This window comes from Paramacrobiotus metropolitanus, unplaced genomic scaffold (assembly GCF_019649055.1).
Source record: "Paramacrobiotus metropolitanus isolate TYO unplaced genomic scaffold, Prichtersi_v1.0 Parri_scaffold0000134, whole genome shotgun sequence".
Lineage (NCBI taxonomy): Eukaryota > Metazoa > Tardigrada > Eutardigrada > Parachela > Macrobiotidae > Paramacrobiotus > Paramacrobiotus metropolitanus.
The window spans coordinates 183574-323821 of NW_026570354.1; the positions used below are offsets into that span (position 1 = coordinate 183574).

Genomic DNA, 140248 nt, shown 5'->3' on the forward strand with positions numbered 1-140248 from the left:
AGTCATTCACTCATCTAGCAAGCTCTATTCAGCGGCACTGGTGCTAGTCCTGTCACTAAATCATTTATCCGATTCCGTGCACCGGACAGTAGTAGTTCGGTCAGTCACTCAATTATCTGTGTTCACTGGACACTGATGCTAGTTCTGTCAATCACTCACCTACACGGCTCTGTACACTGGACAGTAGTAGCAAGTAGTGTTGCCGCAAGTGCTCGAAATTGCATGCGAAAGAATTCCGATACCAATTCCGAGTACTCGGAATTCAAATTCAAGTATTTGCAATTCCAAGTAATCTAAATATATTTTTTTAGATTTTCAAATACAATATTTGAAATTTAAAAGGCCGCAATTTGAATTCCGATTACTCGAAATTCAAAATGGGGCAATATAATTCGAGTATTCGAAATTTAAACTGCGGTAAAATAAAATCCGAATATTCGGAATTTAAACGTGACTTTTCTGGATTTCGATTTCTTTGAAATTTAATTAGTACTAACAGAATAGACTGGAATCATGATTATCTTACAGTAGACTGCGAGAGAATATCTTGCAGAATACTTTCGACCACTAGTTATGGCAAAAACTGGAAATTGTACGGTTTTTCAGTTCATTTCTCGAACATACGTCTACGTACGTCGAATTCATCATTTCTTGAGATGGTGAATTTAAGAAACAGAACCGACAGTTATTGTATCGTTTAGTAACAGAGCAATATTCACAGCGAAACTGATCTGTATCCGCTGGGCAGATGCAACCGCCGGCGTACTTCCACCGTATCTGCTGCTTTTGCTGTGCAGTTATGACCTCTCAGCGTGGTTTACATTCACGGATTACGACCCCGCGATCTGGGAGGAGGCGCCAATGTGCCGGTTTCGATCATGGTTAAAAACCAGTGGCGCAGTTCGTCCTCCCGGGCGTAGTTGGCGTTTTGAATCTGCTTGCCCAATAACAGGTCATAGGCAAAACGAGTATACAGTCATACTAGGCACTTATTTCCTCCAGGTGATTGCCCGTAAACTGGGTCGTACTCGATGCTGATCTGACCCTTGCTGTCCAGATGCCAGATGGGCAAACAGGAAATGCCACTGTAGTTTCAGCAGGTCTGGGCATTTGACCCGTTGAATAGTAGATCCGGACAAGACCGGGGATGTCACAGCTGTACAATGCGCAAACATAGTGGTGCGTTAAACAATCCGTTAAACCGGTAAACGTGGACTGCACAAGGTTTTCTCCATGCATCCGCATGTGGAAACGTGGCCTTGCGAAGCACAGGTCGTTATTTTGGTACAGATCCAACTCTGCAGGAAGTTCTAGGCCGCCTTTCTGAGGAAATTAAATTGAGCAGCAGATAGGTCCATGCGTTAAGGAGTCTTAGCTGCAAATTCGAGCCGCTTGTTTTCGCCATGCTCATATCGTTCCTTTCTGCGGAGGGACTGTTTGAGTAAGCGGGAATCGGTGTGTCGGCAGGCTGGGGCGTGGCTTGGACTGGTTGCGATGACGTTTGGGCTGTCTGATTGAACCGTTCATGGCGCCTTTCTTTCGACGGCCGACAGCGGGGCTTAATGGTTCCGCGAGGTCTGACTCTGAACGTCGTAAAATCAGGAGCGAAAGCGTTGCTTACAGTAGGATGCTCTGGCTCTGGCAAATCGGCTTCTGCTGCGGCTTCGGGAATGTTCGGCTGCCCTGGTGACATCCATCACGCCAACCACAAGCTTAAGACGCACCATCGCCTGGCAGTAACTTTTCAGGGTTATTGTAATGCTTTTCTTTGTGGGAATTGAATTCCGCCGGTGTGGGCGGTAAGCGCCAGCTTTCTTTCACACCGGCTTCACTGAGCTGTAAGGGAACGTAAGGATGGTAATATGACTACTATCCACAAGAAAGCCTTCCCCGGGAACGTGTCATGAAGCGGATGCGTCGTTGATGCTTTGGCATTGCCGCCAGGATTTATAACGACTTGATGCACTTGATGTGTTCGCTGGCTCTTTTGCTCCACTGTTTCCCACTTGAAGTTCTGACGCCATAACGGCTGAGTTGTGAAAAGTCCAATTATCAAAAAATGTAAAACGCCGGTAAGGTCAGATTTTGGTTTTACATCACTAAAAGGTGACCTTGCCGTAATTATTAGTTGCCCTGTCGTATTGAATACACAATTCAAACTTTTGTTAGTAGTTTTTTTGTGCGGGGAAAAACTCCCGCGCGTAGTCAATACTCATAGCGCGAGATGCTCTCGCGAGCATCTCGCGCGTAGCCGAAACTCATAGCGCGGGAGGCTCTCGCGCGTAACCATAAACATATGTAATACTGAGGGCGATGTGAAACAGCAACGGTTATATGCACCTCCCACCCAGGTTTGTTAATTATTTTAGCTACATAAGCACCCCTTTTTACACCATCTTTATTTCTTACAGGTACCCATTTTAAAAATACTGTGATATTGCGTTATGTAACCATAGCCCTGCATCGTCATTGTTATAATTATTATCAATTGCACAGTTGTTATGAACTTACGACCATAAAGCATAATAGCCAATGTTAAGCACAAAAAATGGCCAACCTTCTGAAAGCGGTGATGCGAAATTAAGAACATAGGTGGGAAAAAACGTTACCGTTTCGGATAGAGTTTCTCCTTTTTTAACAGTAAGGAACATCCATATTCTAGCAACCGTATTTGGCCAGTGCACGGAATAACTGAAACTCCGCACGAGTAATTCTCGTGCATTCCGCAAGCATAGTAAATGAGGCCATATTTCTGACTAGCGCATTAAAAGCTGATCTGGATCATTTTTGTTTCTGAAAGAGCGGTATGTGAGCTACATTTAAAAGTTAACCGGCTTTTATCGTTGCAACCTGTCATGCAGCCCACAATTTTAACCAAAAACTCTCATAAAAACCAAATAAAAAATCCGGAATTTTTTGGGAAACTAACAATACGAAAAGTCAGACATCTTTCTCTGTTGGCTGGTATACGGCCAGTGCAGCGAACTATGGTGCGTAAGTTATGATTCATAGAGATAAGAACGGGTATGTTAAAAAACGGAGCTGTGCAGCGCGGTATCTTGAATACGTGCGGTATGGTAGTTTTGACCATTTCGAGCGTAAAGTTCCGGATCGTGATGACACACGTTACCAGTCGTTATCTCCTGCGCATTATGCACAAAAAACCAAGTGGCGTCTATAGCCACATCTAGAGTTATATAGAGCTTTAAAATCATCCAGCATTCTTTTCCGGTTGGTACCACCGGCCGGTACTGCTGATGAAGTCTGGGTATATACAGCTCTGGGCGGTCAAGTTGGTGCAGTTTTAAAAATAAATTACAAGTATTTCCAACCCGGTTTTGCTTTTATTTTTACACTTTTTTTAGTGTAAAAGTAAAATACAGGATTTACATCCTGATGTACAAACAGGAGGAGCAATGCGGATGTGGAACAACGATACTTGAAGTGGTGCATTTGTATTTAATGCATTTCAGTTGCTGCTGTATCAGGTAAAGGTGAACTACATGTAACAAGTTGTTCTTCCCTCCCAATCACCCTCTTTTGTGAAGAGCAGGTTATTTTAGCAAGGACGCCGGGGCCGGTTGCGCCGATGACCTGTGTTCCGGTGCTGGTGCCTTCACCCAATCCCCAAAGAAAAGCTGACCAAATTTTTATGCGTCGTCGTTGTAGTTGCCGCACGCAGCCGTTGACTGCGCTAACTTTGAGGTTTGAGTCAACATCGCTGGTCTTTACATTTGCGACGGTGAAAGCCAGAACAGGGGTAACTTCAAACGGAAAACTATTTTTGTTGTAATTTTCGATATGGAGAGTTTATTGTGCGCCGAACTGATAAATGTATATCATCGTTTAACAGTCAACACACCAGGCGGGTGCCAAATAGGCAAAGGCTCTTTCTTAATTCTCTAAGAAATTTCCTTTTGCTCCTACTTCCCTTAAAGTAATTATCGCAGTACAACTACCAGTTCCGTAGTTTGTAGTTTGATGGTACATTGTAATTAAAATCGAAATTTTAAATAAAACTTTTTTAAAAACCAATTATTTAAAATTCATATGATATGCATTGCAATTCCGAATACTCGGAATTCTAATGTCGGAAATTAGATTTCGAATAATCGAAATTACAACAGCGTCCATTTAAATTGCAATTACTCGGAATTGGAATGCCTGCAATTGCAATTCCGATTACTCGGAATTCAAACGGTAGTGTATTTGAATTTCGAATACTCGAAATTCATTTTAGATTGGAGCACTTCCGGCAACATTAGTAGCAAGGCATAACACTACACTACACGTAGTGTACATTTTGCCATGGTAGTAGTTCGGTCACTAACTAACGTACGCAGCGATTTTGCTCACTGGACTCAGTGGAGTATGGTGGTAGTTTGGTCACGCACTCACGGTGCATACGATTTTGCTCACTGGGTAGTGGTAGCTTGTTCACTCCACTCACATAGAGATTTGCTCACATGGCAGTGGTGGTAGCCTGGTAGCTCAATCAAAGCCAACTTTTACACTGGACAGTGATTGTAGCTTGGTCTCTCTGTCGCCTTAGATTGGCTATAGGCTTGTAGTAAGTGTTTTAGAACAGCCGAATATTTGGTATTACTTCGAGTTCCACTTCGCATATGGTCGAAGGTTGCGAGCATGCGCTTTTGTGGAATTGTATTTTGAAGTTAATAGTTTATATACGTACCTGGCATGGGTGTTGGAGCTCCCGGTCGAGTTTCGTATGCCGACGGACTGTAGGTGGTCAGTGGATTATAGCGTACTTTAGAATCAGGTACATACCAGCTGTAGCAAGGCAATCCCACAGCCAGCAACAGCAATCCGTGTAACAGAATCAAGTTTAGCGATGGCGCGATGAAATACAGCACATCCATCAACTTCTACTGGTAACAGGTAATGGGATAATTAATATACTCGCTGTCCAGCGCGGGCTGCAGGATAATACTCTGAAGGGGATGAAAGATCTTACCACATCAGTGCACGGTGACAAGTGCATTCGCAATTTAACGGTTTATAGCGACTACATAAGTGTTAATTAAGTCTCTTTGGGACACTAACTCGGTGAGAGTAGTCAAGTATAGGGTTGCTACCACAACTGCCGCATTATACAGTAATACAGTATCAATAATATTGCACGGTTTGCACTGCTAATCAGTACGTACTTGTACGTGTAAGTACGAGTACTTACACTACTTCAGCGAATCTCTTCCTGTCACTGAGTACGTCCACCAAGGACATCCGCACTCGTAATGCTTTAATGATTGCTGCAGTAATCAGTATTGATTTTTTCACCTTTAATGTGGGTAAGTACTGTACATTCACTACACTGGTTACACTCGTACTGGCTGTTGTCGTAATAAAAAACATCATACGGAATTGTGCATAAATTAATGCGTAAGCTGTACGTACTGAGTGCATGGTGTAGTGTAGGGTTAGTATTGACGCGTATGCGCTTACTTCCGGTCGGTTTTATTGTACATGGCTTCCTTTTTAGCGAAAACCGACAAAATAAATTTTAGAGTGGGCCTGTCTTTAGTAATGCCAACGTTTTACGTAATCGTATTGCTACCTGAACTGTACGCGGATACGAGACAGCGCGCCACTGATTAAGCAGATGACTGGCGTGATATACGAGTAGAACTGTCAATTAAATCCTGAGCTTCCAGGTTCCTGGTGACAGTCTTTTGATGGCGGTTACCTGGTGTACCATTTCATGGTGCCGATTGATGCGTGCATGTACTCGCATGGGAAGTTTCGCTTTCGCGCACCCCAAACATTCTGTGCACTGTAGATGCATTGATGATTGTATACTTGGGAAAATATTGGCGCGAAAACTGTTTCTGCGGGCAACATCCGTTGGGAAGTTCTGGGTAAAACAAAATGCAACCAGAACTCTGGCATTTCTTTCCAAATGTTGAAATTGCACAATTCATTTTTGAAATTAATTTTGAGAATTAGCATGACAACCTGGCTGTGTGTCTGTATGATTTGTGTATTTGGGTATTTGGGCGGGTTTTTCCAGCAGAATTGTAAGAGATCGGTCAGTAAAGAGGTATTAAAAAAGACTTTTTCCACGCCATTGTATACAAATCGTCTGGCGGAACAGCGGTGGTGTAGCCCTCGCTCGTGGTTGGGCGCAAACGTGACCGTGGGTGGTGGGGCCGACGGTGTCGATGGGGGCACCGGTGGCGGGGTGCTGGGCTTCGTTGCGGGTGTCCCGGTGGAGGTTGGCAGGGACGGCGTGGTGGACGACGCGGTTACCGTCACGGGGGGCGGGGTTACTGGTGGCGTCGTCTTGGGAGAGTTACTCGGCGTGACAGTTACCGGAGTGGACCTCGCCGGCTTGTCGGTAGGATGAGTTAGCGTCGGCAACGTCGGCAGAGTAGGAGGTCCCGGTGACGGCTGACAACAGCTCTGTGGCGCTTTTAAATATTGCCGTAGCACATGCATGATTTATACTTCCATGCTGGCTTATTTCGGACTTTTCACAGCGTGACAGAAACTGATTACGTGAAAGAAATAGATTACGTGATAATTATTAGTTTTAGACAGGCCTGCACATGATGCTAATAAGAAATTATCAAGTTTTCTAAAGTGGGCAACGCCGAGGATACGGTATCTTTGGCCGGTGTACGGCACGCGAATTCTTTTCGTGAAAGTGTCCGGAATGCACAGAAGGTCAAAGGAGCCACAATTTATTTCAACGCAGATATTTAGGCTATTGGCTAAAATGGTTCTGTGCTTGACCTTTTCGAGATTTCTCGGTATACAATGGACACACTGGTTAACGTACCTTCTTCAGCGCGCGTAAGCAGCATTGCGGCCAGTGATCGGGTGCCCATTGGGGGCGTAGGCCGCGTAGCAGCAGGTCTGCGCGCGGATATCACAGACTTCACATTTGGACATCGTACTGGGTGTGGCTGTATCCGCGCATTTCGCACCTTTTTCGACCGAAGCGTAGCGAAGGTCTTCTATGTTCAAGGATAATGCAAAATGTGGTGTCTGTGCGTCGGTCACCGCCACGAAATGCACATATGCACGGCGGTGTATGTAACCGGGTGCACAAATGCACGGTGGCCGTATATACTCACGCCATATGTAATTCTTAGTGTCTGTGTGTCGGTCACCGCCATCCAATGCACATATGCACGGTGGTGTATGTAACCGGGTGCACAAATGCACAGTGGCCGTATATACTCACGTCGCATGTAATTCGTGGTGTCTGTGCGTCGGTCACCGCACCAAATGCACATATGCACGGTGGTGTCTGTAACCGGGTGCACACATGCACGGTGGCCGTATATACTTACGCCAAATGTAATTCTTAGTGTCTGTGTGTCGGCCACCGCCAACAAATGCACATATGCACGGTGGTTAATATGACGGGGTGCACACATGCACGGTGGCCGTTTATACTCACGCCACATGTAACTCGTGGTGTCTGTGCGTCGGTCACCGCCACGAAATGCACATATGCACGGCGGTGTATGTAACCGGGTGCACAAATGCACGGTGGCCGTATATACTCACGCCATATGTAATTCTTAGTGTCTGTGTGTCGGTCACCGCCATCCAATGCACATATGCACGGTGGTGTATGTAACCGGGTGCACAAATGCACAGTGGCCGTATATACTCACGTCACATGTAATTCGTGGTGTCTGTGCGTCGGTCACCGCCACGAAATGCACATATGCACGGCGGTGTATGTAACCGGGTGCACAAATGCACGGTGGCCGTATATACTCACGCCATATGTAATTCTTAGTGTCTGTGTGTCGGTCACCGCCATCCAATGCACATATGCACGGTGGTGTATGTAACCGGGTGCACAAATGCACAGTGGCCGTATATACTCACGTCACATGTAATTCGTGGTGTCTGTGCGTCGGTCACCGCCACGAAATGCACATATGCACGGCGGTGTATGTAACCGGGTGCACAAATGCACAGTGGCCGTATATACTCACGTCACATGTAATTCGTGGTGTCTGTGCGTCGGTCACCGCCACCAAATGTAAATATGCGCGGTGATGTTTGCAACCGGATGCGCACATATGCACGGTAACCGTATACATTGGCCGGCGGTCATTCTCCCGATCTGATCAAAAGGTTATTGCTTTTAAAGAGCGCTACAGAAGTGTCCGTGGGGGCATTTTTGCCAGTCACAAGCGATGGGTTTCGTTACTACCATATTGGAATCAATAAACTTTATATTGACAGTATCAATATACCGGTTTGTGCTAAACATCTTTAAACCAATATTCTAGGATTTCTAGCTGGGTGTTTAAAGAATGTCCAGTACCATAATACGGCTACCTGACACTCCTCTCATGACACCCAGTTCGGCGTCCGGACATTTGCGCAACCTAACAAAAGCTAAAAAACCGAAGAATACCAAAAAGACCGGCAATCGTGCATTTCCCGGCAAATATGTCCTCCCAGACATTTTTGTTGTGCCCCAGAATAGCAGACACAAGCAAACCCGTGCGCTGAAAAACTTAAACCAGTTAATATTCCGGTTATTTAGAAGCTCGTTCTAGAAAATTGCCTAATCAGAATCGTAATCGGTCAGCAGTGCTAGGCGCAATTTCGTGAAAATGGTAACCCTCCGGCTGCTGCTGCTATGTTGGTGTCGCCCTTTTTTTTTACATAATGGACTTATACGGGAATGCTGCTTTTTAAGACAATCTTTAGCCGTTTATAACCGCCACCGGCGTTACCAAATCCAACACTTCATACCGTATTCAGCAGGTAACTCTGCCATTAGTTGCTGTCAACTATACTACGTGTTGGGACTCTGATGCGAATTGTATCTAGGTCAAAACTCTCGAGTGCGCAACAACTCACCTACTGATTTGTGAGTCAGACAGATTCACTGATAACGCCGCGCGCATTGGTCAGATGGAGAATCAGTTGTTTTTTTCTTTTAGTCATAGCGGAAAAATGAGAAACCGATACGTGCGCAGCAGTCGTGCCGCAGATACAAGCGGGCTGCTGATATTTGACAGTCCTAAAAGAATACTTTGCACATGCGCATATTGTGGCGGTGACCTCCCATAGCACTGCATGAACCGGCATAAATTATTCCACATGAGCTGAAGAAATTATGATTTTTTGTACAGTTTCGAAACGTATTCGAAACATTTATTTATTTGCAAAGTTTCACTTAAATGCTTACCGGGGTCAGAGGCCGGGACTTTACTTGTCATTGTATTAAAAATTTTACCAACCTGGATGATATCATTAAATAATCGAAGATGATTGCCTACCCTAAAAAGGGGTGCCAATCACTCAGTCCTGCTACGCTTCGGTCATGCAGTGCCCGCAAAAAGCGAGTGCACTTTCCTAGTATATTAACGGCAGCGTTGGGGATGCACCGGCCCTTGCCTGTTAATAGAGAAGCGCTGGTAATTTCCGTATCAAATAACCTTGCTGTTCAGTCCGTTGACCAAGTTTCGGATGCTGGGCGGCGGCGCTCAGTACGGTCGGCAGCGCGTTCGTTCTGACAAGAAGAGCCAGTTTTGCAATTTATTACCGACGGACCATGCTTTTCGGAAATTCTCTATTTGCGCGTCAAACCAAAATCCTCGCGCATCGCTTACTTCTCGAGAAAACCTCCAACTCAACGGTTAGAAAAATAGAGAAGAAGAAAAGAGCGTTTCGTTATCCCGCAAAATACGTATGTTTGTGTGAGAGATTTAAGAAGCATTATAACGTCCTTGCATCGGTCATTAGAGAACGAGAACGGCTGAAACTTACATCAGTTGTCAGCTTGCTGCATATAACAACGTTTCAGGTGTCGCAACCTTTCGTGCCCTTTCATTTTGGTAAGAAAGGGTCGCGAACCGAAGTCCGTAGGGCATATGAAGGAGCTTTTACTCGTTTCCTTCTTATGCACTAGATTTGACCGTTAGCGTGTACAGTAAGTTGATGGAAAAAACAGATGCCGCTGTCTATTCGCAGTTAAACGTCAACCGCGGGTGATTACACTAAAGCCATGCTGTTTGTGTTTAGGCTCTTTTTCTCCAAAGTGCGCGCACTGCGTGACCTTACGGAGCGTCTCCCCGTTCCTATAATTAAGCAGGTCTCCAGTGTTTTATTTGAAAACTTAATATCCCGATAAATCCAACACGTGCTGCCACTGCCCAAATACGGCAGATCGTCTCTTTCGTGACCATGTCAAAAGCACGAGCGTAGTGAAAACTGCGATCAGTACAACACGATGTCAAGAAGAGTACGAGTATGACAGGTCTTCGGCACATGATGAATTAATATTACACAAGTTTAATGGCGGAACAGCTACATCAGTTGAACGAAAGACGCTACGTTTTGAGCACAAACAGAGGTGATATATCACAAATTAAACAGCAAGGTGGACAGACGCCGTTTATTCCTACAAGTCTGGCAGGTCGCGGGAATAAGCACTTAAATCAACGAATATTAGAGGTATTTCAATGGATGCGTAACACGTGTTTACTTTCAAAATTAGTCACTATTTCTGATTTAAGCAAGTACTTAGTACAGTACCTACTGGCACTGGGGAATGGCTTACTGAATTATTGTGTGGTCATATTACCGTGACAACAAATTTAATTTTTATCGACCGGAGCGCAGCGAAGGTCCTCTATTTCAAGAGTAATACTTTCGTTGATTTCTGTCCGTTACGAAAGGTCGTTACGAAAGATTGTTACGAAAGGTTGTTACGAAAGCCATTTCCAAAGAGTAAATGGAAGTGCTTATGTTGCTAAGTCGTTTTGCATTAATTATTAAAGTGTATTATACATGCTGTACTCAACAGAAAATGCTGCGCTCCGGTCTGCCAAATGCACGCCAACGTGCATTTTTCCTAGTTAATTAGTTTTAAAGTTGTGCACGTGTGACGTGACAGCGCGATCTACAACATACCAGCCGTCGGTCTAATAAAGAAACAAGGGTAACAAGATTTTAACAAAAAAAGAAAAAAAATTATCTAGAGGTCATCAGATGAGCAGGCAAAGTTTATTTGCAGCCTATGTTTGCTATTCACCACAGTACGTCTTACTCTTGACCTTACCGAATGTTGACTGGCGAACAATGCCAACATTGTAAATATCTACGCTAAACGTACAGACTAGGCAAATAGTGTCAGCTACTTTTTAAAATGTCTTTCCTAAATTATCAAGTATTGCAGTCCGTATTACAGCGGACCTGCCACCATCCATTTCAGCACTAACTTATTCAAGAAAACTGAATTAAAACTCAGGACTGTCATGCGACCTGGTGGCCAGTATTAGCAAGGAACTGGATGAGTCGTCTGTTACCCGAATTGTTTGTTTCGTACAGAGTTGATTATAACAGTGTCAAGAAAACCGTCCACGCAGTCAGCGTATGAACGCAACGGGCAGAAAAATGTTGAATAACCTTGATATTGTTACTCATTAATGGACTTGGTCCTCCTGTTCCTTGTATCAAAACCAGCATGGCGAAGAGTGTTCATCAACGGGTTTCTCGGATACTTACTGCTGCTGACGCCATGCTGGGCTTGGTACGTGCCTGGCGCTGACACCGATCTACGCGTGTACAATCTCAACCCCCCAATTACCGCCAGTCCCGAAGAATTAGCAAGCAGACCCATGCGACAACCGAAGACAACAACCGGTACGTTTCTAGCAAGCAATAATGTCGAGTACAATTTATCCTTACCTGCAATTTATCCTTACTGCACACAACGCGCCATGTCAGCCTTCGCTCTTTCTCGTTGATCGGTCGGCTTTATGCAGTAAGTTTTCCTCATGCTCGAATTCCGTTATCGCTTTCGTGCGCAAAATAATAAGGCTACTTAAATTCTGTGCCACAGAGATGGTGACATGGTGTGCTCAGGAAGCAAGAAAAACAAAGAAAAAAGCAATCACAAACTATTTGCCAATGTTAATATTATTTTAATTTTTTTAGTGTTCGTATAGTTTATGAAGTATTCATTTCGTGGTATTTAGTATGATGTGCTTGTACGTGCCGTGCCAGCAGTAAACTCGTCGCTGCGTAGTGCGTAGCAGAGCTTCAGTACGTTATTAGTTTTAAATGCGCTCGCTCCATTACGTATTACTAAAATCATATTACTAAAATACAGATTTCATGTAATTGATTTGCCTATCTGTACAGTACTCACAAAATAGTGAAGGTAGTGCGAAAATATTCATTAAATATTGGTATTTACGGTGGTTATTAATCGCATCACTGCACGAGCACGCACCCTCGGGAACGGCAGGATATAAAAGGTGGACTGACACCTGCCACTGGTAGTGGCAGTGGCATTGGCATTGGATTTGTGAAACTGGAAAAGTTTGCCATGGCGCTCTTGGAGGGGTCAGTTTTTGTGGCGCCGTCAGACAGATTTCAGCTTCTAGAGGGCGGCAATTCGCTGCACTTGATGCAATCTACTATAGCAAGAAACCGGCAAACTAACTCAACCAATCTAGTGTGTAAGAACCCACACTAATTATGTCGACCTGTCACTTGTGAGTTGTGACTGTCGTAGTACTCGTACTTTCTTGAATCTACACGCCGCAACGTAACGGTGCAATCTAAACTGCATCACGGTAACGCCGGGGCTTGCAAACTGATTAAACGCTGGGCGATATATCCGATAAAGTCGTTTGCGAAACTGGATTGGTCCGACGTTAAGTCACCTGGGAAGTCCATTGCACATTTGTACCATTTAGGTCACATGTGGCACGTTTCGTACCAATGAAAAAAAACGACCGTTTTTTCACTTTTTGTAGTCACAGTATCTGTAGACATCTGTATACAGGCTGTAGACACCCTGTAGACCTATCGGCAGTCACCTGGTTTTTTGGGATGTATACAGTGTGTCTACAACGGTGTCTACACTCTACAGATTGTCTACAAGTACTACAGATGTCTACCGCTGTATACAGGCAGCCCTTCTTAGAGCTCGATAATCTGCCTGTATAGTGTATACACGTAGACAGCCCGCGGACACCACCGTAGAAGTACTGTAGTCTGTAGTTACCTGGTTTCTTAGGTTTTCTTAGGATGTATACAGGTCGTATACAGGTTGTCTACAGATGACTACACTGACTACAAGAAGGAAAAAAAACGTTCCAGTTTTTTTCTTTGGTACGAAACGTTCCATTTATAATTTATACTTCATACGAGTAGCACGGATGATCTTGAAGTCCTTGACCGTACAATAATGCATATGAAGTGATCTTGGCAAAGCGGTAAATTTGCCAGCACATCGGCGACAAGAACCAAAGCCGAGCTATCGTTAACTCTGGAATACAAACTTATTGTTTGATACTTTTGCTGTCGTTATATGCATGATGCAGCGCCTAGTTCCACCAAGAAAGTGACAGTGACCGCTGCGGCTGTTCCCCAATAATTACGTTAGCACGGGCGGCACTGACGCAAGCGGTAATCACATAGAACGAAACATACGAATTTCCCCAGGGGGTTTGTAAGTGCATCCAACCTTGTTCACAGGAGCAGGAGGAGGAGGAGGAGGAGGAGGAGGAGGAGGTGGTGGTGGCGGCGGAGGGGCCGGCGGAGATGGTGGAGCCCGTGATGGTTCTGGAGGTGGAGCCGGTGGGGATGGGACGGGAGGAGGTCAGGGTGACGGGAGCAGCAGCGGCAGTCTGAAAGGTGCTGGTGCGGGTGGGGCTGCTGGGTCCGGACAGAAAACGGGAGCGGGAGAAGCCGGCAATGGGACCTCCGATGGGGACGATGCAGCTGGTGAGGATACGTACAAGCTCCGTTTACAGGGAATTGTGAGCCTGCTGTTACTGCTTCGAATCGTTTCACAGGGTTACCTTTTTAACAGGCTTTGTACAGTTTGCCGTTAGTTGATTGGTAGGCTGTAGCCGTATTGGTAGCCGGTCACCATTGTGTGAGTCGTATTTTGCTGATCTGTCTTTTAGAACTGCTGTACAACGGTTTCAGTAGTCACGCCGACATTTTATTGTTGCAGGCGGCGGCGACAGTACGATGATGTACGTCGGCATAATTGCAGGCGTTACGGTGAGCGGTAACAGCCGATTAAGGAGTGTTTCGCTGCCGCAAGCAACTGTGGAAAACGAAATACTTTTCGTTGCAGGCCGTAGCAGGCGCTGCAGGCGGTGGATGGTGGTATTGGAAGCAGCAGCAAGCCAAAAAGAAGAAAAAGCTGGAGGAAGAGGGCGAAGAGGAGTCTGAAGATTAAAACCTGCAAAATTTCGTAAAAACATTTCCCTCGTCTGTCCCGCTGTTTGTCGTTTTGATTCTTACGGTTAGTTGGAGTCCTTTAGGTAGCTGTTAAGTAAACCGATAATGCTGACTGTTCGATACGACCGACTACAGAGCTGGGCGCGACCAATTCCACACCGCGGACTATTCACGCGACAAATAGCCTGTCACTGAATTTTAAACAACTTAATAGAAAATATATTTTTTGACTTTTATTTGTGGTTTTGTAGAGATTTATCGTACACCAGTCAATCTTGGCCCGGTAACCATGTTTCTTTCGCGATTTTTTGGAAACGGATTTTTGATGGCTTTAGTCTTACAGGCGCTTCAACATTTTATCGAAAGCACCATCTAATTATCATATTACTCTTATTATTATTCCCTATAGCAGCCAAATTCCGTTAACAGAGACTTTTTAACCTCAGGTAAAAACCTCTGGGGCTTTAGGCTATTAGAATTTTTTTTAATTTCGAAAATGTTTTAATGTTTTGGTTTTTTTATGAGATAAAACGTGCTAAGCATATAGCAAATGAGACTGAAATACGTATGCTAACGACAGCAATATTTAGTAAGTATTACAAAAAACTTAGATAGCGTACTGAAGAAAAGCGCACAAATCACTTCAAGATTATAACCGACAGTGGTAACTCGATTTTAATCAGAACAGGGTGGGTGTACTCGATAACCCTGACCTTAAAGTGCACACTGCACAGCGACAACGAAGATTTTTATTTTACATGCCAAGGAATTTCTCTTAAATACCGCTATATTTTGAACTCCTAACATTCAGTAAACAGTAACATCAGTATGACATTTTGGAATTTAAATGAAGAAGTTATAAATCCCGCCTTCAAATTCAATGCACAATTATTGGGTTCCTTTTTTTTGTTTCATTGCCAGGCATGCGTCTGAAACTGCTAAAGGAAGAAGTCTAATAAAAAGCGAGCAGCATACCATGGTCGACGACGCGACCGGGAACCGTCCTGACAAGTAGGTATGCTAAGCGGTTCATTTGTTTGGCGAACCACTTCGCCTTACATACTTACATACATGCAGGTGCCGACAGTCACCTCGGATGCTTCAATCTAATTTTATGCGACTGTTTACAGATCCATTCAGATAGGTGGTCGCCTGTCCGACGACATCTATCAAGGCGACACCAAGCCACTGTCCTGCGAAGTCCTGACCAACCCGGTGCACACCTCCGTGTGGACCTTCGTCAACAAATACTCGTACCACGTCGAGTACGCTGCAGCAGTACCGTTGCGCTGGCATCGGGCATCGTATTGTGCTGCTTGCGTGACCTGTCGCTGTACTTGACTGGGCCAACAAATCCGCGCCGAGCACCACCCGCGCCCGGCCACGAGCTCTGGGGGACCGGGAGGAAAAGCAGTGCTCCTGAGTGACAGGACAGGCGTCAGTTACATAATTATATGTACCAGACAGAAGGAGATTTTTCAAAAAGCACGGTGATGAAATGTTAACACGGGTTTGTTCAATTTTATGTGCTCTTTTGACAGCATTCGCATTTATTCATTGCTGTTGGCTCGTCAAAGGGTCTGGTTGCCACCCGCCGGTAGTGTTTGGTTGGGCGCCGTTTTGGTTTTGTTGTTTTGTTGTCTTGTTGCTATTTGTAGACATGACCTTTTGCTATGCGTTTTCTGCTGTGCTCTTTCTGATGTTTTAGGTTATGTGGTCATTGTGTTGATTCGAGCGAAGGCGCATTGAACGCACGGCAACAGCAAGCCTAACTCGAAGATGCAGTAGTACGTTACTACTGTGTCTGTACCGGTATGACGTAGAGTGAACTGTCAACTCCTTTACAGCGTAGTGCATACGGCCCATATTACAGCATGCATCACACAACCAAACGTGCAACATGTAACGCAGACCTAAAGAGTTCTGCTGACAACCGATAACACAAACTTTCAGCCTTACTGCCCCGATACGCTCACAGTACTTAAAATTATGCAGCCCGCAGCCATATCAATATGTGCACAGTGCACCATACCAACGGCTAATAATAATTCTCCTAAAGCCACGCTGCATGTGTTATGTGCACTATTCGATCCGAATCGATTGCATTACATATTGCCATTACTGCCTAGTGCCTACTAGTAAGAGTTTGCCTCGGTCTCGCAGTCTCCTTAACTGCTACTGATACGTTTCTCCCCAGAACATTTTGCCCCCTTTATTCTCCGTGTACACCTGGGTTTCTGATTTGTCTGATTTCTCCGGCAGTGGTTTAGGTTTGTGTCTGTCTGTGTTGTCTCTTCCATCCGGCGGCGACAAGGTTGCCGTTTTCTCAGAAGACGCCGTCTTTTTTTCAGATGACGTTTTCTTCACAGCGCTGTTTCCGGCAGTACCTATAAAATTAATGCGATTCAGATCACTGCATTTCAAACAGAGGCCGATAGCTACGCAACGAGGGTATTAGACAGTTTGTGTCGGATGAAAGCGAAAATCTTCTCTTCTAACATCGATATGACCGGCTGGTTTCGGGTTAAATCCTTCTTTAATATCAACCCGTCCGGAGCTATTTAGACAGATGTAAATAGGGAATTTCGGAATGTCAGACCAGGGCCGAATTCGGAATTTGACCGTTAGTGATCGAGCTCGTAGCCGTCAGTGATTTTACCGTTAGTGATTTTAGCTGCTTTGAGCTTTTACAGTCTAGTCAATTTCGGATGGGTTTATTTTAATAATTAGAATTAATTTTTCTTATCGCTTCACTGGAAGTGCATGCGAGTGAGGTGCCAAGCTGGAAGATTAGTAAGTAGTATACTAGTATGTACTGACTACTGTTGTTTACCGGCAGCATTTACTGATGTACGTGAGGAGTGACTTCCCACGGCATCTTCCTCATTCTCCTCCATTGGCACTGGTTTCTTCTTTTTATGATATCGCCGGTATGCATAAATCGCAGCTGCCACAAGTAAGCAGAGGAATGCCAGCTACAAAAAAAACGTTTTAGGTTTGGGATATAAGGTAGTGGCAACACGTAATGAGTTGACAGGGTCGGGTGCACTTGTACTGTGTAGAACATGAAAATGGCGTTTGCCTACGGCGTAAATTGCGAGCTTTACGTATGCCGTTACTGAAGCGGGAATAAATCACTCTGTCTTTTGTAGCTTTATAGCCTTCACTGTAACTATGCATGAAGGCGTTTCCGTACTTTGCCAAGAATATTCTGCATGCGACCTAATTATTGAGTTGCTGAGCCGGCAAATCGGACCGTTTTAGATTTAACTACTGTCCGATCGGAAATTTTTAGCTCAAACTTACTGTAGGAGTAGTGAATGCGGTTGTATGCGCGCTGTACGTTCTGTACTACCGGTACGCACTGATTCTAAATTTGTATGCGAATGCGCAGAGCCGCAGCAGTTTCATTCTCTGTAAGGCTGCGTACATGCCACACACCTTATTTTACCTTTGCGCTAAAAATTTCCGATCGCACTGTAGCTAAATAAAGTAGTAGTTGCAACGGCAGTGTTTTTCTTGCGACAGTAGTACTTATATTGCTATGTAATATGCGTAACCAACGCGTACGGACCGGTGTTCTGCACACTGGGATGGTTAATTACTTGTTTTTTGAGCCCTTAAAGAAAATCTGATTACTTTAAAAGCTGTCCAAAAGAAAGGCCAATCATAATCAACTTACCGAGCCGATAACAATTCCTATAATCGCTCCCACTGACAAACCTAGAACATACAGAATAGTGAACCTTTCATGCTTTGTATCTACAAATACCGTATGTCTTCAATTAGTAATCTTTTCGGTTTCCCAACCCTTTTCGAAATGAAGATCCCATGCTGTACCGTAATGAATTTTTGTGACCCATCCGAAATAATTATGCGGAATGAGTACGTATGAATTGTAGTTCATATACTGTAATTCTGCAACTATGCATTAGTTTTGTACTCTGTCTACGAATCAGGGATGTCCGGCACGAGGTCGTAGACTGACATGAAAGAAAAGCCTCTCATGCTATCAGCGCATCAGCGAAAGCCTTACGCCTTACATATAAAGTGTACGCAGTACGAGTGAAATATAAAACAGTGAAGCAGCACCATAGTCAAATGCTTTGCTCTCAGATTTCCCGGGTTACTGGTGCAGCAATGCAGAGTTCAAATTACGAAACCGGGAGAACAGAGAGACATTACCTTTTGAATCGGAAGCTGCAGTGTCCGAATCCGAACCTGTGCGAGTACCATTAGCAGCATCATTCGTAGTGGGCGGCTTCGATGTGGTGAAGTCGAAATAGTTTCGATACGAATTGTTTCCCAGTGTTGGAACTCTTGGGCTGTCCGCATCACTGTAACCGTTCTAGGATAAGAAAATGAAAGCAGTGTCATGCCAAAACGTCATTCACGAAGGAAGGTTTGACGTTTATTATGTTTGGTAATAATTTAAGGGTTGCACTTACTCAGTAAGTAAGTAAGTCAGACTTACTTGCTTGCACTGCACAGGATATGATATTAGTATTGCAGTACGGTTTGACATATTTTGTTGTTGCGTCAGAGTAAAAACATTAATACGATGAGTAACTATGGAGCATCATGATAATTCTGATCATTGCATTTAAATCTCGAATCATTTACATATATCTTAATATTAAATCATTCGAGATTTCAAATCTATTGCACCCACTCCGCCACCAAGACAGCAGGCAACCTGTAACCATAATGAACTTAACGCACCGGTAGTAATGGCTGCACCATGGCCTCATCCCAAGAGAGAGTATTGCACAAGGGTGTGTTGCAGATGCAGATTCGATCGGGACGGTTGTTTGCAGCCGGAAAAATGTTTTCGCAAATATATTTTGCTCCTGGCGGTAGCCTGCTCCACAACTTTATGTCGTCCTCATCGTTAACATTGGTAGCGCAATCTCGGTTCATTAACCCTGTAAAGGATTATGGGGGTACTCTTACATTTTGCTTTCGCTTATGCCTGCGGGCTGTGATGAATTATGCTAGGCTGATGTTTTTCTCATTTGGGGTCGGACGGGTGGGTTTTCATTGGAGCGATTTTCGGTGTGTGACCAGCACAGCAGCCACAGCCGATAAAACTTTTTATGCACACTTCTGCGAACATAATATACCATATAAGGACAGGATCTCCAATACTTAAAACAAATTCTCTAAGACCTGGTTTAAGCAAGTAGTGCTAACGTTTTCCTTCGAACACCAATTATTCGCATGCATGCGATGAGGGCATGCCGCATGCCCACACAGGCTGACAGCGGAAGGTCAAAAATTCAGCTATGTGCAAAGTGCCTGCGAGGGAGTTTGGTTCAGGTTTGGGATCATTTTTCACACTGGCACCGAGGGTTGCCCATGGACTGTTCTGACACTAGCAATATCTAGTATCTGCATTCCTATTGCAAAGTGAGCTGTATTTCAGAGCTGAGTAACGAAAAACATCTCCAAATTTTGTATGCATTTCTTACAGTACAACCAATCCACGCGCTACATGCGGTTTCGTTAGAAATGTTCCCCAAGGAGTTTTTGCAAATCGACTTTCGTAAAGGGTTTTAGCAGGTCAGTGCTCGAAGTTGTCATACCAATGCCATTCTTGCAAACTGTACGCACTTACGTAAATAAATGTTATTGCAGCTGATTGTTGTACCAAACTTCTAAGTTACTAACCATTGCGACCGTCTGCTTTTAACTGCGCTCCCATCTGACAGAAATTTATTCCAGTTGTGCATGTCGTATTTATTCCCATATCTTCGACGCACAGATTGGTGGAACGATCAAATTGACACTGATAGCACTGCAGCAGATTACCCACGATCATCCTTGCTAATGCTGGATCGTACATTCCTGATGCTGCAAACAATAACACATGGCTACTTAATCGTAGTTTGCACAAATAACGCAGCAGAAAGTTCTAGTATTAATAATCCACGTATGCAGAGTTCCGTAGCTACGATTTGGGAAGCTGTGTAGCGGATGACCGCCGTCCGCAAGTACTGGCATTTGATTACGCTGAGATCCGGACAAGTACTGACCTTGTTGCAGCAGAAGACAGCAGATGATCCAGATCATTCTTACAAGACAATGAGCACGACCTGTCCTCTCCATTGCTTAACGGATCTTCTTGTGTTATTTTTGCAGTGCAACATTAATACAACTATACAATCGTAAAGCAGATGACGACACCTTTGATCCCCATTGATTACGAGTTTTTTGTCATTTAACCGCGAAAGAGGTATGGCCTATGGGATCACAACAGCACGGCGCTGATTGTGCCAGAAAGTAAGGTTTTTTTTCTGACAACTGACAAGCAATACACGATCAAAATAATGACAACTTATAAATACATTTACACACAGAACTTAATCACCGTCTCAATTTGGCACCGAATTGAAGCGTAGGAAGATCACAACTGATAACTCCATTAAATGTTACTCTGTACCCATTACATCCATTACCCGAGCCAAAGAAATCGGAACGAATTAACAACAACGGCCCAAAAATTCAGGATGATGATAGTCTAATGTTTATCTCAAAATTATAAAATAATTACTATAACAGCAACTCGATTAATCTTCTGCTGACAATTTTTTTAATTCACCAATGACAAAAAACAACTTATTCTTTCTCATACGCACATGTTACAGAAGTCAGAACTTCACTGTTGAGAAACTTGAGCTAAACGTTAAAAGGGTCATTGGTACTGTACTTAAATTAAACGCTACGTATAATAACGTACAGTAAAAGTACTTATTGAAAGACTTACCAGTACTTATTGTACTTACTCACTTAGTCTTACTTATTGTACAGTAAAAGTACTTTAAGTACTGTAATTGTAAGTCGTTAGTTTTGAGGTAACATGCATACTTTATTGTTATTGTTGTAGATGTCGCGCTAGAACTGGACAAATGTTTGCAGTTCTGTTACTCTGTACGTTCTTGCGATACGTATACAAGTGAAGACCAATACGTGTTATTTCTGTTGTGGTACCTAGTGTAAATGGAAGAAGTTAGAAGAACGTAAAATTAATGACAGCAGACTAAGTCTTGTGCAGCCAGGCAACAAAGTTGTCCGCAATATTCATACCGTACGAGCACGTGTACATTGTTAAATTAATTAAGTTTTGCTTTAAAATTAAGTAACGAAATGCGGTACAAAGTAATTGGGAAGTGGCAGCCTTGAAACCCGTCAGTAAAGTGGTCATCAGTTTTGTCCTTATCCTTCAAATCAAGTATGCACAGTTAGAGCAGCAGATAAAGGCTTTCAAGGCACCGACAATTTGCTGACCAGTGACCATTATCTTGCTGAATGACACAGTTAAATACCGTAGCTGTTCGTCTAAATTAGCAAAAAAATTGAGTACCAGACCGATAATTCGTCTGGCCGGTCACCAAATAGTGTGTAAGTCGCCCATGTTTCGGCTAACAATGTCGAGAAGTTAAAGAGTCAAAACCCTGGCGTGCTACCAGTGCGAGTCATCAACTGCAAGTACAGAGTACGACCAATCTATTAGGACACCAAGCGGCGAACTCATGTTACGTTGTATGTTATTTTTATTTTTTGAAGGCAACCGGACTGCAGGCACGGCTAAACAGAAAACATAGCTCTACAACTTGTAGTACCCTTAAACAAATAAAAGTCACTCGCTTCCACAGAGCCGACGAACAGTTTGATTACAGTAATTCCGATTTCGAAGTTGCCAGTTTCTTGTAGAAACTGTACGATAGTAAGTTGCTAGTATGTTGTTTTAACTAAGGTGATTCTTTATCAAAGCACTGGGAAAGCGACTCGAGCAACACACAGGCGAGGCCCGTTCTCATGAATTTCTACGTCAAAGATTGTCACTGGAGGTACAGCGTGGTCACGCGGCATCGGTTTTGAGAACGATGGAAGGAGCAGAAAAGTTTAATGAAATTCTGATGCTATAAAAAATGTTGATATTTTCAAATATTGTAACAATTACGTTGTACCACAGGAGAAATAAAGTATCTGTACCGAGGTGAAGCCGTCAAGAGGATGTAAAAATAATGTCGTTCGTGGCTCGTGTAGGTAATTAAAATGCCGATCAGTATCATGTAAACAAAATTCTTCGATTGCAAGTAAATGAAAGTCTCTAACCTTGTTTTAAAACGTTCTCTTCAAACCTTCTCTCCGCACTGTGCGATGCGAAGAAATGCTCCGAACTGTGCGAAGGAATAAAGATCGAAGATTTTGACTTCGCACTTGAAGTGTGGCACTCGCTCGTACACGGCGACTACGACAAGTTGGTAGCTTGATCTGCAGTACATCCATGCAGTCTGACATTTTATTGGCATACAGTAAAACTGTAAAAGGTACAAAATTCAACATTTAAAAAGCCATTCACATGACACACACCTGCACATCCTGGCTAATTCACAAAAGCAAACAATACTAGTAAATAAAAAAGCGTACAAAAATTCAAAACTTTAGCGCTACGACTCCAACGGCCAGTGTTGGTCACAACGGTCCCGGTGGCTGATGAGGTTCCCTTTTCAACTCTACAACATAACAAACAGTCATTCCACTGAATTATCTCGTTCCCTTGCAGCCTATGCAAACCCACCGTGACTGCGAGCAATGGGCGCATGGTTGCTGAAAGCGAACTCCGCCATGGAATTCCCGTTGGACGCCAGCCGGCACTGCTGCTTGGCATGCCAGGGAAAGCGCCGCGCGTCGACCTGTGCATCCGCCTCCTCGTTCTCCTCCTCCGACGAGACCGTCTTCCGGCCGTCCCCTCGCAGCCCGTGACGTCCACTTCAGCCAGCGGCGACTGCTCGTCCGACGAGCCCTGCCACCCTGGATCTTCCTGGGCATCCATGCCGTTCTCCAGCAGTACCAGCGCGTTGAGTGCCGAGGCGGTGGTGGTGGTCGGTGTCAGGACGTTCAGCGGCGCACTGCTTTGACTGTGAGCGCTCGCCTGCGCGTCCGAGTCGGAGCGGCTGCTGGAGCGGCGTTTCCAGCAGTTGGGGTTCTTCTCCTTGTACGTCACGGCCAGCTGCTTGGCCTGCTCCGTGTACTGCTGGCGCTCCTCGTGGCTCAGCTTCTTCCAGTGCTCGCCCAACATACAACTGATCGCTCTGCAAAACATTCCGTAAAAATAAAATTATTTCAACAGCAACATATTAAAAATTAAAATTAAAACAGGAGAGTAATATTGAAATTATAAATTTTGTTGCCGGTTAAAGGCTAACCGGTTGTCGCGGCCGGGGAACTGCTGCGTGTAGACGACGCGGTAGCGCTGCGCGAAGAGCATGAAGGCGTTCATCGGCCGCTTGGTCTTGTCGTCGCCGGCGCCCGCGCGCTCCTTCTCGCGCTTCTTGTCCTTGTGGCGGATGCGCGGCTGCCGGTTCCCCGGCAGCAACTGGTTCTCGATCAGTCCGCCGTTCCCCATGGTCGGCGACGTCATCTGCCAGTGACCGTTCGGCGTCGGCCCTGTTCCCTCCATCGGTCCTCTCGTCAGACGAGTCTGTTCGGTCAAATCAAAATTACCCAATTTGTTCGCAAGCAACGACAACTAAACGATAAATAAATTTTTTTATTTTCATTACTTGTTCAGTCGGATAGCTGGACGGATCGACTCCCATCCCGGCGTGCGGCCAGCCCATCCCGAACGGCATATTGCCGACGCCGGCCAGCAAGACCGCACTGGTGAGATCCGGCGGATGCGCGCTGATGACGTCCGAGACGGAGAGTTGTTGGCAGCTGAGCCCGAGGACGCCGAGCGTGGCCAGCGGATCCAGCGACAACCAGCCGCGCTCGTGATTGTAGAAGGGGTGGAAGGTGGGACACAACGCCCGGAGGCACAGGGCGCCGCGGCTCGAGTGCCGGTGGGACGGGGCCCGGGTGTTGCCTAGAGGACTGCCCTGCGCCGCTTCGCCAGAGTGACCGACGGGCTTCAGGTTCAGCTCCACCTGCTCGTCGCTTTTTACGTAGTCCATCAACCGGAAATTAGCGCCCACGCTACGCAGACCAAAATGAAATTATTATATTAAAAAATAATAAATTTAATTTTATTGAATATTCCGCAAATTTCGCACCGAAACTAAAATGACCAACAAAATAATTCTAATAAAAATAATAAATCAATATTTATTCCGTAACTAGCACCGGAATTAAACAGACAAATGAAATAATTCCAATGATAATAAAAATATTAAATTCACTCCTGAATATTATTTAGAGAACTAGCACTCAGTACGTACCGACGCTAACTAGATGAAAGTACAGCTCAAATAAAAATATTAATAAATTTAATAATGAATATTTACTTAAAAATCGATATTAATTTAACGAAATGGATATTTTATTGGTAGAACTGAATTAAATGATCCGTGACTTACTCGAAATCAACGTTATTGAGCTGGTACGCTTCGACGCGCTGGTACTCGACGGCCGCCGGTACATCGTCGCCCATGAGGATCTTGAGCGATGTGCCTGTGGAACCATCCCAAATGTTTGAATATTTTTTTCAGTGGACAAAATTTTTTTTGGACAAAACTGTTTCTCAATTTTTTTACCTGGAAAAAAACAGAGAAACACAAAAGCCCCGCTGCCATTCTGCGGTCCCTTGGGAAACGGGTAGCTGGCTTGCTGAGCGGCCGCCAGGGAATGAAAATAGCCGGCGGACAACGGCAGCGGCCGCGATGGACCGTGGGCAGAGTGCGATGGCTGCAGGGTGTCCAATGACCCCGATCCGAAGCCCGAGCTGGACGTCGACCCCGATCCGGAGCCGGGCGCCGAGACGTATGCCCGGGATCAGCTGCTCCGCCTTCACGCCCATCCCGAGGTCCCCCATCGGCATCCCAAAGCCCGGGAAGCTGTACGGGACATGCCCGCCGTACACCGGGCTGAAGGGCGCGGCCAGGGGCGTGGCGCAGTAGGGCGGGTAGTATGCGGCGTACTCTGCAAGGAAACACGTTAATAATAACTTTGCTGAGGTTAGCATTTTTATGAAAAAGTACCTGATCCGAATAATTTGTAGGGAAAGGCACCAGTCATGAAGGGACTAGCCAGCGGCGAATACAGCGCCCCGGCGCCCGGGGACGCCGTCTCCCGTTTGGTGGGGAGCGAGGGGATGGGCGGGGCCGAGCGCGGCGCCAAGGCCGAGGCGGCCAGGGACTGGCGCTGCGAGTGGGAGAAGTTGGAGATGGAGGAGTCGATGCGGATGGGCGGCGGTTTGCGTTTGCGCCGGGAGGAGCTGCTGCTCTGGGACCCGGTGGGGGCGGTGGTCGGGGTGCCGCCGGGGGTGGCGGTCATGCTGGGGGGACCGGTGGACTGGCGGCTGCGCGGCCGACTCTGCTTGGCGGACATCTCCACGTCGCTGCCGTCCGAGTGGTGCAGCGCGGCCCGCAGCCGTTCGTAACTGCCCGGCGGAACCGGCGCAGGGTGCGCTTTTTCGCGGTTACTGCAAAATGTAATCAGCAATTATTTTCATTAATTTTTTTTCACTTCAAGAAGCAACGTAATTATTAAATCTGCAATCGATACCCTCGTTCGTAGTTCATGCAAGGTGTGCGGCCGTATGTAACGACTACTGTTTTTTCGAATTTTCTTAAATTATTTTTGTTGTACAAAAATAATTATTTTATTTTAAATTACTGTACCCTAACCCTGCACTTGAAGGAAATTTGTACGCTATGAGCGACGCGGTGCTGTATAGCCGGATAAACATTCAACCAATTCACGTTTAAACACGCACTAGCTGCAAGCCGCGTATGTGAATGGTGAATGGCTCGTACAAGTGCGTGCGGCTGCACTGTACAAATTTCCTTCAAGTGCAGGGTTAGGGTACAGTAATGTAATTCCTGATTCAAAATTTTTTAACGTGTAACAAGTGTTTTCCTAACAGACAAAAAGATATTCGGAGACTCTCTTCTGCGCTGGTTTAATTAATTTTAATTTTGTGGAGCACGATGATTCATGTAACCGGTTAATTCGATCGCGAAAAAGCCTTCTAGCCCTTTCTGACGCTTACGGCACATCTGCCCTGCCACTGTTAAATGCAAGTGCATTTTACAAAATTAGTAGTCAGCGGTCAGGCTTCTTAGCGCACTCTGCATGGAGTCGGTGCAGAGCGTAAACTGATGCCTGCATGTCCGAGCAGTGACGCCTCCGTCGGCGCGGCGGCGCTGCAAATGCAAGCACAAGTAATCCACAGGCTGGCTAATCAGTAATCGGCCGGGAAAAAGCGACAAGTGCAGGTCGGAGATAGATAGCAGGATGGGAGGAGATGCATCTGCCTCGATCTGTCTGAGGAGGTCTGTGCTGCATCATGCGTGACTTGAAGTCTACTTGTCGCGCTGACCAGTGGCTGCGACGCCAGCGGAACAAGTGCAGCAGTATTTGCACCTGCGCCTTTACAGATATTGTGCCATAACTGCCATTTACAGGCTGGCAAAGCTGAAAGGGGTCACCCGGGCCTGACTGCGCTTTAAAGTAGCCGGGTGGAACAAGATGCGGACAAACGATAGCCGAGATTAGGTTGCGCTCTCTCTCAAATTTTCCATTTTCCCTTTCTCTCCTTCGCGTTCTCTTCTTCTCTCCTTCGCGCCACAAAGCGCTCGAGCAAATCTGCGACAAGTGCCGTGCAGTTAATATAACACAGATGTGCATGTAAGAATACACGTCCAGTCTTTCGGGCGGCGGGGGGCGGGGCCAGCAGATCAGACAATAATTGCTGTTGTGAGCTTAAACTGCGTTTTAAGGTCAGCGCGTTATGAAACAGAGGAAAGTTCAGATATCATCAACGTATTTTTCCGCTCTAGTCGTTGTAGCCAGTTATGACGGTTTGCAAAACAAATGCCGCAGTTAATCAATTGGGGAACTAACAACACAATTCATAAACAACAGACCGGCAAATTCGAAACCGGCAGTGATCAAAAGCCGCACATAAAGGCTGGCCGCCGCAATTCAAAACCAACCGGCCGCATAATCGCAAAGAACACAGCATATTAGTGCAATATTTTGTAGATTATCAACGTTTTCTTTAGATGAAACGCAAAAAGATAATTAAGTTTAACAAATTAATTGGCAAAATAAATATAAATAATTCAAAGGAAATACATTTAGATTTATACGTTTTTATACATTTAGAAAATTACAAGAATGGTTTCAAAAAATTTTTAAAAGTGCTGTAAGCGCAAAAAAAAAACATAAACAAAAACAGAAATAAATAATAGATACTATCGCAATAAAAGATTGGTTAATAACAAATAATGCACAATCATCTTAAATGTTTTATTAAATACTGAAAACAACATTGCCCGGACTCACCCCGAACTGGGAAGCGCCGCATTCAGGGATCTCGCGGAGGGAAAACGGCACCGACTCTCCCGCTCGCGCGCTTTTCTGCTCATACTCGGCGAAGACGCTGTGGGACTGGGGCGTCTTCGTAAAGGCCCCCGGCGACGCCTCCGGGGAGGCGGCGAAGGGGAAGGCCGTGGCGTGGCCCGCCGAGAGGTCGGAGCGCGGCGTGGAGGAGGAGCTGGCGGGGGAGAGGCCCGCGTGGGGCGGGTAGAAGGCCGCCGGGAAGGGCGCGTAGCCGGGGACCATTCCCGGGAGGTAGGGGCTGTTCAGAGGCACCGGAGGGCCCAGGTGGGCCGGGGAGAAGCCGCAGGCGGGCGCGTAGAGGTGCGCCGTGTTGGCCAGGTTGTGCTTGCCGGCGGAGGAGGCCGGCACCCCCGGCGCGGCCGGGGCGGAGCGCGGCGAGGCTGCAGCGAGGGGACGGCCGCCGGGGTCGCTGGCGGAGAGCTGCGGGGATTCCGGGAGGCTCTCCCACGGCCGGTGCAGCGGACCGGACTGGGAGGTGCCCAGCATGGCGGGGAACGAGGGGTTCATTGGCGATGACGATGAGGATAATTATAATTGGGCAGAGATAAGCATCGCTCTAGCAGGTTCATTATATGACTCATGCGTCCAATTAATCATTCCGTCGCTGTCTCGCGGTGACCGGATTCTCACTAATAAACCGTTCGCATCCAAATTCAAAAGATTATTTTTAAAAATGAAAAATCAAAAATCAATGATGTCATCAACAGATCAGGAATTATTTTCCGCTGCGGTTTAGAAATGATGGCTGGAAATATCAGGCTTGGAAAAGCGTCCACAGAAACAACATTATGATGGATAATATTTTTATAAAATCCGAAGCCACGATTTATAACTGAGAAGTTTATACGATTTTGCGCTGAATCAACAATGGAAGAAGGAAACAGGCCGCGTGGAAAGCGAAAGGGATTTGAATGCGCCTGCAGTTGGCCGAGCACAAATAAGCGCGTAAAGTGCAGCAATGGGAATGGAGCAAGACAACAGGTTAGCGCGAGCAGTGAGCAGCAACCTGTTGCCAGAAATGAGAATCGACTGTACTGATCAATCACAACACGCCGTGTTCCTTTCTCTCTTTCGGGGGAATGGACAAGACGCGCGCTTTCACCGCTAGGCACTAGGCAGAGACAAGAAAGTGCCAACGCTTTCTCCCTTTGATGCGCTTTCTCTCGTGTTCGATTCCAATTCGAATCCAGGCAAACACGATCCATGCATTGTGGATTGTGAGGCACAGGCGCAGACAGCGGCCGATGCGATTGGCTCGGTCTGCTTCCTTTCTTCTTGCGCTTTCCTTCTCAGTTGCCCGTTGCCAGGCCAGGCGAATGGCCCATTCGCATTTTCGCACGTGATGCGCCGAACAAAGACGACTCGGCCCATTCTCTGGCCTTTCTTCTCAAGGAAGACGGGCATTCTAATTTATGCCGAGAGTGTAAATGCAGTGCTGGCTGCATTGTTGACGCTGCCAGGCTAAATGCTAAATGCAAATTGCCCGGCCGAGGCAATCAGCAATGGCCACGTCCATTGCTTGCTTTTCTTGCTTTCTTTCATTCTTCCTCTCCATTCTATTCTTCCTGACGGTCAACAAAGCCCGGCTATTCTTAGCCACCTGACACGACCACGACACCAGATACAGCTGTGTTGTAGTTGTGTGCCATACTGTTCATGTTGTGTGCCAAACAGCCAAACACGAAATGGGCCGCAAGGCGGAGTTGGCCGCGCTTAAGCATTGTCAGCAAACAGCAGTGTCCAGTGTCCACAGGTTGGCAGTGGTTGCACGGGCCACTTGATGCCCTTCTCACGGCGTTGCATGCATGGGAACGCAGGCTCCACTCAACGTCCGTCATACTCCATACACAGGTGGATTAATCATTATCGCGCATTCATTTCTTGGTCAGTAAAAGATAATAATTAAGACTGTCGTCGCTGGCAAGATTCGGTCGGTACACGTTCAATGAATAATCATGCAACGTTTGATCATGGTTACGCATGGAAAATAATACTCTTTGAGCACTAGTTAAAATTAATATTCTTTTGCTGGTTGTTATTAATTTTGCAAAAATAGTGAAGTAAAGCGTGTCTCGTCTATGTTTCTTTACTGGCATGGTTTGACTGTCAACTTTGACAGCCCAAGCCATAAATTTAAGCGCGTCATAAAAATCCTTAATCACTGTATGGGGCACGTTTAAAATCGAATGCCTGTCTGTTACGGTATTCGATTGCCCTGATCTGATAGCCTGTCCTTGCCGAAAGAGCGGTTGATCCATTCCTTGGCAACATGCCTGTTTTCTGGCGCATTGAAATCAAAATTTGGTTTTGATAATTTACATTAAAGTACTGTACTTACTTACTCACTGGATTTTTCTTAATCACGCTACAGTTTTCTGTGGAAACTGGAAACTTGGTAGTTGGTACACGACTGCTAGAAAATCAACTAAAAACTTTAAGTTTATAACGAGTAATTGCAGTTGCACTGTTCAAATTAAACGATAATTACGAACGAAGAAGGCGGAGTCGTGAATACAGTAAGTTATTGTTTTGTCGCAGCGGCAGTCCATTAACATGTTAACGGTTAATTGTTGTAATTTTTGTTATCACATAATTATTATGACTTGGTACGTAACTATTAAAAATTATTTTATATGTACGCATCTGCCCTAAAATTAATGTAATTATTGGCCTTGATCTGTGTCATTTCCGAATAACAAATTTCATACGCCGCAGGTACCTATTTATCGTTAATAAAATTAATTAATAATTTACTTATAGCACTTCTACAGATACAGTATCTGTAGGTACAGTATACGCTCACTTGTGACAAAAAGTCTGCAGTATAATCAGTTGCAGTTGAACTGTAGCGGATATACTTGTGATAAATATTGCAGCACTATCAAATATGTACTGTAATGGAGATTCATAGCTAGATATACAAATCAATATAATCATTCTGATTGTAATAATGTAAATGAGCTTGTATGTACGACTTATTAGCCAATAGGGCTGATACATCATACAGCCGTACAATTATGTGGCATTTCTATAATATTATTGTGCTTGTACATGCTTATATCTGGTGACCGGTGTACAGAATCGGGATTTCCGGTGAGAGCATTACAGTAATAATAATTACTACAAAAGCACAAACCGTTAGAGCCGGCTGGTTACTAATTTTGTGCACTGATCAGTGCGATGTGTTGTAATTACTTTTGCTTAATGCGTCCAGTTCCGTCAACTAAATTTCAGAAATTTGAAACTTATCGAGGAAATTAATCGTTTCAAACTCAAATAAATAAATGCGCTTAACTTATGGAGGAATTGCAGGCTTATTTTGTGGAATGTCTCTCACATCATTCTGTTTTAATGTGTATGCAGTTTTTACTGTACATAGATTTATTGTAGACTGAAGAGGACCGTGTACAGTACAATACGTTGCTAATACTGTACTAGCACAAGTACTTACTACATATAATATTATATCCGCCGGACCGCCGCCGTCACGCACGAACACAGCCAAGAGTTAAAAGTACAGTAGTAGTAAAATCAGCAGCTACGTACAGTACAACTGTGATCAACCGAGGACATTAGAAAATATGCGATCAACGTTAACGCGCAGCCGCACTAATATTGTACAAACCAGAAAGAAATGCCCATCAGCTTCAACTAAAATTTCTTTGCGGTCCCACTCCAGGGAATTTAACGTGTTCAAGAGAAAAACACAACTGCTCATCGAAATCACAACTAAATGCACCGGGACGCACCCAGCGACTTCCGGTGCAGAAAAGTCAGGTCCGGTCAATACTTGGTGGAGGATCCGTTGCGGTGCACCATGGCGTAGTGATCCCCGTATCCCGGATGCATGCTGCGCTCCCGCAGCGACAGCTCCTCGCGCTCCAACGCCGGGTCGTGCAGTTGCAGCGGCCGCCCTAGGGGTGGCGGTGGCTGGTAGTAGGGGGAGGGGCCACGCGGCTGGTACTGCGACTGACCCACCAGCCCGTTCACCGGGATGCTGTGGACGCTGTGCCGGTCCCCGGGGATGCTGCCGGCGCCCGACATCCCGCTGGTGTGCGACCACACGTTCTTCACCGTGTCGTACTCGCCCCAGGCCGACGCCGGCTCCGCGTGGATCTCGTCGGTGCGGTCCTTGCGCGTGCAGTTGCACGACACCGCCGAGCACATTATGATGTTCACTGCACCGGAAATGGAATTTAATTAAGTATTCACTGCACCGGAAATGAATTTTAGTTATACACTGTACCGGAAATGAAATTCAATTAAATGTACACGGCACCGGAAGTGAAATAATGTAACACGTCACCAATAGCGGCCGCTTAATTAACCACAGCTGGACGTTGCAGAACATGGCTTACCGATGAGCATGATGAGGAAGAGGATCCCGAAGGTGATGCACAGCGCCAAGACCCATTCGCCGTAGCCGCACTGGTTGGCCGTCGCGCTCACCGCCACTGGAACAACCGAAGCATCAGCGCTAGCCATTTTAATTCCCAAATCACCATAGATATCATAAAGCTGATATTAGCTAGTTCCTGTACAGTTCGAGATAGTCTCCAGGTCGCTGCAAATTACGCTCAGCGCTATAAGAAATTCTGTCAACTACAGTCGTGCGTAACGCTAACTGGCGGACTGAACGCTGCGTGCACCGTAATGATTCCGACAACAATGTACCGACATGTAAGCCGCGCGCACGATGACCTAAAATATCGCGCATAAAAGCGGCGATAAAGTAGTACTGCCCGTTCTTAACGACGCTGTATTACCGCACCGGAAATATATTCGTACTAATAAGAAATTAACAATTATGCGCTCGTCGGAAAAAAGCAGCCAAGTGCAGCGAGATCTGTAACGAGTACTGTGTAGTGTATGAGTGCAGTTTGGCCGCGGGGCGTTGTCGCTGATTACGAATTACGAAGAGGTACACGGCGGCGCTAAACGATTTCTTTATTAGGAGATGTTATTTGCACGCGTTGCCGCCATTGTACCCGTGACATAATATCGTCGCTTCGCGCACTGGACGCTTTGCACAGCAGCCGGTTTGACAGGCAATTACACCGCCGGCGTGGCTGCCGATAATGGATTGCGCTGTGTTTTGACGAGGCTCGCAAATATGGCTGTTGCCGATAATTGCTCATTTCCCATCAACACTTATTTCCGTGACAGCAACCTGTATTTCTGTGGAAATCACTTTCCTGTCTAACTGCATTAATATTTCATGAAAATCGCTAAGGTGAACTTTTCAAATGAAGTAAAATCAGGAACTTCCGGTGCCTGACGCAATTGCAACCGCTCGGTGTGGTAGCATTGGGCGGATTCTATTTTTCCAGTTTGAAAAATTCCCTTCTTGATTTTCGTCAGAATAAATAACTTGATCAAGAAGATTAGAAGAAACCGTTCTATAACTCCATGGAAGAAATGTTGTAGGTAAATGGAAGGCGAATAGTGCGAGTGCTAACTGAATTAATCAGCTGCGAAATATGCTTTTACGTTTTCGGTAGAATCCAACTTATTCGTTCAGCAAATGCACAGTAACAGGCAGAATTTTCGGCCGACTTACCGGCTCCATCGGTGCTGCCCGGCTCGACGACGGTGAAGGTGGCGCCGGCCAGTCCCTGCGTGCTGACGTCACTGCGCGGGATCTTCAGCATGCTCTCCGCGTTGGGGTTGTAGCCGGCCTCGCCCGGACACAACGGCTGTGTCAAAACAAGCGCAACACAGTTAACACAGTGTCCAGTATGTCAAAGACTGTTAGTGACCTTTTGGCAGGGGACCCGGCAGAAGCCGACATCGCACTGGATGTGCATCTGCGTGGAGTCCTGGAACTTGAACATCTTGCTGACGACGGCCACGGCCGCCGTGTCGTTGGCGTCGAACTTGCCCAGCGGACTGTTGTCCACCGGACACCTGTCATACAAATACAGCGCTCGATCACGGCGTCACGTTAACGACAGCTTGACGACAGGCTGTTAATCAAGGATGGACTAATCAAACTGACCCGCGGTTGTCGCTCAGCTGCTGCGTGGCGTTGGAGCGCCCGAAGGCCACGCAGTTGGTGACGTCCAGCTGCTGGTTGCGGATGGTGGCGTTGGAGTAGACGACGCTCAGCAGGTACTGCTCGCCCTGCACCAGCCGGTTGTTGGCTACCTCTTCGCCTCTCTGCAGCAACGAAAGTCGGACGCTTCCGCTGCAACGGCAAACGTTATTTTCACTTCCGGTGCGCTGTGTTCCGGCAATCGAGGCAACAGAATGGGCGCTTACTTGGCGAGTAATCCGTTCTGCGAGCAGCTGATGATGAACATCTTGTCGTTCTCCAGCTCCAGCATTTTGTGGGCGTGCACCTCGATGACCACCTTATAGTCGCCGGTCGCCTGCAATCCACACTTTTTCTCAACAACGACAACGGTTTTTTACGGTTTTTACGCTTTTTCCTGTATCACTAAGTAATTAGCTTTATTTGTGAATATTTCCATTTTTTCGCTGTGTAATTTATATTACAGCTGGAGAGTGATAATTAAATGAACGGTTGGGTTGGCAGGTTTACTCACTGACCAGCGCAGTCAATGAGCGCCGACAGAGAGGCTGTTTCTCTGCACTGGCACGGCTGCGCCCGAGCGACCAAGTGCAACCGACCAGTCAGCAGCTCTGATCGACTTGGCTGCCTGAGATTGATCTGTAAAGGCACGCCATAAAACTGAATGTGGAATTATGACCATGAACAGCGCAGTGAGCGTAGTGCTGTTGGCTGCAGAAAAAGCAGCCACACCGACGCGTGGACACGCTTGACCCTCTTCCCCACCGGCCACAGCCCCGCCCACGCGCCATTATAAACTAATCAGCGCTGATCACGCGTTTGATCAGCTCCCTTTATGGCCCGGCCTTGCTGGCTGATTTCATTTATTAGGCAGCCATTTCGCAGTGGATCTGGCGCAGCGTCCGTCAAGTTATTTGTTTGCCGGACGTGTCAATGCCGGCACTGGCTGGCTGCTGGTCAGTTGCGCCCAGTAATAAACACTGACGGACTGAATAGGATGTATAGGTATGTGCTTACAATGTCGCGCTGCTGCGCGCAGTAGATGGGGTCGTTGGGCGTGTTGAGGAGCGGCACGATGAGGACCGTCTGGCGGCTCTTGCCGTCGCCCAGCTGGAAGCAGGAGTCGCGGTGGCCGCGCGCGTTGATGATGCCGGCGAAGGGCTCGCTGGTGTCCACCGACACGAACATGTTGTCGCGATTGCACTCCGCCCGCACTATACAGACAAAAATAAAAATAATTAATGCTGCTTCACGCAGGCACTTACGCACTGTAGAAATAATTTGCGCTAAAGTTGACAGCGTATCATTATGTTTTGAGAACATCCATTAACGCAACCCCCAAACAGGGAATTAAGCCGGTCAGTTCGATTCAGTGCTGTATATTACGACTACTCACCTTTGGGGTTATTCTTGAATCCCAGAAGTTTGTTGTTGGCATTTCCGCTGGCAAATTGAGCACGGGCCGCCGCCTGCAATCAAACAGAAGAACATTATGATTACTCCCATCAGCCGTTTCCCACAAATACGAGCACGTAGTTGGCGAATTATGGCTGAAGCAGATCAGCAAACACTATGCAAAACAGTCGAACGTGGATATTTATCATGTAATTAGGCTTTCCCCTTCTTAATGATTGTAATTTCTTCCTAGTCACTAGTCAGTTCTGTACGTGTCAGTTTTTCTTAGCTCTAATACAGTGACCTGGAAGAAACGTGGGAACTATAGCACCCTGCAGTTTTAACATTTATTAAGCATCCACGACTGAAAACGTACCTTCCCACACGCTCAGCTTCGCTGTGATCAGCGTTAGCGAAAGAGCCGAATCAAGTAAAATAATAGCCAATGGAGATCGCAAGTTGTTATCGGGAAGAATACATAAAATATCGTATAGGTTGGCTAGTTCAGTGGGCCGATGGAATAAGACGATTTTGTTTGCTGACTCACTATACATCTACTGGTTTTTAAAGAAAAATGCAGGCCAAAACTAGTGTTGTTCCCCATGCAGAACGCTACGAGCTCGAACGCAGAACTCTGATATTTACAGATACAGTACATATTTACGCAAGTACTCATATCTGACTGAAAGCAAAGTCCTGCAGATCTTCTGGCGCTCACGGGAGGATCTCTGCGGAAGTATCTGGCATTTTAGGCCTTACTACCGACGCTGTACATTTCGTAATGATTACTGTACTTAGTTGCTATGGTTTCTCGCTCAGCCAGCCACTGCCAGCGTATAAGCTAACGATAAGTAATTACGTATTATTCCATGTACAAGTTGATCTACTTTTCTTGTTTTATAATTATATGCCCATTCCGCACAGTAAATAAGTACGTACTTCTACTATCTACTTTGAGTAACTTCGCAATAAATAAGTACAGTACGTACTTGGTTTTTAATTTTGAAAATGTTTATTATATAGAAAACTTCTTGGGAAAGTGTATTTTTTATTACAGGAGACCCGAGGAAATAGCCATTGTGTTCTTTATTATTCTGTAGCGGCTGTTTTGGGGGAACACTAATGCCACTCCTACACAAAACGGTTGTTGTTCAAATGGAAATTGTCAGAAAAGATTGATTAAGAGATGGCTGTCGGATGTTAGTGCTGCGCATTGCAGCATCTGATTCTGGCAGTTCATCGAAGAATAAGAATCCGTCTGCGGCGAATGTGGGTCAACGAATTGAGATCTGTGGCTGCAGCGCTGCATCAGCGTTAACATCAGCATCGCTACTGCGCTGCAGCGTCCACTGTAACGCGTTCTCCGCATCGAATGCCAAACGGTGTTTTCTTGGCTGTTTTCCTCGCAAACAACTAGTAAATGTTGTATACTGCGCATTATTCTGAATAATTACCATGTCTATCGTAATAATTTATCTTTCTGAATAATTATAGTCATAGTTATTGCCGTATTAATTTTCCTTCACGTGCCGTACATGACATGAATAATCAATGTATCACTAATGTACATTAAATGCACATTAAATGTACACAATGTATACATTAAAATCAACACGAAATCTCACCCTTGTAAAAATGAAGAAAACCAAGAAATGCCGAAACCAGGCAGGACAGCTGAGATGCATATTCCGCAGGCAGTTCACGCGCTCGTTAAGTTTGCATAACCATAACGAGCCACAAAACAAACCGGCAACGTAACGATAATAATCCGTACAAAAGCCGCGACGCACAGATAAATTAAATAATCCGGTTATTAGGCCTGTGCTCAGCCGTTCTGCGCCGAATCTCGATGCATAATTAATCTTCTTGAGCAGTTAAATCTTTCCGCAAAATCCCAGAAGAATTAGATCAGTGTATGGTTAATCTAAATTAAATTAAATGGTATATATCCGATGGAGATTCCGCAACGCAGTGTGTGCCTGTGTGGTATCGACAAATAAGAGTAAAAAGGCTAGAGATCCGCAAAGAGATGAATTCTCCGCGATAATTGTTGGTTGAGAGTGAACTTTCGCTTTCGCGTCATAAATGATTGCTGGTGTGCATGTGAATAGCCGTTTTCACCTACTTCCGCCGGTCTTCTTGTCAGATATAATATAACTAATATACGACGATCGGCATTAACACAACACACAAGCAACGCATATAAGGCGACACTGGCTTATGCAGTTATTAATGCACAGTACAATGCAGTGCTACACAAACCGAGAAACTGCAAAACTGCAAGCAAACAATTCGGCATGAAGAACATGTTCGGATGCTTACCAGTTAGTTTCAGCGCAACATGGCCGGCGTGCATGGCACGGGGAAACCTGTTCAGTGTACAGTGCGGTGCCGGTTTCACAGGTAATACACAGCGTGTGAGTGGTGCGCGGCGCCCGCGGGCAGTGCTTGAGATGGTGAGTTAGCGAAGGCTTGTTTACTACCTGAATGCAATAGTAAAGAAGCTGTCGGTCACGCTGAGTGGTCAGCAATGCTAACGTCGCCGGTACGTTTAGCGAGGTGGGCCAGCTTATTCACTGCTCGATCTACGTTTCAAATACTTGGATACGCGTCGCTGACGCATGAGTGGTCAGTCTGCAGCCAGCTTGGTTTATACAGCCATACGCATGGTTGTACACTAAACAGTTGTGTAATACTGTGTGATGCACAACTCGTCACTACTGTGCGGCTTCTGATCGTTCTTGTATCGAAACACAGCAGGTACAGTATCAGTGCAGTGTTTTCTGGTTATGCTGTATACATAAAGCACTGCATTCGACCAAGCGTGTCTATTCTCTTTTTTGCCTCTTTTAATAACTGACTTTTGCTGCGCGAACATTCGCGCGCTAGTGCAGCGGATGTTTTTCTACACGTGCGTTTTACAACCATGAACCTTCAACTCATTTTTCTTCATTTTATGAAAGTTTGATCCAACTTCTATAAAGCATGTACAGATACTGTGCACATTGTACAGTCGACAGACAAGCTCATTCAGTTCCAGCTGAGACGAGCCATCACGACGCCACCGGTGACCTTTCGGCACATTCCACTCGGATCAGACCTGGCAGTAAAGCGCGTATTCACATTTGCGTGTAGGGCATGGGGTCGACGGGATCGAAGCCGTTGAAGAGGGATAGGGAGCGGCTGGGCACGGACACGGCGTTGCTGCTGTCGTTGCTCGTCGCCAGGTTCAGGCTGATCTTCGGCTTCACGCAAAAGTCAAAGTTCTCGTCGTAGCCGTTCGCGCAGTCTGCAGAAAGCGCATCCTTTCATTCTCTTACATGCGCAGTTTAATTCACCCGAAAAATCCCGGCAACCACGGACTTTCGGTTTACCTGGGAAATCCATCACAAACCGAGGAAAAGTCCACGCACTTCATTTCGCGGTCGCACGGAATCTGCGCTTCCGAACAACCTGGAAAATGCGCAGTTTTAACGACATCACGCGTAACTAGCTAAGAAGCGTTAGAACGTTTTTATACTAACACAAGGTTTAACGAAAGGTCATCGCTCGCAAACCGTTGGCTCAATGATTATAAACAGTGAATCATGTCAGCGGTACAGACTTACAAATCCCGGAGGGTGCTTTGCCGTTGTTGCGACCTTTACTGGTCTTGCAGCTGCACTCGAAGCCGCCGTCCGTGTTGGTGCACTCCACGTCCGAGTCGCGACTGGCGCGGCAGGTCTCTTGCGGCGAGCGCTCGCTGCACTCGTTGATATCTGCACATGTACAGCCAGTGAAGGCTTCTTTAATCCGTAGAATAGACGGCTGACTGACCTTTGCAGAGCTTGTCCTTGTCGTCCATGCGGTAGCCAGGCTTGCAGTCGCAGGTCTGCATGAAGAGGTTGCCTGACAGTAAAAATTCTTGGTTTACCGACAAGAACCAGCGCAGCGGCATGCGCAGCGGCAGCGCCGCGGGCGGCGACAGGGGCGCAGCCCGCCGATTCGGCAGCTCCAGCACGGCGCCGGCATCTACGTCCGCCTCCGGGGACTGCGCGCGTGTCGCCGCTGCGTCTGACTGTGCGCCCGACCAGGAGCTTTGCTTACACTCGGCGTTGCGCCCGAAGCGCAGGCACTGCTGGTTCGACGAGCACGTCGGCGGCTTGGGCCGGCCGTTGTCCAGGGTGTCCTCTGCAAAACAACGCCGGTTAAGCTAAACATCGTAACGGGAGGTTAATCGCACTGACTGGCTTCAGGGAGGCTGTTGCTGCTGGTGGCCGACACGATCCGGCTGCAGGTGTTGTTGTTGCCGAGGGACCCGTCCAGGCACCTGCACAGCCCGACGGTCAGACTGCGCGGGATGTCGCATTTGGAGTTGCGACTGGCTTTGCGGCACTGCTGGTTGTCGATGCACGACTCGCCCAGGCGCCGCGCTGCAAGGAGAGACAGTTAGTGTACGGTTAGTGGGAACCGGTAAAGGTCACGTGTATATATGTACAGGGCAAGCACATCATGCCGAGGAAGACGGTCTCGTTGGCGTTGCAGCCGCACATGCCGTCGGCCTGGCACGTGCTGAACAGGCAGTTGAAGGGGTGGTCCGGGTCGCAGCTGTAGCCCACGAAGAAGCGCAGGCCTTCCAGCCGCGGGTTGCTGCGGGCCACTGCAAGCAGGCAGTAAACAGCTGATTCCGACGTCGGTGTGCGTATGAACACTGAAGCCACTTACGCGCTAACGCGGTGTTATGTAGCGATGCGACATCCGTCGACTTCAAGGAGAGACGCGCGCCGAGCGTGTACTCCAACTGCAATACATTTAATTTAAGCGTTATCGTCCGTGTTTGAATTTTGAACTCGTGCAGTGTATTAAGAAGTGGTCATCGTATAAAATTTTCATCCGTACGTAGATACGATTAAATTTTTTCGTTGCACGTTTTTGCCGGCCTTTTTTTCTTTGCAGCATAAGAAATGAGATGTACCTCGTAATAACAAATTTATCTAATTTTCAGAGAGAGTATTGTGTCTTTGGTGGAAGTTGTTTGAGTGAGCAGATGCGCATGAGGAGTATCAGTCGGCGAAGAGTGTGGGGAAAGGATGCGGGCCCAAGTGCGTGATCAGTTGGAGTGCCGACAACACTGCGGACAATGTAGCGGCGCACTTGGCCACGAGTGGCCGCCGCGGCGGCGTCCAATTGTCGTGTGCGTCGCTCGACAAGCGCTGCAAGTACTCGTGCTGGTCAAGCTCAAGGCCACGCTAGCTCAATGCTAACGGACTCACTGCGCAGGTATCCCGGCTCGTTTTACCGGGACACCTATACTCACACACTCACAGCTCCTATATATATCGAACAACTGGGCCACTTCCGGTATTCCTGCGGGAATCACTGTCTCGTTTGACATCGTTCATGTCTCATGAAAGCCTTCAAGCTGAACATATGCGAAATCAGGCACCTCCGTGCTTGACGCACTTATAACCGCTCGATGCGGCAGCGCAGTGCCAATTTGATCATGAACGTTTTGGAAACTTCCCAACCTTTGCGTTTGTGTTATAGGTCGCAAAACATAATTTTCCCTGCACTGCTTGTTGTACAAAAACAGGAATAAATTACAAGAAAGGGAACATGTAGGGACTTGCGGCGCTGGAAGCGGCTGCAACCGCTCGGTATGGCAGCGTAAAGACTTCCATTCTTTTACTTCTTGATTGTCGGTAAAAAATATCTGTACTTTTATTAAAATGTCGTCAATTACTGGAGTTACAAGAAAGCGCAATTTTATAAGGAGACACTAAGGACTTACCGCGCAAAGGAAGAATAAGAGTGCCACCGACAGCGTCATGGTGACAACACATACGCGGACATGAAGAGCAAGAGCAGGCGATGACCTAACCGGAACGGGCGTCCAGCACGCAGACACTGTCCAGTCTCCACTTATTCCAATATAGCCGATCAGCAACAGCAATCCGATCAACAAGACATTCAGGCAGTTGCGCAGATTAACGGATCCCGAGGAGCAAATTAACCAGCTGTACCGGCATTTTGTGGCATCTGCTTAGAATTCCGGCTGGGAGGCGTGATAACAATTCTTATCGATGGAATGTCATAAACGATGGTAGCTGAAGCAGTCGAGTGACCGGAAATAACGGACGTGGATGGAGCGCGCGAGTGGCAGCCGATATATGAGAAATTGATAAGTGATGGTGATGAGCCGTGACGGCGAGATACGGGGCTCTTGTCCAGTATCACAAATAGAGCCGCAGCAAACGGGGCTTGTCGTGTGAACCGCGCTGCATACGTGTCGTTTCAAGTGGCCGCGATACAGCAGCGACAACACCGCCGCACCGGATTTCCTTGATTCCTCCACGCCGGCTTTGTGTGGGCCGCTGTTTCCAGTGCTGGCCGTGTTGTGCCAAGCCATATCCAAACAACGCGTCTGAAGAGGGCGCGCCGCCCTGCCAGGCTGCCAGCCCATGCAGCCCAAACAGCAACAGCCGGCTTCGCTCCACAACGCCGCATCGTTCCGCGATTCGGCCTATTATCACTCAGCTGTGCTGTTTTTTTTATTAAGAAATCATAAGAATTATTACAAATGCCCCCTAACAAATGACTATGCATTTATTTATACACAGATGCGACTATATAATAATTACGTAACGAATGTAAGTGCGGTTGTATATATGCAGTACACTTATATACATACTCTGCTACATACAGAATGTATGACTGTACATTCGAACTCGTATAAACAGCGTGGAGAGTGGGTCTTAGCGTGTACAAACTATAGTTTACATGTACGTAGATTTGCAGGTTTAGTACACACTCTGCCATAACTGTTGTAAATGTAAAAAAATTCCGTGTGATACATTTTCTTTCCATGCAGCGTGCAAAGTTTCGAATAAAAAGATTATACTCGCACAAATGACGCACATGTCCCAAGCAAAGTAAGCATACTTTACTGCATGAAACATGTACAGTGGAACCTCCTACTTTGAACACCCCCGAACGCTGAACACCTCTGAATCTTGAACAACTTTTTTCGTACCGGCGCGTCTCGTAATGGGGGGACCTCTGAACCCTGAACACCTCTGAACTCTGAACCGTGAACACTCTGCTATGTACCGCAGTATGTTTTCTATGTAAATTAGACCTCCAGACATGAACAGAGCAGTTCAGCAAAACACCCGGGAAGATCAAGTGTTCAAGGTGTTCACGTAGATCATTCGTAACCATTCGTTTACCGTTCAGTAATTTTATTTCGTGGACAGATTTTAGTTTTTAAATGAACATCAAGGCAAGAAATACGTCCCGGACAAGTTGACCGCTGCTTATTTTGATAAGAAAAATTCTGTCCTCGATAATTTTTCGACCGACGAATATGAAAACGTATTTTTGTTTAATCGTAGTTGCCGTGTTAACCTGTTATCTTGCCCAACACGACACGAATCATACATTATGCTTGTTAGCTACATTACATATATATGTGTACATTATATGCTTATTATTATCAGCTACATATAAATCTACATATCAAGGAAATAGATCTATATTATGATCGGCCGCCCCGTGGAACTTGGCTAGAAAAAACCGCCAAGCAAATTAAAAAACCGATTTCACCATTAAACTCAGCATGTCCCAAAAGGGTCCCACATGCATTTTGTTTTCAAAAATATCTGCTCTGGACCGTCGCTCGGATGCCGGTACCGGTACAGGCATCAGTTCAAGGTGACCTTGAAAGACATTTTACATAAAACACTTGCGTGGAGCAGCTAACATTCAAATGCAGAGCATGTAGTGTAATAAAAAAAACTGTAATTTTTCCGAATACACTCCGAAAAATTTTTCAGCTTTGTCACGCTTCAACAAAATGCTCTAAAGCGAACGGGAAAGCGCTTTTGCACTGGAACTGTTTAGCTTTTCCGCGTTCTTATACATTGTTCTCTGTGCAATGTGTGCATTACAAAACACTTAAAAATTAACTTAAAAACCAAAGAAGTTGTCGGGTTCGGTGTAAAACGATCTTAGTACTCATATTACGGTATGCTCACGCGTCTACATGCAAATTTGGGATAAGATATCGAATCATAATAAGACTTTTGAATGCCACCTGATGCATTTATTTTAAACATTTTAAAATTTTATTCTCCTTATATCTCATAAACAATTTTCATATAAAGTACAAATCCTTTGGCTAGAGGGTGAAATTATGAAAGCTATGAAACTAAAAAAGCGTTTGAGGGTGCGAGAGCGAAAGTTTGCGAACGTATTGCTACTTACCTGCATAGTTCCTTTACATATTAGGTATAGAAAGCGAAATCGCACTTCGTCCACTCGGTGGTAGAAAACAGGCAATGTCTAACCATAGTTTGCGAAAACTAAAATTTGCGAGTTAAGTTTTAGACTAAAGTTTGCGAAAACTTTCGCTTTCTAAACTTAGAAAGCGAAAGTTTACTGACCGTGAGTTTTCCTATGCAGTGAAAAACTCACTGACCGGACCGGCATATGAGAACAAAGTTCTTCAGCTTTCGAATGAACAGAACCGCACAAGGGTTACACTATCCACTAACCAGACCTACTGAGTTACAGGAAATATACTGACCGTCGATCAGGCCTGTAGAGTGAACGGAAGCTAAAGTTTTAGGGAAGGGATATTATCTTAGTGTTAGTGGCGTAGACCAGATAAGAGCAGAACCGTTATCAGTGTTCAGCACAACGCTAATGCACCAGCTGTCAAACGGACAGAACTGTGCAGAAGCTGCCATGTCTAAATAAAGGGAACGGTCGCCATTGTCCGAGATCCTCAATTTACCACCGGCCTTACCTCCCCTTACCACAAACAGTGTGACCGCGAGGGCTGGTTTTATTTTGTTGGTGGCTATTGCCAATACACAAAAAATGTTAACTACCTAGTACCGGGTAGAACGACATCCCGTGTAAATGCAGTCGCCATTAGATGCTTAAAATCTCTGTCAAAAAATTTTTTTGGGAACAGTTATCCGGAAACAATCGAAATTGAGAAAGAGCCAACCCAAAGGCCATATATATCAGTGCTTAGGTATCACTAATTAGGGCTGCTGCGTAAACGGAAATTACAGGACCCTCTATTGCTGTTACTAATGTTCAGTGAGTAGGACAACGTAATCTCTGTTGCTCGTTATCACTACATACTTCTTGCTGCCGACTGAATCAAGAATAAAAAAATTATCAAAAAATCAAAAATCACACTACTAGAGAACGAGTACTGTATCTACCGACCAAACCTACTGATTACTGAACAAAGGATATTATTGTCCTCGATCAAAATTGGTTTCCACGTACCAGTTATTAAAAAGTAGCGAAGCAGAATTATTAGAAACTTAGCACCGCTGACCGCTCTCCGATTATTAGTCGTGCTATCTAACTATTTTGTTTCACATAAAACGAACCGCTCAGCTATATAATGCTGTTTCCTGATTAAAGCAAGGTAACTGAAGCTACGAACAGCGCCTAATCATACAAAATGTAAAAATATACACACAAACCAGGCTTCAGAAATAAATGAACAAGGATTATTTTTCAAGGAATTGAATGCAGACCACAAGAGCATCTGAGGCGAAGCCGAAGATGACTCTCGTAAATTATATAAAGCCAGGGCCCCCCTAAGAAAGACTCCGCCCCTGGGGGCAGCACCTCTGAACCATGAACACCTCCGAACCCTGAACAAGAAACTGCGTACCGAGGGTGTTCAGGGTCGGGAGGTTCCACTGTATGTTTATTGTTTAGTACTATGTAGCAGTACCTGCTCTGCTGTTGTCGCTGTTTCTTAGTAACTGCAAAGAGAACACACTAAGGATTGCAGTACTGTACACGATATACAAATAATTACAGCAAAGCGATTTTCTCGCATAATTGCAGTGTATACACGCTATATCTGTACTTTATTATCGTTATCGTACTGTATTAATACGCGCAATTACGGGAACAGTAATCTGTTTTAAATTATGGGAAGTGTACGCACTTCACTAGTAGACTGCCGTATACAACGCACACATCACTTATATACAGTATCTTTATTTAACACGTATCAATTCAGCCAGAATTGATCGGAAAAGCGCAAACTGAACAGTATGGATTAAGTAAGGAAAGGTCACCGTGCAGCTTGCACTTTCACGCGACAGTGTTCGTGTTTCGTTGTTAGTACAGCTTGTACAATAGCTGTATCACAATGTGTCCACGAAATCAAGTAATGAACAACCAAAAAACGACCTAAATCGCTGGGTGGCAAATTCTACGGCGAGAGATGAATGGTCTGCTCAGAGAAAATGGGCGGTAAAACTATTAGGACGGGTATTGTATTGTAAAACGCACAAGGGTCGCGCGACGGTCCCGAACACGAACAGAACAGTACTTATTATGCAACAATCTCGCAGAACAGCACGGAAATATTATAGCATCCACAACTTCGACTATTAAACCAGTAAGTAAAGTACTCTGTATGGTACGTACGGTTACGAGACGTACATGTACTCATACTAATAAATTATTTACGTTTTATTCGGCATCCTCCTAATATTACTAAACTAATGTTTATTTTTTTCTTTATTCGCCTTATATACATTGGCGAGCATCGCTCAATAAAAACAGTCAAATGAAGAATTGGTCCCAATTAACCTATCTCGAAACGGGACTGTATTGTACAACATGAGATCGATGGGTTTAGTAATAATTATTATGCCAGTATCCATGCAAATACAGTACACCTGCGCGGATTTAAACTACATAAAGTGATCAAATTCACGTATCGTACTCGTACTTGAAGTCAATATTAGGGAATTGCACGGCCCGGTACATGGTACCGAATTCGTGTGCATGCACGAAAAGCTTCACTTTTGCGCACTTCAAAACACGTCCTTGCATCGTTTTATGACATTCTGTAGCCACGTGATTTGTATACTCGTACATAGGCGCGAAAACCGTTTGTGCGCGCAACTTCCGGGTTCGGGAGTTTCGGCTGCAAGAAAATTCCAAAAAGTTTAAGCGCATTCAGTAGTACTCGTACTAAAAGGCTGGTTATTGGCCGACTGTCATCCGATTTTGCATAAAAACACACATTAGAATGAAGACTGGTTTTGCACCGAACCAGGTTTCCAACTTCTTTTCGAAATCTTACATGTCTTTCAAAAATAAAATACAGTTTGCGAGCACAGACGATTTCCGCGCCAGTATAGGTACATTTAAATCATTTGATCATTTGGCTACACATGCCATAATGTTACAGTGCAAGAAAGGGTCTGAAAGTGTGCAAAAGTGAAAGGTTTCGTGCACGTACACGAATCTGGTGCCTTGTACCGGGTCACTTCCCGGAAGTACTTACAGCGCACCTTTCTATGTATACCAGGTTGAATTTCCTAAAAGGTGTTATATTATAGTGTCGTTTCTTAACAAATGAATTTCAGTAATTATTTTTTGGGGTTTTATTCCATAAACAACTGCGCCGCAGCATGCTTGTACAAGGATCGGCAAGTATTCGTACTGCATTTATGTATTGGTAAAATTGGTGTGTAACTGTTAATTAATAAAATTATGTCATCACGGAGATCTCGGTACAAATGATTGTTTTATTAATTTGTGAATGCCACGCAGACACCGTTCTGTGCGAGCGGAAGCATAAGCCAGAAACCCCAAAATGCAACGGCACAATTAAGTCAGTCCAGTCCTGTCCACGCAGACCAGTGCTCCAGTGGACCCGAGCAAAGAAACATCAGAGGAAGAGCATCAAGACACGGAAACAATCATCAGCATTTGTATAATTAGGGCTAAACAAAGGGATAATCAATGGTGTGTGTATAATTAGAGTAAATTGTACAGCAACATTAACAGCAGCGCTAGCAGTGGCCCGTAGGCACGTGCTAATCCGTCTCTATCTGCAACATGCAACATCGCCTTGAATTCATTCCAACGCAACTAATATTATCATCCGTCGTGTGCCGCTCATGCATACAAAACATCAACAACCTGCAAATAACGCCGTCAGTGTATAAAATAATTATTGCGTTGTAGAAGGTGTAAAAGGAGCCTGGGTTACCCTTGCAGCGTCCCATCCTGTCCTATCCCGGCTTGTCACTGCCCTTACGACACTAACGACTCCGGAAGACATCTGCAACACACCAGACACCGCATTAAGATACGTTTCCCCAGCACAGACTGTCCGTGTGAAAATAACGCCGACCGGAAGTGCAGCGGAAGTGATTGCTTACTGGGGATAGAGGCGGTAGTCGGGCGCGGGGTAGACGTCGTTGAAGTTGCAGAAGTACATCTTCTCGTCGCTGCAGTCGTCCAGGCAGTCGGGCACGCCGTTGCAGAACTCGTCCAGCTTGAAGCAGCGCGAGCCCGACCGGCAGGGGAAGTGTCCGGCTTCGCAGCCTGCACATGTACGTCTGCTTATCTTAACGGTATTAATCGACTAATAATCAGGCCACGTACAGATGCCTTTGTCGCCGTTGCCGTTGTCAATGCCGAACTTGTACTGGCACTTGCACTCGTAGGACCCGGGCCGGTTGACGCACAGGACGGCGGGGTTGTCGCGGCCGTCGGCGGTGCAGGGGCCGTCGGGGAACTGGCTGGCGCACTCGTTGATGTCTGCCAAACAAAGCGTCTTCACTATGTAGTCTATGGCGGAAGTGGACGCGAGAGTCATTGCTCCGGGCATTGCCACACATATATATGTCGGCAGCGGGACAATGCCGGTGCAGCGTTTGTTGAAAGCATGCGGAAGCGGTGTATATACATAGTATGTACATACCTTGGCAGGCGGATCCGTCGGCGAGGATCTTGAAGCCGGGCGGGCAGGAGCAGCGCTGCGACGTCTCGGTTGCGTTGTCCTGGCGCGTGCAGACGCTGGTGATGTCGGACATGTTCAGCTCGCGGCCGTTGTCCGACAGCATCTTGATGGCGCTGCAGTCCTCGTTGGTGATGCACTGGCCGCCGATGCGATCTGCATCCAACACCATCACGTGAACCGACCAGTAATTATTAGAAGCCATTGCCAGGGTCACGCGGCTAATTATGCTCAGCAGGCTGATTAATAAGGCAACAGAAACTTGGATTCTCAGCGGCATATTACAATTGAATCATTTTTACGCAAGGCAATTAAACTGGCAAAATGCAGCAGTGGGAGCGGAAGGCGAAGCCGGTTGTAAACTGTAAACTGCGGCCAGCACCAACTGACTGCGGCTGCTACCGGGGCCAACGCAGAAACGCAGAAACGCCGAAACGCCGAGCGGCGATTGTGTCGCTGACGGTCTCCTTCGGATTGACTAGTGAGCCTTCAAGTCAAGAAGGAGCCGGAGACGGTAGCGCCGCTCGAGCACTGCTCGACATTAAACAGCCGGGACAATGCCGGCGCTGAGCAGTCGGTAAGCGGAACTGCGCCGCATTGTTGTGCGTAACAGATGGTGTAAAGTAGCGGTAGGTATATGTGCATGCAGACTAAAGGCCAGCGTTAATTGAATTATTCTCCTTACGTACCGGGTTTGCAGGCGAGGAGTCCGCTGATGTTGATGGGCTTGAAGTGGTCGTCGCAGACGCACTCCCCGGGCGACACCGCCGAGACGCCCTCGCAGAAGCTGTTGGGCATGCGCTCGCTGCACTGCTTGTCCACCAGACACTTCTGCCCGTGCGACCGCACTGCAATTACAGATACACAAGCACGCTTTACTAACGAGTAACGGCTGGCATTGGCCACACATCTTAATGCGCAGTAACAACGTTAACGTCGCACTGCCAATTAGGCTAGGCTGCAGTGCAATTAATCCGCCGCTGCTGCTGCCGGTGCCGGTGCCGGCAAGGTCATCGCCGGCACTGGCTGTATGCAGCCGGACAATGCCGGTGTCCGAAGGATTTCTTTGGCGCCGATTGAAAGCCGAACTAGGCGCAGATGACGCAACCGTCAACACGGCCTGAATGCAGCTAATGGAGGCGACAAACATGTTGATCTTACGCTGCGGCATTAACTGCTAATCAACACCGCCTTGACTAACACAACGTCATAAGAATAATATAATGATGCATCCTCGCTGTTAACTTCTGTCCTGCCGCTGCACTGGCCGGGTGTTACGCGGTGTAATCTGGCCTGGGCAAATATTGAACAGAGGCCTGAATGCGCTTGTCAACTGCCTGCTCGTCATCATCATCAGCAATATTAATGCATAACACAATCATCAAACAGCCAGAAGACACCACTGGTTTGCACAGGCGGAAGCGTACATGTAGTGCCGTGTAGGCGAGGAAGGAAGCCAGTGAATGTCAAGTTTGTTGTGGAGCAGCTATATCTGCTCGGTCTGTATCTGTACGGTTGTTTATACAAGACACTGTATCGATTATGTACTGTATAATGTTGTGTTATTGGTTTAGGCCAGCATGGTCAACAATCAGCGGCAATTCAACAGCTGATTGTTTTAATTGTACATATAACATAATAATTGAATGGGCTGACTGCATGTACAATACAGTAGCGTCGACTGCCGTGTGGACGTTAATGGGACTGTGATGCTGACTGCCCGTTAATAAGACACATACAAGCGACTGACTTACACTTCAAGCAGATCTTCCATTCAAACTGCACGCCGCGGATCATGGCCACCGGATGGTCGATCTCGTCGGCGGCGCAGACGCAGCGCTTGACGCCCTTGACGTCCTCCACGCACTCGCCGGTGATGCAGTCCTCCGTCTTGTCGCACTGGAAGCCCACAAAGTTCATGCGCATCGACTGCAGGTGCGACAGCGCCGCCCACGACGGCCCGTGCAGTAGTCGCAGCAAAAAGGACTCCTTCGCGCCCAGCGCGTTCAGCAGATTCGCGCCCTGCACCGACTGCAAGCAATACACAGACATTACCATCAATTGGCAATACGCATTATACACGGTATGTCCAGTTCAACCCGCACAGGCAAATGACCATGTCCCGACGGGACCAGTTACGACTGCGTCTCCCTCACCAAGCATGGTCTTCAGTGAATGCATTTTATACAAATTCCCGCAGACACGATTAATATAAAATTTTAATACCAGCCGGTTTTCCTTTTCAGTACAGCATGTGAGAAGCCTCTGACTTGACAGACTTTTACTTATTCTGAAACGACACTGCGCCAGCGAGCTAACACACTGCAGGAGAGACTGGCACACTGATGCAGTCTGCATCTCGGCGAAGGGACTCGTGTTGAGTGACAGTGCAGTATTTCTGGCTTCCGAGCGGCGTTGCTAGGCGCTACGCCGTCGACAATTACAGGGACACCGAGTACGCCGCACTATTATTACAGTACTACGCTGTAATACAGTACGCTGTATTATTACAGTACCACATTCAAGGACTACGCTGTAAAATCCTATCAACAACAACAACAACAACAACTATTATTACAGTAATTTTGCCTTCGCTAAAGATTTCATGTTGACGTTTTATTGTACGTATACACGAACTAAGGAAGAAATTATCCTCATCACGATTTATAAGAGATCAGGGAATTTAGCGACGCGCTAATCTGATTGCTTATCTCGCCGCAGTTAATCATAAACATTTACCAGTATGTTCCTCCACACAGCTGCACTGACCAAAGCTACCTGCGCCGTAATCGACGACGCTGCGCTGACCTTCGCGGAATTCGCTGACGTTGCTGGCGACTATGCGTGCTGCACGTTGCAGCGAATGTCTGGCCTGTCGTATGTATCTGTATATGCGTTCCATGACTTCCATCCGATACATCAACACTCGGATACTGTATTCGTGCAGTCGTCGGAGCAGGAAATGCATCTGTGGCATTCCTCTCGGCATTCCTGCCTTCATCTGACAATGCGCGATGTCTAATGCGCGGCCATTTCCCGGAGGGATGGCCTCTATACTGCCCAGCACACGGTGACCTTCTCTGGTACGCTTCCTACTTTTAAGCAGCTCAGACTCTCTGCGGTTAGACTAAACACTTCAGAAACCTACACTACTATCGGAATCCAGTAACTCAGTTGACAGAATACTTTAGAATTACAGTTCAAAAGAGGAAAAACTTACTACCCTGATCAGCGTAATTAATAACTGCTCTTCTCACTCAGATCTCTGGCTAAAGTTTCCCTTTCGCAAAATCCCTCGAAATTTAACTTGACACCAAAACAGACCGCACTGCAAGTGCAGCGTGCTTCAATTACGTTAGACGGAATGGAAGAGCGTGTATGCACAGTGCATTCCCAGCACTGACAATGCGTGGGAATGCAAGGGCGCCGAGCGTCTCTGGCAAGAAATTATTTACCGTTATGACAAGGTTGCTTTTTTTACTTCGTATTTTATCGCTACACAATACACTGTAGTGTACCTGGTGGCAGACGGCGAGGAGGAAGAGGGGGAGGAGGACGCGGGACAGCGTGGACATGGTGAGGTACGGCGCTGGCGGATCGGATCGGATCGGATCGGGGGGAATGACTAGAGCGGCTGCGGGCTGACCTGCAGACAAGCAGAGAAGAAGCCGGTCAGATGAGGATGACACCGCAGACGCGATGGGGTCGTTAGCGGTTAATTAGCGAGAAATCTCAATCGCCAATGTACAAGGCGATTAATTAGGATAACGGCAACTGGGCTGACTCCTGGCGGGACCAGTTGGACCGGGTCAGTTGACTGGCAGAATTAATGCAGTTAACTGGCAGCGGAGAATTAGCCGGCGCTTACAGATACAGCGGGGATTGTTGCGTCAACAGGCGGCTGCAGCTCTCTCTGCCCGCTGTTTATTATACAACGGCTTCAAGTGCGGCCACTCGAGATTACGGCTAATCTCCGCTGAATATCGAGACCGGCGTAAGACGCCGGCAAAACAATAATATTATAATATAGCCGGTAAACCAATCTGGCCCCGCTCAAGCTCAACTTAACCCCGATTCGATTCTCTCTCCCACTTACGCAACCGACAATAAACAACCAACACACACACACGGCGGCTCCGCTCTCCGGGCCGGGACAAGCGGCAGTCAGGGGAGTCGTGAAGGGAAGAGGAGTAGCTCCCAACGGGATGACCGCTCAGTGCCCAACGGTGAATATCTGTAGTGGCGAGACTGGAGTCCAACTAATGCCGGTGTGATTAATGTGATGGTGATGAGGCTGATAATAATCAAATGAGTAGTTATATGTCCGTGTCGTGATACGGAGGAAGCTGCTCGGCTCGGCGTCGACTGGTGAATGAGCGGAAAGAGCCGGGGGATTTTATGGAGCACGGCATTGGATTAGCCAGTGGGGCGGCGCTTGTGTCTAGCGGCCGCGCTGGACGCTGCCGCGGCCGACCAATGGACCAATGGACCAATGGACGGTCGCGGCGCACGTACGGCGCCGCGTCCGGCCGGTGCCGGTGGGGGCGGGGCCATCCAGCCGGCGCCGCCGCGCGTAGTGAACTAGGCGGGGTGTCCGGCCGGTGCAGCTAGGGCGTCCGGCGTGGCTCGGACTAGCCGCTGGCGACGCTGCCAGACAAGGCCAAGTCGCATATTAATAACGTACTTTTCATAAATTGACTCGCCGTAATTTTTCAATTGTTCCAGCTGAGGCAGCTCGTTAACTGGTCGTTGCGCGTGGGTGGGGTTAAGTTGGCGTTGAATGCATACGCCGGCGGCCGCCGCGGTCAGGCCGTGCCGGGCCGGCGGCCAGGAGAAGCAACCGTCGGCCAAGATGTGGCGCACGGCCGCGAGACACGCGGGCGCTGCCACGACCGTCTTCCGGCGGAGCGTGCCGGGCCCGGGCCGGGGCCGGCACGGGTCGCTGCAACCGGCAGACATGCAGCGGCCGCTCGCTCCGGATCCGCCATGCCAACCGGCAGCCGCCGACTTGTGAGCGCTGCCGGCCGGCCGGCCGAGCGGGCCAGCCAGCGCTTGGCGTCTCTAGTAATTCGTGACCTTGTCCCGCGGAGCCTAAGTACATACTGCAGTTACGTGTGCGTGAGGAGAGGCGACGCCGGTGCTTGCATGCGCTTGTGGCGCAATTGCCTTGTGGCCTGTGCCAGTGTGCCGCTATCTGATCCCAGTCAAGCCGATCAGCTAATGTAAGCAGCTAGTCCAGTTAAGATGCCATTACCGCGCACACGCCTATAAGATCACCACACCGCACGCCTAACTTCACCCGGCCAACCGGCAATTAATTGCCAATCGCTGCTTACTTAATTGTCAGTTAGTTTATTTGCCATTGCTCTCAGCAGCTAAGTAGCCACTAACAATGGGCCCGCGCCAACCAGCTCCCGACTGCCACCGCTCGGCATGCAGCTATCGGTACATACAGGCGACGCAACACCACCGCGTAATCGCATTCGCCGCTACGCTCCGGCTCAGCCAGCTTAACGCGGCAACAATGCCGGTCTGCTCAATCAGTGTACTGCGGGCTCACGTAAACATGCGCCAGACATCACTCTTCATTACTTTAACATTCATCCCCACATACACAGTATTACGATTATTCTCTGAATAATCGGGACACTACGCAGTCCGCGCGTGATGAATGATGATGACCACGACGGCTCTTCTCCAGGTTTCCCTATATTTCTGGCCACTTAACTCGCCGCTCCACAGTTTGTCGCTTGCCCACTTCCGGTCCGTTATATTCCTGTATGTCTGCCCAATTAATTGTCTGTTTTTTTTTATAAATCCCATAATTTCTATCGTAAAGCTACAGATAGCACGAATAATTACAGCGCAAAGCGGCACTGTGAACGATTGCCGCTAGTGCGCTGCCCATCGTCTACCACAACGACCAATTTTCTCCTCGCAGCATTTATAACAATTATAACGGCGAAACGTGGATATTTTATAATTTATATGGGTAGTTTAATAATAATTATTCAGATCGCTAAGCATCCGCCATGCCAAATGTACGTAGCACGCTATGGGGGGCGGGGGCGTGGCGCGCCTTCGAATGCAGTTTGGCACAACTCGTGAATTACGGGGCAAGCTGGTAAAAGACGTCACCTGCGTCCACCGTCGAATAAATTATATTATGAAGCGGATGGCAGACTACGTTTTACCAGAATATCGCAATAAAAGCTGTTTTTATTTGAATATTTTCATTAAGATACACAGTAGTAGAGTACTTATATTAATCCCGAATGCTGCTGAAGCTGACAAGTAATTGTACAGATACCGGTAGCAGTCAGGATATGTTGGTGTTGAAGTGTTATTTTTAGGGGAAAATTTATTTGGATAAATAAAGTATAAATCAATAAATAACTTTTACTTGAATAAATAAAAAAATAATATTAAATATAATATTATTCTTATTATATATAATATTATTCTTATTATATAAAATATTATTCTTATTATATATAATATTATTCATATATTTGACTTTCAGTCTCACAAAGGGTTTTGATCGGATAAATAAATGTAAGGACGTTATTTGCAGCTGTCAGTGTTCAAGGAAATAATAAGTTGTTCCCGGAGCGAAGCACAGAATGCGAGTAGTTAGTTCCGACCCGCGAAGTCATAACTTGTAATTTACTGGGCTTCGTTGCATCATGTAGCTATTATGTGTTGAAACCACCACCCACATATTGTACATTCCACACTGACAATAATCCTTGTACTGTACACTGGTAATCATGAATACAGGAAGACGTACAGCGATACATAATGTTACATATCTATATTATAAACTCTGGTAATACTTATAATAAAATAAAACGGCTTTAAATAAATAAAATAAAATTACGGATATCGGGAACGTCATAAATATAATCAACGCTTTTCGATCACTACTGTCACTAGTGAGTGATGTTGTATGTACAGTAGGGGACGAAGAAAGAATTGGCGGGGACTAGCGAGTTGTCGGGCGAGTCAAGCGACGCAGCGGCTACATGTGCAGGCAGCGGCGTCCGCGGGCGGGCGACAATTACGGCCCTTCTGTCCGGTCCGGTGCGGCGTGGCGGCTACATGTAGAAGTTGCGCTCCATCCAGCCGTCGGGGAAGCGGCGGATGATGAAGCGACGCAGCTCGTCGAAGACGAAGAAGAACAACGCGAACGGGATCATCGGCAGCCACCACACGAACCTGCATGCAACAAGGATGCCGGCCAAGGTCAGTCAAATGCAACTGCTTTCGCAGATAAACAACATTTAAAAAAACGCATTTTGAACATGTATTTGTCGAATACAGGATTCTTTTATAACCAACGAAACTGAATGGAATACTGCCTTGAATTCCATCGACATTTATTTTATTCAGTTCTTCCCTCTAAAAATAAAATTATTATTCCAAATGGGCATGATCATGAAACAATTATTAAAAAAATGAAATGAATAAAATAAAAAATGTAAAAATTAATGTGAAATGTATCTGCGTTTGAGTGAAGCAAGACGGGGGCAGTAACGCACCTGATGGTGTAGAGGGAGAGCGCGTAGTTGAGGTAGGGCACGTAGATGCAGAAGATGGTCACGGCCGTCTCGAAGACCAGCGACAAGTTCATGAACCAGTTCCTGTGATGATCAATTAGCGTTTCATTAGCACGCACACACAGGGAAGCCATGCAACCTGCTTACGTCATCGGCTTCTGCAGGACAGACTTGCGACGCACCTACGAAGGCACATTTTTTGAACAACAATTTTAAATTCAATGTTTTTCCGGCATTTTTCAAGTGTATTCTTTGCACCTGCTTGGTAGATTTAAATAATTTTCCGTACGACTATTTTGATTAATCTACCTAATTTTATGATACATACTTTTAACATTTTCTTGCGTTAATGCTGATTGTTGAATAATATTTTAAAACACCGAGGTATTTTCAAGATATTTTTTTAAATTTTGTCTACCATAAATATTGCATAATTCACGTAATTCTTCCTAAACAGTTTTTCAACTTTTTCAGTCGAGGAATTTTTATGGCATACTTTACCATTTTTCTTGTACATTTTGTTAAATTAAAAACTTTTTCTGAAGATTTTTCGCTTTTTTAATTGAGATATTTTTCTAAGACACTTTCAAACGTTTCTCTTGCATCAATGATATTTTCAATTTGCGTAATTTCTTATAGGTAATAAAATTTTAAAGACACGCCATCCCACGGCAGGATAGTGCTATTGCTAACCGGTAAAAACGTGCTGGACTGACCTTGCGGCAAATGAGGTCCACCCACTGGAAGACGACGATGGAGGCGAAGAAGGCGGCGTCCACCGTGCGCTGCAGCAGCATGCGTTGCGGGTATGTCTGTCGAAGAATTCATTTGATTATTATTATTATTAACTTTTCATTTTAATATACCAGGTCATAATTTTATCATTTTATTTTATTTCTTATTGGTTTTATTCAACCGGGATAAATTCATCGTAATTAACCGGATCAGTTCTATTTATTTAACCGGGTTAATTTTATTACTAATTTCATTTAACGGGGATAATTTCATCACTTTGTTTAATTAACCTAGTTATTTATTATTACTATTATTTATTTATTATTATTCATTCTTTTTTATTATTCTTATTATTATTATTCTTTATTTATTTATTATTATTATTTTCAATTTCCCGGGCTAATTTTGTTGAAAAAAAAATCGGTTTGGTTCAAGTGCCGATTTGTGGCGGTACTGACCCACTCTTGTCCGTAGGAATCGGCCACGTCGCTGAGGGCGGGGTTCTCCCAGTAGTCGCGCACCCCCACCACATCGTAGGGCCGGAAGCCCATCTCGCCGAGCACGACGAAGTAGGTGAAGAAGGCCCCCACGGCGCAGATCATCCCGGCCTGCATGTAGCAGCAGTGCAGCAGCTGGAAGCTGACCAGCCGCTCGTCGGGCGACCGCGGCGGCAGCTTCATGATGTCCGCCTCGGCGCTCTCGTGCGCCATCGAGATGGACGGCAACTGGCGATCAAAACACGCTGCTGAGTCATTCGATCAAGGAGACGGTCAAGAGACTTACCATGTCGGTGCCCAGACACACCAGCAACATGGGAATGGTGGTCAAACCGAGAGGAACGCGGGCAAAGAAGTAGATGACGACGGGCGCGATCTCGGGGATGTTGGACATGAGCGTGTAGCAGATGGTCTTCTTCAGGTTGTCGAAGATCAACCGCCCTATGAACCAGTCACGTCACAAGCTGTTCACTTCGACAGAAGGATGCAACGCTACCTTCTTCGATGCCGATGATGATGGAGGCAAAGTTGTCGTCCAGCAGCACAATGTCCGCCGCCTGCTTGCTGACGTCACTTCCGGTGATGCCCATGGCGATGCCTAGCATTCGCAATTGATTGTGGATGCGTTCATTGGGACGGTCAGTCAGTGCTTACCGATGTTGGCCTTCTTAAGAGCCGGCGAATCGTTGACGCCGTCGCCGGTGACGGCCACGACGGCGCCGGCGCGCTGACAGGCCTCGACGATGATGAGCTTCTGCTGCGGCGAGGTGCGCGCGAAGACGATCTCGGCGTGGTTCATGAGGATGCTGTCGATGTCCTCGTCCTTCATCTCGCGCAGTTCCCCGCCGTGCACCACGATGGCCTTGGCGTCGGCCGGCTCCACCTCGCTCACCTCAATCCCCAGCCGGTGCGCCACGTCCTCCGCCGTCTCCATGCCTTCGCTGATTATCCCCACGCTGCGCGCGATCGCCTGTCAACACCCACACCGATTAAACAACAGAAAAAAGAAGGGAGTATCAACGACGGACCTTGGCGGTGACCGGGTGGTCGCCCGTGACCATGATGACCTGCACGCCGGCGCTGCGGCACTTGGCCACGGCGTCCGGCACCGCCGCCCGCGGGGGGTCGATCAGCGAGATGAGGCCGACGAAGCGCATGCCCTCCATGGGGAAGTTGGGCTTCTCCGTGTCGAACTTGGTGCCTTGAGGGAACTCGTCCTCCGGCAGCAGCAGATCGCAGAAGCCCAGCACGCGCTCCCCGCGACTGCCCAGGTCCAGGTAGGCGTCGTTGAACTTGTCGGTCCAGGCGCGGTTCTTGGGGATGTCCTTGTTGTTGACGCCGATGGAGGAGCAGCGGTCCCAGATGCGCTCCGGCGCCCCCTTCATGGCCACGAGGTAGCGCAGCCGGCCGTCGACGTGCATCTCGTGGACGGAGACCTGGAACTTGGTGGTGGAGTTGAAGGGGATCTCGGCCACGGCCTTGTGCTTGGCGCGCTCGGCCATGACGTCGCCGGTGAGGATCTCGGTGAACTTGAGCAGCGCCGTCTCGGAGGCGTCGCCCTTGCACTCGCGCGCGTACACCGGCTTGTCGCCCTGGTCGTCCTTGAAGGCGGCGCGGTTGCACAGGATGGCCACGTTCAGCAGCGCCTTGCAGGTGGTAGTGTCCGGCAGCTCCTTCCCTGCAACGAACACACTGTTTCCTTCAACAAAGACAGATGGGAAGGCACCAACGCACCGGCCAGCGACTCGGTGGCCGTGTCGGTGGCCACGATCTGCTCGTCCACCCAGGCGTGCGCCACCGTCATGCGGTTCTGCGTCAGCGTGCCCGTCTTGTCCGAGCAGATCACCGAGCAGGCGCCCAGCGTCTCCACCGCTTCTAAATTCTTGATCAGGCAGTTCTTCTTCGCCATGCGCTTCGCCGTCAGCGTCAACATTACCTGCACGACAGCCACTTCAACGAATTTGCCGCAATACAAACAACTGCGCTCTTACCGTAACCGTGATCATGATGCCTTCCGGAACCTACAAGGCACGACTATTTAATCACATATTCCATTTACCGATATTATCCTATTTATTAATAAATATTAAAGGACACTACGATATTTTTTCGATTTAAGTTTAATTAAAATAGGGTATTTTATGAAAATGTCAATTTTATTTTGTATACTTAGGACGTACGTTGGCGACGACGAGGCCGATGGCGAGGATGATGGCGTAGAAGCCGTCGTAGCCGAGGGCCAGCGCGATGACGATGCAGAGGACGCCCATGGTAACGGCCAGGATGCAGATGAGCGTGACGAAGTGGCGCATCTCGCGCGCGATGGTCGTCTCGGAGGTGTCCAGCCGCGTGGTCAGCTTGGCGATGCGGCCCATCACCGTGTTGTCGCCGCGCTTGATCACCACGCCGCGGCCGAAGCCCTCCACGGCGTTGCTGGTGTAGAAGATCAGGTTCTTGGACTCCAGCGGGTTGTCGCTGCCCTCGGGACTGCGCGACTGCGGCTCCGACTCCCCGGTCAGCGACGAGTTGTCCACCTGCCAGAGACCGAGAGGAATATTCATCGCCCCATAACAGCTAGTCTGATGCGCCACCCACCTTGAGGGTCTTGCACTCCAGGATGCGGATGTCGGCCGGGATGCGGTCGCCGGCCTTGACCTCGACGATGTCGCCTAAGACCACGTTGTCGGCGGAGATCTCCTTGATCTTCCCGTTGCGCAGCACGTTGGCGCTCTGCGGCATCATCTTCTTGAAGCCCTCCATGATGGCCTCGGACTTGGCGTTCTGGTAGTACAGGAAGCCGCCCGTGATCAGCACCACGCAGATCAGCACGATGCCCAGGTACAACTGCCGCCAATCACCGAATATAAAGCGTTACAGTCATGCAGAAATGTCAACGGAACTTACGTTATCGTAGGGCGCGTCATCCGAAGTGCCCACCTAGGAGAAAGACAGGTCAACCCTGCATAAATGGCAAGCAGTGCGGGAATTGCAGAGCGTACCTGGATCCCGAAGGCGATGAAGGAGAGGGCGGCGCCGATCTCCAGCAAGGGCGAGAATCCCCCGACGAATTCTGTGTAAAGACAACCGACAACGTTTACTGCATTGTTGAAGAAAAGAAAACGTGGCGGACGTACCGCGAAGGATTTTGACGATTTCCGGGACCTGTTTGGGCGGCGTGAGCATGTTCTTGCCGTCGCGCTGCAGACGCTTGGCGGCCTCCTCTTCCGATACACCCTGCAATGGTCATCGTCACCCCGTTGCAACTTGGAAAGGAACAAAGACGATGACACCGTACCGTCTGCGGATTGACGTCCAGCTTGGCGAAGAGGTCATCTAGCGGCAGCATGTGCTCGTCCTGCAATCGAATATCAGGTAAATGAAGGCGATGACAGCATGTAATTGATCGAATGTACCATGGTGAGGTCCTTCTTGAGGTCGTCCATGGTGAAGGAGCGCGGCAGGTTCTTCTTGGACTTGCAGGGCAGGCAGCGCCGCCACCAGGCCTCCTTGGGCGGGCCCTCGCCCGTCGTGTCCGCCGGCAGCTGCGCGAAGGAGGCGTGCTTCACCGACGGCTGCAACACACACACAGACACGTCAACGAGGAACTGGCGGTCGTCTTGAATTGACTGACCATGCCGCCGTGGACGGATCCCGCGTCCGAATGGTCGTGGTCATCGTGATCCTTGGCGCCCAGGTGGAACAGCGCCAGCCGACTGCCCTTGTGCTTCCCGTTCTTCCCGTTGCCGTTCGCGGTGTCCGACTGGCTGGAGAAGGCGCTCGATTTGCCTGTGCAAACGGGATAATTAAAACACGCGCGAAAATTGTTATAAATCAGATACTGACGAGCAGAGCCTACTGTATCAGCACTCGCACTTGAGCCACTACTCTACGTCTTCTATCGTAACGCACTCTCGCAATGTTCGATTGCGAAGGAGGCGCATAGGTTTTCTTCTAAAGCCCATAAATGTTTTCCTTAGCACTGGCCTGTATCCCTGTGCAAATCACTTTCCTGCCTAACGTAATTTAACTTTCATCAAAATCTCGAAGCCGAAAATTATAAATGAAGAAAATCCAGGGACTTCCGGCGCTTAACGCAGTTGCAACCGCCCGTTCTGGCAACGTAACATAAATTTATCTTACAACTTTTGTAGAAATTCCCGTTCCTTCCCTTTTTGATTTTCTTTGCGAAGCAATGGTTTTGTCTGCACTACTTGTAGTCAATAACAAAAAATTGCAAAAAATTTTAACTATAAATAAGTATTATTTATAAGTAAATGCGTCATGTGGAAAACAGAATGATGCAAAACCAACCGATATGTCTTCACGACGGGTTCAAAAATGCGCCGTAAATCGAAGGTGGAAATTATCATCATAATAATGGAAAAGTCTACTCAGAAAAAATAAATAAATGATAATAACGATGAAATATTACATAGTAACAGATAAATAATGACGAAATAAGAATAATAAATAAAAAAGAATAAAAATACAATGGTCTGGTGTGGACTTACGGAGATTGTCCTGGCTGTGGCGCGTGTCATTGAGGGAGAAGTTGGAAGTGGAGAGCGTGTCGTTGACGGGGAAGGTGGACTGGCTGCCGAACTTGGCGCTGGGCGTCTTGCGCAGGATGCCGTGCAGCTGCTGGCAGGAGGGCGTGTTGCGCAGCGGGTTGGTTTGCACGTGCAGGTGCTGGCTGACCGTGTCGTCCTTCTCCGTGTCGTTGCTCACCGTGTCCTCGTTGTCCAGCTTGAAGCGCGCGTGCGAGGCGCTGCGCGGGGGCATCCTGCCGTCCATCGTGCGGAGGTCGCTCTCGTTGACCTGCGTGGAGATGGTCTTGGAGAGCAGCTCGTCCTCCTCCACCTGGCAGGCGATGGTGCAGCTGGCGGGGGGCGCGCGCCGGGAGGGGCTCAGGACGCGAGGGGCAGGGACGGGGGTAGGGGCGGAGGCGCCCTCGCGGTGGGGGGGCACGGGCTCGTCGTCGGAACTCTGGATCTGCTCGGGACGGGCTTCAGCTGGGCGCTGCAGGCCTTTGAAATGGCTGGCTGCATGCAATTAAAAGACAGCGTTCAATAAAAACAGGGCTGTCATTCTTTTATCATCCAGCAGGCAAAATTAAAAATTAAAAACACTGCAGGCGAGTAAGTATTCTGCTGCAAGTAATCAGCTCAGCGTCTGGCCGTCTGCAAGACCAGTGAATCAGTGATGATGCAGCATTTTGCACAGACAGGTCGCTGGCCAACGGCCAACGGAAAGCACTGCTAGCTGTGTAGCTCCTCCCGCTCTGTCCTCTCATTGGTCGCTGTGTGAATACGGAAAAAGCCCGCCAAGCTGGCTGATTACTGTATGTGAATGGATTTGCGGGCAGATTCATAATTTTACGATAAATGATAACGAACCGCTATTTGTTATTAAAGTTAAAGTAAATCATATAGAAAGCGTCTTAGTGTACCAAAATTTTCTGAATTTGGCCATAATTAGTACCAGTGTACTACATAATCAATTTTTAATTTGTACAGATACGTAGTGCATGTGGATCTCTATAAATCAGGGTTAAAAATCTACTAATTCACATTTAAAGCTTAAAAGCATACAAAGAAACGTTCTGAATTGATACTCGTATAGTTGGTAACCTCGCACTATTATGGATATTTTTATAATTAAAAATACAGCAAGCAAACGGCAGGATACGTATCTGTCGGTACATATAATATATAATATGAAGAAAATCATGCAAACTGTGTTGGTTGTTTTGGATACTGCTGCAGTTTGCGTGCACTGTGCACATGTACAATACAGTACTCACCGGGACTGGAATGCCTCCTGTCGCCGTAGAGGACGTGCGCTGCCGGCGGCACCAGTCCGTGCGTGAAGTCCACCGCCCCGAAATGCGCGTCATCCTGACTGTACGGCGGCGGCGATGATGGCGCGTCGGGGAAACGGTCGTCCTCTGCAGTCTCTGCGTCGTCGGATTCCCTGCCTTCCGCTTCATCGTCCAGACTGAAGTGAGTGGCGGCGGCGGGCGGAGGGGGCGGGTCATGCAGTGGAGCCCGCCCTGAGTTAGCTGCTGGCGCTTCCGGAGGGGGTGTGGGTGCGCGGAAGCGAGGAGGCTGATCGTTGTCGGAGAAGAGCGGCCGGTTGGTTAAGCCGGTCGCCGCTGACCGGAAGTTGGCGTTGGGAGCGTTGAGAGAAGGTCGGGATGGCTGGTGGTCCCGGGAATAATGGTCTCCCGCGTGTACTGGAGATTCTTCCACAGGAGGACGGTGGCGGGCCGCGGGGAGGGTCGTGCCGACCACGGTGTAAGTCGGTCCCTCGGACTGGTACCGCTCGCCGTCGCCCTCGTAGTCGGGCCTCCGGTCACTCCGGTTTCTGTCCATTCTTAACTGTTTCTACCTGATAGAGAGCAAAATACATTGCCACAGTGTGTTTTTCTTCTACACCTTATGTATTTGACTTCCGGTTGATAAATAATACATGTACGTACGAGTACAATACAGTACTAACACCGACTACGACTCCGATTACTACGCTATGCAAAGCTGTAGCTTCCGCCTTATAACGTTTGTAGCAACTGCTGATGTATACAGCATTGGTCTGAGTGTTCGCAATGCAAATGCCTTAGTCTACAACTTAACATCAGAAAAATAATTCCTGTAATACTGCTGTTTGGATTATTTCCGAGCAAGTATTTATTACTTATTATTATTTAGCAAGCATTTATTTTAAGTCCCACATATCCATATGTGCGTCTATCCATAACTTGGGCTAGTTGCGATATTATAATTACTTGCGAAGACGGAAGCAAATACATAATTAAGTACAATTTTCGCGGTTTAATGAAATATTTATTAGCCAGTGCATATATATACGCATCCGGTGTCCAGTATTGCAGTATACGCACATTCCGCTGGATGCTTACTTAACACGGCCAATTAGCAGCGCGTAATTAGCCGTGGAGGCTTGTGCTGAGTAAGGTAAACAACGTTGAACAACGTACATCATCGTTTTGTTTGTTGAGGACTTTTCCGCATATCGCTAGCAGGCACGATCGGCGGTGACAAGCAGAATTCCATTAAAACCAACGAATTTTCGTATTGTGCAGTACTCGCCCCGTTATTAAGCAGAAGTACTCAATTATCTCATCGTTACGGCGCTGTGTAGGTATGTTCTCGGTCTTCTAGGGATTTCACCAAACTGCCCTTTAATTCCCCAGCTGGCCCCGCCCCGCTGCCCTACCGTGACTCCGCACTACGCCAAAATACGGCATTATTTTGCACCTATATATTCACCTCCTCCTGATTATGTATTGCTTCACATTTTTTAATCTCGCTCAGTCATTTCCGGTGCAAAAAAAGCACGGAGCAAATTTCACTCTTCTTTTTTGGACAATTTATTAATGCATGTAGCTACTCGAAGATAATAAAGTAATACAGTAATAGACATGTACACTCATACAGTACATAATAATCACCGCAATAGTATCCCCCCTGTTTGTGGATACTGTAAGCGACAAACAGTTTACACTTTACTTATGCGAGGATCTCGTATTATGTACAGATATATACAAGACTGCAATAATATTATGCGTTTAGGAAAATAAATAATATCAAGACGGGGTGTCTTGTGCGTAGGCTATTGTAAAAATTAATGCAGTAGTCTAGCTGTTATGAAAACACAGCAGCGCTGAACGACTGCATTGTTGTTGAGCCGGCATTCAAAAACAAAAACATGGCATACGAAACGGCCACGCTGAGGGGTGAACCGATCAATGTAATGAGCAAAATGTCGGGGAAGGCGGGACCTTACCGTGTGTATATATGTTAAGAGCAGTTTGCGTGTCCTCGCAGTGATCGTCAGCGGCCGCAACGGCCCGGCACTGGCCTGACGCTGGACGCAGGGGATCCTTAGTTTCCTTCCGCTGCAGCGAAAGGGGCGCAACGCATCCCAAGTTGCGCAGAAATACTGGGCACCGAAATGTACCGAAATTAATTCATTGCCGGTCACTGCACGGATTAATCACGGAGGAACGGTCAATCAATGAGACGAAGTGCATATAATAAATATACATATAAAAGATTTCCTTCGTTATGTAAACACGTGTGCTCTGCAGTATAAGAATAGGAGCATCCCGATGTCGGCTGTTACATCTCTGTTGTTTAGCTGCATCGGTTGGAAAATAATGCACGATTCATGCCAGTGAAAAACGCAGCAAATGACATTGAACAGACGGAAAAAGAACGCCAACAACAATTTATTTGTGAAGGCTGTATTTGTGCCCACGGGACACAGTCGACAATAATCAATTATTATTTTCTTGCATGGCAGCACAGTATGCAGGCGGGAAATGCGGTTACAGTAAACTAGACGTCTGCACAGGTGACCGTCATAAATAAATGTTATACTTACGTTACTTATATTGCCGCACTATACGCATCTATGTACTGTATACAATTGTTTCTGTGCGGTGCTGGAAGGTACATGACAACGCCAGAGCTATTATGAACGCTGTTTATAACTCTGAGGCGAATTGATTCGTGTAAAGTTAATACGAGTAATTCCATAAAATAAACGCTATGCGTGGTGTTGTATACGAGTGGTTAAAATTAAAACACGATGCCTGCTCGTGTCGACACCGTGCAATCCATTGCGCAGTTCGGCTGCGTGTTCTACCTGCAGGTACAAAACGAAACGTTGAAGTACAGATACAGCAGGCAGCATGAAAATCCTATTTAATGAAAAATGCCGCAAAACGAAGTAATGTTTAAATGCTGACTGAAATTTACCGGTCATTGCCGACCCTAAATTACCACTAAACCACTGCTCTGCCCAGCCTGCATGAAGGCCGCCGAGAATTAGCAATTTAGTAAAAATACGAGTACTAACTTTTTACAACCTGCACCTTCTTCTCCACAGCAGAAAGTATGTGCTGGGCCTGTTCTCGGGTCCGGTACATGTCTGTTTATAAATATCGTGCTGGTTAATTGACTCATTCATAAAAAAATAACCTCTCTACAGATATATATTGCCAGGTTAGCACGTCACCATGATTGTCATGGCGTGCTGTCCGGCGCAACACTGTACAACTTGTCCCACGAAGTGAGCACGTTACAATTTGCCGTGCCAGACTGCCAGTGCTGTACCCATTTACTGTACTGTACGCAGTGCACTACACTTTACAACAGCTGTTCCATCTCGATGGCTCTGGCAAATGGTTATAAATAAATTAAAATGATAATAATTATTCTTATGTATAAATCAAACTGTTCTGCTACTAACATCACTATACTCGTACAGTATGCGCGTACGTACTTTCAAGCATCTTATGCCGCGAGTATGTGAGTGTACTGCACGATTCTACACGACCAGCATTTGTTGTTGTTGTTTACATACTTATTGTTTTATGGTTCTTGTTGTAGGTTATTAATTTTAATTAAATAAAATCGATCAGCTGTTGCAGCTCATCAGTATACCGGTTACCATTGCAACACTCGCAACATTTGCCGTATTTTTCCTATAAATTACGGCTTTAAAGGTCACTTTCTCGCTGTATCACATTTAAGAGCAGCAAGTGCTTTTGAAAGTACAGTACTTAGGCCTTTACTGGAGCTGAATGTGAAAGCGTTGTGTAACATAATAACAGGAGAGGTGCGAGAATAATAAGAATTAAAATGCTGATTGTCTTTACGTAACTTATTGGTACATAAAAAATGGTAGCGATGCCGTTTTCCCACCGGATGTCAGTATGCGCAGTTAACCACGCATTTCCGCGTATGTTTGGCGAGCTGACTTTTGCCAGTCAAGATTTTAAGGATTAATGCCGAGGGATACAGTTTGATTGTTGATTTTCTTATAAACCTGTCCGCTTCGCTTGTTTTACCGACTGGACTGGGTTGAATCAACTAAACAAATCCAACCCATTATGCTGATTGCTCTTGCCAAGCCCTCCATTGTCAGCTGCGCCTTTGTCTGTTTACTTAATGGTACGTTCACAACTCGTAAGGGAAATGGCACTTTTCGAGAACTAGTTATGATTCCGCAAAAAAAGACACCATCTCCGTAAATCACGATTTTATTGTATATGTATATATAACTTTGGCCATAGAGTGACAATACTTATTCCTTAAAATACCTGTGGATTTAATGAGCCATAAGTCGGCTAACTCGTCTAACATACCTAATCGACATTTCACTACTAACCGTAAGCTGTAGTATTTCGTGTAAAATTCTTAGTAACCTGCAACAGTTCTATTAATATAACTGGCGAGCTAACCGTTAATGATTGAAAGGGTGGCCTTACTTGTGCATTGTCTAATTTGCAGCAATGTGCGTCGGGGGACTGAAGTGCTACTCGTGCAAGTTCGGCGACGATGCCAACCAGTGTCAGGGCGCCGGAAGTGGCAAGGTGCAGGAGTGCCCGGCTTCGAGCAAGGTCTGCCAGATCGGCGTCGGACTGCGCCACGTGCCCGCCAAGAACAACCAAGTCGGTAAGCAACCTAGTTAACAAGCTACTGTCGCGATCCAACAGGCAATATCGGAGTGCTTAATTGTCCGCTTCTGTCTACTTAATTAAGATGCAATTTATTCAGCTTCTTTAACGATTTACTACAATTAAACAGTAGACTAATTTACTACAGTTTAAATGTATTTTATCTGTCTGTATAGCGCCGGTGATGGGGCGGCAGTGCGGGAACGACAGCGAGCAGAACCAGCGGCTGTGGTCCAAGGCGGTCGCGGCCGGCGTCAAGATGATCTGCGAGATGATCCCGCGCTCCGAGAAGGACGCCGGCCTGCGCGGCATCGACCGGCGCTGCGTCTGCGCCACCGACACCTGCAACGGCGAGATCTGGGACGAGGTCATGGTTGTACCCTGCATGAAGGTCAGCCAACGCCTGCAGACTGCAGTACATTACATGGCTTCTTCTAGTATAAGGACGAATTTGTCAGTGCTCTCAAAATAATGCGCAAATAAATCAACATTTAAAAACAAGCTGGAAAGCATAGAAATAATTAATTTGGATATGTGCAGACCAACTGGAAAGACGGCGAGGACCCGGAAACGGCCACGCTGGGAACGAATTCGCTAAACAACGTCAACGACAGACTAAATAAAGGCACGTACGAGACTGTTTGCGGCTACTGTGCTGCAATAAAAAATCCAAGAAAGGTTTCGACAATGCAACATAATTAAATAATCAATTATTAATTTAACGGTTTTCTTTAACCGTAGTATTTGTGCAAAGGTCACAGATAATTACGTTTCTTACGACGCCAAATAGAACATACATCCCGAGGTAATAAAGGTCACTTTCGTCTAAGGAAGTTGTTGATTTTCGGCAGGCGAGGACGGACTGGGTTTGGGAGCGATTATCGGGATTGCCGTGGGCGCGGTGAGTGTCTTTGTGTTACACTGCCGTAGCGGTGGGCACGTTAGCGCGAGCAGCGACTGCTTATCCGCCGGCAGGAGTTTGTACGGTTCAAATATGCGCAGTGCTACTAAGTAATGTCGGTACATGATTTGTGTGCACCAGGTGCTATTCTTGGCGCTGATGGCGTTCGTGGTGTGGTACATGTTCTTGCGGAAGAAGAAGGAGCCGGAGGAAGAGGAGAACGAGGACGACAAGAGCGGCGCGACTTCCGGCGCGTCGGGACGGACATGGGACGAGGAGGAGGATCCCGACACCGGCCTGAAGAAGTACAAGACGGAGCTGAAGCCCACCGATTAATTACCCAGCTGCACCGTACCGCAGCGGTTAAGTAATGCACTGCTTCCCTTTGCCGGTGGACTGCCTTAATTGCCGCTGGGATAGCTGCTCGCTACACTGCAAAATGGACGCTGAAAGAACCTGCTTCCGGTCCACGCTTGTTAGTCGGAAGTCAATGCAGTGCCGCAGCGACAGGCTGACAACTGGCCGATCGGCACAGCGGGTCTGTAGTTATCCCGGATGACCTTTGCGGTGTCGCTGGAATGGAATACCGGCCGGTCACGGGACTCTGCGCCGCCGGGTCCAGAGATACGCTGCACGATCCGGATGTCCATCGGCCGATCCAGTAACGAAGCAGTACTGCCAGCTGCAGATACCCGTGTTTACAAAGGTCATCACGACGAGACAAGGCGGGGCCTGCGGGTGTTTGCCATCCATGCACGATGTAGTCCGTGGCTGAGAGATAATGTTATTTACTAAATTGGCGATTCTTGTTTGTACTCTGTATTATAACCTTTTGTCGAGTGTTGCCGACGCGTATACGTATGACCTGTATGCCGATGAACAAATGTACGGGGTCTTTTTTATCATTTTATTGTACAAAATGGCTTATGTACGGAATTGCATTTTTTCCGGGATATAAGTTTCTATTTTCTGGGCCAGCAAGAAAAGCACATGCTTCTTGTTGCATTTTATTTTATTTTTTTGGAAGTATTGTGCTGGCCGCAGGTTCAAGGTCATCGCTAAGGAAGAAAAATGCGCAGAGAACCCGAGTATGCGTGGCTCTTGGCATGTACGCGTGGTGGACTACAAATACCGCTGAATTAACATAATAATAATAATAACAATAATTATTATTAATTACTGAACAGTGAACACTACACGGATACCGCACAGGCGGTACGATCCGCAGTTTGATTGCGCAGTGGCCAGTGCAGTTGGAGTTCACTTCGCGACCATCCTGACACTACGTATATAGCGCGCAGCCGCAGTTCGATTTCTTGGCCACGGCGAGCGGCGCAATTAGCAGTCTGAAATTATTCTGCGCCGTATAATTAGAGATACATTATCAACAAATGTGACAGCGCTGGTACAGTGTGAACCGAGCTGGATTTGCGGGCGTGGCGATCTGCGGACGAGTTCTTCAGCAGATACATGTACAGTTGCTGTCAACTGAACATGTAGCGTTATTATTTGGCTATATGCTGCGTTGTCTGTATTAATTATACAGCATCTGTTTATGGTTCCCGGTCCGATTTACTAGTGGAAAGCAGATAACCGCGCGTTGATTAAGATAACGTGTTATTAGTTTATAATAAGAATAGTATCATAAGGCCTTTGGGGATCGACGACGGCGTTCCGCGGAAGAGTTGGGGAATATCATCGGCAGTTCAGTTGATAGCGGCCGTACGATGGACGTTATACCGGCCGTGTGAGATAATCTTTGCCGCCGGGGAAGGAATCGGCTGACCTGCTGCATGAGCTGGGCGATGTGGCCTGCCTTTGCAATTGCACTGCGCCGGAAATGCCCCTGAACTGGCAATGGCCTTGTTAAGGCGGCGCCGCCCGCTGTCTAGCCGCATGGCCCTGTACCTCGTCGGCAGCCTGTTTTTTCTCGATAGGTACAGACTACAGATTCAGATGCGGTAAACGAATTAATTACCGTTGACGTGTGCTAAAATGCAGCTGTAGAAATGACGTCGTGTAAACTGTGACGAACTCGAATTAAATAAACAGCTGAGAAATATAAAATGAATATTATACATGGTGTAATGGTAGGTAGGTCGGTGGAGGGTCTGCAGTGCTACGAGTGCAAGTACGAGACGGACGCCGGCAAGTGCATGGACCCGGCGTCCGGCAGCCTCAAGACCTGCGCCGCCGCCAGCAACGTCTGCCAGATCGGCACCGGACTGCGCGCCGGCTCCCCGGACACGTCCAAGCTCAGTACGTAGACGTCTCCCGTTAATTTTGCTGTGCACTGCTAGCTAGTGACTTTTGCTCCCGTTGGCATTGTCATTGTCCTAGATATAACGAGTAATATGTCCTGGTTGTAACGTTGATGAATGTATATACTGGTATATACAGCGCTGGTGATGGGACGGAACTGCGGGCGGACGGACGCCCAGACGATCGGGAAGAACACGCGGCTGCTGGCCAAGAAGCCCGCCAACAGCCAGATGATCTGCGAGACGCTGCAGCGCCAGGACGGTCCGGGCACGCTGCAGGTGGACCGGCGCTGCGTGTGCAGCACGGACAAGTGCAACGACGAGATCTGGGACGAGGTCATGGTCCATCCGCTCATGCAGGTACAGCGTCCGCCCCTGTACCTGTACGGGTCAGCGAGCGCCTAATACTGTTTATGCCCTACACTGAGTACGTGACATGGGACGTATAATATTATACTACAATAGATGGAGCAGTTGATATAATTGATAATAATTATGACTGTTTCCAAGTTTGTTAATTGTACGTGCACTGTGGCCAGCAATCGATCACCACTTGCACGCGTACAGTATCTCCATAGGACTGTACAGCGCAAGCTTCACTGCATCCTGACTGTACAGTGTGCACCTGTCTTAACAGAGCGACTGGGAGGCCACCAACGCCGACCCGGTGATCCCCACGCTGGGCAGCAACTCCGTTTCCGAACTGGAGAAAGCCACCGACGCCGGTAAATGCACTTCCACTTAAGCTAGTGCTACCCTGTAAAGTGCCGCACGATACACCGGTAGCTGTATTTTGTACAGACGCGCCGTATACGCGTGTATAAATATCGTATCTTACAATATCATGTACATTTATACATACGTAATTATGTTAGCTTCCCGATACCAGATAAATTTATGCAAATCTTCGACGCCGCACACGGCCCACAGATATTGTTACGCAGAAATGGATACATATTTATTGATTTCTCATAAGACATAGTCCTGCAGTTAGTCGGCGTGGTTACAGTCTTACGGAGCTCGAGTACAGACGTACAGTAACATCGTAATATGACTATTACAGGACCGGACATGGCGGTGATCATCGCGGCTGCTCTCGGCGGGGTGAGCCAACAATAAGCCGCGTTTTTAATATTTTGTTTGTAGTACGGTGCGCTGTGCTGCTGGTTCCGTTTTTTTGCACGGCAGTACATGTATCGTAATACAGCTCAACTGCTAACTGTTAACTGCTCTTCGACAAGTGCAGCCTATATAGAATAGTATCATTAATAGTGTTCTTATCAAACCGGTAATCTTCAGCTTAATTGTGCTGTAGGCACTGTGATTGTAGCATTCCTTATAGCCATAGGCCCATAATATTATGCCAAGCTGAAGAGTATACATAATGTACACAGTGCAGATATGTTAAGCGTAGAATACAGACCTTGCTGGTGATTCAACTTGTACAGATACGATTTGTACTAATGTTGCCCTTATCATTGAGCAGCTACTGGTCATTGGACTGGTCCTGCTGGCGGTGTGGTGGTTCGTGCTGCGCAAGCGAGGCGGCGCGGAGGAAGACGAGGAGGAGGACGAGGAGAACACGAGCGGCGCCTCGGGATCGGCGTCGGCGTCGGCGTCGGCGTCGGGGCGGACCTGGGACGAGCAGGAGGACCAGGCCACCGGCCTCAAGACCTACAAGACCGACCTCAAGGCGCCCGCCATACCCTGATCGCCATCGTACTCTCCGAATTCACTAAACCCTGGAGAAGTCCCAGGCAGCTGGATATATGCAGGATGCAGCGACCTCTCGCCACTGCCGGAGTATACTCGTATATGAAGTGGCGTGAAGTCTGTTGCTGACCGGTGATCACCGGGCAATCACTGCACTGCACGCGTGGGACAACGCACTCCAGATACACCGGTACCCTTGCGTCCCGCGCCGGTCCCGGCAATGGTTGACTGTCATCTAGGTGATGTACTTCCGGCGGCTACGGCATGAGCATCACGCGACCGCAGTTGCTGGCTCGTTGATGCACTCTGTATTACTAATTGTCAGTGAAAACGCTGCTGTTGCAAATTGCCGCGTCCTGTCACCTGTGGCTGTCGCCCGTTAGAAGCCGGCTGTCTGTATACTGTATATATGAATATGAGTTTGTGCAACCGTGGTTTCCTGCTTTGCGGCTTGCGCTATTTTCTGTTATTTTTCTTATCTTATTATTTATCTTCTGAAGTTTCTTTTTTGCCTTATTTTGTGCGAAAAATATTGTGCTTTATGTTTTGCTTTATTTTGTGCGAAAAATATTTTGCTTTATTTTGTGTTTTTATTTTGCCGTTTTGCGAGCTGTGTAATCGACTAATCGTTGTTTTCGTCCAGTAAACGAGTGGAATAGTTGTAGTAAACTGGCATGTTTGCTGATCATGAAAAAACAGCAGTTCGGTTGTCGCCTGGTGGCGAGGCAGAATTCTCCGTGAAAATTACGTAAATACAGGCCATAATACAGCATCTTGTGCGTAAACGCTGTAACAGATACATAATCTACACGTCTTTACAAACTTTGCTATAATACTATATACACGTTGCACAGATCAACTGGTCAGTGACTATATCCGCGTTTGCCACTAACACCGGTCAACGTGATCAGATCCAGAAGCAAATCTCAACAAGAGAGAGTAGAGAGCCAGAGACCAGTAACAATGTCTGCGCCGGAGCCCAGTCTGCTCCCTTTCTCAGCACTATCACTGCGCTGCCAGTGCCGACACAGACAGCAGCAATCACAGGGACATCACCGAGTAATCAAGATCAGCTTGGAGTCATGGCTTTTCCCAAAGGGTCATCTCGTCGCGTCCCGCCCGCTGATGGAACGTGTCGGCGCTAGTGGCTGCAGAGCAGCAGACGCCAGCGGTGGGAGACGCGGCGCCGCAGCGGCGGCTCGCTGTTGGCCCGTCCCGCCTCCGGCTGGTCCACACTGGCCGCGTCGCCCTTGGCCGCCTGTCGGCGCACCGCTAGCGAGAAGCGGCTGCGGCGTTTGCGCCGCAACTTGCTCAGCATCTCCTGCCGCCGCCGCTCCAGACTCTGCGACGATTATCAACTGATTTATTCTGTCTATACTCGCATGGTTGATGTCTCAGCTCACCTGTTCGTAGAGATCGTACTCGGAGATGTACCAGACCGGCGGCCAGCGCTGCTGCGCCAACATGGCCTGGTGGTGCGGCGACAGACTGCGCAGCTGCGCCAGATGGTGCCGGTAGATGAACACGTAGTGCGTGGCGATGAAATTCAGGCACCAGGTGTGCAGATAGTGCCCGTGGAAGGCCTCGGCCGGCTCCAGCAGCTCCAGACTGCGCTGCGCCATTAAACACTCGGTGAACGCCGGCGTCTGCAGTTCCGCCTCGGCGCCGGCGCCGCCGCTGTGCGGGCTGCTGCCCAGCATGAGGTAGGTGCCGATGATGTGCTCCTGGATGAGCTCCATCAGCCGCGGCAGACACAGCCGGTCCGCGGCGGCCAGCACATCCATGGCCTCGTACATGTCCCGCGGACGCGGACACTTGTCGACGTATAAAAAGTGCAGGCAGTGCGCCAACGTGTCCCGCTCCAGATCCGGCATCGGGACCTGCCGCTTCCAGCGCTCCTGGAAGGTGCCGCACAGCATGGCCGCCATGAAGGAGGAGCGCTGCGTGACCAGCGCCCGCGAGGCCGGGAGGACGCTGCCGTCGTCCAGGACGAACTCCACGTCGGCCAGCACCCCCGGCCCGTACTGGCTGCCGCTCTGTCCCTTGCCGGCCGCCCCGGGGTCGCTGCTGGGCTCCGTGACGAAGGCCACCAGCTTGGCGTCGCGCTCGGCGAGGAATTCCAAGCCTAGGGCCGCGTTGCCCTCTCGTCCTCGCCGCTGAGGCGGTTGGCGATCATCTTGGTGAGGTTCTTCAGTCCCCAGTCCTGGCTGAGCATCTGCAGCGGCTGCACCGTCTCCGGCGTCATGTCCAGCACGCCCAGGTACAAAAGTGCAGCAGCTGCTCCAGACACCGCCCGATGAACTCGCCGCGCAGCACCACGCGCAGGACGCTGCGTCCGCTGGGCTCCTCGGCGGCGCAGAGCACCTCGTGGAAGCAGGTGTGTCCGCTGTGCGCCACGGCCGCCGCGGAGAGGCCGCCCTCGGAGACGGCGCTGGTCAGCAGTTTGTACAGCTCCGCGGACGCTGTATCGGGGAATACTTAATTAGTATTGCTGCTTTGGTCAAACGATGAACGGTCTTACCGGCCGCCAGCAGCACCCGGTGCGCCCACACCGAGACGCCGTCGCCGCACAGCATCTCCACGTCGGCGAAGACCGCGTCCTCCGTGGCGCTGGCCGTCGGCGCCGTGGCGCACGGAGCCACCAGCAGCCGCGCCAGATCGTCCACCAGCGTCGACTTGGTGGTGGCCTGCTCCGGCGAGGGCGGCGCCGGGATCAGGTAGGGCGACTGGAACTCAGCGTTGCGCACCTAACAAGACCAATACGTCACTTAATTAGCCGGTAAATGAATTAACGCGCGGTTAAGCATCGGTTTACGCATCGGTTTAAGTGGACTGACGTGTTTGAGGTGGGAGGCCCAGAAGCGCGTCTGCCGGCGGTGCACGAGCGCCGCTCTGACGCAGTTGGTGAAGACGGAGCGCACGCCGAATCCCGAGAGGACGCTGGTCTCGTAGTAGGCCACGGCGCCGATCTGGGCCGTCACGGCGCGGCCCTTCTCCGGCAGCAGGATGTCGGCTTCCTTCACGCGCCTATTTACGTATTTATTAGCGGATCAGCGGCCACGTTAACACTGAAGATGCCCACGCCTAGCGTTAATTACACCCACTTGCGCTCGTCGCGAACCACCTTGGCGTAGGCCGGATCTTTATATAAATGGCGCAGATCGTTGCGGCATCCGATTAGTACAATGGGTATTTTGGGGCAGAAGCGCCGGATTTCCGGCCACCATTTGTCCACGCAGTGCCGCAGCGAGGCCGGGTTGGCCACCGAGAAGCACAGCGCCACCACGTCGCTGCGCCCTGCAATCAACGTCATGCTTGCGCTAATGTGTCTCCACATAACTGCTGCATTGACAGTACACCATTGCGTACTGTGATTGCAGCAGCCATGTAAAATACACACACACGGTGACATGCCTAACTAACCCACGCTCCCAAATATCGGCTAACGCCTTTAACGCTAACTTTGCCAATTTCAAATTTAAACGTACTATTGAATTGTCATCGGCGGCAGTACATGCTTACAAAATTTCAGTGATTCTGTTCGAAAGGTTATAAGTACGGTTATATTTTCGAAAATCATCTAAAATGATCTCCCAACATCGACCACATTAGGAAATGTGTATGAATAAGCTCCTCCAACAACAGACACTAGTAAGGCATTAAAATGGCCATTTCAAATACTTTATCGTCTATGTAAATACTGAGAATAAAAATCATTGAAATATCCGCATATTAATTACTCTTCATACGACCAGTGAACTGTATGTACTGTATATCAGTACAACGGTTAATTACAGCCAGGTAGCTAAATAATTCTGATTATGATTTGTGACTGTTATAATGGCAGTGGATAATAAAAGGGTTCGGCTCGTAATTATCGCGCCTGGTTGGCGGTAATCCGAAATAATCAAAAAGAGGCAGAACAGCGTAAAGAGGCAGCCAGATGAATTAATCTGAGAAAGGGGCGAGGCGTAATTAAAATTCTTAAGCAAACAGGCGCTCTTGACGTCGTCAGAAACACTTTCCTGCCGTCATTTTCATTACTGACTATGTATGTACCGTACACTGTACAGTAGCAGAGAATTCTGCCCAAGCGAGGCGGTATTCAATTGAACTCACCGAATGCGAACTTGCGATCCTGGAAAAGCAAACACAGAACTGTCACGTCTACCGCACTTGAGGAAGCGCTCAAGTGGACGCATTCCGTTAGTCAAAGCGGCGACTGACCTTGTCGTGGCAGCCGAAGGTGTCCCACAGGCGCAGAGTGACGTTGACGTCATCCACGACTTCCCACGAGTTCTCCAGCACCTAGGCGCCGCAGCGGGAAGAGAGAAAAACAATTACAGCTAATGAACGGTGCAACGTGACAGCCTGCGTAATATCTGCATATGGACGTAGGTAAAGTAATTAATCACGATGCAAGCGCCAAAGTACAACCAGCTGCATCACCGAACAACAAAAGAAATATACGCTTCGGCGTCTGGCATCTCCGCCGCAGCGGGCCAGAAGCCCCACAATGCGCAGGACAACACAATGCAGCCTCGGGGGAATTCACTCAGCCGGAATTAATCCCGACTAACCTTTGCATTCTCAATTTTGCTAATTGAAAACTTTCCCTTCCGCTTGCTCAGAATACGCGCCCATGATGACAATGCAGAGAGGGGGGAAATTTAATTTCAACAAATTCAAATTCTTAGTATCGGGAAATTCTCATTCTCACCGTCTGCTTGTGATATTAATGAATATGCCGAAAAGATCCGAAGACTTACGCAAGCATTCTAACCCCGCCCGTATTAGCTAAACGAAGCAATTCGTCATTCAAATACATTTCAGCATCTGTAAAAATACTAAATTTTGTTCTTTTTTCAATTATCGATTTTTCGCCTGTAACATTAATTCGACGGCTTATAAGATTATTTTCTGAAGTTTGCAATTAAATTAAATATGAAGCATGTAAGTACAGACAGTCGACTATGAAAGCCGGTTACAGCGTCTTCTTGATAAAATTCTAGCTATTAACCCCGAAATTCTCGATGCCAATTGTGCAAGTGCTTCTATATTTATTTCTCGTAAAATATGTTAATCTGTCTTAAAGTGTTTACATTAGCACAAAGTGTTTTCACTAGGCGCAGATTTAAAATCCCTTCGGGCATGCCAGCTGTACGGGTACCGTAATAAGAATAATAATTTAATTCGAAGGATTCACTGCGGTAAGCGACGCCCTGAATAATGAAGTAGTGAAATGCGTCAACAGACCTCCTGGTGCTGGTGGTACTGGTCGATGGCCCAGACGGTGGGGACGTGGGGCGAGCAGAGCTCCTTGAGACTGAACTTGGCGTTGCGGGCGCGCGCGCAGATGAGCCGCGTCTTGCCGACGCCCGAGTCGCCCACCACGACGCACTTGATGCGCTCCTGCTTGGAGCGCTCGTGGTCCAGGTGCGTCATCATCTCCCGCCACAGCAAACACCCGGATGTCACCGCTATCCCACAGGCGCCTCCAAGAGCCAACGGAAGACTCCGCTTTCGATTCCACAAGGTCCTCACACCGACCCAGGATCGCTTTTCTACTCAGATAAACAAGGACGATTTCCGCCGCCGTTCCTATCCTAAAAACATACGTTCTGTACACGCCTGTATCTTACAAATGCGATTTTTTAAAAACAAATGCGGTTAATCAAAAGCCCAACTGACAGGAAAATACATACAGGATAAGACGGGGAAGCGGCTGGAGAGGGTCTGCCGAAAGGCGGTGCACTGATTTCCCACACAATTACACAAATAACAGGGATAGACGGGAAAGCTGTCACTAACGCCAGGCGGCTGCAGTAAATCAAGGGGACAGTCAGACAGGAACTACCTGGCAAGGTATTGTATGATTGCAGCGCGGTAAGGGTGCCGGCTGCTGCACTAACTCATCGTCAACAATGCCCATCGCAGCACGCAGGCTATAATGCCATACTGCTTACCTATCTGATTCTGTACAACCAGCGAAACGCCAGAAATCCAATCGATAATCAAGTGAGTCCTCCGGCTGGCACCGTTCACCCAACTACACAGGCGGCCAACAACGCCAAGTGCATCCCCACAAGTACAATCGCTATTCACCAGTCACGCCAAGTCGCGAGAGGCAGTCGCACAGCTTCAGTAGATACTTCGATGTGTGTTCCAATTTCTGCAAAGGCATACAATATTGAAACGACAGTAAGTCAACAATTTAATCCGCTGATTCGTTAAATGTAGCACATACAGATACAAATTCCTTTTTCAACGATTAACTTAACATGTACCGGGCCTAACATCAACAACAAATATCTATATCCCTGTGTAATTCTATCAAATAAAATAATAGCGCTGCGTTTTGTGCACAGTATAAATGGGTGTACAAAGCCAAAATGGGTACTATGTACTATGTAGTATGTACATACTGTACCTGGTAACTACTGTATCTATACTACGATATATAGATACAGATATTCGGCAGTAGCCACGTACATAGGTCATGCAACAATATCCACGACGCAAGAAAACGAAATACTTCAGACTATAGGAGGTCGAGTACGCTAATTAAAATGATTGAAATTGAACCACTGAAGAAGCAATCAAAATCGCTGCGAGTACGTTATTGACGCGGTGACGCTGTGCATACTGTACCTTACGATTAATTATTTGCAAAACAACCGCTGTCGGCTGGACCATCTCCAGTTTCCATTTACTTACACAGCAACTCGAGAATCCCGTCGTTACTCGTTGCGCGAGTGCAGACGTATAATGTGAAACAGTGCAAGTGCAATAATTATTACAAAACAAGATATGTAAACGCAAATTACCGTTAAACGGTTCTTTCAGAGATCAGAATGAAGTGGAAGACGCGCAATACTGATAACTGTTGAGCATCGCAAAGAACAATGACTATTATTCGACAAGCAGAGCCACTTGGCGACGCACAAAATTTAAGAACCGGAAGGCAGTAAATTTTCACGAATCTTGGCAAATGTGCTGACACAACTGCTGTGTCGGTCACACGGACTCGCAGCGACAACGCTGATCAAATTATTTCTTTTGTTAGCTAGCAGCCGTTCTTGGCCAACTGGCCTGCGGCGGGTTGTGACTGCATTCGGCTGCCACTGCCAGGGGAAATTATTAATATAATTATACTCTGTATATTTGTACGTGTACAAACTTATATGCGTTTCATTTTCGGAGACCTGGCAAAATCCACAACAATGACTGGCAAAATAACGGCATTAATTCATGATTAAAAATTAGCAAACCGCAGGAGTACAATTCTAATAGGTAGTTAGAAATATGCAGGTCCTTCTTAAGGGACACGAATCTTTCTTGTGCTTTCAGTACTTATTCCTATGGCAGCTCCAGGGCGACCAATGAATCAAAAAATTGAAATGAAAAACTTTCAAATTTCTTAAGTCCGCTAACAAGACTTTCCTGACTCCTATGCTGACATTAGTTGTATTTAGGACGATATATACACGTATTGTACACTCAGCCGCGCATTTGATTGTTGCTGTTGCTGCTGAATTAATAATCTCATGATCCCATGATGGGTATTATTTATTAGTGTCAAATATTTTTAGCCCAGCGATAAGCTCATAAGCCAAAACATGCGCGTCAGCTGTTTCTCTTACCGAGAACAAGTAAGGCTCGTGTTGGCCCAGTGCGTCCTGCAGTCGTCCCCATTCAGTTCCGGTGGGACTGTGGGAGCACAGCACTGCACTTCGCTCGATCCTCGCGCGACCTGCAATCAAATGATCGGGATATAGCCGTCATATATTGTAGATATTTCCCGCACTCTACCGATTTCCAATGCATACCTGTACTGCTGTACAACCAAACACTGCAATTAATCATTCTGGCTTATTAACTGATTAGCTTTATTAACGCTGCTCACTGAAATAACAATTAAATGTGATGCATTATGTGCTGAAACGATGTACCGCGTAATTTTATGTTTAACCAATGTTCACTTGAATAACCCAATAAAATCTAAATACCCAATATTGCTGTGTATGTACAGATACTTGTACCTATAATCTTCGTGTAGTCCACTGTATTTATTATAGATATAATACGAATAAAAGCTATATCTATATATTTTTATTTTCATGCTTCGGTATTGCATGCTACAGTACGAGTACTGTATTGTAAAAAAGTCTGAAGGTATTTACAGAGTACAGTGCGTATTCGGCAGTGCATTACACAACAATCCATAATATCTATAACGTTATTTACAAAATTATACGAGCTTATCAGAGGCACGAAATCAAAACATGCACTATGCAGATGCTCACAAAGAATGTACTGTTGTGCTGACGAAAGGATTGTGATTTTTAAGCACACAGAAGTACAAATACAGTTTTAAACAAAGAATCCATAACAAAAGTTTCTATATTTGCTATTACCAGTACCGTAGTACGTAAATTAGAAGTAGAAGAAAAGAAGAAATGAAATGCAGAAGTAAAACGTATAATTAATGAAGAAATTAATGTAGAAATACTAGGGTATAACAGTTATGATCATATACTTACAAATTTCTAAGAGGCCAACGACTCGTAATGATTATATAATTGCGTGGGTCGTAATAAACTGGTAGCGTAGGAATAATAAATCTTTATAACCGCAGCAAGTAAGTATGTACTGAAGTTTGAGTGCTGTAATTTTGACGCGCACTCTATCCGTGCACTGTACAGAAATCGTAAGTAACACGTGTAAGTGCCGTTTAATACTTCCTCATGCAGTTGTTTATCCACCTTTGTACATGCTGCTTAATCGTTCCGTATTAATGACAATCAGCTGTTCCAGTTTCGAAATGACAGCCCAGTTAATTAAAAGCAAATTATTATGATGAACATTACCGGAAAACAATAAGAAAATAATCACGTACAAGTACAGTTAACAGTTCTTGTACGGACGCAACGAACTTACGATGAATAATGTTATGATTGTGTTATCTAATTTGGCCATGCACCAACCAGCGCATCGTTAATCGTTACCAAGTGTTTCTAATAATGGCGAAGAAGGAATAATTTTTTAATTTTTCTGGTTATGTTACTAAGCACTACACTAGGGCGCTGCTCTGGCAATGAAAACACTAGTGAAAAGCAAAGAAACAGCACGAGTCCACGACCGTGTATCTTTACATGTTGATCAACTTGACACTTATCGTTAAGTTGATACATTGTAAATGATCGCATTATACTGACATATCTCTATAGATATACAATAGTACAATATCTATATTTATATCTACTTACAGTTAGCTATACTGTGTACTGTAAGATATTAATAACTGTACTGGCTCGGTTAAAAAAGTCACACTGATAACTAATCGTAAATCACTCCTCTTAAATAACCTGATTCCTTTAATACTATACTTATTTTTATTTTACGAGTAGTACAATGTATCTGTACTTGTTAATTCTTATGCTATTCGCAAATACATGGATATACGATATTATGTTGTAATAACTATCACCTCAGATAAGTCAGATTCCACAAGCAGCTGATTAATTAGTCAATGAAGAATTGAAAAGAAATGGCGCGTACCTGTTTGACTGGGGCTTCTAACCTGGGACGTTGTCGGTCCGTCGAAGCAGAAGCACAGTGCAACGATGAACGATCTCGAGCCAGCATTATCCCATCATCCTGCCTTGCCAGCAGGGATCTTCGGATTGCCTTCGCCGTGCCAGACTTTCAACTGCAAAACGACAAAATGAAGAGGGCAGTTTTTATTAGGTGGTCCGAGAGCCGCGATCACCGTGTATGCAGCAAGCAGGACAGAGATCCAATGGACGTATCCAATCAAATAATCAAGGTACGGTAGCTACCTCACAAACTAACCACTGCCAGGTGCCAACGACCATTGATAAGAGCAAGATCCACAGAGTCCACTTGCAATTCACACTTGAGATCACAGATACCTCCAAACAGTCGCAACTAACTCCTCCATGGAAATACTCCAGTATCCGCTGAGGTCCAGGTGTTGACGCTGCTCGGTACAAGGAGTTACGAGCGGAGGAATGATAAATCATAAAACAATAAACATCACAAATTCATAATTTGCAGTTGTCAGCAGTCTCAGTGACGACAACAAGTTGCAGTACAACCGCACATGCTATCGTGCTCGCATAAAATGCAGATGATACAAATGACTGTTTAAGTATCATCCATGTAATACGCATCGGGAGAAATATAAACCGAAAAGACGAAAAAAGTATTAAAAATTATTGCAAGTTCTTTCAAGTTTGCAACTGGAAACTGGAAAGTGGAAAGTGAAAAATAGCCAACTCATTCGAACGAGGATCTGGCGATGTTTTCAAGTTTTGATTTTGCTCAGTGATAGGCGCAGACATACGTAACCGCCGCCCGGCGGCGAGGCGGCTAGCAACCGGAAATGCGCCTGCTCTGTACGACGTGTGCACGCACAGCCGTACACAGAGCTGCAGCAACGCTCATACACAGTCAAAAGGAGAAAGTGCAACTGATAATTTTCCATTGGAATTTTGGCCGAGGACGGCATTGACTCGTGAATATTTGAATCTGATGATGAGCCTGATGAAATTGTGTTTCTTTTGACGAAATTCCCACTCTTCTCCCTTTTATAAATCACAGCTCCGACGCTGGAGCGTAGAAATGTAAAAGCTGATCCTTATAATTTGTTGTGGAAGAAGTACTGTGTGGACTTTTGTTTCTACAAGCCAAGTGAGTTGTTGATCAGTCATCAGTGTGGGTCTGCGATGATGATGTGTTGCTCTGGGTCGATGATGTCAAATCGTGCTCACGTTTTGCTTGACCATTATTCTCTTTTTGGATGGAGTTCCAGAAATGATTGTCTTGAAATTAATTATTTGTTTAGTCGCTTGTAATTAACAACATGATGTGTAGTTGGTAGAACTATATTGGCTGTTTTAATTAGTTGACTGAACTGTCTACGTTCGGTTCGTTGTGCGTGCTGATAACTGATGGTTATATTGCAGTCGTTGCATAAAACTTGGAAGGTTGGATTTGCACCTCTATTTGACAGCAGTTGATTGACTGACTTGACATCCAAATTCAATACGGGATTAGCGTTGTCGAAAGCGCTGACAAGAAGCCTGCCACATCTGCTTCTTGCTGTGGTACGTGCGGAATTTGCAGCATAATTTGTTGAATTCCTTTCTTAATTGGTCTTCCACATTTCTAACGATGATGTGAATGGTATTGCTAGGAATTAGAATGACGTTTTGGGAGTTGCTCTGTGATGTGAATAGTGGATGTGTTGAATTTCAGCCGTCGTGATTGATTGTTGAAACTGCGTAGGTGGGGTGCAGCGAAAGACTTGAGAGAGAGGTCTGCGTCAGTTCCCCGGGGGTCCTCCCTCCTCTGTGATCTGTCCATCTCTGTAGCGGCCATGGAGTCGCTGATCCCCGTGATCAACAAACTGCAGGACGTCTTCAACACCATCGGCGCCGAGGCCATCCACCTCCCGCAGATCGTCGTCGTCGGCAGCCAGGTGAGCAGTGATACTTAGCAGCAGCGCTGTAATTATTACTTACGGCCAGCGTAGTGCAGTGCCACCACAGACCACGCTCAACTTGCAGCCAAACACGTCCGCCTCCGCTTGTTGGCTGCGCAGACGCCAGACAGAGACTAAGGCCTTCTGGGATTGTGTGTTTAATAAAGTGTTTATTGGGCAGAGTTCGGGGAAGAGCTCGGTGATCGAGAGCCTGGTGGGGCGGGACTTCCTGCCGCGCGGCCCGGGCATCGTGACGCGGCGCCCGCTCATCCTGCAGTTGGTGCACGTGCCCAAGGACAGCAAGGAGCACCGCCGCGCCGAAGACGGTCAGTTTCACTCTAAACTGCTCTCCCTACTCGTCCTTTTATTTGAATTTTGTTTGAATTTGAATTTCCATTTTATTATCCAACAATTTTCTCCTGAATAACGTTTTATTCTTTCAAAAATGGCCACTTTTCCGATAAGCATTATTACAGACAAAATCATTCATTATTAGCGTCACAGCTTGCGTTGCTCTCATGAAACCCAACCAAGAAAAATATGTAATCTTTAATGTATCTTGTTTACAAAAATGAAATGGTTTGTTCTTTGCTACGTATTGTTTCAGTTGTGAATTACCGTATGTGGGTTTAACTTTGCTAGTTGGGCAGCTGCTGAACTCTGAAATTATTTGTTTGGAATGCATTTCATGCATTATGTACAGTATGCAAATTCTTTTCCTTCGTCCAGGTACTTTGGCCACCGCGGAATGGGGGAAATTCCTGCACACCAAAGACAAAATCTACTCGGACTTCTCCGAAATCCGCGCCGAAATCGAGCGCGAGACGGAGCGCATGTCCGGCGCCAACAAGGTAAGCGCAACACCCGTAGCGAAGCGGGACGTCGCTTCATGCAGCTGCTTTGGCAGGGAATATGTCCGGAACCCATCAGTCTGAAGATCTTCGCCTCCAACGTGGTCAGTCTGACCCTGGTGGACCTCCCGGGGCTGACGAAGGTGCGCAGACGAAGGATTCGTTCTCCTGATTATGTTTCGTAATTTGGTGCATTTCGGTGGTGCAGGTGCCGGTGGGTGACCAGCCCGAGGACATCGAGGTGCAGATCCGCGAGATCATCCTCAAGTACATCAGCAACCCCAACTCCATCATCCTGGCCGTCACGCCCGCCAACACCGACATGGCCACCTCCGAGGCCCTCAAACTGGCCAAGTCCGTCGACCCCGACGGTGCGTGGAGGCCTCCCAGTTTCTTTGCAACCTTATGAGTATTTTGTCAACGCAGGACGCCGCACGCTGGCTGTGATCACCAAGCTGGATCTGATGGACGCCGGGACGGACGCCATGGACATGCTGTGCGGCCGCGTCATCCCCGTCAAGCTGGGCATTGTGGGCGTGGTCAACCGCTCGCAGGCCGACATCAAGAGCAACAAGGTGGGTCGCCGCGTCTTGCACTCCGTTTGTTGGATCGTCATACGTGATTGTGTGTAGAACATTGAGGAGTCGCTGAAGGACGAAGGCGCCTTCCTGCAGCGCAAGTACCCCGCCATTGCCAGCCGCAACGGCACCTCGTATCTAGCCAAAACGCTCAATCGGGTAATTCAGTGTCTGATTTTCGTCTTGCTCGTTCTGTGTGTTGATTAATTGTTCAATTCGACAGCTGCTGATGCACCACATCCGCGACTGCCTCCCGGAGCTGAAGACGCGCGTCAACATCCTGTCCTCGCAGTTCCAGAGCGTCCTCAACTCTTACGGCGAGGCCGTCTCCGACAAGGGCCAGACGCTGCTGCAGATCGTCACCAAGTTCGCCGCCGCTTACTGCCAGACCATCGACGGCACCGCCAAGAATATCGAGACGGCGGAACTGTGCGGCGGCGCCCGCATCGCCTACATCTTCCACGAGACCTTCGGCAAAGCCCTGGAGTCGGTGGATCCGCTGGGCGGCCTCTCGCAGCTGGACATCCTCACCGCCATTCGCAACGCCACGGTACAGCGCTCTAATTAAACACGCGTCTCGACGTCGAAAAGAATGATTTGGGTGTTGTGCGCAGGGTCCGCGGCCGGCGCTGTTCGTACCGGAAGTGTCGTTTGAACTGCTGGTTAAAAGGCAGATCCGCCGTCTGGAGGAACCGAGTCTGCGCTGCGTGGAGCTGGTGCACGAGGAGATGCAGCGGATCGTGCAGCACTGCGGCACCGAGATACAGGTCAGTGTCAGGAGTCCTTACGTCGGGTGTTTCGTGTGTAGATATGCTTTCCCATTGCAGCAAGAGATGCTGCGCTTCCCGCACCTGTACGAGCGCATCATGGACGTGGTGACGTCGCTGCTGCGGCAGCGCCTGCCCCCCACCAACACCATGGTGGAGAACCTGGTGGGCATCGAGCTGGCCTACGTCAACACGCGTCACCCCGACTTCCACGACGCCGCCGCCCTGGTGGGCGCCCTCCTGCGCGACCCCCTGCGCTCCGCCGCCGAGGCGCCGACGCACCCGCTGCCGGGGCGGGCGCACGTGTCGGCGCTGGAGCAGCACCCGGGCGACAGTCAGGAGAGCAAGACCGGCGTCACCCCCAACGGCCTGCCGCCCGGGGGCGGGCTGAACGTCCTGATGGCCGCCGGGGCGGGTGACGGGGTCCGCGCCGCGCCGCAGCCCTTCTCGCCCATGAAGGGCGTCAACCTGCTGCCGGAAGTGGTAAGCATTACTGTCCTTGACATTCGCCGCATGTAAACAGATGGATAATTAGCGCACTGTGTTGTTTAGCCGTTGGCGGCGGGCGCCCGCAAGCTGTCGCCCCGCGAGCAGCGCGACTGCGAGGTGATCGAGCGGCTGATCCGCTCCTACTTCCTGATCGTGCGCAAGAGCATCCAGGACACGGTGCCCAAGGCCGTCATGCACTTCCTGGTCAACCACGCCAAGGTGGGCATGTCTTGTTGGCGTCGTTTACCATCGCTGTCATTCTGAAATGCCCCGCTGCTGTTGCTTTAGAACAACCTGCAGAGCGAGCTCGTCTCACAGCTGTACAAGCACGAGAAGTTCGACGAGTTGCTGGACGAGTCCAACCAGATCGCGCAGCGCCGCCAGGAGGCCGCCGACATGCTGCAGGCGCTGCAGAAGGCCTCGCACATCATCAGCGAGATCCGCGAGACGCATCTCTGGTGATGGTGAGGCTGACCGGAAGCGGAAGACGCCGTGTGTTTGTTGCGTGCGTGTGGCGTGCGCGTGGTGGCCGCTGTGACAAATCGACGTGGATCCCGTGTCATTCCTGACAGAGCTCCCTATCCCGCTATTTCAAGGCGTCGCCACGCTCCCTGATCACCGTTATTTTAACGCCCGATTTGTTTGTTGACAAAGCGGCTTTTATTGGGTTTTGTTTTAGAGATGCTCACGTGTCAGGCAGTGTTGTCATATTTATTATCCCATTCGATTCTTAGTCTTACCCAGCGCGCCAAAGCGGCCGTTTTCCGGCGCTTCTTCTCAGTCTTACTGATGACGGATGTGTGTGTAACCATTGCTTTGTGACTCCTGTTTTAACGGTTTCGCAGCGGAGACTTGATCCTCCAAATTTCCATTTATTGCTTATTCGTTATTGCAACGGTAGGCAGGTAACCCATTAAGAACTCGGATCGTAATCTAGCATGGGAATTTATACCTGGCTCACAAAACAGCGGTTACTCACTTTTTGACAGGGACGATCGACCGATTCGAGCTGTGAGACGACAGGAATGTGCAGAAACTTTCAAAATAGAATTTGAGTCACGCTGTCACACCGTGCGCCTGCAACTGCGTCACACGCCGGAAGTCGCTCAAATTACTTTGTCTGAAATGTTTGCCTCTGGCATATGTGCGCACACTGCGCACATCGACGGTGTGTAGAAAGCAGCGATTTTAAATTTTTCGTGTATGATTTTTATTTTATGATATTTTAGGCTTAAAAGTTAAGTATACAATGTGTGTGCGATCACTGCATTTCGTTGAGTTGATACGTGCGAAAAAAAATGTGCGATCACTACAACCGGTGGAATGTAGCAGTCCGAGGGTCCGAGGCAGTTCGTATTTTTAGCTTTCTTTTGTTTATTAGCGGACCGAAGTCCGGGGTCCCCTGCGCACCGTAGGGCGCCTTTGGCTCTATGACCACTCGCGCGCCATCAAGCGGTCACCCTAAGAATGTATTCTTAGGTTTCTTGTGGGGATGACAGCGCGCACGGTTCCGAATTTCCTGTAGTCGCGCTATTACACCATAGTGTCCGAACACATTTTCTGCCAGTGCCATTTACTCCCTGGCGCGTGCCGTGTTATCACATGAAATCTGCAATCAGCACAAAAACAAACCGCAAGGCAATGTCGTTCGTATTGTTGGAGATATTCTCAAATCGGTATGAAGGTGGAAACAGCAAGTCCCGCAGCACGGCTGTCCGCTTTTTCCAGAGTTACTTCCCTTTCCGCTACCGCAGAATTCCCGTTGTTCAGCCGGTCCTGCACCAGTGATGTCCCGTTTGCAGTTTTGCATGTCCCGACCGCACTTTCACGATCAAAAACTTTCCCGCACCCGCTCCCGCACCCGAGCGCTCGGACCGTCCCGCAACCGGCTCCGATTCCTGATTTTCAATGAATCAATAATTTTAATAACTGTTACAAATTTATTACAAAATTTTTGTGACAAAGTTTCGTCGAAAAGTTTAATGGATACGCATTTTCTAGAAGACTCGACCTGCATGATAAACCTTACAGTACTTTTACTTTTCAAAAAACTGAGTTTGACTCGTAAATATAAATTTCAGAATTACCCTAAATGTATTATCGCCATCAAGTATTCGATTTTCTTTCGAAACCGACGTTTGCGTCACGAGCTAGCCGCCGCTTATTAATTTTCCAGCACAGTGCCTAAGGGTGGGTCTCCGATTCGAAGCTAATCTCGCTATGGCAATGTAGCTCAACTACACGAGGTGACCGTATGGGTGTCCATTCATTTCGGAAACCATTCATTTTAAAAACCATTCATTGTGAAAACAACAGAATAATTTTATTCGGTTTTCTTATGTTAATGCTATTCTTATGCTTCGGTTGTCTCGTGCTTTTTTCTTATGTTATTATCCAAGTGTATTTTTAGGTTTCTTAGTTTTTCTTCCGTTTTTATGTTTTATTTTGTTATTCCTATGTTTTCTTAGGTTTCTTAGGTTTTTTTAATGTTTCTTCAGAATTCTTAGGTTTTATTAGGTTTTCTCATTTTAATAGTTTAATAGTTTTACCTCGGTTGCAGGTAACCCATAAACCTGTTGTGTTTTGCATACACAGCAGCATACACAGCCGGTGCATTATTCTTATGTTTCATTAGTTTCCTTAGGTTGTATTAAGCTTTTTAAGTTTTCTTATTTTTGTCATTTGGTTCTCAGCTTTTCTTATTTTTCTAAACTTTTCTTAGATTTTTATGCTCCTTAAGTTATTATTTTTTATGAATTCCTTTGTTATTCTTATTATGTTTTCTTTTGTTTCTTGATTGTTTCGGAAATTTGTTATTTCCGAAATTAATGGTTTCCGAAGTGAACGTTTTCGAAATGAACGGTTTCCGAAATTGGTTTCCGAAATGATGGTGTGCCGCTGTATCGGTGGCCACGGTTACAGATACGGTACTCGAAGCCACCTCGCGAGGAGGAGACTATGGACTGTGGAGTCGCTGTATCGCAACTAGATTCGCTTTGAATCTGAGATCCACCCTAGGACACCAACTTTCGCGCGAAGCGCGAAGCTGACGCACTTTTTGGCTGCGAAAATTGCTAGAAATTCTATACAAAATTTTTTTAATTCAAAGAAATATCCCGTGTTTTCCCGAGTAGCTGGCGGGTGTACTAATCAGGCTTCATTCCCGACCGCACCCGATCCGAGCAGAAAGCCTCCCGCTACCGCTTCCGAGCCAAAAGCGGGTGCGGGGTGCGGGAATTTTCCGTGATTTACCGAGCCCGTGAAAAAAACGGGACATCATTGTCCTGCACTGCCCGTGCCCACTGGGAACTATGCGTAGTCGTACGGCCAGCCGCCCACGGGGGACACTGATTGGCCTAAAGATACTTACTGGACAACTGGAGGTACTTACAAAAGGTACTTACTGGAGACATGTGGAGAAACACCTATTCGAAAGGCTGGGCAGTATGGCTATTGGCTATGCGCCTCGAAGTTACTTGAAAAACCATTGTTTCCTAGTTAAAGTGTTTCACAGCTTAGTAACTTGTATTCGGTTGAGTACAATTCTTGTTGTAATTCAGCAGCAGCAGCAGGAAAAATGGAAATACTTCATTTTCATCACACGTTACATGGTCATGAGTGGCCCACGTGCAAGCCAAGTCAGGTTAGAGTGACAAAACACACGTTAAGTGGTAAGTCGGCGTCTGTAGGTGCGCCAAAAACGCAAAATCAATAAGAAGCGATAATCTGCATAAGCAATAAGTAATCCCAGTCACAACAAACAATCCACCACGCACACAGCGCAACAAGAGTAAGAGGATCTTAGGGCCGCATGCTGATTACTGCAAGCAGCAGCAAATCAGCCAGCCAAGCTGATTAAAGAAACACGAACAAATGGCGCGATTAATAAGACTATCAGGCGGAAACTCAAAACTGACAGGTCCCGGATTCAGTGCGTCCGTTGCAGTCCAAGGAGGGTATAATTCAATGGATAATTATGCTAAATCGTTATCAAGGGATGAGAGATTATCAGGTGAGTGTGCACTCGCAGGAATGTCAGGCCATCGTGTCGTTGACGCCGCTACGGAAACAAAACTCGAATCAGCACCAACTAATGTCCGAATTACTCCTTTCTCCTACTGAACACCGAAAATACGCCGGCAACCGGAACTACACAACTGAGTTGCTGCAATACAACTACTGAATTTTTTTTGCTAAAGCTGCCGCTTATTTTTACCTAAGTTAAGAGAAAAGCAAAGAGGGATAATCTTTTATTATTGACTGATAAATGAACAAATGTACAGTATTTAGATTTACCTGAATTAATAATTCATGAATAATTTATCTTTTCCAAATTTCTAGTTTACTGTCGATTTTATTCTGGGGTGACACCGGTCTGGATTATTGTTTGGCTTTCATTACGTACACGATGCCGAACCCACCTGGAAGGCTGGCCGCACTGCTGGTCAGTGGTCAGTGCTGCTTTGCGGGCTTGGTCTTCTTCAGCTTGTGCAGTAATTGGGCGCCGTGCTGGCGCGCCAACTGCGGGACCTTGCGCGCCAGGAGGCCGGGCGTGAGGAGGAGCGCCGAGGTGAGGATGTAGAGGAGCAGGGCGTTGTTGATCTTGTCGAAGAGGATGGCCAGCACGACGAGCAGGCCGCACAGCGCCAGACTGAAGCTGCGCGGCAGACTGGCCTTCAGCCGCTTCAAATTGGCCCACAGCGTCTCCGCCTGCTCCCGCGAGTCCAGGATGCGCCCGCACACCGCGTCCAGCTCGCGCTCCTGCTCGTCCGTCCTGCCGACCAACCAGACCACTGCAAATTACGCGCTTCGCCATGTCTGGTAGTCCTACGTTTAAGTACATTTTCTATTCTTCACATTTACTAACAATCGCACTATGCCGACTGCCTGGGAGGCGCTCCCAGACGCCTGGCTCTTAACGCGCACGAGCCATCTCCACCGGAGTAGCCTGTATTCTTGCGCCAATCGCTTTTCTATCTAACATAATCTATCATCCACGAAAATCTCCAAGCCGAACATTTCAAACGAAGGAAATCCAGGCACTTCCGGCGCTTAACGTAACTGCAACCGCTCAGTGCGGCAGCGTAATGCCATTTGTATCTAATCTTGAAATTAAAAAGTTATTACGTACTGTAGTGGGAAAGTCCCAATTTTTCCTGTAAGTGCATCGCATTGCCTTCTTTCATCTTTATATTTAAAGGAAATTACTGGAAGTCTGGGATGCACAGAAATAATGGCTAGATACTGCCGGACATCAGCGCATTTACGATTGAAAGAATCTGCCATATAATAGCGCTTTAAGCAAACATTCGGTTTACCTGTTGCGGCGTTGCACAAACAGCTATTAAAATTAATCGATCAGCTGTGTTTCGCCAGTCACAAGCTACAGATATAGAGCACAGTCCCACTGCCTGCAAACAGGACATCACGGCAATGTTCAAAATGGCTCTCCTTGTACTTTGTAGGATCGCAGATGCCCGAGCGAACAGAGGCAATCCGCGGGAGCGCAGGCTCGTAGCGCGTGACTCATACTCGAATGTATATGTAAACAAGCGGCCATTCACAAACGGTGACAAACCCACTGTAAATGTTATCGATCGCCACTGCATGCACTGCAGGCGAGCATTAACCCGGGAGCTTAATTCATGATCGATCTGCTCTACTTCCACAACGGCCACGTTGTTCTCCAGCTGCAAACGCATCTTTACATGGCGGAGCAGCAGCGGATAACATTAACGAGCTAACGGATGTTCTCGCGCGATCCGCATCCTCCCTGACTATATCTTAGTCGGACACGCATACACGCAGTCTAATCGTCAGCCTGCCGCGTGACTCTGGCAACCCTGGCTACAGCCGCTGTCATGTTCGTTAATATTCAAACAAGAAGCAATTCGAACCAGGCTAGCTAGAAACAAATTAATCAAGCTAAGCTGGCATTCAGAACAACTAAGATGTTCCTGTCCTACTTATCACTACTGACTAGTGACTGCCTGGCTCGCGCCCCTCGGCGCGCTTCAAGACGCATAGCTCCCAACGTAGAAGAGCAATTACCTTCAAACCAACCTGTACTCCTTTGGAATTCACTTTCCTATCCGACATTATTTACGTTTCACGAAAACCTCTACGGTCAAAATTCTGAAAGAAGAAAATCTACGGACTTCCGGTGCTTGACGCAGTTGCCACCGCTCGGTACGGCAGCGTCATGTGAATCTGCTCTTGGAAAATTCCCATATGCTTTCCCTCTGCGATTTTCCTCATAAAAACTGACTTTCTCTGTGCTACTTGTAATAAAAATACACGAATAAATAATATAAATTACAGGAAAGCATTCTAATTGGTAAATGCGTCGGTAGGAAGCAGGCAGATGCACGAGGACGACGTGAATGATAGATCGAGGGTAAAAGAGTGCGAGCCACTTTTCAGATGCGCTTACGGCTTACCAGGCGTTGGCGTCGAAGATGGTGGCCGAGACGACGGGCACGATGGCGTCGGCCAGCGTGACGACGACGCCGAGCAGGGCCAGCGTGGAGAGCACGGAGAGGTCCAGCAGCCAGACGAGGAGGAAGAAGAGGGAGTTCAGCCCCAGGAGCAGCGCGGGGAACCAGGGGCGCTGCCACTGCAGCAGCTGCGCCAGCAGCAGCGTCACGGGCCGCCACTCGCTCAGGCAGGCCTTGACGCCGCGCAGCCGCTCCTCGCGCCGGTCCACCTGCGCCTTGTCCAGCCCCGCCAGCTCCAGGTCGCCCTTGTCCGCGTCCGCGTCGAACTGCTCGCTGTAAAGATGGCTGCTGCGCTTGTTGTGAGCGTCGTCTCCCTCCGACATCTTCTCGCTTTCACTCTGCAGCAGGCAAATACTGGCTTGAGGACCATTACTCATTGTACGCACTACGCACCAATACGCCTGAATTTCGTCAATCGTTTCTTGGAAACGATTCCTGGCGGATCATACGCCAGCGACTGTCTGTCTGCTCAATTTAACAGAGGCGACATGCTACACAACTAGAGCAATAAAGTTGAATAAACACTGCAACGTACCAAGTTTCTGCTACTTATCAACAAACTGTCACAAACAACAAACTCTTATCCGAGTACTCAGATTTCCACTTCCCACTTCCAAGCAAAAATTAAAACATTAACGATGACATTCTCGTTCTGGGTTTGATTTCTAAAAAGCCCCAGTACTGTATATCTGAAAACTGCTGTGCTCACTCATCACATCTGCTTACTTCGCTGTTTATCAACTTGGAAAGAAATTCTCGGATTCACCAACACGCAGCTTCCCGGAACCAATGCGAATAAAAAATCAACAATCACTGGACGAGTTAACAGAGTCCGATAAAACCACTGACAAATTTTCAATGCTAATGCTCTAAATTACATTCCAATACTACTCGTAGCTGGTACTTGCTGACTCTACAACTGGGTTACGCAGAATTTGGGCACTGTGTGCTACAAATGCGGGAGGAAACATCAATAAACATCCTTCACGTGCCGCGGCCAGTGTATTCCACGCCCACCTTCCGTCCGATTGGCTCCCAATGGCGGGCGGCAACCACTACTCGTACGGCTGAAATGTGTGTGAGTGCAACTGTGCACGTAAAGTGGCGATAATCGGCTTACCATTTTCGTCCTAGCCAGCTTTCCACAAACTCGCTGGCCATTGGCCCAGTCCAAACTGGCCCGTCTGACTCTGGCCATTTGAATTTTGATGCGGAACTTTTCACTTTTAAAATTGTTCCGTCATTTGTCTTGGTTGCAGACAGGTTGCTCAGCTTTTTTATCGCTTCGCGATAGCATTCCAGTCTCCACTACCTTGCTCTTGAAGCTGTCAGTCAGTGTTGGGATTCTGCGTTCCTTTCCGTTTTCAAGTTTTCACACTCTTGGCCTTGGGAAATGGATCTGAAAAAGGTACGTGAGTACAGTGCAGCGCAGTCCGTAAACTGTACAGATAGCTCTGCACAACTGGTTTTCGCTGGCAGCGTTTTCTTCCCCTTCTCGGTTCTTCCGTGAAATTGAAGGTTACTTTATCGTGTAGCTCTTGCGCCTAAGTACTGTGCATGGAGGTAACACGGAGTACTTTTGAGGATGTGATCATGTGAGTAAGAATCAGCGGTTGACGGTGGGGTGGGGAAAGTGCGTTCTACAGCTTTTCATAACTGAACAAGTTTAGAAAGAAGCAAATTTTCTGAAGAATTCTGATTATGTGGAAAGAATCAACTGCCAATGTGAGGTTGCATAAATTTCTGAGTGTGATGGACGAGTGTGGCTAATTACGAATTTACGAGTAATAGTATTATGTATTTCCTGAAACTGACGGCACTGGATTCTTGTTTATGTTTATCTGTAGGATCATTGCATTCATAGCAAAATTCAAAGATTTCTTGATATGTGAATTATGGCCCCGTGTGTTCTTCCATGTCGTTTCAGCTGTTGTAAATAATAATAAATATTAATTGGATTGAGTTACTGTGAGCTAGGAGAGCGAAAACTTTATTTCAGCCAGTGGATTTGTTTTTCGTTTTTATTCCATTTAGTTTGTTAAATTATTTATAGGCCGTTTTGTCATGAATACTTTTAACGTGTTTATTAAAATTTGTTTTTTAATTTCTTCAATGGTAATTTGATGTTAATGATCAAATGGTAATTTTAGCCAGTCTGTTTGTTGGTTAGTTTTTGAATTGGATTATTTTTTATATTTTAATGGTCTGCCTTGCTACAGATATTGTTGATGTGTTGATTAGCTAAATTTAAATTCGTTATTAATGTCGATTTTCTTGTCTGTCGGTTGCAGCGCCTCAGCCTGGCGTCCCTTGAACGGATGGCGCGGGAGCGTGCGTTAACACTGGACGAGCATTGTAACAGTGTGGACGTCTGGGACGATAGCGGGCGGCTGCTTTTTGGGCGTGTCGTGGACGTGGCGGAGAACGGGCTGTATGTCGACCTGTTGTGCGCCGGTCGACGCCGCGAGCTGGTCCCCTACGGGCGCCTGTTCCACATGCGGTCCTGCGGCCTGTTGAAGGACGGCGTCGCCGCCGGCGATCAGCGCTTTCCGGTGGAGGCACTGCTGCGTCCCCATCCCCTTTCTCCCTGGACCTGGGTCAGCGCGCAACTAGAGCTCCTCTGCCCCGAGCCCGAGCCGTCACCGCTGCGCATCTGCTTGAGCGCCAGTCCGCTGCGACTGCTGGACGCGGCGGGCGAGGCGACCCACCCAGCAAGTGTTACCCAGTTACTCCCACCCAGCGCCATTCAGCATAGTTATGGCAGAATGTTATTTTTGTTCAGTTTAAACGAATTTTTCCTCCGTTGTGGGGCTAGACTGACTGCAGCATGGCGGGAAAAGTACAGCGGACGACAGTGTTAACGGTGTGTTGTTGCCTTGCAGACGCTGTGCGGATTGCAGGCGCTGGGCCTCGGGGCCGGTCCACCGGCGGCGGGACTGGGCGGCTGCCAGTGCGCGGATGCGGTCTTCCGAGTGGCCCCGCCCCTCTCGCAGCTGTCGCCGCTGGCGCTGGGCGGCGTGGCGCAGTGCGCCGAGGAATGGGAGCTGCGCTGCGAGGGACGCCTGTGGTATGGGGAAATGGACGAGCGGGCCGGCTCGAGGAGCCTCGTGGAGGCACGCGCCTGGCGTCCCTGAACGGCTCGCCGCTGGGCGCTGAGCCACCCCCACACGCCCGTCAGCTGGTCCTTCCGGTCGCGCACTAGTTTCTTTAATGACCATTTGTTTTCCTTAGTATTCAGTTCCGTCGCTGCTTGTCTTGGTGCAGCTTGTTTTCCCGCGGAAGTTCGGTGTTTATTGCGAATTTGATCCGGTCTACCAATATAGTCCAATGGTGCATTTTTCCAGTAAATTTTTATTAATTGTCGTTTTTTTTGGCGATTTTTGTCACGCAGAGTTTCTTTCGGCCGCTTGGTGATAAATTAACAATACAGATACGAATATAGGAGAGTGATCGTAGATGGTTAGCGCTGTCGGTGTCGCCAGTGAATGCTCGTGTTTGAGGGAGTGAAAATAATTATTCCGTTGCGCTTCCGCTTATTATTAGATAATATTAATTATCGTACTTCTACTGAAAGATAAGTAATTTCCATAGCTGCATCATGTAAGTAAGAACGAAATAGACCTTCTTTAGTGAGCGCTTTGCTTGTTTTTATGTAACATTTTACCTTAAATTTATCATAAATTCCGACATTTGTGGTGGCGGGTCCTGCTTTATTAGCGAATACTCGTGTAAGTCGTAATGTAATATACGTGCTGTATATATGTACAGATTAATAATAGTAATAACATTATGCAGAATCATGGTACTAATAACAATAATACAAGTATCGGTCGCGCTAGCGCGCGACCAGTTGTGCTCAAGGCATGGAATTATGATTAAAAATTAAAAGAAAATATTAACTGAAATATTTCGAAACATTCAGAATTAATATTCAGAATTTTTTAGAATTATTTAGAATTATTTAGAATTATTTAGAATTATTTAGAATTATTTAGAATTATTTAGAATTATTTAGAATTATTTAGAATTATTTAGAATTATTTAGAATTATTTAGAATTATTTAGAATTATTTAGAATTATTTAGAATTATTTAGAATTATTTAGAATTATTTAGAATTATTTAGAATTATTTAGAATTATTTAGAATTATTTAGAATTATTTAGAATTATTTAAAATTATTTAGAATTATTTAGAATTATTTAGAATTATTTAGAATTATTTAGAATTATTTAAAATTATTTAGAATTATTTAGAATTATTTAGAATTATTTAGAATTATTTAAAATTATTTAGAATTATTTAAAATTATTTAGAATTATTTAGAATTATTTAGAATTATTTAAAATTATTTAGAATTATTTAGAATTATTTAGAATTATTTAGAATTATTTAGAATTATTTAGAATTATTTAGAATTATTTAGAATTATTTAGAATTATTTAGAATTATTTAAAATTATTTAGAATTATTTAGAATTATTTAGAATTATTTAGAATTATTTAGAATTATTTAGAATTATTTAGAATTATTTAGAATTATTTAGAATTATTTAGAATTATTTAGAATTATTTAGAATTATTTAGAATTATTTAGAATTATTTAGAATTATTTAGAATTATTTAGAATTATTTAGAATTATTTAAATTATTTAGAATTATTTAGAATTATTTAGAATTATTTAGAATTATTTAAAGTATTTAGAATTATTTAGAATTATTTAGAAGTATTTAGAAGTATTTAGAATTATTTAGAAGTATTTAGAAGTATTTAGAATTATTTAGAAGTATTTAGAATTATTTAGAATTATTTAGAAGTATTTAGAATTATTTAGAATTATTTAGAAGTATTTAGAATTATTTAGAATTATTTAGAAGTATTTAGAAGTATTTAGAATTATTTAGAAGTATTTAGAAGTATTTAGAATTATTTAGAATTATTTAGAAGTATTTAGAAGTATTTAGAAGTATTTAGAATTATTTAGAAGTATTTAGAAGTATTTAGAATTATTTAGAATTATTTAGAAGTATTTAGAAGTATTTAGAAGTATTTAGAAGTATTTAGAAGTATTTAGAATTATTTAGAAGTATTTAGAAGTATTTAGAAGTATTTAGAAGTATTTAGAATTATTTAGAAGTATTTAGAAGTATTTAGAATTATTTAGAAGTATTTAGAAGTATTTAGAATTATTTAGAAGTATTTAGAAGTATTTAGAATTATTTAGAATTATTTAGAATTATTTAGAATTATTTAGACGTTTAGAATTATTTAGAAATATACATTTTTTGTTGTACCTGTGTCCGAGTACATATTTTAATATTTAATAATCCTAAGAAGTTTAAGAAATTTTAGAAACCTTAAAATCGTAAACTTAAACTACAGATCTCAGTCAGTATAATACAACTGCAGCCGCGCTGCATAATTCCCATTAATTTATCTTTTTATTAATATCACAATTACTGTATTTATTTTTTAAAGATTTTTTTCTAGAACATTCTGAAATTTTACGATAATAAGCTTCAAACTTTTTTTCTTAATCTCAAGCTTTTTCAAAATCACTTAATGGTAGACGCTCTAGCGCGCGACAAGTTGCATTTTAGGTATGGAAATATAATCAAGAAATTTGGAGTGCAGAAATTATGTCATTTTATGGAAATACCTCCTGACCTTAAAAAATACGTAAAGAAAGTAAAACAAAGAAGTAGAAAAGTTTTTCTAGTAATACCTATCTAGAAAAAGGATCATGATCGAATACGAAATGAAGAATACGTAATGATTTGCGAAACTACTGTTAGTGTGTTGTTGAAATAATCAAAATTCATTATTAAATTTTATTTCGACGTTTTTCAAACGTTAAAATGCCAAAAATATAGAGGCATTGGCCCCGCTGCGCGGGGTCAGCTTTGGAAATATGTTTGAAATGCTTAAAAATATTTTAAATTGTAGAAATTCCAAATTTTGGAGGTATTTCAATAAATATTTCTTTCTAAATAGCTGTACGAATACAATATTCCGAAATGTCCAAAACCAAATTTTAAATTAATATAGATGTGACGCCTTTGCCATTTATGAAGTCCCGTACTTATGAGCATCAATACTTTATAGTTATTGCCAGCTTTTTGTTTAACTTGTTGCTAAGTACTTTGAATCTGTGACGCATGTAAAACAGATTTGCTGCTATTGTTGACCTTTCCAGAACTTTCAAACATATTACAATGTCAGAGTACTAAGTTTCAAAATTTTTCTGTAAATCTCAGACGAATCGCAGTTTTTTCAAAACCACTTATGGCCAACCTACGAGCCGTAACCTATTTTTTAAAATTTTTTATTTTTCGAAAACTTGAATCTCGAATTAGGAGTTAATTTTCTTGGAATAAAGGCGTAGCGATTTGTAAATCTATAGATAGACATCATATGCATATGAAAGTTCAAGAATTGTTGGATACATAGTGTTGAAAGAGTCAGGGCACACAAAACGGTAAACATTAAATCGCTGATGTACTGGTCATTATTTTGTTAATTTGTGGTTTATATACGACACAAATAAGAAAAACGAAGGGATTCCTGGTTCCTGGAAGCCATCTATCTCCAAGGCATGTTCTATTCCTGCGCACCAGCAGCGCCGCCGATACAGTATGCACGTGGGCGCGACCACGTGCACAATCCGCCAACTGTGTTAAGGAGAGCCGCATGTTAAGGAGACCAATCACTCCATTGGAGTGATTGGTTTAAGCCCTCGCCCTCTATCCCACCGGACGCAAACTACGCACTACGGACTTAACTAGTGCTAACAAGTACCACTTTGGTACACTGCGCCTGGTCAAGATATTGGGTTTTTTCACTTCGCGAATGCATCAAGATGTATGGCAAATATATCTCTTTTATATTTCAATGATGGCGTACTAGGTGTTTAATATAAAAGTTTCGTGAAATGTTCGCCATAACTTTGCTCTTACTTGACTACAACGCCTCAGATTCTATGATACTGGGTTGGCTTGGCTCAAGCCATGTTTACCCAGTAAGCGCTATGGCAAAGTTCACCGTAAACTGCCGCACTTTAGCCACGCCCCAGCCTTTAGCCCCGCCCCAACGCGTTAGACCAATTACTCCATACACGCGCGACGGCCAAGATAACCTGTGACGAATGCCGGACAAGCACACAATTCGCGGGTCTAATTTGGAGGACCTTTTGGATTTTTCGTCCCGCTCTTATAACACATCGGCGCAGTGAGAATCTCATATCGGCAAAAAAATGGTCGGAAGCGCTTCTCCGACATCGTTGGCCTTCGAGTTTCGACCCTTCCTGATACCCGCCAGAGAAAATGCCACAACAGCTACATCACCTCCGATTTAGCATCGTAAGTAGCTCAATTAAAGAGCAAATACGTAGTCTCCAGCCGATTATCATAATTTTGCAGAATCGAAATTAAGGCCGACAATTCTTGGTTATTACTGTACTGTAATTTCTTTTTGGGAATGCGTTCCAAGCCGTGATGCCGGCGGCATCGGCTGCTCGTCTTCATTTTCGCGTTAAGACTTTTTCTTGACGGCAGCTGTGGGCGGCTGGCCGTACGACTACGCATAGTTCACACTCCACAGTGGGCACCGGTAGTGCAGGACCGAACAGTGCAGTGCAGGGCTGAACAACGGGAATTCTGCGGTAGCGGAAACGGAAGTAGCTCCGGAAAAAGCGGACAGCCGTGCTGCGGGGCTTGGTGTTCCCACCTTCATACCGATTTGAAAATTTCTCCAATAATACGAACGACATTGCCTTGCGGTTTCTTTTTGTGCTGATTGCAGATTTCATGGGACAACATGGCCCGCGTACGAGACTCAAGGACACTGGTAGAAAATGTGTTCGGACACTATGGTGTATTAGCACGACTACAGGAATTCGGAACCCTGCGCGCTGTCATGATGTCATCCCACAAGAATAACCTAAGAATAAAAATTCTTACGGTGACCGCTTGATGGCGCGCGAGTGGTCATACAGCCAAAGGCGCCCTACGGTGCGCAGGGGACACCGCACTCCGGTCCGCTAACAAACAAAAGAAATCTTAAAATGACAACTCGCTCGGAGCGATTCTAACGGCAATCATGCATCATGGGTTAAGAAAGAATAAATCAATTGTTTGTGTTACTAGTTATTACACCATCGCAGTGATCGCACAAACTTTAGCAGAAAGATTCGTGAATTAAGTATATGAAAAATTAAAATCGCTGCTCTGCATCCAAATAAATTCAGTTTCAATGCATAGTGGCACTTACTGGTTAGTTAGTCTTAGTACACATTTCAGCTGTGAAAGACTGCGGCAACAGATTTCCGGTGCGGAATTGGAAATACAGTATCAATTATTCAGAAAAAAAGAAAACCAGACTATGTAGTTCGGCGCAAATTAAAAACTTGACCCTGCGTAAACAGAAGTTACAGATTTGATAATTTTCAACTTCATCTGAAGATGTTCCAAAATTAAACCCCAAATTGTCGAAAAACGTATCTGTCAACTAACGGTCTGCTGCATGCCTTATATTGCACATGCATTTGAGGCCATAATGAATAGGAGGCCAAATCAAAAATACCGGTCCGTAATGAGACTATGAGTACGCGTCTTTAAACGTTTTGGCACCTCTTGCTGCCATAACTCCCAAACCTGATGTCTCGCGCACCAACGGCTTTTCACGCTAATGTAAACAAATTATTTGGATACGCAGTGCCATAAAACAAATCAAAATACGAAGTATTTCGAAGTGCACACAAGCGAAAGTTTGCTTGCGTCTACACGAATTTTCTGCCCCATGTATCTGTACCTGGTCACTCTCTTATGAAGCTGCCGATTCACTGGCTTGGTACGTTAAGCTGTACTGTCCGGCACTGTGAACAATTCTTGTCAGAATCTGAGCGGTTTCATTAGACTTTTCTATTGTACTTACCCTTTGCAGCGCTTTGGGAACTTGCTGTAAGTAGCGATCGTTTGCAATGGTATTTTGTGCTATGTTACTGTTCATTCGGGAAATAAAGTTTTTACGAGTACCATTCATTGCATCCGAAAATAAGGGACGGACCGAAAACACGTACGTACACATTCAATCTCTGAGTATGTATGTGTGAAATGTGAAGAGAGTAAGTACTCGCCTGTTTACTACCCGGAGAAAGATCCTTTTTTATGTTTTATACAGTAGTCATATCAATGTACATGTACTTAGTATACATATACGGTAACAAGCCAGACAGAGCTACCCTTTCCGACAGTTTCTGTACAGGTCACCTCCACGCGTTCTTCGAAGCTTCTCCTTTAATACAGCAACATTGAACTGCCGATACATGCCGTCGTACAAATCAGTAAATTTAGTGCATTAAGAAGTACGGAACAGAGAACACTGGAACATTCGCGCCAACGGCAGCGCACGTAAAGCGTCGAATTGTAGCCAAACTGTCACTGCAAGAGGATTTGTGGGAAAACGGGTAAAGTGTCCGTAACATCCACTGATTGATTACTACAGTACCCGTTCCAATGCTGCATGTGCCGTACGAGTTGCGAGGAATTCTAGACGGAAAGGTCTCATCCGACCTGCCATGTCTGTAGATACCATCATACCGGCATGTACAACACGAGTCCATCAGTCCAGTATCATTGTATCAGTACACTTTAGTGGCGTATTCTTCGAACTTCGTCAAATACATATAGCTGGTAGCACAATCTCGCCGTATAATTATTACGTACGTACGTCTTCAGAGTGCCACCGTGCAAGCTAACCAAGAAATTATTAATTTTGTCACCCTGGTTAATTAATTTTGCGCTGTCTGATTTTGGCATCAGTTGGTAAGTATTAGAATTTGATTTTTCGGAGCTAGGGAATCGACAGGGTAATCCCATAGCATGTTATGTAATTAACTGTTTCTTTACAGCATATTAATTATAAAATATATCTATATATATATACAGACGAGCAAATGCGGTGTGCACAATAAACTACAACAGTTGTCGCTACAAGTGTCTAACTGTCTGCTGCGCATCGCGCAGAAAGTGCAGTTTAATTTCTTCGAGAAATGCGCTGGAAACGCGATAAAAGTTAACCTTTGTAATACACAGTAAACCTGTAAGAGTAGAATATAGCCCATATATTTGGCAGCTACTGCCTTCGCAAGTTGTCAGGTCTGAAAGCAATCCCAGGTAGTACTAGTACTGATTTAGATGGAACACCGTTGCAACTGCAACTGGCTGGACACTTGAGAGTTTGCTAGCGTCTTGAAAGTGCTTCCGATTTGCACCTTTTACAAGCGGTCAACAGCTTCCGGATGGCCAGAAGAGCCCGGCGCTTTGACGCAGCCGCGCTACTCCATCATGTTGGCTGACCAGTACTGCGACTGCGAGGAAGTCTTGAGTGCGCCGGGAATGCCGCACTCGCTATCCATACCGGCCGGTACTTGTGCCGATTGATTGTATGTACGAAAACTGTATAATTACCCTTATTTGCATTATTTGGGGATCACTCCGCAATTGATAAGCAAGCGCAAGGGAACGAGCACAGAGCCGACCGTCTTTTCACAGGCATTTTATTCACCAGCCACTGCAGTAGTTTGCATCCGCCACAATTTAATGGCTGCAGAGTGTAAACCAATCACGGTTATTATATCATTGGCGACAACATTAAATTTCCCTGCTCGCCGATGTTAAGGTGATATTCACAAAGCGTACGAGCCACAAAGGCAAAACAAAGCGGTTCGCACCGCTTCCGTGTACGATACTGCTCTACTCGCCCAAAACCAGCGCATTATTCTGGCAGAATTTTCATGTTAATATTAATTTCGCCAAAAAAGGAAAAATGTCTGCGCTCAACAGACATATTAAAAGATCAAAATCAGATGCACAAAAGCTTCATAATAATTAGCAGTTGCGTCCAGCGAGTTGGTATAATAATAATTACACTATCATTTGCATTCATGGCGTTCGATGGTGGTTGAAAAAGATACCGTAGCCGTGACGTACCGGTATACGTAATGCGTAAAGCATGTGCAGTATTTACTAGATTACAAAGTACTCACTTGGATGACAATTAAGTATGCAAACTTTACAGTATTTTTTCCGGTCAGCTACTACTTGTACAGATACAGATTTAACGCAGGTTCGTACTGTGCTGGCATTTAATTTGGTGTCACTTGGGTTGGTTGGGCGAGATTGAAATTAGTATGCATCGATTGGCGCTGACAGAGGATATGACTTGTGGTTAAAGTTAGAGCAGCGCAGTAACAGGACATTTCGAGCCGGAATATTTGCACAGATTCTCGAGTAGTCTGCCGCATTCGCTATCTGCGTTGAATTCAAGAATTAACTAAGTAAACCATTGCAGCCCTGTTTGTCTCCGTTGCTGCTTAGTAAATACTGTTTACCTGTGCAGCTTCGGGACATATTGTCAACAGGCGTAATCGTCAACGAGACCGTTTTCTTAAAACCTAGAGTGCGTACACTGCGTAATTATAACATTTCTAATTTCCCTAACCACTGTAAAGTAGGAACGACTTACAGGCCATAATTAAAGTGAGTTTAAGTGACTGTAAATTTAAATTCTGAGGCACGAATGAGGATACGTCACACTGTACCGGTAAAACTGGAATGCCGCCAACGGTTAACAATATACTTACCACAGCTTAACACCTACTCGTATGGAGTCGTACACATTGTATCTCTAATATTATTATTTTGATCATGAAAAGTGTGTGCCAAAATTCGTTGATGCAGTTTCAGAAATGTTAGTTATTATTAATTTGTCTTTTCCTGTGGTTTTTTTATTAATAGACGTATTGACCATGCTGGAGTTGCCGCAACTGCAGACGCGCATTCGTAACTGTCATTCGATGGACTCTATTTCCATTCCACTGGATACGAGTATAATTATACAGATATTCATATTCCCTGTTAATATTCAGTGGCAGATGACCCTGATCGCCATCCATCATTCTAACGGCTGCATCCATTATTGCTGCCTCTCGTCGGCACTGTTTGCTCGACGTCACTTACACTTTCAAATGCTACTACGTAGTTAGCCACGTTGTTTGCGGATGTCGCCAGTGCGATCGTGGACTCCGCCGGGCATGCGCAAACATCGCACCGATGTACATTAGAGTATGAGATTCAAATAGAATTCAGCTTCCGCGGACAGCCGGTTGCAGTGCGAGATAATTGGTTCCCTTTAAATTTTTCGCAGCGCTATGAATTAAAAATGCGATACATTTTGTTTTGTTTTGAAGCAAAAACATTTCAAGTAAATGCGATCCTGATCAGCCTATTTACAAATTCTACGAATGGTAGCTGCATAATTGCAAGTGAAGAAGCCGCGTAAATTACGCTTGCCAAAGACGCTACAGATATACTTGTACATGTACACTAAAGCGTAGGAATAATATTATTTAAATTTTTTTATGACATAGAGGTCTATATTCTGGAAATGCTTTTACTCAACAACAACAACTGCACAGAGCCATCTTTATTGAGAATTCATGTAGAGTTTGTCTGAGAAGAGAGATTCATTCCAGTTTGCCAGTGACCCGGCGCGCCCATTTAAGCGGCATGCAGCCGCAATGGAACGTCGGAGGAGCGCATTACGCGTACATTGCACACAATCCAGCTTTACATGTATACGGAGTGGAGAAAACTGTTCAACCTTGCAATTGTATGTACAGTATGCCGTTTCTGTGTAACAAAATCCGCTGGGTCAACATTCAACAAGATGCCTCGTTTTCGGCTCGGTATTATGTTGCTCTTCTGCATCCAGTCGTGGTTAGAATCATTCAACTGCAGTCCATGCCTTCAATTCCCGGCTTGCAGAAACCGGTTTGTGCCGAACGCTCGTCGCTCGTTGCGGCTAAACACACAGTGCGACTGTTGTCGCTGGGAATGAAATGCTTTCAGTTTCAGCCGGCGCTAGGCTACTTTATGCAGTTGCAGAGTGTACTGCACTGCTACCAGTTGGGTGACGTCAGCGGCTGATTCTCCGATTCGGCGGCGGAGGCGTTGCCGGCGAAGGAGACTGATTTGGAGAGGGGATAGGCTGAGGGGAAGAGCGAGCCGGGCCCGGAGCCGGCGCCGGGGGAGGCGAAGGAAGGGTAGCTGGCTGCGGAATGTGCATGTGCCGAGGAGGCCGTCGTGGTCGCTGCGGCCGCCGCCGCCGCTGCCGCCGCCGTGACGGAGTTGACGCTGACGGAAATGGCCGCAGCGGCAGCGCCGGCCATCGGCTTCCCGTCTTTGACTAGCACCGGGACGGCCACGCGCCGCGGCCCCGGATTCATTAAACTTTGCGTGGCCAGTTCGATGGTCTTGTCCTGCGACTGCCGTTTGTTCTTGTAGCGACGGTTTTGGTACCAGATCTTCACTTGCTGCGGTGTCAGCTGTAATTACAATCTTGTTAGCATTTAATGTGTCGCGGCATTCCACGGCTCTAAACGCACAGACTATCTTTCTTTTTTCTCCTCAAACAGATTTACGTAAAATTGACGTACGATTTGGCACGCTTGAATGATATTTTGATTACTTATGATTATTTGTATATATACGGCACATATATACATGTATATGTACTGTATATATAGATAGATCCGGTATATACTTTTCTACTTGTATATGCGCTGTATAATGTATATATACGTGTATATCTATACACAGTGTATATATAGTGTATGTACATTACGTGTATATATAGTACTTATTATAAACACTATATATTGAACGGTAATTGATACACTTGTGAAAAAGTTATGCGAGCAGGTGAAAGTTTTAATTGTAATTTCGCTGACCTTTAACTGCTGCGCGAGGAGGTCGCGGTCGGGCGCGGACAAGTATCTTTGGGTTTTGAAACGGCGCTCCAGCTCGTAGACTTGCGCCTGCGAGAAGAGGACGCGCGGCTTCCTTCTTTGGCGTTGCTTCAGCAGGCAGGGCTCGTTGCCGAGTCCGCCGTGGTGGTGCAGGTGCGAATGGTGCAGGTGGTGGTGAAGGCCGTCCCCGCCGGATAACTTGCCCTTCATGTCGTCTTGGTGGCTTCCTCTGGAGTCTGCAATTGCACGCCGGTTGGGACTGAGTTATTACAAGTATTTCTGCTGTCAGACTCTAAGAATCCACTTTCTGCGAAAGCTTATGACGCAATGGACTACAGCAAAAGCCCACAACTTAATTATAACATCGCCCGGAAATCCCCAAATTTGTGCTTCAGAAAGCACACCCATATCTCGCGGACAGTTAATATAATCATAACAGTTTATTCAACTGACATATATGCAGAGAGTGCCGTCAGCCATGATGACCATAATTGCCTGTTAATTATCTTTAACGACGAACACTTGTTATAATAATGAATATTGTTACGAAAAACAATTTTTCGGTAAGCCAGATTATTGTCGGAGGAGTGTGGCTGTTGTCACAATACCCGTCCTGAGTCTCGAAGTGCATAGTACAATAAAACCTCAGCATAGTTTAAATACCAAAAACAGTAAATTACCAGAACTGCAGGACATACGATACGATTAATTTTGGAGTGTGCCGATACAGACGTCTTCACTCTACAGCAACTGGTAATGGATATCAGCGTAAGTGTACAAATAATCATGCAGCTGCGTTGTAAGGTGTAATTTCTCTCGTGAACTGAAAAAGACTTGACCTTAGAAGAACCAGGGCTATTGAGCAGACTCTTTATTCACAATATTTGGAAACGAGCATCGCTCACCAAAATACGTTCAAAACTTCAAATGCAAAAATTTGCCCGGTTACGTGTTATTACTAGTAGTATTAGTTTATAAACTATTTATTTATTGTAACTTAAAAGTAGCAAAAATACGTACCTAGTGGCTAGAATTACAATATGTAGAGCAATTAAAACGTGTCACAGCACCGCGTTCTGGCGCTGGTGTAAAAGATACTATTCGCTTATGTAGAATTCATATTATGAATTCTACATAAGCGAAGTAGATCCTACAGATATAGTAACTCCGCGGAGCGTGCCGCCACCCGATGACCTTTGAGGTTATTTATCAATATATAAGTCCTGAGTGTATATGAACACTTCTCATTGGCTTTACCACCATTAGGTTTGTACAGATAAGCTATTAAAGTAGCTCAGAAGTATTCAAGGTTGCTTTGTTGTAACTTGCACATAATCGCCGACTGCTAAGTAATGGAGCCGTTAATAATTACGTATTTCCCCTTTTTGCTGCATCTATAACTGCTATTTTTATAGCACTGCTCTATGTTTTACGGTCTAGTGTCAGCTGCTACGATTAGACTGATCGTTACCCAGTAGTGAGCGAAAATGAGACTGCGAACACGATTAAAATAATTGTATTCTGCGGCTTGCAGTAATTAGTAGTATGTACATTGTGTGGCTGTTGTGTCGCATTTGAGCGCTTTGGAATTCTACCGTACACGTCGATTTAAAATAAAAAATTAATGATAAATAAAGCACTGGATTTTAAATTTTTTCAAATTATGTCTACCTAGATGTTAAGGATTATTAATAATGTACAAAGTACTCGTACGAGTGCGCGCAGGCACTATAATTGTATTAGTAGATGTTACAGCTGGCGATTGCGAACGAAGGTGCGCGAAAGTTTAAATGCCAAGAGATAGAAGGCAAATATTTACTGGCAGTGGCAGCCTATTTACAGTGGCAGAATCGCTAAGACATAGCAGGAGCTGCCTATCAAAACTAGAGCAGCAAAAAGTCCCGCTGCGTCCGTTAACGAGCTTCCGATCCGAAGACAACCCCGCGTTCAGAGCTGAGACCGGTCGGACAGAGCGGGCGGTAACAGTATAGCCAGTCAGCGCCTGCCTTCGCCATTCTCCCGTAAGAACGTGACTGCGCCGTGCAGCTATCTCTCTCCTCAATCCGGGATAAACGCCTACGAGTCTAGGACTGCAAGTGCAAGAGTGCCAGCCGCTGCTGTCGGCACACTGCACAGCGCCGCCACTAGCTGCATTGCCGGCCAACTGTAATTGATCTGGAGAGTTTCTCAAGAGGGAAATTGGATAGAGTCAAGTCGGCAGTGGCTGCATGTTTAAGTAAACAATTGGTTAATAAACTAAACAGCTTGCCATCGGCTCATGCCGCTGTTTTCTAGCCTAGAATCAATATTCCTTTTCCTGTCCAATGCGCGCATAATTACGACACCCGCTCTTCTTGCATATACAGCACGCATATAATGTGATACAGCACAGATAACCCGTGATTTATACGCATTCCATTCGGCTGTTTTGCCGGTCATCTCAGGCCGGCATTTCCATTTTGATTGCCTGAATCTGCGGCATTCAAGTGCGCTTTTTTGCCACTGTTGCTGCTTCATCCAGCTTAGCGCCGAGTTAGCGCGCTGAGACAGTCAGGCCGAGCCTGTTTTGCGTGTGGCGTTGGAGCGTTGACGAGGCGTAATTGATATTCCGGCCGGAATATGCAGTATAGTGAATATACATGGCGCGCGCCAACGTGTTTGTAGTGCGCGCATTACCATTTCTGAGTTTCGGCGTCCTCCTGGTGGAAGCGCGCGCATGAGCACAAACAACTCATAATCAATTCAAACGACTCGCGATTACTATTATCCGCTGTATCGGGCGGCGTTATTCTGTTGACACTGTAGATTACATATTCATACTGCATATTTATTTCTATCGATTTATTCAAATGCCGGGCGCATCAAAAAATCACGTTAGAACGGATAAGAAAACACACGGAAGACGCTGTTGGCGCGCGCCAGCGTAAACGGCTAACATTAATGTTACCGGTGCGTATTCAACTGCAGATAAGGCGCAGCGCTCACCGGTGTAATGTAATGCGAGCGAGGGTGCCGTGTACACTGCACACGGTAGGCAGAGTCATGTTGACATTGCAAAGTGAAATTGGCTGGGATAAGAGGATTAACTGGGTAGGATTATTAAGAGGACCGGTCATTGAACAAATTTCACCACCGCATGAATAAAACAGTCGTCTTCATTCAAGTTTATTATTTATTCTATTCTACTAACGCTACTCTTTCAATAACTGACCGACAATCAAAGAACTTGTAGTCCAACACAGCCAGACCGGTGATGCTGGCACACTGGTGTCCCCTTTCATATATGCATGATTGCGCTGTTGTTGCGTTTTGCCGGGATGGCAAGTACTCATAAAAGTGCTGTAGTGAAATATGTAGTATTTTAATATATCGAAAACATTAACACCATACAACTATAGGAAAGGCACAGAAAATAATTTTGCAGATATTGGACTTTAAATTCCATGCTGGTGAAAACTGCGCTAACTAATCTTGTGCTTTAATTGTGCAAGATTAGTTATGGTTAGTTAGTAATTATGGTTTATCTTGAAGCAAAGGTTACAGGTATAAATGTATAATGGACGATAATCTTCAAATATATTATTGACAATGCTTGACCAAGCACTACCCAGCGTGTAATGACAACCTAGGGATATTTTGAACAAATTGGCTTTATTAAACAGCGTAATATACTTTAATAAAATCTGACGTGGCAAATGTTCTAATTGGTTGTTTTCTCGTATCACCGTCTGATCACATATTCCTTTTTCCACAACTGCAAGCCGTCGTAACTTTATTAATTTGATCTCCTCGTTGAAAATTTGCACTAATTGTCATGCCTCCTTAGATAATTTCTCATTTCTTTCTCATTTCTTTGATTTCTTTGTAACTACTGTAAACTACATAACCCGGCACAGGATTTTCTGTATCAGCATGATTCAAGCGTCTCGACAAGTTTAATCATTTCAGTTAGTGTAAACTCGCGTAAGCGTATTGAGATGTTCACTACCGGAATATTGCTGAAAAAGGTGACTATGTACGACCTTTCGACGCACAGCTGCGGCAGAAGTGGCTTGTAGAATAAGCTACTCTAGATTGTAATAATTATGGCATAATATTATAGTTGCAATTTATCCTGCACACAATAGTTGAGGAAAAAACATTTATGCTGATACCGTTTAGCAACGAGCAAAAATTGGCTGTGTGACCATCGCAGCGACTGTTAACAACAAGCAGCTCGCCGTGAGTGAGAGGCAGACCGTAGCTCAACTGACAGCAACTCTTGCGTTCGAACTGGACGTCGGTAAATATGGAAAATCAGTAATCATGACCTTATCGAGCAAACTCAAGGTGAGGTCGCGGTAAACAACCGCAAGTGTGCATAACGAGACAGGCCGTTTCAGTGTGTAGATGTGGCCAGCGAGATGACATCTCCAACTGAGCGGGCCATCTTCAACTCAAGCGCTATCATGCTGCACGGTGCGCTGGCACTGGCTGTCAACAATGCGCCAGCCGCGACTTCCACACTACAGCTACACAGCCTATACTCTCATGAGCAGGCTTCGTTACGCGTCCTTAACTCTTATGTGTGCGATCAGCTTTCTTTCCTTTACTCGCGGTGCACTTCGAAACAGTTGTCGAGCTGCAGGTTCACTTTGTATTGCTGATAGTGAAGTGGCTCCGTCACGATTTTGAAACGGCGCTTTCTTTTATCTGATAAGCCTAGACTAGGTAGCGTGAATTCCTGTTATTTACTGACTAATTAATAATCAAAACAACAAAGTTGCGAACTTTCAAATAGGTAACCGTTGCCTCTAACGGATGCAGAATAACTTAATTTGTGCACTCTGCGCAGCATTCAGGAATTTGCAGCTAATAAGGCCAAAACCAGTTTTGACGGGCAAACAAGTCTGATAAACATTTGTGGCGCATAACGGTAGCTGTCGATCGCGGGCCTTAATGGAACGTTATTATGAAATGTTTGCTCAAGCAGACAATCACATCCGGCTGAAGGATTCTATCCACCGTAAGCTTGCTCGTAGTTCGTTTCATCGGCGCTGCCGTAGCTGTCTGCTGTGCATTTGCCCTCTTCCACTGTTAAAACCGATTTTAACTGATTTAAAAGCGACACAGCTAATCTGCGCAAAAATGTATTAAGCCGGTGTTGTACGTGGTGTACAGTGTACACTGTACAGGCAAGCATAATATTATCCGCGCACGCTGACTGCCGATTGCGAATTTGCGTGCAGCTCAAGCTCATTCATGGACCGGCCGGTCGCGATTGGCTGTACGCGAAGGCGATCCGCTAACACAGCGAGCGCGACTTCCGTGCGCGCAAATTCAATGGCAGCAGCGGCATTAGCAGCGGCCGTGTGACATTGTGCCTGTCCGGAAAGCTGAAATGCTGATGGATGCATTTGCCCGCACCGCACCGCAACACACAGCTTAATGCGTCGTCAATTCGACACTAATCATCTCAATCGTGTAGGTACATATCGCTTGCTACTTTGTTTGTGTGTCTAATAACTGAACGCTAAGAAGCGTAATCGCTTCATATCCCTTGAATCAGCCAGCTTTGTCCAGACAGCACATTACTGTGCATTAATATCCTATCACTTTTAAGTCCCTTTTGTCATCCGCGTTGCTTCACACAAAACCCGGCTACACGTGCCTGCGTCCCTGTGACCTGTCACAGTTTTTTCAGTCGTTAAAAAGAGTTTCAATCGTTAAACATAATTAATTTTATTAGTGTAAATACAATCCACAATAGCACTTTTCAGCTAAGGATCATAAAAAAATTAAACAAATTCAGGTTACTCGTCCGGTTCCAGTAACATAATTTAGAATGGATTACGTGTTAAATCATTTCATAAAGGATAAAGCATCGTGCTTTACTTAAACAACGAACACATTACCTTGCACAGAAAATCGAACTGCACATGCTTGTACAGATACAAACGTTCGACAAGCGTTCGACAATATTTTTCAAAATAAAGTTGACCATGGCTTGTCATCAGTGCTATCGGCATTCAACAGAAAACTGAATTTTTGAACGCAGAAAGGAAACCTTGATGCCGCATGTCTGACTGATAATTACAGTAACAACTAATCGGTCTCAGAAAACTTCCAAAAGTTAAATTAGCGCGCACAATAAGACATTGACTGATTGCTTTGCCAAATAATGCTATGACTTCCTGTAGTAAGTTTGAATAAAAAGACGAGGGAATAAATCTGCCGCTTCTTAATTTCGGACTTAGAAATTCGTTCATACTGTCAGTTAAGCTCATAACTGGACTTACGCTTCTCGTTGGCGTTGGCGTTGCCGCTGTTCTGGCTGGTGAGTTCATTGATAAGGGCCTCGGCGTTGAGGGCCGTCGTGGTGGGCGGCTTCAGATCGTAGAGCTGCTGCACGTGCGGCGACGTCAGCGGCAGATGGGCGACGGAGGAGCCGGAGGAGTGCCCGTGCCCGTGCGCGCCCATCATGCCCGAGGGATGGGCCGGCAGCCGGCCGCCCGCGCCCAGATAGGCGCCACCCGGCGGGTAGGCGCAGTTGAAGGCGCCGGCGTTGTTGTTCATGGGACTGCCGTTGACGCCGGCGTACGGGTACTGGAAGGAGGACGCCGCCGCGCCGTACTCCATGCCAGCGTAATTATGGGCCGGGCCGTGGCTGCCGGCACCCCCGGGCGGCAGTTGGCCGGGATAGACCGGGAAGTCGTAGCCGGCCGCGGCGGCGGCGGCCATCTGGTAGGCCGTCATGTTCTGGTGCTCGGCGGCCAGGATGTTCTTGACGGAGAAAGTGGAGCTGCAGTTGTTGGGGTGGTTGAGATTACTGCCGGCCGTCATGTTGAAGTCAGCTGACGATAAGTAGTCCATTGCGTCGCGCAATTGAGGCAATCATCGACTCAATAGGGATAAATGGAAATGAGCGTCACAAGTGAAGTGCCGGACATATGGATATCATTATGGCATTGTATTGGGGATAATCATCAAGTACTATACAGACATATAGATAGCCAAGCCAAACGAATAGTCACAAGTGCGCTTTGGATGGGACTGTTGAGAACTGAGACTGTTCTGCGGCGATCTGACCACTTGGCTTTGATAAGTAGTTGCGGAATTGAATATCCAAACACAAACTCCACGTAACGTTAACCAACAGCAATAATTCCACCCGTGTGCGCGTATGTACTTTCAAACTCTACTTAGGCCGGAGTAAGGTAATAATCGCTCACACTGCCACTCACCGACAGTTGCAGTTTAGTCCATGCATTGTTACTAACGTACGTATACGACACAGTCACACACATAGTAATAATATGGCCAGCATGAACAACTGTTGGCACTTTTCCCGAGGTGCACTGCACTTGAAATTCAACATTTCCACATCCAATATTGTCGTGCTCGTACGGCAGTTAAAAGAGGAGACAAGTCAGATTCGCTGCTATCTCTCTGCTGCAGCCTGCCGCTGTTGCTCCATCTAGACCGTAGAGCAGCGTATGCTTGACTGGCGTTACGACACAGCATGCCGGATTGGATTGCTAATGCAAATACTTGACGAATGGTGAGTGAGTGAGTAGCGCAGAGCCGAAATCTATTTGCAGTTGGCCCACTACGGAGTACATATTCGCACACACACTGCACAGCTGCCCTCGTGTACAGAATGATACGCTCTTCCATCGCCGCTGCAGCCGCTCCATCGTCTGAAGCGTTTGTCCAGCATATCACTCTTCTGCGCTGCGACCAATCAGCAGTGCCGGCAACTACCGCCGACCAGTTCAACTGGCTGCGCTCAACATTACACCCAGTTGGACATGCAGTGCCGCTGCAATGGTGGGCTGTTGCGTTTGCCAGCGTACGTACCATCACACAGCCCTGTAAGCGTCGTGTATATTCGGCGGATTGTATCTCGCCATAATGAATCGGTCTTACGTTTTTTGCACACTCTGGCATTGTTGGCAGTTAGTTCAACCGAGAAAGTTCGCGGTAGCACTATCTAATTATCGCAAACAGCATGCCAGTTGCTGCAACGGTTTCCAGTACGAATATTTTAATGGTCTGCGACCTTGCCGGATCCCAGAAATTACTAACTCTGTCGGAAAAAACTTTACCGGAAACGGGCGAGCCATCGCACGGTAAACAGTGACTGAGCCTAAGAAACCGCTGGTCTAAAGTTGAAATCAGAATACATATAAATATAGCTTCCGGTCGGCTTTGCGCTGTTGTCACAACACACCACTGAAGTACGAGGCGACTCGTACTTTGTCTAAGACAAAGAGTTATCACGCGTTTTAACTCAATTTTGTTTCGCAGGTTCTGAGGTTACAGTATGTATCATACGGTAAATTCGGTATTTGTGCCTCTAGTGCATGGATCGCTTCCTGTAAACGCAATTCTAACATATTTCGAAACCGCACAGCATAAACTGAGTATTGATGACATTCAAAAAATTTGATTATTAAATTTGTTGAGAACGAGACATTAACAGGGACTCTCTTACCACTACCAATCTTAAAGCGGTGCAGTAGCGCGTGCTATACACCAACTCTTGTATCTTCTATCTTGTCCTTATATCTCGCAGACACAGTGATAGATAAGGCGCTGCGGTAGACCGCACATTTATCTTTCCATCCAACAGTAAATCAAGCCGTTCGTTTTACGTAATAATTGTGAAGTACTCCTAGAGGAAAACACTTTTCTCTACAAAAGACTTTGTATTTTTGTGGTTGTATGATTGCTGTACTTGAGTAAAAACCAATAGCAATCCAGAGGTCAGCAAAGTGCTTTTTCCACTCTGAATTATTATGCAGACAAATGGGATGAACTGATAAATATGCGTCATAAACTGCCTTACGGCACTACCGATTTTTGCTGCTTTTCAGCCTTTAAAATTCGGTCATTTCAAGTAGTAGCCGAAGTGGTATCATACGCTCATTTTTGATATATTGACCCTTGTGCCCAATAAAAAAATATCACGGCATACGAAACCAGCGTCATAATACTGAGCGCAGTCGATGTTCACTTCGCTACGCCGGTTAAATAAAAGCACCTTATTTTGAGCACTTACTGTACTACTTGGTGACCTTACTGCCCCTTTCCCCTTGGCGGAGAGTCCGCAAAACATTCTGCATGCTCACCACTAATTTTGCGGAGATTCGCAATCTGTGGGCGAGGTTAGTTGGAGGGGAAGGCGATGAGGAATTCGTGATCAGTACGGAGACAGCTACCATCCAATTACAGCGGAACGATACAGAGGTATTCATTCTGGGTTGTTGCTCGCACTAAAGAACGCAAACTGGCCTTAAGTGGTGTATAATAAATACATACTCTAATTAATGTACAATATAATTATCCGCATAGTTATTATAAGGGTCACTTGGATGTCTGTACGTCTATGCATTCGCTGAGTTCCTTGGCGCATATACTGTAAAGCGCAGGGACTTTGCAGGTCTGCATATGCCTCGCGAAATTTCCGGGCGCATAGCGGACCACTTATATCTGTACGAGTATAAACTGACAGATTGGTATAATACAGTAGTATTGTGCGTACATACAGTCTGTACAGCACAGATTGTGTGTGATGTGACATAGCAACTAGCAAGGTATATTATTGTGAACAGCAGCAGCGTAATAAGCTGCCAGTATGACTGTGAAGAGCTGAGTGAATAAAATAATTAACTTTTTGAATACGTGACAGATTGTTAACGAAGATGTTGTCAAAGGGTGGGAGTAAACTACAGACAGTCATTTACTTTATACTGCATGACGCGACATTAAGGGATGGTGAATCCGCAGAATCACCCGCACTAGCTGTCGGTTCCTTTGACCCCATGCCTAGAGCGGTTGGTCCAGGGGGTTTCCGTGTCCCTTGATATCCTGTAAAGCCAGGAATATTATTCCGTGCTCTGGGCTTTGAGACGCTCGGACCCTCCGGACCGGAAGCTGCCCACACGATTACGAAATTCGGACAGAAAATACGCCAGGAAACCGGCGAGAAACGAGCTACGGAATATCTTCACCAGCAGATCAGCATCAAAATCCAACGAGGAAATGCAACATCGATCATGGGGACAGCGCCGATGGGAGCGAATTTACAGTATTACAACCAAATTTTCTCTGTGATTAAACCGCCTCTCTCGATAGATGCTTAATGAGTGACTGTTTCCAAAGCTATTCTTCATTGTCAAGTTTTTCTTATGAAATTGTATAAGAAAGAACAAAATCCTGTAAATATTGTAGCGGTTAATAGTATCAGGGCTGTGGCGCTGTGCACTTCTGTAAGCCGTTCTGTTTGTTTTTTGGTCCATGTTACGGCCACGGGACAAATGTCCCAAATCAAAGGACACTTAGAAAATTGTATAAGTTTTTCTTATTTATAAGTATAACTGTATAGGCCAAGTATTCAAAGTACACTTCCTTCCATTCATATAAGTACGTACAGTATATCTTACACTAAGGTAGTATTGTCCATTTATACCTACTAAATTTCTACTAAATTTGCGAACTCTTATCATTGATTCTTCATTTGCGGAATTCCGGTTTGAAAATGTGAAAGTTGAAATACAATTTTGGTGACCACTCCGTACACACCCTTTCACACCCTTTCACTCCGTACACAACCTTTTGCACTACCTTTCATTCCCTGCACAACCTTTTTGCGCTACCTTTCATTCCGTGCACAACCTTTTTGCGCTACCTTTCATTCCGTGCACAACCTTTTTGAGCACTACCTTTTACTCCGTCCCCAACCTTAATCTGCGTGCACTATCATTTATATTTTATTTTTTCACGTCACAGTTATTTCTGGAACTGCCGCTTTTTTGTTAGCAGCAGTTATTGCTGCATATTTCAAAGTATCATCGGCAGTTACAAAATCGAATTCCCGTGAGAAAATAATTCTAGGCGCCCTTGAGCCGTTTCCTTCGCAGAGTCTGGAGTCTGGACAGTGGTTTCCTAGCTTGACATAGTGCAATTTTCGTTTTCCGAGCTGGATATAGTGCAAAAGTATTAGAGAAAATGCTCCAGATTACCATAAGTATACATAAGAGATCAAAAAGCTTAAAAGAACTTATTGCAGTAAACGTTTGATAATACTTTTACTGATCGTGGATTGGTAGTGTACCGAGTGAATGCCTGAATGGTAGTGTCAAAGATTGTGCACGGAATGAAAGGTAGTGCAATTGGTTGTGTACGGAGTAAAAAGGTGTGTACGGAGTGGTCACCTACAATTTTTCCAACTGTGCTGATCACTGTACTGTAGATTTATCGTTTGTGTATGTATGCAATGATTGCTGTGCTCCAGTACATCCTGACTGGTGACATACAAGCGCCTGTGGAGCGATTCACACAAGGTTTTGAGGGCATCATTTTTTGATTTACATCGACAGTATCCCGCAGTACCACACTTACGCAACGCCACGCTTTTTTTGCAGCCGGTATTCCACCGAATTTTTGCAGGATCTATCATTTTCGGACGACAGACCGACTGGCCAGACACAGGACGGACATGGTCACATGGACGAGGACAAGGTGGACGAGGTCAGGAGCTGGCTGGACAAGGACATGGACAAAGGACATGGTGAGAGTGTCCAGTGGTTTGGTTTGATTCTGAGCCATACAGAGCCTCCATTGAACCATAAGCTAAAATTTAAACAGCAAACTCAAACTGGGCGACCTTTTTCGGTCGCCCAGTTTGATGGCAGATAAATTTTCCTTCATCACGAATGCAGAAGGTTGGCGTGGGCCGCGTGGCCGGCGCGGTATGTTTTAAGGTGCAGCTGTACGCCGCGTATTCCCACTCCGAAAAAGCATCAGCATTGTCCAAGGATATAGCCAATGAGGCACTTCTTCGCACATTTCCCACGATGTTAAAATCTCGTGAACAAAGAACACGTGCGGAGAGTTGCCGACTTATGTCTGACAATAAGCTGCTATGAAAATGCCTTTAAAGTGTCGACTAGCTTACAAATGCATTGCTCACATGAGTTAATCGACGGAAGCGTAGCGCAGGTCTTGTACCTAGTATGTTTAGCGATTATGGAAAATGTGGTGTCCGTCCGTCGGTCACCGTCACTAAATGCACATGCGCGTGTGTGGTATCCCGTATCCGTCCGTCGCGGTCACCGCATGCATAGGCGGAAGGGCACACATGCACTATTCGTTTATACAGTATTCACGGATTGTGGTAGCCGTAGTGAATTTTCTTTGGTACCGATGGCCTTTCTACCTATGCTCAACCATGCAGGCGTTTTGCTAGAAATACTTTCCAATGCCTTAGCCCGCTCGATGGGAACGCACTACAGGGTCTGGTACAGAAAAGGTTGTACACTGCTCGATGTGCGAGGAAATGTATGCGGCGAAGTAATGGTAACCTAAATTATGCCCATTGCCCGGCCTTTTCCTGATGGATACGGTTTTGCAGCAGTTGACGGATAGCGCATCTAAAAGCGGCACAACGAAGAATTCGGCCCATACTGCAGATGTTGCCCTCAAGGTTTTCCAATAATGCGCACCGCTTCCACTGTCCTAGCGTCAAAGAGTTAACCTTTGGCGAGAATGGTGAGGTGACAGTTCAACACGGAAATGGTGATTTCTAAATCAGTTCATGATCTTTCCGTCTGAACACCTAAACTGTCAATCAATCTATGAGCGTTAGTAGCGCTCGCGGTTTTGGTACAGCCCTGTCCTTACGAGGGAAGGCTGGTCCGTATCGTCCACCTAGCAGTTCATCGAAGCAGGAAGGCTGCCATTCATCGCCCTCACCGATGTTTTTTCTGCTCAAGGTTTCTGGAACGTGTTTAGCGTGTCTGCGCCAACGTGTTCAGAATCTCTTTGTATACGAATGGTGTTTGTTCGGTGTACTTGCACCTTGAACGCATGAAACGCGGTGGATGTTTGAGATTGATGGGTTGCTACAGCATAGCTGTTAGCGACTTGGAAGCAACCGACCGGGTTCAGTCGCGTCTCATTGACAATTTCGGATGCATGTCTCATCCGTTGGAAGGCTTCAACCGCTCCAAGCGCCTTCCGATCGCGTCGGGGAGAATTTCAATGGAAGTTACGGTTGCTTAATCGTAAGCATTGTCCTAGGAAACGGCATCCCGATAGACCTCTCTTTAACCCTCTTGCAAACTTGCAGAAGCATCCGCCGGTTGAGGTGGTGATTGTGGGGCGACTATGCGACAGGTCGTCGCAAGACATTTGGTCATTTGACAGTGCGGCAATGACAGCTTTCTGCAAGTGCGAGTGTTGTTCGTCGTGAGACATGTGGCGGAAGGGCATTGGATTTAACTATGTATGTGCGCACTATTTGTTCTGATAGTCGATAGGGACCTGTTTCCGGTCTGGACAAAGCCGCAGAGCCAAAGAACTACGCCACGCACCTCATTGCCGCCAAAGATGCCACGGAAAAAGTCCACAAAGCCCGCGAATTGTACGTATTTGTTCTTCTAGCAAAGAATTACTCTAGGACACATCGTAACCGTTCAAACAATTGCTTGTAAGGTAGACGAAAAATCATGTTTTCTAGTATGCATGCCGGGGAAAAATCTAAAAATTATTTCAGATGTCCAAAGCGGTAAGCAAGGATTCAGTTTGCTTTTAACATGCGCTGCAAAGAATTACTCCAGGACACATCGTAGCCGTTCAAACAATCACTTGGAAGGTAGAAGAAAAGGTAATGATTGAGATCAGCAACCCCGTCAATGTAGCGTACGCAGTTTGCGTACAACGTACACGAGCTCCAATATGTCTCCTCACGGCTGATCTAAATTTTTATTTCAGTAGTCGGCAATGTGTTTTTTGGCTTATACCTAGTGAGGCTATCAACGCTGCCATTCCAAATTGACATTGACAGTGTCAATAGTGTTATTGTTCCGCAGGGCTTGCAGGTTGCATGCAAAATGTGTTGGTCAGCTCCTCTTTTTTTGAAACAGCTTCGTCCTTGAAATTTGATTTGCGGCTTACCAGTACTACGCTCCATTTATCGCAACAAGTTGCTTTCCGCAGTTAGATCGGCCCTTGGTTGCTTTCCGCAGTTGGAGCCACCATCGGTCAGGCTCCTCCTGCTGATGTTACTGCAAAATTTGGTGCTCACCGTAGGCCCACAACGCAAAACATATATCATGTGTTTGTATGGTGCAGACTGCACACTGCAGAGCGGCGGGCCGCAGTATGGAGTTTAGCGAAATCCGTAAATTTGGTTTTCTCGTTTATATCCATTTATGCTCAACTTGTCAGGCTTGAACATGTGCTGTTGAAACCATAAGTATCCCGACATGCCTAAAAATAAGTATACCGGTTCTAATTTGCCCATATTCGCAGCGTTCGCAGTGTTCGCCAAGGTTGCTGTTGAGGTCAGGTTGAATAAACCTAACCATTTGTATGCCGGCTCTAATTTTTCCATATTCGCAGCGTTCGTTAAGGTTGCTCCTAAGGTTATGCCAAATAATTCTCACCATTAGCATGCGGGTTCTAATTTGCCCTGAGCCGTGCGGCTAATTCTTTCAACCGACGCCGTCGTGCCCCTCACCCGATGTGCTACAGGAGCTACGGGAGAAGCATCCAGAATGTCCACCGCCCCCGAACACGGCTCAGCCCGCCCTGCCTGCAGACGCAGCGCCACCTATAACAGCACCCGATGTGTTTTCCGCGGTCCACACTTTACCTCGTGGCTCAGCAACTGGTCCGGTTGGCCTGAATCCGCAGCATCTCCTCGACATGGTCGGGCACAAGCACAGTGATATCGCTTTTAAATGAGTCGGACACCTCGACTAAAAGTGCAAAAAATCTTCAAAGAATGAATAAACATCAAGTGCAGTTTATAAAAATCTACCTAGTGGTTCGAATTCTCGAACCACAGCAAAATACCATCTCCAATGAGCTTCAATCGAGAACGTTTTCGTGCAGAAACAACATCCGTGTCGGGACTTGGAGGAATTCCTCGATCAGAACTTGGTTCGGAAAAAATGATTTTAGGTTTTCCGAACCGAAGTGGCTGTACGCGGATCTTATTCTAACTGTAAATGAATCATTTCCAAAAAAGGTTTTTTGAAATTGTATCGCTTTTAAATGAGTCGGACTCCTCAAAGGAAAGTGCAAAAATTCTTCAAAAAATGAATAAACATCAAGTGCAGTTTATAGGAATTGTATAGCTAGTGGTTCAGATTCTCAAACCACAGCAAAAATACCATCTACAGTGAGCTTCGATCGAGACTGCTTGTGTGCAGAAACAACATGAGTGTCGGGACTTGGAAGTATTTTTCGATCAAAACCTGGTCCGAAAAAAAGATTTTAGGTTTTCCTGGCCGAAGTAGCTGTACGCAGATCTTTTTCTTACTACAAATGAATCCTTTCCAAAAGCGGCTTGTTTGAAATGGTATAGATATTATATGAGTCGGACACCTCGAAGAAAAGTCCATACGACTGTTTAGAGCAATTTTGCGTTGCTCTAAATGGCTAAAAGTGATTCACACTATTAGCGATCTCACGAGATACACCGTTGACGGTACAAAACAGTTAATTCTTTCTTGCAATCACATGTATGGACGCAATCCGATTTTGTGTCATTTTGTGGCAATACCGTCATCAACCTTACGACTGCTTGGTGCAATTTATCGTTGACCTAGATGGCTACAAAAGATTCAAACTAATAGCAACCTCACGATACACACCGTGACTAGCTTACAAAGAGTTCTGTCTGCTAGCATAAGCTGAAATATACATTAACGTGATTATTCTGAGTACAAACACTTTTGCCACTGCCATCGATTCAAAAACATAAAGAACTCGGTTCAACTATTCGAGACTTTACTCGCTCAGTGAAACCATGGTCATAAGAATGACTTTTAAAAAAAGTCAATTTTCTAAAAAAAACCTGACTATAGCCTTTAAAAATCTGGTAAGCAGGCCGAAAAATGAAATGAAACGAATTGGCGAAAATATTATTTGCCTTAATCTAGATAACAAAAGTAAGCAGTTCAATCTACGACCGTAGATAATCGGGCTTGGACATGATATCATAGAACAACGGTTACATATCCCCCATGGATATTAGCTGGTCAGTTTTAAAATATTCCAATATAAAGAATGGAGCGGACTTGTGCGGCACTAACAGGCCACAAACAGGACACATCATTTGCAAGCTCGCGATATGCACCGTTGGCGGCACAGAAGAATTCTTTCTTGCAATCCCATGTTTGAACAAAATCCGATTTTGTGCTCTACAGTCCTCTTCCATACGACTGTTTGGTGCAACTCTAGGTAGCTACAAAAAATTCACACTATTAGCAACCTCACGACAAACACCGTGACTGGCTTACAATCAGTTCTGTCTGTTATCATCAGCTGAAATCTACACTGCTGTAATTAATCTGCGTACCACCACTTTTGCCACTGCCACCCCGTTCAAAAATATAAGAACTCGGTTCAATCTTTCGAGATTTTACTCGCTCAGTAAACCGGTGGTCATCGGAACAACAGTAGTTAGTGGGACTATTGGGCGATGCTGACGAGCACTACCCGGCGTTCCGCTGTATGTGCCGCGCCAGCGGCACGGTACCGTTACCACTTCAACGGCCTATCGCTAGATGTGACGCAGGATGTGCGGCGCCCAAAGCGCATTTCGGTGGCCCACCAAAAGCGCATTTCGGCTAGTGTGCGGCTGGGTGTTACGCTATGTGCTAAGTTGCATCATTCCTTACATGTTGAAGCCATAGCCGGTACGGCGTGAAGCAGTAAGAGAGATTCGTGATGAAGCGTAAAGCCAATTACGAAGTACCGCTACACATAAAAGCTCCGCATGACGTCAATTTTCATTAATCAGCTATTTAACAAAAGTAACACGCACTTCAAGGCCGTAAAAAGTAATAAAATAAAACCGTAAATTCAGTAATAAAACAGAACACGCTTTTTGAATTTCTCCAAGACAATATCAATGAACTGATCACCCTTCGTTTGCAATACAAACTGGCAATAAGGTGCAATTCTAGCATGTTCTTCCCAAACATCATCATCAGGGTGCCACGCCTCCACCACTTGACCACACGAAAAGCATTCGACGCGGTCATTAGGTCCAAGAAAAATAAAGCCCGCCGCCGCCATGTCCTGTTCCCGCTGAAATCGGATCTTGGGCCATGCAGTGAAGCTGGCCAGCCGGACGTTGTAGTTGGCCATACTTGGTTTCTTGGGCTGGAGCGGGTCAGCATTGCGAAAGGTACTGTACGGTCCGCAAACGTCTTCGCCAGTAGTTGATTTATTGTCATCGGTAGTTTTCGAGGGTAGTTGAAACATACGTAGCCGCACCGCGGGCAACGGTGGGTCGGGTCAACGAATCCTTGACGACTAGCGCATGGCGGTCGGTATCGCAAGGCCATGGCGCCACGGACCCGGTCGCATTTGCCTCCGCAGTCCATACATACGGCAGCCGCTGACTTTGTTCTATCCAGTTTAGTTCCGGGCAATGTAACGGGTGAGCTGCTGCAGCCCATGGTCGATATCGTCAGCGGACTTTCCACCGAGAAAGTTGACTTTTCCGCTATAAAACACAACCGCTGTACAAGTATCTAGTTGCGCAATTAAACCGAGAAACCGCGTCGGTGAATAGTTACAGCGTGGTATTTTGTACGCTAAGTCTAATAAATCAAAACGCTGACCAAAATCATATGTCGCCACCATATTAACAATATGAAAGTTAGTAACAGTCACACGATAACTAAAGCGTTCGAGAATGTGCGCGAAATGCTGAACTAAATTCTCAGCTTCGGCTACAGTGCGAGCACCATTTACTGTAATTTTACCGTTACTATATAGTTGGCAGTGTGCTTTGTACGGTTTAAGAATACGCCATAATAACCCGGAAAACTTACGTGGGTCGTAGTGCGCCATTGGTATCTTGTCTTCGATTTGGTCGAGATCCAACTGGCAGTTCAAATCCGCCGTGGCAACAATGTTGTTCACGGTAGCCATAGTCCAAACACAATAGCTTTATTCCGCGTAGTCTGGCTCAAGGTGCACAGTGTTTTGAAGGTCGGGCAGCCGAGGTCGTCAAGGTTCTTGACGGTAGGTACGTACTTCTCAAAAAGCCGGCACTTTTCCAGTCCTTTGGAATAAAACGCACAGTCCACGGGCCGTAGATTTATACGGTCAAAAATCTCTTCGATGGCGTCAGCCACTTGGTTCCACAAAAGGTCACCGGCTGTATTCCACACCAGACCGTGGGAATGTCGGGCTTGTTGTTGCAAAAGTTTACTGTGCAATGCTGCGAACGTTGGTAGAGTGAAAGAGAATTCGCCAGAGACTCCACGAGACGGAACAAAAAAAGCTAATTTTTTGACGTACTTCTGTTTATTAATAATAAACCAGTCAGCATCAAGAACAACTTTTACAGCCATGGCTGCAACTCCGAAACGGTGAAACTGATTTCGTTCCACGTTTGCCGCAGTTCGATTCGTTAAAAGACGGCAATTGTTACTTCCCGCAGCACATTTTCATTTTGTGACTTTGCAAGCACTCATTTCCACAATTGTGCCGCAGCAAAGCACAGTCCCAGAGACGGGCCGCACATGTACCCCAATGTGACGCAAAAAAGCTCATTCTGAAAAGTGCGCTTTTGAACCTCACAACCGCAGCTAATGGTTGCATTTTGTGAAAAGTCCGCTGTCAGTTTTGTTGTCAACCGTCAGTTGCAACATTTTCGTTTACTGTTCAGTTCTAATTTTTTAAACCATGGATGTCATATTTTCCTCCTTTCTCGGTACCGATGCCAAGGGCACTACTGCGGATGTTCCGGCTCCTGTTGTGCGCCAGGATGCCATTCATCCGAAACGAAAGAGTCCGGACGTTGTACCCGCCAAACAGCCTGAAGTCGCTGGCAGCAAACCTGGAAAAGATGACCTTTGAAAGCTCCCAGCAAGAAGCTGAAGACTAAGCCGAAAGCTGCAGCTGTTCCGGAATTCGAAATCGTCCCCAAGTTAAACTACGGATGTACAAGGAAAAGCCCGCATTTCTAGACGGCCAGTTTGCGGTTTACAAAATTGGCTACGACAAATTCATTAGCGTTCGCACCTCGGCGTACGGTAACTTTACTTGGTTGGCTGTCACCATTGGAGAATGGAAGGAGGTGGGTCCCGATACCTGGGAGAAAACGGCCAAGCATATTACGCTAAATGAGCGCCAGTTCCATCGGCTAGCGGGGATCATTATGTCGGGAAAGGGCGACCTGGATGACCTGGCCAAATTGCCCACCACGGACGACTGCCAGCTGACTGCTGCTAAGTACAACTTGGGCAACGGATTGTACTTCACTTGGAGCCGATTCAACCGCTCCAATCTGGCCACCATCCGTAACTATACCAAGAACGAGGCCGGCGATATGATTCCGACCAAGCGTGGCATCAGCTTTGGGCAGAAAGCGTTTGACGGACTGAAAAAATCCTGAAAGAAATGACCTTGTTCCAGGAAGCGGCAAAGTTGAAAGACAGCCCACCAATGGATGGTTTGGATTACGTTGGGTTGAAGCCTGCGGTCAGCCAGATGCTCCTGGCCCAGATTGCGAAGCATCGGTCATCGACCTGTGGTCCGTGTCATCTGCCGGACTCCGACGAACCACACATCTGCAAATTCGCTAAAGTGATGGTGCAACCGACGGATGAGGAATGGAAGAAAGCGGAAGACGCCCTAAAGACCGGAAAGTATTTGGAAGCATTTTATTGGAGAATAATCGCGTCAGCAACAAGCAGGTGTGCTCATTGGATATTAACGGATTTTTTGAGAGTAATCGTGTTGAGCTTCGTAGTATGACTGTCTAATTCTATTTTTCTACAACTAAGGTATATCCAACGACAACATTGTTTTTTCATTCAAGTAGTTTATTTTTTGCAGTCTGTTTAAAAAATTTGTTGTCAAATAATGAAGTGCTAATATCGAACTTGTAATTCACATACTGACAAACCATAATATCGTTGCTACGTTGACTATCAGTGAATAAATGAACAATCTGTGGAAAGGATTCTCCACTTGCTCGCCGTAAAAGAAAAAACATACAGTATTGACCACAAACCGAAGAAAAATTAGACTGCAGTTGTTGATTCTGCATTATTATTTTGTGACCTTTAACAAAAGAAAAATCCCCATATACCGATATCTGCTGGCCATACGAGTCAAAATACTCGATTTGGTCCGGAGTGTCCTGGTAGAACGCAATCCAATGACTTCCCGGTTCGGCGGCTGGGTCGGAATTGACGACTACTGCTGCTGGCAATTGACCAAGGTCTGACGGCACTTGATCGGCAGCAAACACACCCCGAAATGTCGATTTCGTTAAGGCATTGTTGGCTAGTGCCGTTTCTATTTCGGCCGTGTTCATGTCGTGAAGTCCGCAATAAGTTGCCGATGTTGATTAATTTCTAAAATAGAGTCGTAGACCATGTAGCACACCATCATCACGGGCTTTGGTAGTGGTTTACTAAAGGAAACCGATATGCTTAAATTGCCTTGTCGAATTAAGGTCAATGGTCCCAGGCCGGTGCTCCCAGGGTGCAGTCAAAACCAAACACGCTATAGCCTTTCGCATAATCCTCCCTCGAAATACACCATTCTCCCGTAGGGTTACACTTCCGACCAAGGGTGTCCAACAGTCCATCATAGCACTCCAAAGTCAGATGCTTATCAAATTCTGCCATGTAGGGTTTAGTAGGTATACTGACTCCATCAATCTCGACGCTTATTTGCTGAACGTTACAGTGTTGAAACTGAAATGGTGATGTGTTATCTGCTCCATGGAAATCCTCGCTATTAACGAACCCGATAAGAACCACTTTAGGAGCTGTCCTATCTGTACATTGCTGACTACTGTGCTTTGTGTGTTGGCTGGGATGTCCGAAACTCGAATAACCGTACGTTCGATATGATATTTGACCGTTTTTGTCTGCAGTTGATTGGCCACGGCTATCATAAAGTCTGGAGCTGGAATATAGCGTCGAATCATCAATCGGGGGTTCCTAACAAAAATCTTGAATTTCTTGTCGGTATCAGCATCCCAAATACGCAGCATGAAGCTTTGTCGAGATAACACCATACGAATATTCAGGGGTACTCCGGTAATAAGAGGTTTGGTCTGGTTGAAGAGATCGGAAAACAGCTTACCGGACAGCTGTACATAATTTTTGTTAAGGAACAGCTTTCGCCGCGCTTCCTCGCCATCATTTTTTGTGTTATCGTTGAATTCTCCGGGTGTGTCCAAGTAAAACGCCACTAGACCGTAACTGGCTCTTGATGGAATCGGTCGAGTAGCGTAACAGGCTTTCTAAATAGGCTCGGTAGGGATAATATTGTGACGCGTCCGAAATCAATCGGTTGGCCAACGTCACGTGTACAGTTTGAAATAATGAATGCAGTAAATTATTGACTGGTGCGACTCCGTCGGCATCCGTAATGAATCTCCATGGGTCTGTCCCTTTTTCGTTTTGATCGCCACTTCCAGTTCCAAGCACAAATCCGGTAAAGCTAAAATCCGCTGGTGCTGGCCGGAATAAAAAAGAAATATCGCCGGCGGTTCCGTCTTCGGTTAACGCTGAGCTGGGGTATATCCTTTCGTGTTCAGTTCGCCAGCGGTCGGTATAGGAAGCGGGAACGGCAAATAACTGATTTTCCAGCTGCATAGCCGGCGCGGATCCTTCTAAAATAAACGCCATTTTATAAGAAATCAGGAATGTGGCGTGGTGGTATTCTTCGAATTTTCGTAATCTTTCGTGGTCGTGCACGTTTCTTACGGACTCCTTGTCCTTCTTGTGGCTCAAATCGCTTTGCTATTGCGTCCGTTACCCGTTTCTTGGTGTCTTTAATGGCCTCAACGGCTGCTTCTTGCAGGTGGGGAGTTGCAGCTTCTAGTGCGGCTTTGGCATGCGGGGCAGCACTTCGAATAATCGGCTTGGCAATACTGGCAATTTTGGCGAACAGGTTTTTCAAGATTTGGGGAAAGAAGCCGCTCCCGTTTTGTTGGTACGAGCCTCGGTATCGGGTAAGGGTTCCATGTCCAACTTGAACGGTAAACACTTCGTCATACCGCTGTGGATTGGGTTCGTACGCGACAAGAGGCATTTTAATATAATCGAGCTGGCCGAAAATGAAGCTTAACTAGTGATTTGCCTGTTTCAAACCTGGCGTTTTCACCACTATCGTTAGCTATAGTCAGATGGATAGTCTCAAAATATGATGGTAAAACCGGAACGTAATGGGGACTATCGAATACATTATCTACCATCTCATTCACTTGCCCCTTAATAGGCACGACACGCAAAATCTGCGCGGAAGTGTCTCCAAGGTAGCTGAAATCAACAATGTCGCAGTACAGGTACAGACTTTGATTCTGCAGCAAAGTATTCACCGTTCTTGTTGCCAAATACTCATCCCTTGTTTTTTTATTTTCTTTCGCGCTGCCAAGAAGCGCTTGATACGAATTTCCTTTGATGCGTTTGATAGGCCTGACTCGTCAAACCCAAGGATACGCTGGAGTAAGGCTGATTCTTTAGGAAATGAAACAGAAATACGCGGACTGTACACTGAGACGACTACGCGATGGTTTGTTGGTGCCAGAAAGCGAAAGTTCACTGCTCGCTCATCAGGACAACCTCCGTTGGTATCCTCCATGGGCCCTCCAGGATGTTGCGTAAACCCTTTTATTTTTGGAGCTTGCTTGTTGATTACGTCGAGCAATAACTCGTCCCTCTTGTAGTTTCCTGGTGGCACCACAATTTGCTCTGTAAACTCTTCTAGAAGATACAGAGTAGAGCCGTCATCTTTAGGAACAACAGCTATATCATCAATACTTGTAATGTTGATAGTCTGAGGATACTGTATAGTAAACAAAGAATTCAGATACTGCAACTCCACTAGCGCCACTTCCCATGCTCCTTTCAACTGTATTGCTTGCTTCAGTCTGGTCTGCCAATCAGAAGCGGTGTTGTCAGGATAATCTGACATACTGGCATCGCTAGGTAAAGTCATGTAAAACGCCCGATTTTCATGCATTTTTGTGTAGGCTTTTGCGAACCATTGTTATTTCTGGTTCATAGAATTGTCCTTTAATGGGTTCTCCATCCAAAGCCTCCAGTTGGTATACCGGTTCCTCATGAGGAATAACTTTGTTGATGCGAAAAATTTCTTCGGTAAATCGATTTTCATATCCTTTTTCAAAAGTCCGTTTTATTTTTGACATCCTCACTGTATCGCCCACATCGAACCGCGGAAGTTTTGTTGCTTGGCAGTTTTATTTAATTTATTGAAAACATGCAGCGAGTTGTTTTGCGATACATCCACGGGGCGCATTCCATGGGACGAGTGAATACTATGGTTGTACGAGTACACAATATCATCTAGTTTGTCCAAATATTTTGTGTTTAATCGGTGCCGAAATAATTTAAAAATCCGCTCCTTCAGAGTGCGAATTACGCGTTCGGCAAGGGCGCATTTAATATCATTATTTTCCGATGAAAACAATAAAACTTTCCTTTCTTTCATGAAGTTCTGAACAGTACTGTTAAACATCTCGCGCCCTTTATCCGACTGCACTTTCATGGGCTCTCCTAGTTCCTGGAAAACTTTGCCTAATGCCGTCTTCACAGCAGTGCCCGTTTTGCTTTCAGCGGTTGAACACTGACTTTTCTTGAGAAACAGTCAATAGCTACTAGTAGGTACCGGACGCCTTTGTTTTCGCGCTTAAACTTGCTGACATCAGCTAGATCCACTTGGTACTGTTGCTGCAGATTGGTAACTATTATCCGATTCCGTGGAAACTTCTTCTTCGATTGTTTGGTCACTGTGTATTCGTCTAGCTTTTCCAATATTTCTTGGGCTTCTTCCCTGTTCTGTACGTGTGGTTTTACTTCTTGGTAAAACCTCTTTACTCCACCAGGCTTCCGGGGTTCCTCGGGTCGAGGTACTTCTTCATCAGAGTCGTCTCCATCATTACAACAGTTAGACACGCACGTTACTTTAAACATGCGGCACAGCCGAATGGCTGAAGGTAAACAGCCCTCCATCCTTAAATGCAAATCCAACCACCAAACTGGTCAGCGTAGCGGTTTGGTTGACGTTTAGTCCGCGTGCTAACATATGGTGTAAACGGCGTGTAGCGATTGTTGGATCTTTTCTTTACTGTTGACGGTGTTCGTATAGGAACTTCAGGCGACAACTCTGTTGGTGTTTCCGGGGGTGCGGGAGCGCTAGCCTTTTTTGATTTTCTCGGTTTCGGGGGTGCCGGTACCGCTTTTGTATGGGAAAGAACCGGTGGCGGTGGCTTGACAACGGGCTCTTCAAATGCTTGAGGTTTAAGTGCTAAAACCGTTCTAAGGTAGATCTTAATAGTTCCGCTTTTCCCAGTCACTTATATCGCCTCTTTTAAGAATTTTTGCAGTAAGATTATCGAGCGACAGCACTTCTACGGCTTCTGGCGGTTCCTTGTTTATCTGAATTTCCGCAGCACGCTCCGACATTTTATGTTTTGGAACAATAAAATATTCATCCATTTGCGATAAGCGATCCCACTAAACTTGCTATGACAGGTAATATGGCTCCAATAAATCCTCCTTGCTGCAAAATTTCACGCTTAGCTTTAATGGGGTATCGCTTTAATGCCAATAGCTTCAATGGTTTTCGATGGCGTTTGCATATTTCCAAGTACTCTGAGGAAATTGGTGTGGTGTTCTTTACGATATTCAAGGCAATTTCCTCAATGGCGCGTATTTGGTCTTTCGTAGCGTAACTGAGCAGCACTTTTCGTTGTTTCGGCTTCAGTGATTTTAGCGTCAGCACAAATGGTGCCGCTTTTTTTACCCGTTCCGACATGGTACTGCTGTGTTTCGTTTCACATATATTCTTGTAAGATCGTCCGGAAAAATGTGATCTCACCCTTAAATAGTCTTTGCTGCTGGGACGCATATCCACGATTAACGGTTGATACGGTTCCGATGTTACCTTCCTGTATGCTTCTGGTAAATGTGGCAGTCCCATTTGTCGCGCCAAAACATTTATTTGCCCTGTATCTCGCACGTTTTGAACAGTACCAGATATTGTGCGTTCAACGCGATGTCACGCATAGACTTACCTTGACGATACAAATTTTGCAGAATCAATACTACCGATAGATTGCGATGATGAATGCCCTGAGTAAACAGTTTACTGCTTCGTGGGTCTGTACTCACCGCCATGGCTAAGTCGTCGATGATAAGCAGCGTGGGTATCCGTCTGTCAAAGAATTCTTCGTTGTCCAACACTGGCTCCACCCTTTGATAAATTCAATCTGTTCGCCCAGTCCATCAAATGCGTCCTGCCATTCCCCGTAACAATAAACTATTTTTTGTGGAACATTGTCAAACATAACTTCCTTCTTTAGTAACAACTGAAAAACAAACTGTGTCTTACCGCTCATTGTTGGTCCGGCAACCACAATGCCAGCGGGTAACCGAAACGGCAGTCAAAATCTTGAATACTACACATGTTGCTAAACATAACAGCAACTACTTAACTTAAATAGCCTAAGGCCATGATATCAATGTTTAAAAATTCCTAGAAACCATTAAGTGCTAAATTTGATCGAGTAAATTCCACAAAATTTCAACTTTCTTTTAGCATTTTTTCTTGTAGAAAACATAAGTACAGCAACTAATTCTATTGTTTTAGTAATTTTTTGCTCTATCAATTTTAACAGAATTATTTTTTGAAGATGCAAGCTATTTAAGTGAGCATCGAGATACGTTTAACTAAAACTCCAGAGAGTTCTCATTAGTGTTCTTCATAATTTCAGAAATGGATCGGCAACTAAGAATATTGAGAATCGAGAACAGGTTCACTAGAGTCTGTATGGCTGTTCAAGGAATGTTTATATTCCTATCTATCGTGACGTTATTATGTATTCGTCAGATCCGCGAACAATTGTTCTTGTGGGACGGAAACCAAACAAACAATGTGACGGAAGTAATTGTTTTATTGCACAAATTTAGTAACGATACAATGCAGAAAGGAATCGGATAAGAACAATGCCGAAATTTACTCACTGCAGTAACCAAAAGGCAACGTGTTCCAGTTGCCCATAATTCGGCGCTTATCGTAAGTCATTCGAAATTTTTAGAGATCCGCTTCAATCAACGAGAATTTACGTTTGCTGCGTTGAATGGCGTTAGGATAACTTACAGTTACAGCGTCTGAGCTACCGAGCATGTTTAACATATTTTCAAAATTAAGGATCTTCTGCGTCTGTCCATTGATGGTAAAACCTTTAACTTTGACGACCGTTTTCAAGTCATTCGTTTGATAGGCATAAGATTTTGGCCCTGCAAGCAAAACATTAAAGGTCATGACAATTTCCGCAGGTGAAGTCCTAGTTACCTAGTGAGACGAATTCCCGAATATATTGGCCGGGTTTCAACTCATCTGTAAGGTCGCCCAAAAACTTCCCTGTAACTGGTGCATTTCCGCCAGGACGATGGACGAAGATAATGGAGTCCGTGTCAAAATAGAGCAGATCTCGTCCTACTTGCTCCATATATCCATACAAATGAAGGCGAGCCCAGCATGTTGTAAAACTGAAAGTAGCAATAATAAGATACGAGTACTTTCAACTTGGACGTGTACTTACGCGGCCAGTACGACACTCGTATGTGGATTAGGCTCCACGAAACCTTCCTCCATCCGATACGTCACCTGAATGACGTCGTCGTTCATAAGGTCAAAAGAAGAAACGTGGTGTTTTCCCGATAGTAGCATGTCGTAGAACTCCTCCGGCTTTGTGACGTGCTTCGTAGTCGGCTTGTTGTCTTGCATACCGAGACGACCCCAAAAGCTGTTAAGACACAGTTTTGCAAGAGCTCTAAGTCCGGGATTAAGGGCAATCTTGGTGGGGTCCAGAGTAATGCCTTCTTTGGCCTTGTATTCTTCAATGTAGAGTGCTTTGTCAGCCTCCGTCGTCACATCACCAGGCCAACCACTTGCCTCCGTCTTCATCTTGAGGAACGTGTTCACGTAATTGGCAAACAGGTGGTCTTCGTAATCGCTGAAGTGCCAAACTTCTAAGATGTTCACAATCGTATACCCTCGGTCCAGGGCAGCCATGACCTCTGGAGTGCACCACGTACCACAAAGTTTCCGTTCTTCGGGAGTGTGACAGCATTTTGAGTTTCGCTGAAGCTCGACACATGTGCGGCACAGGGGAAACGTTAGTTTTCCGTGGCTTCGGTACGGCAACACCGGTAAATACAAGTCCGGCGGGGGAAGGATTTCACAACTGATAAGGCCGAAGTATTCTCTGGCATCTTTGAAGTCTTTGGTTATAATCTTGGGATGACCAACGGGGTAGCGTTTGTTCTTGTTGACGAAGGATATTCGCTGCATACGTCATAGTACCGAATCTGCTCTCCGTTCGCCACTGTGTGGTGCAGTCGAGCGGCATTAGTTCGGCCTCCGTAGAAGGCATCTCTCGGGTTGATGGGTTCGTGGACTGAAACACCGTTAACAAAAGCTCGGAAGTCAGCATCACTTTTGCAGCGATCGTCGTAGTCGTGTTCCCAAATTGATGTCACTGGGTGCCCGTCATTTTTGAGGAACTCCTCTCGGTGCATGGTTTCAGCGAAGATCTCTTTCATGGGTAGGTCGCGAAATGGATGAACGGTGTCTGGGTTAGTGCACTTGGGACAACCGTGAAACCTGAGACAAAGATTGAAATTTTATAATAGACTAACAATTTAAAATATATGCCTACCAGCATCCGTAGAACTCAAACACGGTCCCGGTTCGATGACAGTATCCATCAACGTAGTACGGGCCGATCTTGTGCTCGTTCCCGTCCGGTGTCCGGTACTGAATGTCCGAATCCTGGATTTCTTGAGCCATCCACTGCAGCCATTTAAGCGCTTTGGCAGACTGAGGTCGGTTACGGTAAAAGCCTGACCGTGGAATCAGAGCGATCCGGTTCGGCATCAAGAATTTCGTCCGCCAGTACAGGTTACAAAGTCCGGCAATAGTTGTCGCGCAGACAAATGGGCACATTCCACCACTAATGTCCATAAGATTGACCGGAACTGTTGGCAACACTTCCGCAATACGGTTACGTCCATACTACAGTACTCGGTGATTTCATTCCGGAAGACAAACCGGTTGCCCTTAGCCGCCCGTTCGGTATCGTACCACAACTGAAAAGCTGGTCTATCTTTCTCCAACATAGAATCGAAGCCGTAGTCAGCAAGCGGAGGAAATTCAGTGGTTCGGTTCCAGTTCTCGGGTCGGTTGAAACGGTGTGGGAAGGTACCTTTGTTCAATCCTTCGAAACCAAAGGTTTCCGGCCACTTTGCCAGGCTTTGTGGGTTGTAGTTGTAGCTGTCCCGAAAGTGTATCTGGTACTCTTCGACCTCCATGGACATGATCTTACCGCCGTTCATGATGACGCGTGGGTTAATACCGTTGTTCAGGAGCCACCGAATAATAAAATACCCATCAAATCCCTGTACACCCAAAACCAAAATTCAATACCGGTAATGACAAAGCGAGCGTAGTATTACCCTCATGTTGTGAGCAATGACGTAAAAGCCTTTATGTTCCTGTTGAAATATGAACTTGCACAGGGAATCCGTCACGTCCCCACCAAACGTTTCAGAATCAGAAGGAAACCTCCGTTCCGTACCGTCGTCGTATTGAAGAATCTAAAAGAACCTGACTGGTATCAAGCAGCTACGACTCTACAGCACAGTATACATACCGCCAGATTTGGCACGAGCTCTTTGGTTCTCGATACGTAGGTCTCGAAGTCGAAGTACAGAAATCTTGCGGCATCACAACGCGCCGCTCCGCATCAACCATCTTATGGGTCTTCATATAGCATTTATGGGTTCCCGGTAATGCAAACAGGTGGCAAAACTTGCAGCGCACTTCGCCACAGGTATGCGTATTCCGGTGGTCACGTTTGAGCAATGATACAGTATGTTTGCAAGACGTACAAAAGAAAATTGAGCCGCACAAAGACTGGCGCTTATGGCTGCCTTTGGTCTTGCCGGCACCCAGCTTATGAGTATCAAAACATGCTTGACCCAAAACGTTCGCTTACAGTCAACACAAACGATCTTATTGTTTGTGTCCATATCGCAATCATTACGAAAACAAAGACCACAGGTCACTTTGCAAAAATGAGCAGCACGGTTATTATAACCTTTATCGCAATTAAAACACCAATAACCGCGATTAAACCATGCCGGAAACGAAGTAATAACGTCAAAATGGCGGTTGTGGTTCAATAATAAAATTTTTTTGTTTTTATCGTTGCCTTTATAAATTATACTGTTTAAGTGCTCAACGCTGACCACAATAATTTGGTATTCTGGCAAAGCCTGTAATTTTATCAGTTTTTAAAAAAAATCGGGACGGTTTCAAGCAGTGACTTACCCTCTCGAATGCTGGGATATCCTGAATACTGAATTCCCGAATGGGAAGATCTGCACGACGAATAAGGGCGTACGCAGCATCCGTTTGAGCAGCCTTCTGTTGGCGTAATTTCTTGCATAAGGCAGGATCTTCATCAGCATAAGCTTTAGCAATGACCATAGCGCGAGCTAGACAGGTGTTGTCCATAGTATTCTTGACTTGAACGACGCACTGCATCTTGATCAGCTTGTTTTTTAGCAACTGCGGAACATTCCTAAGGCACTGACCCGAAGGAATCTTGGTGTACTGGACCAGGATGAAGAAGGATTCATTCAAAGAGAAGGTTTCGTTCGACTGTAGTACGCGTTTGACTTCCGCCATCCAGCGTTGAACAGAAAGCTCAGATTTGTTCATTGGAGGAGTCCAAATAGGATATCGCAGAGAATCTTGCTCGATCCGCAGTCGAACAATGGACTGATCCGGCACATCACGGAGCACATTATCCAGGACATCCTGCAGGATAGCCGATATAGCCACCGGAATAAATGAATGGTCAAGATGCTGAAGGTCCTGAACGGTCACGCGATAATTCGAAAGTCAGGCCATACTTGGCAGAATAACGGCGGGATTCTGGAACGACTGACACCAGATCACCAATATTATCCGGCAAGCCTCCACCCAGCTGCATGTTCCAGTCCGGATTATCCAAGTCAGGATAACTAGCGTTATCAGAATCATCAAACACTATATCGTCCATGGCCGCAACTTGAGCCATAGCATCAAGCATGCCTTGAGAAAACTCGTACTCAACCATTTTTTCGAAAAATCGATGTTGACAGTAAATGCTAAAACTAGAACTGAGGGTCTGTCGCCCTTGGTAAAGCGCCAATCCTGGCGTTTTGTGAGGTACAAAAAGCACAAACTGCAATTGAGCTTTCTGAAAAGCACAATCGATAAAATGTGACATACTCGAGGCACCCAGGCGCCAAAGGACTCCCAGTATGAAAGCTGAGCGGTAGATTTTAAAATTGGTAACGTAGCGCAGTGGTAGTGCAGGTAAGTATGCAATTTCTATACACAGGTTCCAAACTACTGGTTGCCAGTTTTTTTATTTTATTTTGTCAGTTGATCGGTTCGTGTTGGCCGTAACCGAACCGCAACTGAATGACAACTATTTTGCTTGATCCAAGTATTCGGTTCCGATCCGGTTTCTTAACTGGGCTGTCAGTCTAAGTCAAATGATGTCATACTATGAGACCGTGTGCAAACCCACGTCATCGATCAGATCAGTTTTTTTCGACCAATTGAATCACTGGCAACACATTTGTGGCCCGCCCCCCAACTCTCCGTAACCAATGGAATGGCGTAAGTCACAAGCAAAGCTCCGCCTACCGCTCGATGCCCAATCAGCAAGCCTGCAGCACAACTAGAGCTCCGCCTTGCGTCTTCTCCGACGAAATCATTAAGGCTTCGAGGAAGAGAACGACCGAAGGCGAAATTAGTTGATCCAAATCTGAGTTCCAATTCACTTCTAAGATGGCCTCTAACGAAGAGCTTTTTGACGATATTGATAAACTGTTTAAGTCACTAGAGGCAGACAGAGTGTACGACAACCTCAGTGCGCCGGTCATCAGTATTCCTAACCCCACGGTTTCCCAGCGCTACTGATTCCTGGACAGACTGACTCCTTTGCGCCAGTTATCAGCATCCCTAATCCTACAATCTCACCAGCGTTGTCTTTACCCGATCCTGGGCAGATCGAGTTCCATTTAGGCCTTGCGCGCTTTGTCGTCAAGTCAGAAGCCTATGTCGTGGTTTTCTCGGCACGTAATGCACGGGTTGCTGTTTGGACGGTAAAAGAGATGTTTGAGGTGTTCTCTTACCTGTCCTCCACGAAGTGTCGGATGGATCTCGCCTTCAGAATCCGAAACGAACGGCAACGCGGAAAAGGTTCCCATCCAAGATCGTCCTACGTTCACAGTTTTAGCGGGGACCTCCGTGCCAAATGGGTGGACCTTGGAAGCCGAGATTACGTCCAAGTCGACCGGTACAAGTCCCATGATGTTGACGGACTGCCCACGCACCGTTCACGTTTCAACATGACAACTATCCGCGACCTGCAGGAACTGGATGTTGGCGGGTTGCTTCGGAGGTTTGCGGTGTTCAGCTCGCCAAAGTTGCCTATGCCACAGGATTTGGAGGGTCAGATGATGAGCCGAATCCTTAGCGTCCTCAATGATTACACCAAGAACACGCTCCGTGCCACCGTTCGCTCGCTGCGACATGACAAAGTCGTCATGACGGACTTGCAGAGGCGAACTATTTCGAATTGTCAACATACAGTGAGTACGATTTCACTAGTGTTCGTTCTGTTGAAGCTATGCTGGAAAGTATGCAGATAGTGCAGTAACACAATGTTCTTTGTGTAATTTTGAATTATTATTATTATTATTATTATTATAATTAGTATTACTCTTTCAGTCAGTGCTTTGGTTTATGATGATGTCATTGTTAGAACCGTGTGCAAAAATTAAAATTGGCGAGTAGTCATGACGTAGACACGGGTCGTGTGCAGATCAGTACCTATGATATCATCGATGATGTAACAATATAGTAACGTGTAAACAAGATAGTAAGTCCGCTTTCAAGAAGAGCTTCGAAGTAACGTGTACAGAATATCAAAACATGATGTCGTCGATACAAAGAGTTAGCAACTGTGCGAAAAACTAATTCGAAGATGACATAATGTAGGTTAGTTAGTTAGTTAGTTAGTTAGTTAGTTAGTTAGTTGCGTTAGTTAGTTAGTTGGTTAGTTAGTTAGTAGTTGGTTGGTTAGTTGGTTGAGTTGTGTTAAGTTAGTTAGTTAATTAGTTGGTTAGGGTAGTTAGTTGGTTGGTTAGTTGGTTAGTTGGGGTTAGTTGTTAGTTGGTTAGTTGGTTGGTTGTTAGTTGTTGTTAGTTGGTTAGTTGGTTAGTTATTCGGTCGCAAACTTACTTACCTATAACTACTTAGTCTATTTGCTAGATTGTTATTTACTTAGCGATGATGTCAGTGATGATATCAGCGATGATGTCATACCTGATGATGTCACACCGTGTGCAAAACACAAACCAACAAAGTTGTGACGATGCATTACGTGCGCAGAATCCGTTCGTAACGTTAGTGAGGCTATTTTGTGAGGTCCGAGCCCAGACCGTTGAATAAAATATACTGGCCGTAATAAACGTAGTTTCACACTGGTTTACAACAAAAATGCCCTCATAAGAAGCTGTACGAATCTGTCTGGCAATTTAACGTACCAAGCGCTGTGACAAAAACGCTGCATCTAAAGCAACGCCTAAATGCGCTCCGCAGTTTCGATTACACCTATCAAGCTATTCAGGGTGCAATAAGTAGCCCAATGCATGCTAGGTGTTTAAACAGTATGGCGTGACGCACCGTAGTAAGGAGATTAGTGTATCAGCGGTATCACGTATATTTGGATACTTAGCAGTTTTCATTTGTGCCTGTCATCCGAACCGGCTCACAGACCCTTATAAGCCCGACTTGACGCGTTTACAATAGTATGATGAAGAAATCCGGTCGCACAGCAAACCGTACCGCGGACGCTATCTTAAACAATCCTATTGTGTAATTCCAGACGTACAAATACAGACAATACGTGTTCACCCCACTGTATGTACTTGGTCTCAACATTAAAAGCAATTATTAATATTGACGAAAGGGTTAATTTTATAAATTCATATCGAATTTATATGAGAGCTCGAAATACGGTATGTATCAGCGATGCCAACTGTATGTACAGCATAAGTAATTGTACGGAGTTAATCCGGTATTTATCTGTATTGTCGCTGTGTTACTGCGCTAGAAATTACAGGTCAGACTCGTATAAAATCAACGGCAGTTTATAAATTACCGTGTGACTATAACTTCATGGAGTACATAGCAACCGCAATGATGTTGTATGAAAGGAAGTCGCTTAGTTTAATTATAAAATGACGAATTAATTCTACACTAAACTGTTCGAATATGTATATATATGTATGTATATTTTTCGAATTTCCGATGAACAAATTCTTATGATATCAGTATTTACTGTTCCTACGTACCGCTGGTGTAAACGCAATGCTGGAAGTTGAGTGTTCTGCTGTATTTACGCACATTCACGTAGGTACATAATACGTACATACTTAATATACCTTAACAAACGGTCAAAATTAACGTACACGTGTACCGGTGTACGTTTTCCAAATTACCGTGTATAAATACAGTGCAGCATTAAACTTCCAGTGAAACCACCAATGCGTTTACACACTAATACGAGGAATTGTAGTACGTGTTACGCTGTGATAGTGTAAATTTGTAGAATGTAATACATATGTTAATATGTAAAATACATATGTAAATTTGCAGAATATACGTTGGTACTGCGTAGTGAGTGCGTACATAGTTCTG

At 46.0% G+C, this 140248-nt stretch overlaps 13 protein-coding genes and 1 long non-coding RNA gene across 24 annotated transcripts; 5 read left to right on the forward strand and 9 right to left on the reverse strand.

Annotated features, from left to right (window-relative positions):
• Nucleotides 1–16043: 16043 nt before the first annotated feature.
• LOC129598998 (uncharacterized) lies at nt 16044–20869 on the reverse strand. The gene is made up of 7 exons (XM_055497109.1): nt 20244–20869; nt 19879–20061; nt 18931–19133; nt 18394–18556; nt 17891–17931; nt 17042–17183; nt 16044–16595 (listed from the first exon to the last, which is right to left on the reverse strand). The coding sequence occupies exons 1-7, from the start codon at nt 20314–20316 to the stop codon at nt 16384–16386; spliced, it is 1017 nt and encodes a 338-aa protein (XP_055353084.1). The 5' UTR covers nt 20317–20869; the 3' UTR covers nt 16044–16383.
• Nucleotides 20870–22551: 1682 nt separating this feature from the next.
• LOC129599008 (uncharacterized) lies at nt 22552–28065 on the reverse strand. Its single transcript, XM_055497124.1, is given in 10 exon segments — nt 22552–22727; nt 22793–23306; nt 23421–23695; nt 23778–24189; nt 24570–24663; nt 24747–24951; nt 24953–25131; nt 25191–25633; nt 27502–27712; nt 27771–28065. Coding segments are annotated over 10 exon segments (2634 nt in total). The 3' UTR covers nt 22552–22721.
• A 2834-nt stretch (nt 28066–30899) lies between these two features.
• On the reverse strand, nt 30900–37303 carry LOC129598984 (uncharacterized). 2 transcript variants are annotated; one of them, XM_055497080.1, is made up of 9 exons: nt 36613–37303; nt 34989–35061; nt 34610–34806; nt 33820–33929; nt 33557–33745; nt 33318–33465; nt 33119–33254; nt 31917–32012; nt 30900–31736 (listed from the first exon to the last, which is right to left on the reverse strand). In XM_055497080.1, exons 1-9 carry the CDS (start codon nt 36670–36672, stop codon nt 31342–31344), a joined length of 1404 nt encoding a protein of 467 aa, XP_055353055.1. In that variant the 5' UTR covers nt 36673–37303; the 3' UTR covers nt 30900–31341. The 2 variants fall into 2 exon arrangements, with proteins under 2 accessions (XP_055353055.1, XP_055353056.1); XM_055497081.1 differs by lacking the exon at nt 36613–37303 and adding an exon at nt 35364–35715.
• Nucleotides 37304–38081: 778 nt separating this feature from the next.
• On the reverse strand, nt 38082–41162 carry LOC129599002 (latent-transforming growth factor beta-binding protein 1-like). The gene is given in 9 exon segments (XM_055497118.1): nt 38082–38302; nt 38362–38440; nt 38596–38745; nt 38804–38875; nt 39074–39157; nt 39214–39399; nt 39465–39626; nt 39692–39767; nt 40758–41162. Coding segments are annotated over 9 exon segments (1044 nt in total). The 5' UTR covers nt 40797–41162; the 3' UTR covers nt 38082–38106.
• Nucleotides 41163–46546: 5384 nt separating this feature from the next.
• Nucleotides 46547–52126, reverse strand: LOC129599010 (fibulin-1-like). Of its 2 annotated transcripts, XM_055497128.1 has the most exons (9): nt 51868–52126; nt 51290–51417; nt 49526–49802; nt 48461–48619; nt 47736–47927; nt 47417–47572; nt 47191–47356; nt 47019–47090; nt 46547–46948 (listed from the first exon to the last, which is right to left on the reverse strand). In XM_055497128.1, exons 2-8 carry the CDS (start codon nt 51344–51346, stop codon nt 47063–47065), a joined length of 1035 nt encoding a protein of 344 aa, XP_055353103.1. In that variant the 5' UTR covers nt 51347–51417; nt 51868–52126; the 3' UTR covers nt 46547–46948; nt 47019–47062. The 2 variants fall into 2 exon arrangements, with proteins under 2 accessions (XP_055353103.1, XP_055353104.1); XM_055497129.1 differs by lacking the exons at nt 51290–51417; nt 51868–52126 and adding an exon at nt 49928–50105.
• Nucleotides 50328–55018, forward strand: LOC129599012 (uncharacterized). The gene is made up of 2 exons (XR_008691850.1): nt 50328–50854; nt 54729–55018. It is a non-coding gene; the product is annotated as an uncharacterized LOC129599012 (long non-coding RNA).
• LOC129599009 (sodium/potassium-transporting ATPase subunit alpha-B-like) lies at nt 54424–64941 on the reverse strand. Of its 2 annotated transcripts, none has more exons than XM_055497125.1 (22): nt 64366–64941; nt 62366–62952; nt 61074–61604; nt 60194–60348; nt 59976–60134; nt 59858–59917; nt 59697–59796; nt 59562–59632; nt 59467–59499; nt 59158–59406; nt 58743–59096; nt 58554–58583; nt 58297–58498; nt 57591–58240; nt 57217–57532; nt 57059–57160; nt 56849–57003; nt 56524–56790; nt 56047–56142; nt 55478–55512; nt 55313–55414; nt 54424–54989 (listed from the first exon to the last, which is right to left on the reverse strand). In XM_055497125.1, the coding sequence occupies exons 2-22, from the start codon at nt 62934–62936 to the stop codon at nt 54869–54871; spliced, it is 4359 nt and encodes a 1452-aa protein (XP_055353100.1). In that variant the 5' UTR covers nt 62937–62952; nt 64366–64941; the 3' UTR covers nt 54424–54868. The 2 variants fall into 2 exon arrangements, with proteins under 2 accessions (XP_055353100.1, XP_055353101.1); XM_055497126.1 differs by lacking the exon at nt 64366–64941 and adding an exon at nt 63557–63575 and having other exon boundaries at nt 62366–62948.
• Nucleotides 58745–69017, forward strand: LOC129599011 (uncharacterized). Of its 2 annotated transcripts, XM_055497131.1 has the most exons (7): nt 58745–59400; nt 59477–59934; nt 66879–67043; nt 67222–67436; nt 67586–67670; nt 67897–67946; nt 68088–69017. In XM_055497131.1, the coding sequence occupies exons 2-7, from the start codon at nt 59907–59909 to the stop codon at nt 68280–68282; spliced, it is 738 nt and encodes a 245-aa protein (XP_055353106.1). In that variant the 5' UTR covers nt 58745–59400; nt 59477–59906; the 3' UTR covers nt 68283–69017. The 2 variants fall into 2 exon arrangements, with proteins under 2 accessions (XP_055353106.1, XP_055353105.1); XM_055497130.1 differs by lacking the exons at nt 58745–59400; nt 59477–59934 and adding an exon at nt 66103–66539.
• Nucleotides 69018–69048: 31 nt separating this feature from the next.
• On the forward strand, nt 69049–72587 carry LOC129599014 (uncharacterized). 2 transcript variants are annotated; one of them, XM_055497134.1, is made up of 6 exons: nt 69049–69883; nt 70041–70205; nt 70347–70567; nt 70845–70932; nt 71271–71311; nt 71694–72587. In XM_055497134.1, the coding sequence occupies exons 2-6, from the start codon at nt 70103–70105 to the stop codon at nt 71916–71918; spliced, it is 678 nt and encodes a 225-aa protein (XP_055353109.1). In that variant the 5' UTR covers nt 69049–69883; nt 70041–70102; the 3' UTR covers nt 71919–72587. The 2 variants fall into 2 exon arrangements, with proteins under 2 accessions (XP_055353109.1, XP_055353108.1); XM_055497133.1 differs by having other exon boundaries at nt 70045–70205.
• A 35-nt stretch (nt 72588–72622) lies between these two features.
• Nucleotides 72623–80604, reverse strand: LOC129599013 (rho-related BTB domain-containing protein 2-like). The gene is given in 14 exon segments (XM_055497132.1): nt 72623–73262; nt 73324–74066; nt 74069–74185; nt 74188–74382; nt 74442–74667; nt 74758–74947; nt 75025–75217; nt 76040–76058; nt 76148–76228; nt 77177–77526; nt 77626–77740; nt 77887–78092; nt 79564–79673; nt 80464–80604. Coding segments are annotated over 10 exon segments (2157 nt in total). The 5' UTR covers nt 77369–77526; nt 77626–77740; nt 77887–78092; nt 79564–79673; nt 80464–80604; the 3' UTR covers nt 72623–73061.
• A 1646-nt stretch (nt 80605–82250) lies between these two features.
• LOC129599015 (dynamin-1-like protein) lies at nt 82251–87046 on the forward strand. Its single transcript, XM_055497136.1, has 14 exons — nt 82251–82636; nt 82912–83052; nt 83234–83426; nt 83611–83755; nt 84159–84280; nt 84337–84423; nt 84489–84651; nt 84707–84855; nt 84913–85017; nt 85082–85408; nt 85473–85625; nt 85686–86108; nt 86178–86333; nt 86403–87046. Exons 3-14 carry the CDS (start codon nt 83325–83327, stop codon nt 86574–86576), a joined length of 2106 nt encoding a protein of 701 aa, XP_055353111.1. The 5' UTR covers nt 82251–82636; nt 82912–83052; nt 83234–83324; the 3' UTR covers nt 86577–87046.
• A 2641-nt stretch (nt 87047–89687) lies between these two features.
• On the reverse strand, nt 89688–93565 carry LOC129598999 (ADP-ribosylation factor-like protein 6-interacting protein 1). 2 transcript variants are annotated; one of them, XM_055497111.1, is made up of 4 exons: nt 93338–93565; nt 92555–92949; nt 90536–90888; nt 89688–90174 (listed from the first exon to the last, which is right to left on the reverse strand). In XM_055497111.1, the coding sequence occupies exons 2-3, from the start codon at nt 92932–92934 to the stop codon at nt 90567–90569; spliced, it is 702 nt and encodes a 233-aa protein (XP_055353086.1). In that variant the 5' UTR covers nt 92935–92949; nt 93338–93565; the 3' UTR covers nt 89688–90174; nt 90536–90566. The 2 variants fall into 2 exon arrangements, with proteins under 2 accessions (XP_055353086.1, XP_055353087.1); XM_055497112.1 differs by lacking the exon at nt 93338–93565 and adding an exon at nt 93147–93323.
• LOC129599000 (uncharacterized) lies at nt 93122–96035 on the forward strand. Of its 4 annotated transcripts, XM_055497114.1 has the most exons (4): nt 93122–93685; nt 93871–94019; nt 94903–95322; nt 95494–96035. In XM_055497114.1, the coding sequence occupies exons 2-4, from the start codon at nt 94005–94007 to the stop codon at nt 95743–95745; spliced, it is 687 nt and encodes a 228-aa protein (XP_055353089.1). In that variant the 5' UTR covers nt 93122–93685; nt 93871–94004; the 3' UTR covers nt 95746–96035. The 4 variants fall into 4 exon arrangements, with proteins under 4 accessions (XP_055353089.1, XP_055353088.1, XP_055353090.1 ...); XM_055497113.1 differs by having other exon boundaries at nt 93122–94019; XM_055497115.1 differs by lacking the exons at nt 93122–93685; nt 93871–94019 and adding an exon at nt 94045–94206.
• A 9057-nt stretch (nt 96036–105092) lies between these two features.
• LOC129598985 (homeobox protein Nkx-2.1-like) lies at nt 105093–115879 on the reverse strand. 2 transcript variants are annotated; one of them, XM_055497084.1, is made up of 5 exons: nt 115735–115879; nt 115531–115674; nt 112696–114218; nt 106400–106653; nt 105093–105994 (listed from the first exon to the last, which is right to left on the reverse strand). In XM_055497084.1, exons 3-5 carry the CDS (start codon nt 113267–113269, stop codon nt 105569–105571), a joined length of 1254 nt encoding a protein of 417 aa, XP_055353059.1. In that variant the 5' UTR covers nt 113270–114218; nt 115531–115674; nt 115735–115879; the 3' UTR covers nt 105093–105568. The 2 variants fall into 2 exon arrangements, with proteins under 2 accessions (XP_055353059.1, XP_055353058.1); XM_055497083.1 differs by having other exon boundaries at nt 115531–115879.
• Nucleotides 115880–140248: the final 24369 nt, after the last annotated feature.

Bases quoted from the DNA above. Each gene is read 5' to 3' on its own strand.
- LOC129598998 (XM_055497109.1), bottom strand. From the start codon at position 20,316: ATGGAGAGGACAGGTCGTGCTCATTGTCTTGTAAGAATGATCTGGATC. The intron at 20,062-20,243 runs GTCAGTACTTGT...TATTGTTTGCAG, and splicing joins CTGTCTTCTGCTGCAACAAG to CATCAGGAATGTACGATCCA. The intron at 16,596-17,041 runs GTAAACAACAGT...TTAATTTTATAG, and splicing joins TACATCAGTAAATGCTGCCG to GTACTGCCGGAAACAGCGCT.
- LOC129598984 (XM_055497080.1), bottom strand. From the start codon at position 36,672: ATGCATCTCAGCTGTCCTGCCTGGTTTCGGCATTTCTTGGTTTTCTTC. The intron at 33,930-34,609 runs GTAAGCACATAC...TGTGGATTGCAG, and splicing joins GCGCGCAGCAGCGCGACATT to GCGACCGGCGACTATAAGGT. The intron at 32,013-33,118 runs GTAAGTCGGCCG...CGGTTGTTCCAG, and splicing joins GGGCAGCACCGATGGAGCCG to TGGCGGTGAGCGCGACGGCC.
- LOC129599010 (XM_055497128.1), bottom strand. From the start codon at position 51,346: ATGTCCACGCTGTCCCGCGTCCTCCTCCCCCTCTTCCTCCTCGCCGTC. The intron at 47,573-47,735 runs GTATGTACATAC...TTTGTTTGGCAG, and splicing joins CGACGGATCCGCCTGCCAAG to ACATCAACGAGTGCGCCAGC. The intron at 47,357-47,416 runs GTACGTGGCCTG...GTACATGTGCAG, and splicing joins CAACGGCGACAAAGGCATCT to GCTGCGAAGCCGGACACTTC.
- LOC129599009 (XM_055497125.1), bottom strand. From the start codon at position 62,936: ATGGACAGAAACCGGAGTGACCGGAGGCCCGACTACGAGGGCGACGGC. The intron at 60,135-60,193 runs GTCAGTCAATTC...TGTGTGTTGCAG, and splicing joins GATCCGTCCACGGCGGCATG to CCGTCGGTGAAGCACGCCTC. The intron at 58,241-58,296 runs GTGCGTTGGTGC...TGTTCGTTGCAG, and splicing joins GGCCACCGAGTCGCTGGCCG to GGAAGGAGCTGCCGGACACT.
- LOC129599011 (XM_055497130.1), top strand. From the start codon at position 66,479: ATGCTGATTGCTCTTGCCAAGCCCTCCATTGTCAGCTGCGCCTTTGTC. The intron at 67,044-67,221 runs GTAAGCAACCTA...CTGTCTGTATAG, and splicing joins CGCCAAGAACAACCAAGTCG to CGCCGGTGATGGGGCGGCAG. The intron at 67,947-68,087 runs GTGAGTGTCTTT...TGTGTGCACCAG, and splicing joins TCGGGATTGCCGTGGGCGCG to GTGCTATTCTTGGCGCTGAT.
- LOC129599014 (XM_055497133.1), top strand. From the start codon at position 69,804: ATGGCCTTGTTAAGGCGGCGCCGCCCGCTGTCTAGCCGCATGGCCCTG. The intron at 69,884-70,044 runs GTACAGACTACA...AATGGTAGGTAG, and splicing joins AGCCTGTTTTTTCTCGATAG to GTCGGTGGAGGGTCTGCAGT. The intron at 70,568-70,844 runs GTACAGCGTCCG...CTGTCTTAACAG, and splicing joins TGGTCCATCCGCTCATGCAG to AGCGACTGGGAGGCCACCAA.
- LOC129599015 (XM_055497136.1), top strand. From the start codon at position 83,325: ATGGAGTCGCTGATCCCCGTGATCAACAAACTGCAGGACGTCTTCAAC. The intron at 83,756-84,158 runs GTCAGTTTCACT...TCCTTCGTCCAG, and splicing joins GCACCGCCGCGCCGAAGACG to GTACTTTGGCCACCGCGGAA. The intron at 85,626-85,685 runs GTCAGTGTCAGG...TTCCCATTGCAG, and splicing joins ACTGCGGCACCGAGATACAG to CAAGAGATGCTGCGCTTCCC.
- LOC129598999 (XM_055497111.1), bottom strand. From the start codon at position 92,934: ATGTCGGAGGGAGACGACGCTCACAACAAGCGCAGCAGCCATCTTTAC. The intron at 90,889-92,554 runs GTAAGCCGTAAG...GTTGGTCGGCAG, and splicing joins ATCTTCGACGCCAACGCCTG to GACGGACGAGCAGGAGCGCG.
- LOC129599000 (XM_055497113.1), top strand. The intron at 95,323-95,493 runs GCAAGTGTTACC...GTTGCCTTGCAG, and splicing joins CGGGCGAGGCGACCCACCCA to ACGCTGTGCGGATTGCAGGC.
- LOC129598985 (XM_055497084.1), bottom strand. From the start codon at position 113,269: ATGGACTACTTATCGTCAGCTGACTTCAACATGACGGCCGGCAGTAAT. The intron at 106,654-112,695 runs GTAAGTCCAGTT...GTGCAATTGCAG, and splicing joins CGCCAACGCCAACGAGAAGC to ACTCCAGAGGAAGCCACCAA. The intron at 105,995-106,399 runs GTCAGCGAAATT...TTGTAATTACAG, and splicing joins TCCTCGCGCAGCAGTTAAAG to CTGACACCGCAGCAAGTGAA.